The sequence below is a fragment of the Sminthopsis crassicaudata genome, chromosome 3 (assembly GCF_048593235.1).
Source record: "Sminthopsis crassicaudata isolate SCR6 chromosome 3, ASM4859323v1, whole genome shotgun sequence".
Taxonomy (NCBI): Eukaryota; Metazoa; Chordata; class Mammalia; order Dasyuromorphia; family Dasyuridae; genus Sminthopsis; species Sminthopsis crassicaudata.
This window is the reverse complement of record NC_133619.1, coordinates 206528628-206672806: the sequence shown is the minus strand read 5'-3', so window position 1 is coordinate 206672806 and position 144179 is coordinate 206528628. Positions and strand designations below refer to the sequence as shown.

The following is a 144179-nucleotide window of genomic DNA, read 5'->3' as shown; positions in this document are numbered from 1 at the left end:
GCAGATGTCTCACTTAGAAGAATGTCTGGCAAATAGTAGATATTATATATATATATATATATATATATATATATATATATATATATTTGAACTGAAAGGGCTCCTAGAACAAATTCTAAGAGTTAGTACATGGGAAATGAGTTCCAGGATCAGGATGGAGTAAGGGAGCACTGTCTATGCAGCCAACTGGAGAGTAATGTGCTAGACCCCTACTGAACCCAGTAGAGAAATACCATGGTTTCAAGTTCTGCAGAGGTAAAGTCCCTTGTCAACGTAAATATCTGATTGGTGTGCATTTTTGAAATGTTTATATGGGAGGGAAAAGAAAGAAGCCAAAGGACATGTGGTCTGGGTGTGGAAGCAATTAGTAGGAAATATTTCTCAAACATGGGAAATAAAAGAGGCAGTGAAAATTAGTTAAGCTTTTTCAATGGATTCTCACAAAGACTGCTAAACCAAACTTCAAGTAAAAATTTGCTATATGCTACCATTTGTATGATGTGATTTAAGGGATTGTGAGGTGTTTTGCTCTTGTTTAAATTGCCCTCTCTAAAAATAAAACTTCTCCCACTTGTGAATGATTCTGAAATTTTCTAAGACTTCCATTTATTCAGTAGGAATACTGGATCTCTGTTAAAAAGGAATTTCATTTTTTGAAAAGGTAAATCTTAGGGTCATTTACACACTTCTAAGTATAGTACTAAGTATAATCTTCTAAAGTAGCTGATTTTTGAATTTATTCTTAATTTTTATCATTTAATTTCTTAAATAGAAAACAATGACAGTATGTAATGGGTTGCATACTGTGTTTTCTCCTTGTAGGTTATGTGTCTTCCTGGATCTCTCTAAATGTGACTTCATGGAAAGCAAGAATCTCTAGACTTTTCTTCCCCTAACCTTGTTCAGTTAAGACTTTGATTCCTGCCAAGAGTGGAATGGGAGTTGGAGTCAGAGGTTAGCCTCTCCCCTTGTAGGAGAAATGATATTGGGCTAGAATTATATGTTTGCCAATCTATCAAATAATGTTAGTGAAGAGAATATAATTTCTTTTTTTTTATTCATTTTTCCAAATTATCCCCTCCCTCCCTTCACTCCCTCCCCCCGATGACAGGTAATCTCATACATTTTACATGTGTTACAATATAACCTAGATACAATATATGTGTGTAAATACCATTTTCTTGTTGCACATTGATTATTAGCTTCCGAAGGTATAAGTAACCTGGGTAGATAGACAGTAGTGCTAACAATTTACATTCACTTCCCAGTGTTCCTTCTCTGGGTGTAGTTATTTCTGTCCATCATTGATCAACTGGAAGTGAGTTGGATCTTCTTTATGTTGAAGATTTCCACTTCCATCAGAATACATCCTCATACAGTATTGTTGTTGAAGTGTATAGTGATCTTCTGGTTCTGCTCATTTCACTCAGCAACAGTTGATTTAAGTCTCTCCAAGCCTCTCTGTATTCCTCCTGCTGGTCGTTTCTTACAGAGCAATAATATTCCATAACCTTCATATATCATAATTTACCCAACCATTCTCCAACTGATGGACATCCATTCATCTTCCAGTTTCTAGCTACAACAAAAAGAGCTGCCACAAACATTTTGGCACATACAGGTCCCTTTCCGCTCTTTAGTATTTCTTTGGGATATAATCCCAATAACAGCAATGCTGGGTCAAAGGGTATGCACACTTTGATAACTTTTTGGGCATAGTTCCGAATTGCTCTCCAGAATGGCTGGATTCTTTCACAACTCCACCAACAATGTATCAGTGTCCCAGTTTTCCCACATCCCCTCCAACATTCATCATTATTTGTTCCTGTCATCTTAGCCAATCTGACAGGTGTGTAGTGGTATCTCAGAGTTGTCTTAATTTGCATTTCTCTGATCAGTAGTGATTTGGAACACTCTTTCATATGAGTGGAAATAGTTTCAATTTCATCATCTGAGAATTGTCTGTTCATATCCCTTGACCATTTATCCATTGGAGAATGGTTTGGTTTCCTATAAATCAGGGTCAGTTCTCTATGTATTTTGGAAATGAGACCTTTGTCAGAACCTTTACTTTTAAAAATATTTTCCCAATTTGTTACTTCCCTTCTAATCTTATTTGCATTAGTATTGTTTGTACAGAAACTTTTTAGTTTGATGTAATCAAAATCTTCTATTTTGTGATCAATAATGATCTCTAGTTCTCCTCTGGTCATAAATTCCTTCCTCCTTGCAATAAGAGAATAAAATTTCTGACTTCAAGCTGAATTTCAATCACTATTCCTTAGAAGGAATGGGATACCCCGAGCTATATATCCAAGGTTTGATTCTCTTCTCACCAAATGCCAATTCTACAATAAATGACATAGCAAATAAACCCATATTCCCATAGAAAACAAAAATCAGAGAACAAAATGAAAATATACATATATATTTATATATCAGACAATAAAAAAGTAAACTGTTTTCTTTCACTGACAGTGAGATAGTTCAACTGAGCTAAAGAGAATAATAAATATAACTCAAAAAACAGTTTTCTGAAATTTGTAGTATAGTAAGCAGGAGATAGGGGCACGATCAAAGTGCTATCTCTTTTATGTATTGGCTTCTTCTCAGAGTTTCTTTCCTTTCAGGATTTTGAAGAGTCTAGAATCTAGCGTATCATCTACTTCAAAGCTGGAAGCCAGAAAACTAGCAATCTTTTCATTCTTGCTGTCACAGCTCTACTTTCATCGATGTGTTGTACTGAAATTAGTACAAATATAAGTACAATAAGTCTTATGTAAGAGCCATGAGTTACCAGTAATTATAAAGAGCATTAGTCTTAAAAACAGAACAATTCCCTCCTTGCTGAACTCCCCCAAACACTCAAGTTTGTTGTTTAAAACTTTGTAACCAATGGGAAATTACCTTCGACTCTCTGAGGTTCAGTTTCCTCAGTTTTAAAATAGAGTAATGGTATCTTTCATATACACCTAACAATCCATAGCTCCCATCTGTTATGAACAAATGTGACTATATACACAAGATGTGTGCTGTAGCCATCTCTACCCAAGTAGAGAGAGCCAGTTGTTAAATTTTCAATATGAACATTTATTTCTCAAAAATCAGCAAATGCGATAAACTAGGATTTATCTTTTTTTTAATGGCCTATACCTAATAAAGTGTCAATAATGCTTTTGTAAAATCTTTAAAATGTTCTCTAAGCCCACACTGTTTAATGTTTACCAGCACACTTCCATATATAATCTAAGGAGTATCCCTCTAATGAGGAGAAATGTAAGGGTCCATTGGAGAGGTCAGGCAAGTGCAATTGGAATGTAGTAGGCCAATGGTCTCAAGGTCCCCAGATGTGATTGGAGTTGAATACATAGAGACTTCCTTCATGTGTGGGACCTCCTTCCACTGTGGGAATCCTAATCACTCTGAAATCATGTCAGTAATGGGATGTAAAATCTCCATCATCAATTGACTTGTGCCTGTGACCTCATAGACCCTATATAAGCTCAGAGGAGAGAGGGCTCGACCCTCTTTTCCATGCTATTTTTCCACCTGGAGCTCGACCCTGGGGAGCAATACCAAGATAGTGCAAGATAGAGTGAGGTGTAAACCACATGAATAAAGTCTAAGCTTGTCTGTCAAAACTCTGTGGAGGACTTCTGAGGACCTCAAAACAGACGTAAGATTGATATTATATTTACCAGAATTTCTCTGATTAGACCTAGGAACTAAGATTGATTAGTGGTAGTTGATTGCAAGAATGGCACTTGACAGAGAAAGTGCATGATATAATGAACCTCTCATAGGAGAGGGAATCAGAAAAGGAGAGAAAGAGAAAGAGATAGAGAAGAAATGCAGCAGGTGAAATGAATTTGGGGAAATCAAAAGAAATCAAGAGATTAGGGAAAAGAACACTGGTCGTTCAGAGGGTTGGGCATGGCAGCTGCCTCCAATTCTTGTGGGCATGTGGAAAAATTAAAAGTATGCAGAAAAAAGGTGTATAAGTTAATATGGGTAACTTTTGAGAGAATAGGTAAAAGCAAAAAACTAGAGGACTTCAAGTCATTTGTGATGAAAAGATCAGATGTGGGTAAGAATTTTGAAAGGTAAATACAAAAAATAAGGTAAATACAGAAAGGTAAATAAATGTATTTGAGCACTTGAAAGGGACTATGATATGATAACATAGACCAACATTTTAACAGAGGAAAAGAACTATGTCCCTGCAGAATCTTTATATCTTCAAAAAATGCTGGGAGAGTTTAACAAAAACAGGTTATTTCAGGGTTTGTAATTGCTATTCAGTTTTGTCCTACTCTTCTCGATCTCATATGGAGTTTGTTTTTTGTTTTGTTTTGTTTTGTTTTGTTTTGTTTTAGCAAAGATAGTGAAATGATTTTATAATTTTCTTACTGCTAATTTTATAATTGAAAAAACTGAGGCAAAGATGGTTAACTTGACTTGCCCAAGGTTAAATAAATAGTAAAGATATTGAGAGAGTTTTAAGAAAAACAATTACCTCAGGATAGATTAATTTTATTCACAAGGTTTAAAGAAAGGGGAAAGAAGGAAGAGTAAAAATGAATTCATTTAAGGGACTTATTAATTCTCAAATTTGAAGTTCAAGAGAAGAAAAATATGCATACATGGAAGAAGGAAGAAACAGGCATCAGGTAAATTTCACTTTTTTTTCTGAACCAAGCAAATAAGGGTTGTGCACATATACACACAGTTTGGTGGAAATGCCCCAAACTGAAGAGAGAAGTAAGGAGGTATTAGAGAAAAAAATAGTTCAGAAATTTGAAAACTCTCAAACAAAACAAATTTCTTAACCCTGAAGTGAAAACTAAAAGAAAAAATTTTAAAGACCAAGGATTTAAGATATCCATAAATCAGGGAATGGCCAATCAAATTAAGTAAATAAAAATGTAACATAACATGATTTCACCATAAGAAAAGACAAAAATAGTCAGTTTCAAGGAATCTTGTATAGTATGAATTAATGTAGAGTGAATTGAGCAAAGCAAGGAGAATAATTCATATGAAAGAATTAAGTATTATGATGAAAACAGTGACTAGCTAGCCATGTCACCAGAGGATCTATGATGAACCATGTTATCTCCTCCTGGAAGAAAGGTAAAAGACAACATGCAGCAGAGCACACATTTTGGATATTGTAACAGTGTGGGTTTATATGCATGACAACTTTTTTGAAATATAATTCTTTTTTCTTTTTTTGTTTTTAAGGAAGAAAGGAAGGTTAGTAATGCTGATGCAAAAAAAAAAAATCAGATCTTTTAAATGCACAAAAAGGAACAGAACAAAGTATAATAATAGAACAGTTTTGGAAAAAGTAGGATTTTTACATAGATATAAATAGATTTATAACAATATTCATGGTTTTACATATAATCCTTTTACATATGGAAATGCATTTTTTTGGTACCTTAGTTTAAATTTTTTTAAGTTATATATATAATTTTAAGTTATATATATAAATTTAAGTTATATATATAATTGAACAAATGAATGAATGAAAATAAGGTACTACCTCATAATCAAAAGCAAAACAGCCTAAATGATAATACTAGAAAGCATTTAAAGAAAACAGAAAGCACTGACACTACCTACATTATAAGACAGAATTTAGTTTCTCCTCAAAAGGTTATTGTTGGAACTTTTTTTGCGATTTTCTTTGCCTCATCTCGGAAGTCCTTGAAGATGTATATTATGATTTTTAATATCATATAATATAACTTTAATTTGTTTTCCTTTTCCACCTAATAGTTAATATTCCTAAATTTTAACTTTAATATAAAACTCTCCAACTTCAGGAATATCTAGAATTTTTTAGAACTTTTGGTGAAGATTTCCATAGTGCTTTATAAGGTCAGATTTGTTGTGTCTAACTGGGACTCTCCAGGATCAGAAAACTATCCTTCAAATAATGGATTCAATATTTTTCCAAATCTGGTTTTCTAGTTAAAACATATTTATTTCCAACGCACCTGAGCACTAGACACAATATGTCAATACAAGATAAAATAATGTGCTATGTAAATACAAGTTATTAAATTTTGAAGGACAATAAAAAATAAATTCTTGTCATTCTTTTCTCTAAATTGTTTCAGCTGATTCCTGATAAAGGGTGAGTTTCTGACTCTTCAAAAAAAATGATATAGAAGACCATTTAATGTCCAGCAAAATGTTTTTGAAAATCCAATTGCCTCCATGTTGAACCCATTACACTCTTAGCTTATGTGAGTCAAGCTGGCTGTGCTGCTTCAATCTTGTCAAAACAAGCATACTTATTTCCAACAAAAATTATTTGTAAAGTATCATTTAAGACAGCTAACTTTTTAAATGGAAAGACAGGTAAAAGTATTTTCTAATAATTTTACTAAATTCATCTAGAAAATTATATTTAAGTTTATAATTAATGGCTATATTTATTAATAATGAACTGTAGATATTAAAATTTGAGGGGCTAACAGTATATTATGTCAAACATGACTGAGAATCACAAAAAAACTCATCTTCACATTAAAAAATATAAATTCAGATTATTAGTGCATCATTTAGTTATTTGTCTAATAAAATGAGACAAGAGCTCAGTTTAAGAATTTCACTTAGGAAGCATTATTTATTGTAATACATTTCTCAGAGCTTCTTTAACTTCTTTGTTTCTGAGACTGTAGATAAAACGATTAAGCACAAGAATTACAATCATAGAGAACAATGAATCCATCACATCTTGATCACCTGTTTGAATTGATTGAGAACACAAATACACAAAGAAAGAGCCAAAGAATAAGGAAACAGAGAACAGGTGAGTCCCACTGGTGGAAAAGGCTTTGCTTCTTCCCTTTTGAGATTTCTTTTTCAGAATGGCAAAGAAGATGTAAGTATAAGAGCTTAGGATAGTCAAAATGGTAAAGATTTGAATTGATGAAAACCATCAGAATATTAACAGAAGGATCAGTGGAAGAAAGTTAAGCTAAATAATAAAACCACATGAAACACGGAATGCAGTAAACCAAGTATATATGAAAAAACTATATAACTTATAAGTCATTACCATTGGCTAAAGCAAGGGCTTACAGATGACAGTATATCTGTCATATGCCATTACAACCAGAAGAAAACATTCTATATTTGCACTGAATGAAAAAAAAGAGGATTTGTACCATGCATTCAGATAAAGATAACATTTTATTTTCAGTTATAAAGCTCAGCAACATCTTAGGGCTCACTGTGGTTGAAAGACAAGCATCAGCCAAAGCTAAAGCACTAAGTGTGAAGATGAGAATTCATCCAGATAAGTAGAATTAGTACAATGTTTCCTACCGTAGTGATGATGTAGATACCCAAGAACGCCATGAAAAGGAGAACTTGAAGCTCTGGAAGATTTGTAAATCCCATGAGAACAAATTCTTTTATCATCGTCTCATTTTCTTCCATCATGTCCACACAGGATCTGGATTAAAAGAAAGTAAAGGTAGACAGTTACAAAGAGATGTGAAAGAGACTTTTTGTAATGGAAACAAAATGTTTTTCTGTGAATGTTATTTAAATAACATATTTAAAGATCTTTTATCTCTTTATATATTAGAAATAATGAGCATTCTCAAATATGCCTATTTGTGAAAATTGAAAAAAAATAAATGCAGTTATTTTGCATATTAAACATAGAAAAAACTTTGTCCTTCAATGTACAGAAGAGAAGTAATGTAATTAACCTGGATAAATTGTGTGCTAGTTTTGTATATCTTTTATCCCAATTCAACAAATATTTATTTATTGCATTTTTATGATAGCTACTATGTTATGCACTAGGAATGCAAATGTAGTTTATGACAGTGGTTCTAAGATTTTGTTCTTGATATCTCATACTATTAGGAATTATTGATGGCCTGTTATGTGGGTTATATTTATTGATATTTATCACATTAGAAATAAAGTTTAATTTTGCATTTGTAGAGTCTCTGAAATGGTTTAGGCATGTTTTTGACCTCAACTGCAGGATTCAGCTGGTTTATATGCACACACACTGATGAGGGAATTTCCTCAAAGAGGTCTAGTACTGTAAGTCACTCTTAGGGATATAGATAATCTATACATGTCCTACTCAAAACTGTAGCTCTTAAGCCCCACTGGTGTGTTTTTCATTTAACCAAATCAGCCAAGATGACATAATTAACTCATAAACATCAAACATTACTAATAATTTTTTAAAATAACATAATAAAACAATAATAATCATAATATAACATAACCCATCACACTCTCCCACCAATGTATACAACTTCCTTGGTAAAGAATGGAACAAAACAGAAACCTAGAAGTGAGGCACATGAGTAGAAAAAGCCATATGCTAGAGATAACTCACATCTCTGGACTGTAGACCTTCATGTCTTGTTCTCTTTAGGAAATAGTTTGGCTATTCTAATTTCCTGCTGGTTGAAACTGCTTTTTGCTACACATGTGCATATGAAAGTAATAAAATATTATTTTCCATAAAAAAATGATGAGCAGGTTCATTTTAGAATGGCCTGGAGTGATGCTAAATGAAAAAAGCAAAACCTGGAAAACTTGGTATTTCAAGGTCTTAAGAATCTTTCCTTTGGAAATAATGAAGGTATACAGTAATAGTAAGATTGTGCAATGATCAACTATGATAGATTTGGTTCTTCTCAACAGTTCAGTGAAAGCAATTCCAATAAATTTATATGGAAAACACTATCCACATCCAGAGATGGATATGGAGACTGAATGTAAATCAAACATGCTATGTTCATAGTTTTTCCTTCTAGTTTTTTTTCTCTTTTGTTCTGATTTTTCTCTCCCAACATGACTCATAAAATTATATTTAAAAAAAATGAATGTACACATACAACCCAAAAAATACATTGTTTTTTTTATATGTAACTGGGAAAGCATTTTAATGAAAAAATGAAAAAATTGAATTCTACTTAAATAATTTAGAAAACAAATTATTATTTCCCCAGATATCTTTATGTAGAGAACCACCAATAGTGGCTATACCTCGATGAGGTATAAAACCCTTATGCCCAGAGGTAATTGCTGACAATGTCTGGTTCAGCTCTCATCTCCCCTTGGGAGTATCTCAGACTTCCTGAGAAGTCAGGGTGGATGTGACAACCTATGTTTTACTTCAAGCAGAGATATTTTTAGTAAAGATGCATTTACATAATAATAGTAGGGTACTTATATTTAGCATATGCTCAGTGTGCTGTGGTGATGCAATTGTACGAAGGTATTTAAGGCTGAGAGAACTTGAAATAAATGGACTCCATATTTGACCATCCATGTAGATCCCTGCCTCATCACTCCTCCTCAAAGACCAAGGACTCAGGCTAGTCCCGAGATCCTCCAAAGAGCTAGTCTGGATAGTACATTTTGGTACTCCAACATGGGGTTCTACATCTTTAAAACCTTGATCATTCTATAATCATTGATTTAGAGAAAAAAAAAATATTGCAATGTAAAGGATAAGAAAAACTAGAATTCCTGAAGTTGCATTATGATGCATCTATAATTTTATAGAATTTTTTATTTAGAATTTTCTAAATTTTCTGAAGAAAATAAAATGTTCTACATTGACATCAGAAAAGCAAATGGCATCCTAGTATAGTACAAAATGACGTAGGGATCACAGTGAATTATAAACTGGCAATGAAGCAATATTGTGATTCATTCCTGGCATATATTGGTTGGAATACCAAAAGACAGCAACCACAAAAACAATAAAAGTAATAATAAAATAATTATTTCCTAATTTCAGGGACATGGTACTGCACAATTTTTTTTATATACACAGTGCTGCATTAGAGGATTTTAACTGGGCCTAAAATTGAGTTCATTAAAAATGTGTTTAAATAGGAAATTATAAATTATTTCACTATCTTTTCCAAGAAGATTCCCAAATGAGATCAGGAAGAATTAGACATGACTAAAAATGACTACAAACCCTTAAGATATTTGGACACCATCATTCCATTTAGCCTAAGCCTTTTATTAACAGGGTTAAATATCACCAGTTCTTGTAAAGTATGTGACATGGATACAGGGTGCAATGTCACCATGGTTACTCTTCTCTGTATATTTTCCAACTTATCCTTGTCCTGCCTAAATTGTTTTCCTCTTCTCCCCCCAAAAAAGAAATATTAATAAAGAAGGGAGTAGTTTATAGCACAAAAAAGAAAGGTGATTTACTGAAAATTCACTATTGCAATAGCTTTGTAAATATGCAAAATATATCTGAAAAATTTCAAAGTAGACTTAGTAAAAGAGCTAATGTAGATGTCTAGCATAATTCCATTTCTGCTATGACATCTTACCTGAGAATAATCAAACTTTGGAATGTGTTGTTAAGATTCTGAGGTCTCCTTTCCTGAAGATTTCCAAGGTAGAAAGCTTGATTTGGAATTTCTTAGAGAAGTTTAGTATTGATGCAGAAAAATGAAGTAGATGTAATTGAGAGACCCTACATTCTCATGATTCTGGATATTAGAGAAATTTAACATATCCATGAGCTTAAAAATTCATGGCAAAATCTGATAACAAATTTAAAAGCACACTTTTCCTCAGTACTTGTCAAGAAAAAATGTATAAATCATGAAATAATCTCTGAAGTGATGAAATCATTCTTTCTGTGATGATTTTCACATTTCCTTTTATTTCTTCTATTAAACCAAAATATAACTCCCCCAAGCCCCAGATTCTGTTATAGTTCTGCCTGGGCACTACATCTTTGCAGATGAATATTTTTTAGGTAAATAACAGGGAATTTAAAAACATTGTATCATTACCAAGGTCCTTTAGGTATTTCAAGGTCTTAGAATCTTTCCTTTGGAAATGAAGAAGATGCAGGGATTAATTCTGCAAGAAGAAGGAATACCTTCTCCATGCTAATAACAAATCTGAGGTATTTATTTCTATACATTTCTAAATCTGTTTAAAGTCTCTCTGCACAACTAACAAATTCCCTAATGAATAAAGACAAAATTTTCCAGGACTTATGGACAATCACAAAATCATCCAAAGTATACCCACTAGGAATAATTAAAATTGGGCTTTATGTCATCAGGGTGCATTCCAAATTTCAAGGCAAATTTTCCATGTTGACTTTTGGGTATCATTAGCTTCCTTTCATGAATATTTCACATTCTACTTCAAAAAGAGTCATTAAGTGCAGCAATTTTTTCCTTTACAATATTTACTCCCTTTACAATGTTTACTCCCCTTCTATTCTCACTGTGAGTGACTCTATTCATGTGAATTTGTAACCTTATAACTGTTATTGTAATGCTCTTCTAATTGAGCTTGCTGTCCCATATTTCTCTTTTCTCCAGTTTACTATGTAGACTTTTATCAGAATTCTTAATTAGATCTATGAATACCCAGTGGGAGTATTCCTTCCACCAAGGCCAATTGTAACTCATTTATTTAATCTGTACAATTCTTTTCACTTTTACCATATAAACTTGTGAAAATAAAAATCAATATTACCTCAGATTTTTACCGTTTTGATTTTACAAGGTAATTATTTTATGTTGTATTTATTTTTATAATTGTTAGTATCTGCCTGTACCTATTTTGCTCAGTTTTAGTTTTTCCTGCAAGTTTGCTTAAAATGTGATATTAAGAAAATGTTGTTATCACTCAGATAGTTAACCTGTGGGACATCTGCTTGTTTGTTAGCCCTAAGCAACTGAACCTCCTACTATCTCCCCCAAGTACAAGGCATCTGACCTTACCTGTCCTTGTGCAATTAATGGAGGTTAATACTCTCCAAAAGGACAATAACTTGCTCTGGTGTTATAACCAAGATTACAAGAAACAGATGAAGCCCATAAAAGAAGTAATATTCCTTAATTGTCAGAAAGGGACATGTTAGCCACAGCTGAATACCAATCAATTTTCCCCAGTGTAGTCAATTGTAATGTTCCCCAAGTACTCAGATTATCTTCTCTCCTGCATGGCAATAAAGAGCAACTGCCATGTTCTTTCAGTGGTGGGCAAAGTCAGTGATGGAACCACCCAATGTTTCTTGAGTCTTCTCCTTTGTTTCAAGGGTCTACTCCATCTCTCTCTGATGGACAAGGCTAATATAGTTTGTTGGCAGCCATCTGATTCCTTCTCCATCTGTGGAGATACAAGCAAACCCTCTCCCCCAAGCAGTTAACCTTCCATTCACCACTTTCTGGGTCTCTCCACATCACCTGGCGATTATTTAAAGATAGTGGAGCTGCTTGCATTGGACACTGTTCTTTCAGTGGGTTATAAAACCTGTCTACCAGAGCCAGTGCATCTTTGTCAGAAATCAAGAAGTTAATACTATAAAGAGCTAGATTTAGAAGTTCTCTAGGGTTACCTGTGGTTCCCCCTTTCTTTTGTTTTTGGAGGAGTGTCTTAATGTATCTGTTTCTCCTCTCTACTATTGCCGGTCCTTGAGGATTAAAGGATATGCCAGTAGTGTGTAAAATATTATACTGTGCACAAAGTGTGCAAAATGTTTACAAGTATATGCATATCCATTATCTGTTTTTATTTCCTGTGGCATATCCATAATTGCAAATGCTTGTTTAAGGAATTTAGTGACCACTTGGGCTATCTCTTTTGCTGCTGCTATTGCAAAAATGAATCCTGAAAAGATGTCTACCACAACATAGATAAAAGACAGGCGACCAAAAGATTTATAATGGGTCACATCCATTTGCCAAATTTCATTAAGTCTCAAATCACAGATTTTGTCCCTGGAGAGAGTGTAAGAGCGTGAAAGGAATGCAAACTGGATAGGCTTTCACTATGCTCCTAGCTTCATCTCTTGTTGTTCCAAATTGTAAATGTAAAGCTCTAGCAGACTAATAATATTTAAAATGAGATTCTTGGGCTTCCTGAAAAAAAAAAAAAGGAGTATTGGCCAACATGGTTAGAAGGCTATCTGTCTTTGAATTACGATTAAAAAAAAGGACCTGGAAGTCCACTATGAGAGTGGACATGCAAGATATCAATCTTACCTACATGCTTTCTCACTTGCTCTTGATGTTCCTTAAAGAGCTGATATATATTAGAGGCTAAAATTTTATTTGGGCTGTAGCAATTCTTTGTACTACACCTATTGAATTGGCTGAATCAGATATTATATTTATCTCTCCTGGATAATAAGTAAGAGCTAGAATGATTGCATACAATTCATTCTGCTGAGTGGACTGAAAAGGAGTTCTGACTACTCTCTTTATAGTTAAGTCACAAGAGTATACAGCACAAATATTATGTTTTGATATATCTGTAAAGATAGGTGATCCTTTAAGAGGAACTTTAGAAACTTTTTCTTCAAGAATCCATCACCAATCATGTAATAGTCTGGTTATCTTTCATGGAGACTCATATGTAAAATTTGGAGGTGTGGCCAATAAAATTGTTGCTCTGGGATGGTTTCACAGCATATATTAATTTGTGCATTAGTATAAAAGGTGTATTTCTTGGCAAGTCTTATCCCAGATAATTGTACAGCTCGTTTAATGGTTTTTAATAAAATTCTAGCCACAAGCACTGGGTAAAGAGTAAAGCTTTGTTCTGGTTGTGCTGGGAGATTCACCCACTCTATCACACTGTCTCCTTGATGACTGTTATGGGTGTCTCTTGTGTAGTAAAAACTGGTATTTCCAAGGGTTTTTAAGTGACTCTTTCAACCACATTGGATAAAACCAGTTCAACTTCTCTCGAAGCCTCTTGAGCTTCTTTTGTAAGCTGACGTGTTGAGTTTAAAGCACTGTCTCCCCTTAAAATGTCATATAATAGTTTCAATTGATAGGTAGTGAAGCCTAACACTGGACACATACATTGGATATCTCCTATCAAATTCTGAAAGTTATTTAAGGTGTTTAACTTCTCTATTCTTAAGGAAAGTTTTTGTACTGTAAGTACCTTAGGGTATACTACATATCCTAAATATTGAAAAGGAGCATGTCTTTGAATTTTTCTGGAGCTATGTGCAATTTGTAGTTCCTTAGTGTTTCTATGGTATTTTGTAGACATGCTTCTAACATTTGTTCCTCAGGTGCACATCCCAATATATCCTCCATGTAATGTAATAACATTACTTTTGGAAATGCTGTTCTTACTGAACAAAGAGCAGTGGCAACATGCATTTGACATATAGTAGGACTGTTTTTCATTCCCTATGGCAAAACTGTCCATTCATATCTTTTATAAGGCTCAGCTAAGTTAATGCTGGGCACTGAAAAGGCAAATTTTTTAAATCCTCCTTATCTAGAGAGATAGAATAGAAACAATCCTTAATGTCTATACCCCAAAGAGGCCATTCTCCAGGCAATTGAGTAGGAAATGGAAGTCCAGTCTGAAGAGTTCCCAAAGTTTTCATCTGTTCATGTACCTTTCTTAAATCAGTCAACATCTTCCATTTTCCAGATTTCTTTCTTACAACAAATACTAGGGAATTCCAAGGACTTAGAGAAGGTTGTGAGTGTCCTTGGTCAAGTTGCTCCTGTACTATGTCTAATAAGGCCTGAATTTTATCGCTACCTAAGGGCCACTATTCTATCCACACTGGTGTATCAGTTTTCCATTGGATAGGAACAGGTGAAATTGTTGGCAGGCCTTCAACAGCAGCCCTGCCTAAAAAACCGAAGTACTCATTTTTAACCCTAATTGTTGTAAAATGTCTCTTCCCCATAGATTGATGGGAATTTTTTCAACTATAAAAGGAGTAAAAACTCCTGTTTCACCTTCAAATATCCATCTTAAAGGGGTAGTACTAACTTCAGCTCCTATTGATCCTCCTACCCCAGATATGTAAGTGTCTGCCTTAGTCTTTGGCCAGTGACTGGGCCAGTTGGTACCTTTAATGACTCTACGATCTGCACCTCTGTCTACCAATCCTTCTAATGGTATGCCATTTATATAGATAGTGAGCATAGGTTGGTCAGCTATCACAGCTGCTATCCAGTATATTCCTGGATTTTGTTGCTTGGAGCCAGAATCTGGGCAATTATCACCAGATTGCTTATTAGGAATCTGTATCAGTAAACCTGATGTTACTACTTCTCCTGGTTGATAAGTCACACATTGTCTATCTGTATTAGTGACTGAGATATCTACACATTCCCCAGTTTCCCACATCAATGTATGAATGAACACTGTTTTATAAGTACTTTCAGGAGGTGAAATGGTCAAACCTACTGTGCCTGGAGGCAAGGGATCCATAGGCTGGAGAGAAACAGATTTCACCTCTCCAAGGGGTATCTCAGTAGTCCCAGATGCATATAACTCTATTCTCCCCAATTGTAATCCTTTTCTCCCATCAGATTGCTTTCTGGCTGATTGGTCATGTCTGTGTATTGAACTTCTAGGCACTCTCTGAGTGTCTGTTACTGCATTTTCACCATTAGTTCATATGACAGCTGTCTGCAAACATCCCACAAAATCAGCAAAGGGTTCATTTGACCCTTCTGCTATTTTTGTCATGTTTACTGGGGAGAAAACCCCATGCTTTGATAGCAGTGGCAATTTGCTCATATGCTACTATGGGATAATTGTACTGAAATGTCTGCATAAAAACCTACACCTGTTAATTGGTCATAGGTGATTGGTGTATTAACTCAGCTATGACTATTTTGTTGGACTTGTATCCTATAGAGCTCACTATATTCAGAAAGCCACAAGTTTTTTTCCAGGTTCTAAGTATGTCCTTACTATAGATTTCTAGTCCCTAAGGGTTAAGACTTCATAAGACAAATTCTGTAATAACATATTAACATAAGATGATATAGCCCCATAAAAAATGCAAGCTTTTTTCAGTTCTTTGAGGATTTCTATATCTAAAGGAGTGTATCTTCTACTTTCTTGACCTGAAGAGTTAAACTGTTGAATCACAGGATACATTTCTATTCTCAAATCAGTTATAGCTTGCCCTTTTTCTGTGGCTTTAAGTGGTGCCTTTTGCATAGTCATAGGAGTGGGTGATTGCTGGGGGGAAGGTGCTGGTGATATCACTACCCTTCCCACTACTCCTCCTTTCTCCATCCTGGAAGGTGAAGTTGATGGGGGAGTGTTAATGACCTGCTTCATAGGCAGAGTTGAAGCTGCCTTGTGTGATTGAGAATCACCACACCTTTCCAAGTTACTTAAGTTCTCTTGCCCTCTGAAGATATTGCCATTAATCTGTCCTTTGTCTTCCTCTTTTTACTCACACTTCCTCATCTGGCTGTTCTTAAAACTTTTTTTTTCTATAACTTGCAGGATTCTCTAAGGCCAATTGTACTATGTTTTATATATATATATATATATATATATATATATATATATACATATATATATATATATATATATATATATATATATATATATATAGAGAGAGAGAGAGAGAGAGAGAGAGAGAGAGAGAGAGAGAGAGAGAGAGAGAGAGAGAGAGAGAGAGAATGTTTCCTTGGAAATTGAATAAGGATCGTAATATTCACATAGTTGATCTCCTACTAGTTTCCAATTATCTGTGCCTATATCTTCTTCCTTTAAGAACCAAGGGGATGTGTGTTCTAATGTACTCCAGAGTCCAGCAATCTGCTCCCAAATTATAAGTAAGCCTTGTCCCTTGATTAACTTAAGTATGCTTTCTATAGAGCCCCCTCAGGGCAGGGGTGGATGTAGGGTTAGGGATGGGGGAGAATCTTTTCCTAATATCTGCCCCATTTCAGCTTAGAAAAGGTTACTAGTTTAGCCCTTAACAAAGTAAGTTCCCTGTTTGTCTATTAAAATACTCACCCTATTTCCTGTTCAATGGGGACTTCTTCAGTGAAATTAGGGTCCTTGGTCCACATGTTAGGTACGAAATGTGAAGACCAAGTTAGTACCCTGGATGCCTTAGAATCAGCCAGAGTCAGGATAAGCAAAAGTCCTTGGTCTTTAGGGGTAGAAATGAAGAGGATGGACACAGGCTTTCTATGACCTCCTTTCTCCTTGTCTACTACCAAAGTGACCCTGGCTTGTCTTACTCCACCCCCTAATCCCTCCTACTGTATACACCACTGTATACTGTATACACTATCTGTATACACCAAAAGATACACCTTCCCACAGGATAGTGGGAAGGGCCATTTTCCAAGCATATACTAATAGAGTATTGTCCAATCAGCAATTAGCCTTAAGTGCTTAGTTGTCTGACCTCAGTGCATCTACTCAGAGATTCAGCCCTTTACCATCTATAAAATAAGCTAGAAAAGGAAATGGCAAAACTTCTCTATATCCTTGCCCAAAATCAAACCTAACAAAAACAAACCCAATATGGGGTAGAGAAGAGTAAGACAGGAATGAACAAGAATAATCCTGAGGCAATCTATTTTTCTTAAACTTTCTTGAAACCTTTTGAAGACATAAAGATTCTGCAGGAGCACATTTCTTTTCTCCTGCTACAATGTTAGACACTTACAATTGTTCAAACTTTTCCATAATTACCTTTCTTGTGTTTATTTATCTCTTGTATTTAAATTTCTTATATTTGCATTTCAAAGTTTTTAATCAGATCTGATCTTTTCATCAGAAAATAACTTTTACCTGTTCTTTCAAAAGTTATGCCTGGCAATAGATACCTTTTTGTCAGTGCCACTGATTCTTTTTATACATTCAACAGAGGCACCTACCATACTCAACACTCTGATAGCTACCTGAATAACCAGTCTCTTGTTCCCCAGTCTCCTGTAAATCTCTCAATTCCCTCAAACTCATTTTACTTGCTGGAGCTCTTCTCTTCCTCTTTCTCTCCCTTTCCCTCTTTTACTTCTGTGAAGATTTCATTCTATCATGCAATCTCTCCACATTAGAGGGACCCACCTTGTGTGTTATATGCAGGTGTGTGCTGCTAAATGTTTAAACAACTTGAGAGGAAAGAGGTAGGGAGAATATACTCGAACAATATTTTAAAGCTTTCAAAAAAGCATTTTTAACACCTCACTAAATCTAGGCCACTAAGAAAACAATAGATCAAGCCCTAGTTTTTAGCATTTGCTGATTTCTGAGGTATAAATGTCCATAATGACAGTCTGAAAAGAATCCAATATGTAGAAGAGTTAGCATCTTGATCATGTCCTTATCTCCAGCTTATTGTACTAGAAATTTCAGGGAATTGTTCTCTGAGTAAGCTGAGATGTCTTACGCTCAATGGAAGAAAGCTTATTTATTGTCTAATACATATTCTAATTTGTATATCTTCTCTGATTTTTGTTTGCTGGGGATAAATGGGGTTATTGCTAGATTGTTTATTGGCATTGGTGATAAGGGAATCAAGCTCCATTTTTAAAGGGTAGTAATTAGGAATTCAGACTGAAGCCAGCAATTATTTCTGGATGACTAATATTCATTTAGGAGGTGGATCTAGTCTAATATTCTTTCTTGGAGAAGAGGAGAAAGTAAACTGTGACTCTTATCTCCTATTTTATCCCTGACATATATCAAAGTCTCCATTGAACAAGAGTAGATGAAGAAAACTCTAAAATGTCAAGCTTTCCTTGTAATCACATTTAGCCAGATCCATGTAGACATACAACTAACATGGAGAAAACACAATTACATTACATATTGGTATTCTTTTCTCCTTAAGAAAGAAGTCCATTTAAGAAGAAGTGCTTAAGTGACAGAACAAAGAATCAGTTCAAGAATCTGCTACTTTATTTTTCCTTAATATACATATAAAGATAGTTTTAATATTAATTTTTGTAAGATTTTTGGGTTTCAAATTCTTTTTACCTCTCTCTCTTACTTACTCTAAGACAGCAAGCAATCTGATATAGGTTATAAATGTACAATACTTTTAAACATATTTCTTTGTCATGTTATGCAAGAAAAATCATGCCTAATAGGAGAGAAATGGCTTTTCTGGATTTCTTATAAAGCAATAATGTTCCATTACATTCATATACCATAACTTATTCAATCATTCCCCAACTGATGGACATGTACTCAATTTCCAGTTTTTTGTCACTAAAAAAAGAGCTGCTACAAATTTTTTGCACATGTGGATCCTTTAAACTCTCTTATTATCTCCTTAGGATACAGATGCAGTGGAGACACTTCTAGATGAAAGAGTATGCACAGTTTGATAGCACTTTGGGCATAGTTTCAAATTGCTTTCCAGAATGATTGGATTGGATTGTTTTCTCTGCCAATGCATTAGTGTCTCAATTTTCCCATATTCCCTCAAACATTTACAATTATCTTTTCTTTAAGCAGGTAAATATGAAGCAGCACCACAAAGTTGTCTTACTTTACATTTTTCAATAGATAGTGATTTAACATTTTTTGTATAATTAGAAATCACTTTAATTCTTCATCTGAAAATTGTCTGTTCCCATCTTTTGACTATTTACAAATTGGGAAATGACTTGTATCCTTACAAATTGGACTTGGATCTCCCTATATTTTACAAATGGAGCCTTTATTAGAAATACTGCCTGCAATATCAAAGTAAAATTATAAACGTTGGAGGAGATGTGGGAACAATGAGACATTGATGCATTGGTGAGGTTGCGAACTGATTCAACTATTCTATAGAGCAATTTGAAATTATGCCCAAAGAGGTATAAAACCAAATTTATTCTTTGATCTAGTAGTTATCACTAATTCTGTATTACAAAAGAAATAAAAAACAAAAAGCAAAAAGACCTGTGGGCACAAAAATATTTATACCAGCTCTTTTCTGGTGGCCAAGAATTGGAAATGAAGGGATTTCCATCAATTGAAGATTGATCAATCTGAACAAATTGTTGTATGTGATTATGATAGAATACTACTGTGCTATAAGAAATGATTTAATTAAATTTAAAATGGTATCCATCCCCAGAGAAAGAACTGATGATGATTGAGTACAAATTAAAGCATATTTTTTACTCTATTTTTCTTGAGTTTTTAAAATCTATTTTTTTACCATATGACTAATATGCATATGCATCTAATACTAGATATTTTGCAAAAAACACATATTTATAATCTATATCAATACTTGGCTTGTCAATGGGGGGAAAGGATTGGAGGGAATTTGAAACTCAAAGTTTTAAAAAGAAAGAAAGAATTTCTGAAGGAGAAATTATACATACACACAGAACTATTTACTCCAGGGTACTACAATGATTGAAAAGATTATTTTAAATTTTTCTTAAAAACAGCAATATCATGAATAGCTCAAGGTTATTCACAGTTTCAATGGTTAGATTGAGCTACATTTCTTTTTATGATGTTCTGTGTATCTGAGATCTTTATGTTTACTTGGACTTTCCTCTAAGTTAATAGCTTCTTTGTCTTTTTTGTGGTATCATATCATAACTCCCAAACTGAATTTTCAGTGGTTCCTGTATGAAAAAGAAATCCCTCATGAAAACCAGCATGCAATAGGAAATGAAGCTAATGATAGCAAATCTGACTACAAGGTTTAAGAGATTGTGTAGGATTGTGAGAAGATAATCAAGAAGGTCAGAAAATTCCTATTTCTTCAGATTTTCCCCAAAACAAAATAAAATTTTGCCTCAAAGAGCACATAGATCAGTGAAAAACAAGTAAAACTTGTAGAAGAACAGAGGTCCTTCTGGAACACTTGGAGTAGACTCCAAGAAAGACTCTGGATGCAGGTTTGCCAGGTGGGAAGTATAAATACCTCCAAGCTAGCCCTAAGGAAACATCAAATAGGCTGCCCTAGGACTACCCAGATTCTGAGGTAGCTTTAGCCTGAACCACAGGAAATTTTACCACCTGACAACATGGGGAGTCTGAGGTCTAAGTCCAGGGAAGACCAAGGTAATCTCTGCTGATAAGGAACATTAGGCCCAGCCATGCTGCAGAGATGCAGCTCTGGGTGAGAAAGAACCAATACATTCCCCAGTAATTGAAGAAGCAGTGGGGCAGTATAGCTGCTGACTGCAGGCATTTATAGAAATCCACTCCACATTCTGGATTTGAGAATCCATTTCAGAAGAGAGACCTGAAGGAAGATCTGAAGCCAGAGGGACCCTTCCACCCCAGGACTAGAGGTGATTAAGTTCTTATTTTTAAAAAGTGAGCAGGCAAAAGAGAAAGAACCCAATCATAGAAACTTACAATGGGAATAGGAAAGTCTGGGATTTATTCTCAGAGGTTGATATTGAAATTAAACAACAGTGTCCCTAGCCCAAAGAGTATTGTTAAATGGCTACCTGCCCCCCCCAAAATGTGCAGAAGAACTCAAAAAAGACTTCAAAAATCAAATGAGAGAGATTGAGAAAAAAACTTAAAGAAAGAACAATCCAAGGAAAACAAGAAGATTATGAAAAGAAAGTCAACCAACTAGAAAAAGGAGATCCAGAGTTATTTAAAAAGAAAACGACTCTGAAAATTAGAACTGCACAAAAGGAACAAGAAATAATTTTTTAAGTGTAAAGAATGAAAAAATAGAAGATAATATGTAGCATAAAACAAAACGACAGATATGGAAAACAGATCAAAAAGAGAAAGCATAAGAATAATTGGACTACCTGAAAGCAATGACAAATAAAAGACCTTGATATTACTTGATACAGTAATATAAGAAATAATTTTTTAAAAATTTCCTGGAGTGATAGAAAGTATAAATAGGAGAGGAGAAAGTATAAATAGAAAAAAAAAATCCACCAATCACCACCTCAAATAAATCCTACAGGAAAACGTAGAAATATTTTTGCTAAATTTCAAAATTCCCAGATCAAAGAAAAAATTTTACAAGTAAAAACAATAAGAATAACAACAACAACAATTCAAATATGTTGGAACTACAATAAAGAATTACACTTTATCTGTAACTATGATAAAAGAGCTCAGGTCCTAGAATACTCATATATCAATAATCAAAATAATCGGTGTTATGGCCTAATGTAATATATCCAGCAAAATTAAGTATAATGCTGAAGGAAAAAGGGGATATTCAGTGAATGGTAAGATTTTTAGAATGCTGTCTCAAAAAAACCTGAACAAAATAGAAAATTTAGCCTATGAAAGCCAATATCAAAGACTAATTTCAAGGAACTCAATAAGGAAAATTGTTTATGTTTTAGAAGTGGAAATGTAAATGATTTGTCTAAGACTGATATCAGCAATTGGGTAGTAGAGAAGACAGACTGGGGTAGAGCTAAGTACAATGTGACTATAAAAAGCAAAACTGTCTAGGAAAAGGCAAAAATAACAATTTTGCTGTACAAATAAGGTGTGATACCAAGAACCAACATAGAAAAATTAGATAGGGAAGTATTGGTAGTTCTGAAAACCTATTTGCATTGAAAATGAGTTAAAGAAGGAACAAGATACTTTTGTGTTTATATATGTATGTATACATATATGTATATACATATATAAACATATATATCAAAACTGGTATAGCATTCTTCAAAATCTATAAAAAAATAAGGATGGGGGAAAGAGAATAGAATGGGGTAGGGGCATAGAAGAGTGTGTAAGTCAATGGGAGTGGAATAGAGTATGTAGATTAATGGGAAAGAGATAAAGAGGGAGGGAAAGGGAGACATAGGATAAACTGGGTAGAGAAGATTGTTTAGAGTAATGAATTGGTATGAGTTGTGTGAATTAATAGGAATGGGATAAAGAGGGAAGGGAAAGGTAGGGGGGAAAGATAAGGAAGGGATCTATGGTGAGGGGTGGGGAAGTCAAGTAAATAATAAGGCAAATTAACAGGTAGAAGAGTTAGCAGGGATAGGAAATAAGAGATATAGACGAACATAATAACAATATGTGCATTATATCTATATATGAATATGTATATATATATATATGTGTGTGTGTGTGTGTGTGTAGGTATAGTATGTATGTGTGTATACATCTATCAGTGGGGGGCAGGTATGTGTATATGTATATATGTGCATCCTGCTCAGGGGAAATTTTCTCAATCTCTCTCATTTGATTTTTGAAGGGGACAAATTTTTGTCAGGGGACAAAAGGGGGGTAAAGAATAAAGTAAAAAGTGGGTGGCTAGGTGGCGAAGTGGATAAGCACCAGCTCTGAAGTCAGGAGAACCTGAGTTCAAATCTGACCTCAAACACTTAACCCTTCCTAGCTGTGTGACCTTGGGCAAGTCACTTAACCCCAATTGCCTCAGCAAAAAAACAAAAAAAAACAAAACAACAAGAATAAAGTAAAAAGTGTATAGCAGAGAACAAAATAAAGTAAAAAATGTACAGCAGAGAACAAAAGAAAACCTATAAAGAAGCAAAGAAAAAATGGACAATTACGAACACAATGTCTTCTATTATTATCTAGGCTTTCTTGAAATAGAAATTTATTGTTACATATTTTGAATATTCCTTGATGTTCTGCTGGGCACATGACAATAGTTTTTGTTTTTGTTTTCTTTCTTTTTCTAATTTTTTTTCTTATTTTGCATTTAAGTTTTAAATAAATATATACATTAAAAAATAAAAAGTTGTGCAGTGCCCTACAGATGTACAAAAAATATTATTCTTTCAATTTATATATATTTTCAAATGGCTACTAAGTTGTTAGGACATGAATACTTATAAAGTTGTTTAGACTTAATTACTTAGTAAATGAAGCTGTTTGTTATGTCTTTCAGCCTAGTGTGTTATACAAAAGGATGTGATAAACTAAGAAATTTTGGGAACCTCTAGCCGGGGGTGTTTTTGAAGGGAGCTGGAAAGCATAAAATATAGAGAGGCATTGCACCAGACAAAGGAAAGTGGTTATACAAAAAATAGTGATGTGAGATGGAATGTTGTATGTGGAACAGCAAAAGCTAGTTTGGCTGAACTACAAACAGATGAAAAAAAAGAACATAAATTGCATCTTTAAAGGTAGTTTGTGAAGAATTTTAAATTTTTTTTTGTGTGTGTAGAACCAAATTTTTTGTTGCACAGGAAGAATTGGATTCAGAAGGTAAAAATAACAGTTTACACTCATTTCCCAATTTTTAAATGTTTTTAATTGTGGCAACTTGCTGTGCCTGATGGGACTTGTTGATCATGTCTCCAAGTCCACAATGCCCAGTAGGACAACTTTATTTCATTCTAATGTGAATTTAAAGAAATTATTGAGGGATTTCAATATTTTTTCTATATGTCTGCTGATTATAAGATTTGAAGCAAATCAAAATAAACACTTAAACTTAAGATCTGGAGCTATCAAAGAGAATCAGTGTGAAGAAGTGATCATTGTTGTTTTATCCTTGCATTTTCAAAGGTAAGCTTCACTTCTCTAAATCTCTTAATTGAATCTGCAGTGATTTTCATAATTTTAATTTTTCTTTTTTGTAGAAAACATATTAAAGCCTCATTCCTATTTGTGAAGGTTTTAAATCATGTCCTATTGTTATCAAATATGAAGATTAAATAATTAAAATGTTAGACAACCACTAAGACTTTTTAAGAGAAAATTTACATGCTTTTCTCAGAACTTGAGTCTTTTTTCATTCATCTCTCATTTAGTTTCTGTCTTTCTCATTTTCTCTGCCAATTTATCTTTGTTTGCCTATCTTTTTCTGTGTTTCCCATATTTCAATACCATTATTTCTACCTAATTTCTCTCTTTATCTTTCTTTCCTCTCTTCCTTTCCATAAATTTTAAATGAAATATATGTGTTTTATACATTATTCAACAATCATTTATTAGTTGTACACTATGTGTTAGCCTGATCTGGTAAATATTGGAGATTAAAGACAAAAGTCTTACAAATAGATAGGTAGAGAGAAAGAGAGAAAGAGAGATTAATATTCAAAAACAAAAAAAAATATTGTTTTGCCTTCGTCTGAAAAGTTTCCTACTCCTTAATCTAGAGGATTGCTAATAATTCTCAACTTTTCTTTATGCAGGATATTTCTACCTTCTCTATTAGGATTGATATCTAATTAAGTCTCTTGAGAAACATTTTAAGGCTTTGTTCTATTTTCTCTGAATCTACAAAAGTACTTATTTTGTACCTAACATCCATTCATTCTCAGGAGATGTCCCATCAGGTTTATTTACTTTAGGCCAAATAGCATCTATCTACTATATCATTTTTAAAAGTCATAAATTAATTTCTTTTTATTATTAACATCCTCTGGATCCTTTCCATTCCCCTTCCATGCGTTTATATTTGTGAGTCTCAAATTAGATCTAATAACAATATGGTAGTAAACCTTATTGAGTAGCAGTGTAGCAACTATTTCAGAACTCTGTTCCTGTAATCAAGAGATTTAGATTTAACTTTGATTCTGTCATTCACTTGCTATGTCTTCCAAGCCATTCAGCCTTACTGAACATTAGTTTCCTTCAATTTCTTCATGTATAATGAGTGGGCTGGATGTTCATGGATGTTCAAAATGTCATCCAGGGACCTTTAGAGTGTCCTGAAATCTTTTCAGGGGGAATTTGAAGTTAAAACTACTTTTTGTAATAATAAAAAGATGTTTGAATTTTGAATAGTAAATATCAGTAAATCTAACCCATGTAAACAAAAACTCTTGGATATATCCCCAATAATTTTAAGTGTATAAAGGAAGCCTAAGATCACAAGGTTTGAGAATTACTTGCCTAGATAAGTTCCAGAACTTCCAGTTATATAATCTGTGATTCTATAACAATAATTAAATGACCAACCTCAAAAAATTTTTTGTGAGAAAAGTACTTTGTAAGTATGATCTATTGTTTTTATTCTAAACAGCATCAATGGCAATTAGAAAACAGTAAAAATTTGCCTGGTGAAGTATATATTAAATTGAAGTTTTGTATCAGAGTGACTACATGTGATTACATAGGATTTAACATTCATCCTCAAGGCATTTCATTATTATCTAATTGGATCATTAAAATACATTATTTGAAATATAGAACACACAATTTATATTGTAATTCACTTGAAATAATATGAATAAAATGAGTTCATGTGAATTTAAAACTAAACAATATATTGCAGTTTTCCAGAGTCATTATTTTGAAATAATAAGCTCAATAAAGATTGAGAAATGATCTTTTTGATAACAGCTGGATCTTGTGTTTAACAGCATTTTTTTTCAAAGAGAATGCAGATCATTCATTTAGAACTGGGCTAGGAATGGAAAATTTGGTGGTAGACTCAAAATGACATATGAAATTGGACAAGTCCTTAAAAGTTTCTATGTCTCAACTCCCTCATCTACAAGGGAGAGAGAGAGATTGGAATACATGAGCTATAAAAGCCTTTCTTATTGTATCTAAAATTCTACAAAGTAAATTTTTTATTACACATTTTACTGATCCTTTAAAGGATTTAAATACTCCATAATTTAGTTCCAGTTTATCTTTGCTCATTTACTCTACTGTCCTTATTGATTATTTGTTCTAGCCAAATTATATTATTAGCCTTTTTCCAGTTCAGTATGCTTCCTCTTACCTTCCTCTATTTTATAGAGGACCATATGGTGTACATGTGGACTCCTTCCATATTTCTGTACTTATTAAAAATCACAATTCCACTTCCCAGTTGAGGAATTGAACCCCAGACTCTGTGGAACAGGCAAAACTCATTGCTATGCTAATGAGAACAGCACCTTTGTTCAAATATTAAGTGTGTGCTTACCAAAAAGACTATTTTGTTGACTCATACAAGTCAGGCATTCACTTCGTGGTCAGAAAAAGTTTCAAGATCTCTCTTCAGAACTTTCAAATTGATTGCAGGACATGGGAGACACTGACACAGGGGTGCCCAGAATGACAAGCTCTTTTCAGGCAAGAAAAGTAGAATTGAAATAGCTCAAAAGAAACTTGAGATGTTCACATTTAAGAATCCATACCAAATGTTCATTTGGACTGTTTGTGACCAATCTGTAGTGGAGCATTCTGAGCCTATATTGGTCACCAGACACATTGTAACCTGAATAACATTGGGATGTCATTTTGATTCTCTGAGAACAAAGGACAATAATCAACCAATCTGTTAAAATTCTTCCTTTCTTTCATAATATATAGGTCCTTTCATAATAATAGCTTTACCTCCTCCATGGAGTGTTCTCTGATTCTACAATTTTCTTAAATTTATGAAGCTGATCAGATTTCTTCTCTGTAAGTATTATACCATAACTTGAACTAGTTAAAAAATGAATGTATCTTATCCCCTTAATATAAGACCTTTGAAACAAAGACTGTAATTTCTTATCTTTGTAATTCTACTATCTACCACAGTATTGTGATTATAGAAGACACAAGTTTTAGAATTAAACTGAATGTCATTACTCAATGGTATACAACTTCTGCAGTTTAAACTGCTTTCCTACTAGATGATGGGAGTAGAGAATTCTCTAAATCCTGTGTCTCAAATAAGTGCATTCTTTAAATTTTTCTTTAGCATACCATTGTTTTAAATTCCATGTACTGAATTTTCTTTAATATTCTGATGTTTTTTTGTTAGGATTACTAGGTGAGAACTCAGGTTCCCTCCCCCGGCTCGACTGCTCCCCCTTTCTTTTGTTTTGACTTATTCCAGATAAGGAGCAGTCAAGCTGGGGGAGGGAACCTGAGTTCTCACCTAGTAATCCTAACATCCTCTGTTCTACCCACACTGGTGAATCAGTCTTCCACTGAATAGGAACCGGTGAAAGTGCAGGTAGGCCTTCAACAGCAGCCCTGCCTAAAAAGCCGAAGTGCTTATTTGTAATCCTATCTGCTGTAAAATGTCTCTTCCCCACAGATTGATGGGGATTTTTTCAACCACAAAAGGAGTAAAAGTTTTTGATATCCTCTAAATTGATGAGTCAATCAACAAACATTTATTATGTTCCAGTAACTGTGATAGGTACTGAGGACATAAAAGCTGAAATGGAACAGTCATTATTCTTAAGAAACTTGCAGTCTATTGAGGGAAATGACATATATACATATACATCATATATACATATATAATCATATACAAAACATATGCAAGGTATATTTTTAGGAAAGAAGATATGTGGTGGTGAAAGGAAGAATTAGGAATGACTTCGTAGAGAAAGTGCCACTTGAAATAAGCTTAATGGAAGCTAGAGTTTCTAAGAGGTGGAGAAAAGGAGAGGATGAGTTCTGGGCTTGGTTTTAACCAGTACAAAGACATCAAATATTCAAAAGTATTCTTAAGAGGATAGAAGCAAATCCTTTAAAAATAAAAAAATCTGTCAGTCTCACCTGTTCTCTATCTTATACTTTGGTTCTTTTTTCTTCATATATATGGCCTATATTTTTTCTCCATAAATAAACTACCGAAAAAACATACACAAAAAGATACTTGGTGTTTTGAGTAGACCTTTAAAAATAAAGTTTGTGGGGCAGCTAGGTAGTGAAGTAAACAGAGCACTAGCCCTGAAGTCAGGAGGACCTGAGTTCAAATTCGGCCTCAGATACTTAACACTTCCTAGCTATGTGACCCAGGGCAAGTCATTTAACTCCAATTGCCTCAGGGGAAAAATAAAGTTTGTTAGCCTTGGGTATGATTCCTCAAGCAAGGCACAAATAGAATAATATAATCTAATTGAACTTTTTTTTTTTTTTAGTACTTCAGCTTCTATCAGCTATGATCTCCAAAAACACAATATGAAGGAATTGGTTTGGGCCAGAAATTCTTCAGGATATGAAAGTATCCTTCATATCATTTTATGGCACAGAAATGGATTTTGTAACAAAAACAACACCGGGCACATGCCCAGTATACTGCATATGTAGGACCACATAAACAACTTGCTATTGTATGTAAATTTCCCCCTGATATCACTCTACCACCTGGTATCACTCTGCTTCAATCACAACACAGATTATCACAACCCCCTGACTTCTCAGGAGTCTAACCAGACATTGTTAGCAGGTTACCTTTGGGCTGAAAGATTTTATACCTCACCCAGAATTTCCCCACTGTCTGTGACCCTCTACAGGATTTATCAAACAATTCTAAGAAATTAATAGGAAATAACAATTCATCTTTTTATTATGCTTTAAAGTTAACAAAGTGTTTCCTCCCCATCAATCTAGTGAGTAAATACATTAGGTATTATTAATGTTCTCATTTTAGAAAGGAAGAAATTAAGGCTCAAAAATATGAAATATTTTGCCTATCCTCATACATATTTCTATCATTAGTGTATGTATAAGAAAAGGAGATCACTCTGTCAAAGAGAATAAGGAAAGAGAAATTAACCCTCTAGTTACAAGTAGTATCCTCATGACTACAAGAATTTTTAAAAAGAGGGGAAAAAATGTAAAAATAGGAAAATATGGGATGGGGGTGAGTTGAATAACTTAGCAATTGTCCAAGTGTAAAGACTTGTGTAAAGACAGAACCCAGCTCACATAACTTAATGTTTTTTACATTGAATAAAGAGGAAAAAAAATGACCCCTTAACGATGGGATTGACATTTCAACAGACCAATTAAAGATCTTCTAGAATGGCAGCCAGGGAGGTTTAAAAAACTATTATGGGGTGAGGGAAGGACTGAAAGAATGACAAATAGAAGTGACTTAATATCTTCTTAACTGTGTTCTATGGAAAGGGCAACTCTATAGGGAAGATCACACCTCTGTGTGAGCTTGGCTCAGGAGACAGCAGCAACATCTATTATAATTAGCAATAGTGAAAGTGATTTTCTTTCCATTGTAATCTGTATGGTCTGAGCAATGTGAATACCTCAAATAATTGAGTAAGTTACTGGGATAGTTAGAGCTGTTATGTATAGGTGAATGGAAAAAGAGAAGAAATCTTATTAATATAGACTATTCCTATTTTATTATGTATAAATGTATAATTATATCAATTTCCCATCTTCTAAAGTTAAAAATTTGACCAATAAGTAAACCAATAATCAAAGCAGGAAAAACAATTATTATAAGTAGCAGCAACAACTATTAAGAATATGTCAGAATTTCTAGCATGTAGCTGAGTGAGATATGGTATGACCCAGAAATTATTATCCTCTGCTTCCATATAATCTTTAATAGTAGTTTACCTGAAAGCACATTAATCTCCATAATAATGCAAACTCTATAATTCTCTCTTGCTTCCTTCTGTTCCTCCTCTCTCAATGTGGTGTTAGAAAATCAATTGATCAAGAGCCAAACTCCCACTCGGTATTTGTTGTGTCCTTGATAGGGAAAACTAGTAGGCAGGTCTCAGATACCACTCAACTAATATGTCCTATGAATTATCACTTCATCTGATCTATAAAATAAAGCTAAACTTGTTATCCCTTGAGGTTTCTTTTAGTGATAAATCTATGCTCTTCAGACTTTTATCTTATGACCAGTGACTTTGCTCAATTAAATTGGATCCAATTATTAAAACCAAAACCAACAATCTCTCTTTTTAAGGACCTTCCATTGTATGTGGGGTACAAAATAGCCAAATAGAAAAGCACACAGAATATTTGCACAAAACAATACAAAAATAATTTTAAGAAGGAGAATCTATTAAGAGACAGAGAGATCACTAAAGACTTTATATAGGGGGTGTTACTTGAGTTGTCTTGAAGGAAGTTCATTTTTCCAGAAGAAAGAATTGAGTAGAGATAGAATGAGCGTCACTTATGAAAAGGTCTAGAGTTTGAGGAAGAGATGTCAGAAAAGAGAAAGAGCTGGTACGATAGTTTGGAACAGATATTTATGTAAAGGAGATTGCAACTCATCCATGTCTGTTCACTTTATATGACAGACACATTTTCCATATATCTGCTTTGGATACTGAGATAATATTCAAATTATCCACTGTTGATCACTTCATCTCACCATGTGACTACCTGGCCAAATTTCTTTCTGCAGTCATACATTTCTCAGATGACATCCTTCACACAACTTATTCATATAATTGATCTTTTGGATCATGTTGTGGTCAGCTTATATCTACCGTGATCCTCTTCAGTGCCTTTTGGGTAATCTTCCACTATAATCCTTCAGAGATTTTGTATTCCATGACTCACATCCATAAGACAAACCAGAATAATATTAGTGTATTTATTTGAGACAAGTTTGGGGTAATTAAAAGATCTATGTAAGCCATATCGCTCATCTTCCTGTTCATTTTTGGACCCAGTTGGTTGTGCATTTCCAATATCTACCTAAAATTTGTACCAATAAACAAGCTCTAAGCATTGTCTACCCACTTATATTTGACAATGAATTAGATAACCTTTGCTAGTAACTGAATTTTTTGTGAACACCTTGAGAAGCTTTTATTTGCATTAGGGAATGGCAAGATATACTATAATTGTTGATCAAAGAAATTGAATAAAACAGCACATACATATATGTATATGTATATAATACATATCACACAGGATGAGCAGACTTATATGTTACATATTGTCTTTTCTAGTCAAACTGCCCTACTAGCTGTGCTCTTTAGATGATATCTCTTCTTTAAGCTACAGACTTTGACAAAATTGGCTATGTGTATATATATATATATATATATATATATATATATATATATATATATATATATATATATATATATATATACACACATACACACACACACACATATATATATATGTATGTACTTGAACTTTTATACAAATGTGTATATATGTATATGTATAGACACATATATAAAAATTTAAGTTCACTCAAGAGAACTCAGAGAATTAACTCTGGTCACTTGCCATTAACAGACTATGAGAGTTAATAGAAAGAGCTAGTAATAATAACAATGGAAGGCTGAAGATCTGACTTTGAGTAAGAATAGAAGAGAGTGGAAGCGCGGAGCCAAGATGGCGGAGAAGAAACACACGACTCAGTGAACGTCCTCACTCCCTCACAACCAATTAGATAAATTAAGTCTCAAAATAAGCCCAGGACTGATAGATACCACAAGAACTGGAAGCACGACTTACCAGCTGAAGAGAATCTGGAGTTTCAACAGAAAAGGTCAGTCCCCAGGGGAGGAAGAAGAGAGGCCAGCACAGACGGCTGGGTGCTAGCATACTCTGCCCATCGCGCTGGGAAGAGCTCTGGGATCAGAGAAGCCACTGAGATAAAGGAATCTGGCACAGGCTGTTAGCTCTTCTCTGCTAATTATTTAGCAGTTCAGAAGAGAAAGCCAAAATACTTTAAAAACTCAGATTAGATTTTCTCCGGACCCTGGAGGTGACTCAGCAGATCTCGGCACCAGGGGGTGTGGCCTCAGCTACCACCTGAGAATACTTAAGAGATTGACAAGTGGGTGGATACGGCCCAAGGCAACACACACTGCCTAGCTTAGCTGGAGGGAGTGGAACTCAGCTCCAGGAAGTCCCAGAGAAGCCGAACCTTTGAACTAGGGACCTCGGTTTCTGGCAGACACTTCCAGTTTGAGCACAGGGGCTTTTCACATCACCTGCTGCAGACATCCACGCCCCACCCGGACACATATGCTGGGCTTTGTGCTGTCTTTACTGTTCAGCGCCCTCAGGCACAGCAGTGCTAATCAACTCTGAGGCACTTCCAGGGAGGGGGTGGGGAACTCTCTCCCAGAGCTCTATCTTAGCTCAGGCGCAGGGGCCGCTGCATCCATCCGCTCTGGGAGGAAGCTGGTAAAGAAGTAAATAAATAATTTCCTACCCCAGGGACAGACCCCAAAAGATTTTTTAAATATGAGCAAAAAAGCCAGAAAAACCATAGATTCCTTCTATACAGAGAAAGAGCGGGTATCCAACCCCGAGGAAGTTAACAGCAGAGAGACAGCAGATAACAACCTAAAGGGGAACGATTCCTGCCCCCCATCACATAACTCTCTCCTAGAAGAAACTCTTAAAAAATTAAGGGAGTTTGAAGAAAAATGGGGAAAGGAAAGGGAAGCTATGATAGAGAATAACAACGTCCTGAAATTGGAGTTGGAAAAAATAAAGAATTCACAGGAGATGCAGGGAAACAAAATTTATGAATTAGAAAAGGTTAAAAAAAAAACACAGGAAAGTAGGATTTCTGAATTGGAAAAGATAAAAAAGTCTCAAGAAAATAGAATTTCTGAATTGGAAAAAGAAAATAATTCTCAAAAAAAAATTAGGGAAATGGAAAAAAATTCAATAGAGCAAAATAATTCATTTAAAAACGAAATTGGGCATTTACAAAAAGAACTAAAAACTGTGAAAGAAGAAAATAACTCCTTAAAAGTCAGGATGGAACAAATAGAAATGAATGATTCACAGAGAACCCAAGAATCAGTCAAACAAAACAAAAAAAAATGAGAAGCTGGAGAACAACGTCAAATACTTACTGGGAAAATCTATAGACCTGGAAAATAGATCTAGGAGAGATAATCTGCGGATTATTGGACTTCCAGAAAACTATGACCAAAAAAAGAGCCTAGATTCTATTTTACAGGAAATTATCAAAGAGAACTGTCCAGAGATAATAGAAACAGAAGGGAAAGTAGATGTGGAAAGAATTCATCGAACCCCTTCTGAAATAGACCCTAAAAAAAGAACACCATGGAATATAGTGGCTAAGCTGCAGAATTACCACACAAAGGAGAAAATCCTGCAAGCAGCTAGAAAAAAACAATTTAAATACCAAGGTGCCACAATAAGGGTCACCCAAGATCTGGCTGCCTCCACATTAAAAGATAGAAGGGCCTGGAACCTGATATTCCATAAGGCAAAAGATCAAGGACTGCAACCAAGAATGAACTACCCAGCTAAGTTTAGCATCTTTTTCCATGGAAGAAGATGGTCATTCAATGAAACAGAGGAATTCTATATGTTTCTAAGAAAAAAACCAGACTTAAACAAAAAATTTGATCTACATCCACAAGACTGAAGAGAAACAGAAAAAGGTACACAGAACCCCTGAGAACTGTAACTCTGTTGTGGGTATATAAAAAGTACTCAAGGATAATTTGATTTTACTGATATAAAAGAAAAAAAGGGGGGTGTAGTAAAGGGAAGGAGGTCGGTTCAGAAAAAGGGGAAGGAATGATAAAAAGAGGGAAACTACATCCCAGGAAGAGGCATAGAAAATACACCATATCTGAGGGAACTTAGTGAGGGGGAGAATCATTGTGTAAATCTTACTCTCATCAGGAGAGGCTCAAAGCGTAAATAATTAACATATTTGTTTTTCAGAGAATTTTCTCTCACCTCATTAAAAGGGGGGAGAGGAAAAGGGAAAAGGAAAAGGAGAATAAGTGAAGGGACTTGGAGGGAGGAGGGAGGGATCCTAAAAAAAAAAAAAAAAAGAGGGAGGGTTGCACGTCACAAGGGGGGTCTGTAAATTAAATATCGGGGAGGGGGATCAGGGGGGTCAAGGGAAAAAAGCATAATCTGGGGATAATACGATGGCAGGAAATACAGAATTAGTAATTTTAACTGTAAATGTAAATGGGATGAACGATCCCATCAAACGGAGACGGATAGCAGATTGGATCAAAAAGCAGAACCCTACAATATGTTGTCTACAGGAAACACACTTAAAGCAGGGAGATACATACAGAGTAAAGGTAAAAGGTTGGAACAGAGCCTATTATGCTTCAGGTAAAGCCAAAAAAGCAGGGGTAGCTATCCTTATCTCAGATCAAGCAAAAGCAGAAGTAGATCTCGTTAAAAAAGATAAGGAAGGAAACCATATCCTGCTGAAAGGTAGCATAAATAATGAAGCCATATCAATACTAAACATATATGCACCAAGTGGTATAGCATCTAACTTTCTAAAGGAAAAGTTAAGAGAATTGCAAGAAGAAATAGACAGTAAAACTATAATAGTGGGAGATCTCAACCTTGCACTCTCAGATTTAGACAAATCAAACCACAAAACAAACAAGAAAGAAATTAAAAAAGTAAATAGAACATTAGAAAAACTAGGTATGATAGACCTTTGGAGAAAACTGAATGGCAATAGAAAGGAATATACTTTCTTCTCAGCAGTTCATGGATCCTATACAAAAATAGACCATATATTGGGACATAAAGATCTCAAAATTAAATGTAGGAAGGCAGAAATAATAAATGCCTTCTTCTCAGATCACAATGCAATAAAAGCTACATTCAGTAAAAAGTTAGGGGTAAATAGACCAAAAAGTAATTGGAAACTGAATAATCATATCTTAAAGAATGACTGGGTGAAAGAGCAAATTATAGAAACAATTAACAATTTCACCCAAGATAATGACAATGATGAGACATCATATCAAAATCTTTGGGATGCAGCTAAAGCAGTAATAAGGGGAAATTTTATATCTTTAGAGGCTTATTTGAAGAAAATAGAGAAAGAGAAGATTAACGAATTGGGCTTACAACTTAAAAGGCTAGAAAAAGACCAAATTATAAACCCCCAACCAAAAATTAAACTTGAAATACAAAAATTAAAAGGAGAAATCAATAATATTGAAAGTAAAAAAACTATTGAATTAATAAATAAAACCAAGAGTTGGTTTTATGAAAAAGCCAATAAAATAGATAAACCTTTGGTAAATTTGATCAAAAAAAAGAAAGAGGAAAATCAAATTGATAGTCTTACAAATGAAAAGGGGGATCTTCCACCAATGAAGAGGAAATTAGAGAAATAATAAGGAGTAACTTTGCTCAACTTTATGCCAATAAATTTGAAAACTTAAGTGAAATGGATAACTGCCTCCAAAAATATAGGCTTCCTAGATTAACAGAGGAGATAAATTGCTTAAATAGTCCTATTTCAGAAAAAGAAATAGAACAAGCTATTAATCAACTCCCCAGGAAAAAATCCCCAGGACCAGATGGATTTACATGTGAATTCTACCAAACATTTAAAGAACAATTAGCCTCAATGTTATATAAATTATTTGAAAAAATAGGGGATGAAGGAGTCCTACCAAACTCCTTTTATGACACAGACATGATACTGATACTTAAACCAGGTAGATCGAAAACTGAGAAAGAAAATTATAGACCAATCTCCTTAATAAAAATTGATGCTAAAATCTTAAATAAGATATTAGCAAAAAGACTTCAGAAAATCATCCCCAGGATAATACACTATGATAAAGTAGGATTGATACCAAGAATACAGGGCTGGTTTAATATTAGGAAAACTATTAGTATAATTGACCATATTAATAATCAAATTAATAAAAACCATATGATCATCTCAATAGATGCAAAAAAAAGCATTTGATAAAATACAACATCCATTCCTACTAAAAACACTTGAGAGTATAGGAATAAATGGACTATTCCTTAAGATAGTCAGGAGCATATATTAAAAACCATCAGTAAGCATCATATCTAATGGGGATAAACTGGTACCTTTCCCAGTAAGATCAGGAGTGAAACAAGATTGCCCACTATCACCATTATTATCCAGTATTGTATTAGAAATGCTAGCCTCGGCAATAAGAGTCAAGAAAGAGATTAAAGTAATAAGAGTAGGTAATGAGGAAATCAAACTGTCACTCTTTGCAGATGATATGATGGTATACTTAGAGAACCCCAGAGATTCTCATGAAAAGTTATTAGAAATAATTCACAACTTTAGCAAAGTTGCTGTATACAAAATAAAACCACATAAATCCTCAGCATTTTTATACATCACCAACAAAATGCAACAGCAAGAGATACAAAGAGAAATTCCATTCAAAACAACTGTCTAGAGTATAAAATATTTGGGAATCCATCTGCCAAAAAAAGTCAGGAATTATATGAGCAAAATTACAAAACACTTGCCACAAAGTAAAGTCAGATTTAAATAACTGGAAAGACATTAAGTTCTCTTCGAAAAGCTGAGCGAATATAATAAAAATGACAATACTCCCTAAACTATTCTATTTATTTAGTGCTATACCAGACTCCCAAGAAACTATTTTAATGACCTAGAAAAAATAACAACAAAATTCATATGGAAGAATAAAAAGTGGAGAATTGCAAGGGAACTAATGGAAAAAAAAAGTCAGATCAAGGTGGTTTAGGTGTACCTGATCTAAAGCTATATTATATAGCAGTCATCAAAACCATTTGGTATTGGCTAAGAAATAGACCAGTAGATCAGTGGAACAGATTAGATACAAAGGACAAAAAAGGGTACATCTATAGCAATCTAGTCTTTGACAAACACAAACTTTAGGGATAAAAATTCATTATTTGAAGAAAACTGTTGGGAAAACCGGAAATTAGTATGGCAGAAATTAGATATGGATCCACACTTAACACCATATACCAAGATAAGATCAAAATGGGTCCATGATTTAGGCATAAAGAATGAGATAGTTGCTGGATAGTTAAGATGATGCAGGGGTAGGGGGTAGAGGATAGAGGCGTGGTGGTGTTCCAGTGTGGTCTGGGTCTGCTGGTCAGAGATTTGGATGGGATGGTCAGCTTAAACGAGTCATTCCCTGGGAGGGAGTACAACCCAGCATCGAGGCACAGTCGGAGCAGAGGGGCCACTGGGGACCTAAAGCAGAAGCAGGGAGCCAGGGTGGGATCTATTGTCATAGAGGGTTCTAAACCTGAGTAGTAGGTGGCAGAAAAGGAGGGACCTCCCTCAAGGTCCCTAAAGGTCATTGTCCATGTGGGCTTTGGGGCATGTGAGTTTCCTGAAGCTTTGGAAAGCAAAGGGAGAAGGAGGAGGAGGACTAAGCAAATCTCATAAAGGAACCACACTCCTGGAGAAACAGCAAAGGAAGGAGAGGCCCTTAGGGGAGGATATACAGACAAATAGGGCAATCACAAACAGTAGTAACAAAGTAAATACAAGGATGAATCTTCCCACAATTTTCCCACCTAATGTCTTTAGGGCAGGGGTTCTCAAACTACTGCCTGTGCCCCGTGCCTCCACTGAAGACATTTATGCTGCCCGCTGGGGTATGGCAAATGGATTGAGGGGTGGAGACAGTGTGAGCTTTTGTTTTTACTATAGTCTGACCCTCCAACAGTCTGAGGGACAGTGAACTGGCTCCCTATTTACAAAGTTTGGGGACCACTGCTTTAGGGGAAATCAAGGACCAGAGCAATGGATCAGTCTCAGTTTCAGGGGTTTTTCACTGATTTCTGCTTTCCATTCAGTGGAGACAACTTTCACTGTGCTGTAGAGAATCCAGGCTGGATCCACTCAATCTTTACAACAGTGGGTGTGGTGAGGATCACAGTATGCAGTCCAAAGGGACCAGATGTAGAAAATTTCCTTATCAGAACTGCATCACCAGGCTGGAATGGATGAGAGCAGGCTCAGTGACAGGGACAGGAAGGGCCTTTCAGAGGAGATGTGAGATACCTTTCTGAGTTTTCTGCAGGGCCTGTAGGAACTTGATAAAAGAAGAGTTAGAAACTCCAGCAATTATGTCTTCCCTGACCAAGAGTAGGCTTGGTGGTAATCTCCCAAACAGAATTTCAAAGGGAGTTAAACCCAGTCTGTTGGGGGTGCATCTACTTCTAAGTAATGCTAATAGCTGCAGTGAGACCCAGGAGCTTTGGGTCTCTAGGACAAGCTTTGTAAGGAATTCCTTAAGTGTTCTATTCATTCTTTTTTTTCTTGCCCAGAGTTCTGCAATCTGTATGCAAGTTTTCAATCAATTTCCAATGCTTTGCTAATGCCTTGTGATATTTTGGCAAGAAAGGCAGGGCCATTATCAGACCCCATGGCTACTGGAAGACCAAAGTGAGGCATTAATTCATTTAATCATTTTGATCACTGCGAGAGCCATTTCATTTTATATGGGGAAGGATTCTGTCCACCCTGAGAAGGTATCTACAAAAACTAACAGGTATTTGTACCCAGCTGTTGATGGCTGTATCTCAGTATAAACTACCTCCCATTTCTCCCCTGCTATATGTCCTTTAAGCCTGATTCCCACACATGGGCCTCTTTAATTCTTTTTATATTTACTCTAGCAAAAGTGTTATATCTCTGAATATAATTTCTGATCAATTGGCTAACATCCTTTATGTTAGCTAACATCTATCTACTCAATAACTGATGCATTTTCTTTTCACCCAGATGAGTGAAATCATTCAAGTCCTTCACCAGCATTCTGCTTAATGCTTGTGGAATTGAAAATTTTGTCCTCTATATACCACCAAGGTCCCTTGTAAGGTCATCTGTCTGACTTTCTCCTCCAGGGCCATCTGGATCAAATAGCTAGATATAGATCAAGATGATTGGAGATGGCCCTGAATGCCAGTAGATCTTGGCTTTTTAAAAGAAGGTCTTTAACAATTCTTAACTTGACTGAGCCATCCCCATTCAATGATTAAGGTTAGGTAGCAACTGAGACAAAGACTTCTGTCGCCTAGTCCAAAAAAAAAAAAAAAAAAAAAAAAAAAAAAAAAAAAAAAGAATAAATCTGGGAAGGGAAGGTCTCTCTTGGTTTCTGACCAAAACAGAAGTGATAGCTTTTTACCTTCACTTTGAGTCAATAGGACCCAAACAATGATCAATTGGAGCTTTCATTGGTGACCAAGAGAATCAAAGCGATTTAGGTTTGAGGCATAATTCTTAAGAAATCTAGCCAGTAAACCCTAAGATATTTTGGTAGTGTTTAAGTATCAAAAAAAAAAATTTTAAAGGAAGGAAGTGATGATGATTGAATGAATGAGATCCTTTCTTCTTGGAGACACAGGTTCAGAAGCAAAAGAATTCACTAACCCAGAGGCTGTGACTAAAATACGTTTTATTTTACACTAAGAGGCTCTCCTTTAGCAAGCCAATTTTCTCAATGAAGAAAATCTGTAAAGAATGGTTGTCGAAAGACCTATTTTATGGGTAAGTCTGGGGGAGTTTTGATAATCAGACCAGGATTTTGCAATTGAATGTGAAATCTTTTCTTAGGATGTGACTTCCTAAAAGACCAATAGGAGTTTGATTTGCCCTTGAATGGTACTGCCTATATTAGTCAGAGAGGATGTGAGACTATTTGGAGCCTGAGTTTTTGCAAATTTTACAGAGTTCACTTACCAGAAGAAAGGAAGTGCTAGACTCCTTTAACCAAATTAACTAATCAGAGACATCTTTAGATACAAAAAAAAAAAAAAAAGCATTTATTTAGTCCCTGCAGGGAGAGGCCCAAGCACACCCAAGAGGCATCTCAGCTCCCAGTATGTGCTTGATCTGGCAAGCCAAAAATAGTAAAGCTGATTTAATAGCAAAAGACCCAAGTCTTTTCATTGGATGGATTAAAAAGGAAGTAACCATTATTGACCAATAATCACCAATATAGTCTGCTTCCTGTGGGTCATGTCACTTCTTGTCACTTCTTGAAACTGGAACGTAGAGTCTGATATTTCTTGCCTTAGGTCTTGAAATCATATGACTTTCTGCAACCTGAGCCTAAGGCCTGATCGTCCAGCTCTGCAGACTCCTGGGAATAGGGATCATGTGACTTAGCCTTAGTCTGACCTACTCTAGGGAGAGGCCCAAGCACACCAGCTGAGCAGACTCAAAGCCTCTTGGCTCCCATCTATCAACATTGTACCTGGCCTGGCTAGCCCAAAATTTATTGGTTAAATAACAAAAGACTTGGGTTTATTGGATGGACTAAAAAGGAAGTAACCATTGACCAATGGTCATCAATGCTATCTACTTCCTGTGGGTCACATAATTTCCTGAAACTTAAGCCTAGGGTCTGACCCACTCCATCTTTTTTGAGAAATCCTCACTTGGTCCCATTCAGAACAAAACGGCAACCTCTGTGAGTAGAGTTGTCCCAGGGGGACCTAATTGAAACTGTTGGTTGGAATACAAATCCAAAAGCAGAAACAAACTCTGTCCTCAAGGAGCTTAAATTTTAATGAGGGAAAAAGAGGAGTGGTGGTCTTAGAGAGGCACTTTGATCTACAGAGTTCCTAGGGTGAGTGGGGTGAGAAAAGTAAATTAACACATTCCATCCTGAAGAATTTATTTGATCATTATCAAATGATCAAAGTTCATGGATCCAGAACTGGAGATAGGATAAGGTAGTTGTGCCACAATGAGGTGGCTTGGTAAGTTGTAAAAGAAGTAGCTGATAAGAAAATAGCTGAGACTTTCCTGAAATACAGTCACAGGTCAAAGAAATTGGGTCCTAGGACAAGAGTTTCTTCAGGGCAGGGTCTTTAGTAAAGGCTGCAAGGTAGTTGATGAATAGGAGGAGGTACAAGAAATATTAAGGAAATGGCCATTCTTAAGTTGTTCCAAGAATATAACCTTTCTTGATTCTTCATTTTCATTCATGCAACAAATTTAATTAGTTGCTAAGTCTTGCCATTTCTATCACTGCAGAATTTCTTATAGCTGATCATCATGGCCAGAGAGAGAGATGGGGAGCCAGGAAGTGAAAGACCATCCCTTCATGAGCAATTCCCTTTCATAGCCCAGATTTTTCCGTTGATCAAGAGCTTTGCTAACTCTACCTTTATTTTTCAAACAGCAATCTTGTAAGGATCACCTGAAGATGTGGACAATTATTATTCATCCAATGAAATTGTGTAAAGGGCTGAAACTATGAAAAAGTGTACTTGAATCAAACAACAGAGCACTTAAGGCTAATTACCTATTTGATATGAGACAATGACTATTAGCATATGTTTGGATAAATGACTCTTCTCACAGTTGATGCTGGCTCAATGGTGTGAAGAGGCAAGGATTAGAAGGTGGGGTGAGACAGGCCAGCGTCACTAGGCAGCAGGAAGAGGAGGACAAAGGTGGAGATTCTGGACTCCAGAATCAAGAAGAGATCTTTGGCAAAACTCCTGGCAGTTTGCCTACTTTTTTCACTTCTCCTCTTAAAAGATCCCTTTAGGTCTTTAGTAAAGTACTAAAGTACTAAAGTTAAGTAGTAAAGTAGTAAAGGACTCTTACTTATCCTGACTCTGACTGATCCTAAGGCCTCTAGGGAGCTAGTTTAGACTTAACAAAATTGTCCCATTCTTAGTCACTAAAGGAACTTAATTGCACTTCCCCCCAAATTTTTTTTTTACATTTTTATATTTTTACAATTAGTTTAACATCTCCTTATCCAACCCTTTCCTGTGATTTGGTGCTGGGATTTTAAGGATCAATTCCTTCATAAATTTAAATAAATAGAAAATTTCTGAAAAGGACTATGCCTAAGTGCACTATAAGGGGCAAATCAATTCTATATGAGCCTCCACAGCTGTGAACATCTGAAGGAGTTGCAAAGCAGCCTTTTCTGATATAGGTGTTGCTTGTGGCCTGGGAAAATAAATTGGAGGCCGAGGGAAGAGGAGACAGGTCAGACAATGCAACGGCCTCTCAGTCTCCTTGAATCACCATCATCCTCTCACAAGAAGAGAAGAAAAGATTTTCCAGAGGTAAAGAAAAGTTACATATTGTGCTCCCAATAAAAGAGGTCTAAATATTCAAAGCACAATGTAAAATTATTCCCTTATTCAAGGAATTTAGCAACAGATAGATACACAATAGGGAAACTAGGACAGTTGATAGGAGATAGCAAATAGCAGCAATGGACAACATATCTGAGGATTCTATCTGTCTCTTACACCTTACGGTAACCTTCAGAGAAAGAACAACCTCAGGGTTAATGTTTATTATGTAGGCTCATTCTACTGCTTTTTAAGAGCTTTTTTTTTTTTTTTCCAAATAGGCTAGGAAAAAGGATTTTGTGAGATAAGGTCTTTTCTTTTATTTTTTTTATTAATTTTATAATTTTTTTGACAGTACATATGCATGGGTAATTTTTTTTACATTATCACTTGTACTCACTTCTTTTCCGAATTTTCCCCTTCCTCCCTCTACCCCCTCCCCTAGATGACAGGCAATCCCATACATAATAAATGTGTTACAGTATATCCTAGGTACAATATATATGTGCAGAACCGAATTTTATTGTTGTTGTTGTTGCAAAGGAAGAATTGGATTCGGAAGGTAAAAATAATCTGGGGAGAAAAACAAAAAATGCTAACAGTTTACACTCATCTCAGATCCTAGTTCATGTAAGTCTCTCCAAGCCTCTCTGTATTCCTCCTACTGGTAATTTCTTAGTAATAATATTCATATACCATAATTTACCCAACCATTCTCCAATTGATGGGCATCCATTCATTTTCTAGTTTCTAGCCACTACAAAAAGGGCTGCCACAAACATTTTGGCACATACAGGTCCCTTTCCCTTCTTTAGTATTTCTTTAGTATTTCTAAGCCCAATAGTAAGTAGCACTGCTGGATCAAAGGGTATGCACAGTTTGATACCTTTTTGGGCATAGTTCCAAATTGCTCTCCAGAATGGTTGGATTCTTTCACAATTCCACCAACAATGCATCTTGTGTCCCTGTTTTCCCACATCCCCTCCAACATTCCGCATTATCCTTCCCTGTCATTCTAGCCAATCTGACAGGTGTGTAGTGGTATCTCAGAGTTGTCTTAATTTGAATTTCTCTGATCAATAGTGATTTGGAACATATGAGTGGAAATAGTTTCAATTTCATCATCTGAAAATTGTCTGTTCATATTCTTTGACCATTTATCAACTGCAGAATGGCTTGATTTCTTATAAATTAGAATCCATTCTCTATATATTTTGGAAATGAGGCCTTTATCAGAACCTTTAACTATAAAAATTTTTGAGAGAAAGTCTTTTCATTAAAGAGGAATAAAAATTTGAATTTCTTGAACTGCTTTCCCTATGTACTTTTGTGTCCTCATATGTTTTGTATACCCCACCAATGAAAACTTTTGTGCTAAATCACACTTTGAATTTCTTGAAATCTTAGGCAAAAGAACATTCATTTGAATCTCTGTATTATTCTAAATACATCATTCACCTTTTACTATTTATGAGTCATCATCAGTCCTTCATATTAGTGGAAGTTCAGAGGAACAAGATTTTCAAAGTAATCAGATATCCAATAAGATATCCAAGACTTCTAATTGAAATGAAATTTTTAAAAAAAAGATCAATTAGTTCTTCAGAACTCTGATCCCACTTATGTTTTTTTAAGACTAGATCTGTCTTGCTCAGGATAGAAGTAAAATGGCCACTCACAGGCCTGACTCTACTTCTAATCTTCCAGAAAGCTTTTAGCTGCACTATTTCTAATCTGGACTGGTTCACCTCTCCTTATGCAGATTGGTGGCCTCCTGTTGCCAAAGGCTCATTGTATTAGTGCTAGACTTAAGTCTTTAATTTACCCCTACTGCTGCTCAGAACTCTAAACTTAAGCTATTCATCAAAATTAGGCTTCCTGGTAATGAGATATTATAGGCATATGTCACCATGCATAGTTCTATGATCCATTTTTATAAGAATAATATTAAACTATTGGAAAGGCTGTTCAAATATTGAAATGAATATTTTCTTCAAGAAACCATGTAATATGTTCAGATCTTCTTAGCTCCAAAGTCTAGCTACCTGGTACCTATGCTACCATATTCCCTATGTTATGAAGGCTGTCACTTAGAGACAGAGAAAGAGAGAAAGACAGAGACAGAGAATCGAGAGGTACATGCTGTTTTTAGAAGAAAAGGCATATCAATTACAGACCAAAAAGATAATAATAAAGTAAGAAGACAATGGTTATGTGGACATTTATTTCTTGCACTTCACATTTCATGATTAAAATGGGAAAGATAAAAAGTATAAAGTTAGATAAAATTTACTACATATCTTTAAACAGGATTTGGTCATGGATATTTGTCTTAATTCCACGATCTCAAAAGTTATATTTAATTAATCTTTACTTGCTTTATATATAATGTTTTGAAGACCAAATTTCCCAAGCATATGCATATATGTAAACACATACATTACATGTGTAAATATATGTATGCATGAAAATATATTATGTAAGTCTATTTATGCAAATAAATGCATAAGTGTAAATATATACATTAATAAAATACATACAAGTACTTATATTCTTTATAGAAATACTCTAATGTAAATACCAAGGAAATTTTCCTTAATAATAACTTTTTTTCCTGATGCTATAATCATTGTTACTGACCTCCTATTAGACATAAAAAGGGTCTCCTAATATTTTCATATTTTAAATCACTTTAATACCAGAGGACACAGGCAAAAAACTCACTTCTTCAAACCCCTTCAAAGTTAATGAAATGTAGGTGAAATAAGAAATTTCTTATTTTTATGTTAAGCAACAGCATTTGACTACATCTATTCCTCCAAGTTTCCTTAGCTTAGTCCTTTAGTTAGTTTTCTGGATTTTTAAAAATTCTAACATGAGAAGCTTTGCTATATGTATTTTTCTTGTGTAATTGAACCAATCAATGTGAATGGACTATTAATTTATTGAGAAATGTCCTAGTAAGGGAACAAAATGCCTTGTCCAAGCACTGAGCAATGAATAAAAACACTCCCTATTTTAAAACACTGATATTTTATGCCATTAATCTAATAGTTTCATATATTTTGTTTATTTTTTGAGGCTGGGGTTAAGTGACTTGCCCAGGGTCACACAGCTAGGAAGTGTCAAGTGTCTGAGATCATATTTGAACTCCCGTCCTCCCGAATTCAAGGCTGGTGCTCTATCCACTGCGCCACCTAGCTGCCCCCTAATAATTTCATAAATTATTGAAATTTCTGATCTCCCTTGTCTCTCTCTACTCCAGTCCATCTTCCAGTCACTTATGAAATTAAACTTCCCAAATCGCAGATCTGACTCACCCTTGTCTCTCTGTTTCTTTCTCTGTCGCTGTCTGTCTTTTTCTCATTTGTCTTTTTGAATATACACATATGTATATAATTACAAATGCATATACATATTTTTATTTGTACAACTACATATAAAAAACATATAAAGCATATACATATATACAAGTATTTATAAAAACACCTCTTTCTGTGTGTATATATAAAACCCATACTTAAAAAACAACAACAACAAAAAAACACTTATTGAGTGCTTACTATATGCCAGAAACTTGTGCTAAACACATGTATTATGCTTTGGAACTTTCTCTTGAAACAATAGATCCCTTAACCTATTTCAGAAACATTGTTTCTGAGTCTAGATGGTTCTGAATTCATCAAATATTTCATCTTTTTATTCATTATGATTCTGAATCATTAGAAATATAGTACTTATATATCACTTGCTTGATGACTCATCATGGTCTTTGAAATTAGTGTAAGCAGTAGACCAAAACTTAAAAGAAATCTTAAGATTATTTCAGATGAAAAAATTTTTCCATGTGCTAGTTTTAGACTTCCATTGTTGTTCATTATAAGAAACATGTTTAAATGCCGGGGGCTAAAATCAGGATTAAAAACCTTTTAAGACACTATAAATTGAGGTTTTATTAAGCCAGCTACAAGTGAAGCTATATGATGTAAGCAATAGGATGTAGCAAACCTAGGTCTGAATTCCACCTCAGGAATTTATCATTGGAGAATTTCTGAGAAAGATAATTACAGCTTCAGAATCTCAAATTTCTCATCCATTAAATGGGTATAATAAGTTTACTATTTATATCACACAGTTGTGAGAAAAAGCTTTATAAACCTTCAAAGGCTATACACACAATTTATCTATGATGATGATCATCAAAAGGAAAATTCAAGATCCTCTGTTAAGGAATCAAAACATATAAACAGAAAATAGAATGAAAATAGAATGCACATTTTATCCCCATTGCAATTTCCAATAAGATTAAAGAAGATTAAAAAGTTAGTGAACTAATATTTATTATGTACTAGTCACAATGCTAGGGATGCCAAGAAAAAGAAAAAGGCAAAAAAAAAAAAAATTCCAAGACTAAACTGAAATAAACAACATAGCCTTTTAGTAATGGCCATTTACACTAATCCCAGTACCTCAAAGGCGATATTTAATTAATCCCCACTTGGTTCATCTGTAATGTTTTAGAGATTGGCTCTCTCAATTTACCATACCCTATAGAAATACCCTAATGTCAACTCCAAGGAAATCCCTTTTGAATTGTTAAGAAAATTATAATTTGCTTCTGATAATAACAGAATTAATGTCACTGACATATTGGCAGATGTACTCAGAGTCTCCTGAATTCTTATCCTTTATATCCTCAAAGTTTCAGAGCCCATAGTTTATTTCTATATACTCTGGGTGCCAAGAACTAACAATCAAGCAAACTGCTAACTACTACAAAATCTTCTTCAAGAAAATTTAGGTGAGAGAAAGCTTTATTTATTTTTGCTAAAATGCCAATATGCCATTTGTTTCTTTTAAATCTTTAAGTTTTTCACAGTTTAAAAAAATTGGGGATTTTCCCAAAATCAAAATTTTTCCATTTGGATTATAGCACTACATACAGAATTCTTATGCAGCTTGACCAGTTCTGATAATCAGTGGCATATTCACTTGACAAAGCATACTGATAAGGCCGCAACATTATTTCCTATGGGAGTGACCACAAAACACATATATTAATCATTTTTTATTTGTCTGAATGTTGAGGGCTCTGATAGGTTTTATGGCTGCTTTTATGCTAAAAAAAAAACAATTTAATATTGACTTTCAACCCAATTAAAAATTAATAATGCCTTACAGCTGCATATCTTATATCTTTAGCAGGCATCCTCTAATATGAAGTAGTAGTGATATTTCCAGTTTTTTTTTCAAAATTGTGATAGTATTTTGAGGATAGTTCTTTGTTTTTATATTTAGATATAAGAGAACTAAAACCATGACTCTAAAGCAGTTTCTATTTAATTCCAGGAATGAATTGCAAGAAAATAACACATTGCTACCTAAGTGAGCAAAGAGGGAAGATAAGTTTTAGAAAGGATATATGTAGGTAGTGCATGTAATGAAAACTTATCCTATTCATACTTGATTCTATAGAAGCTTACTTAAAGATAAACACAGGCTAGTACATACTGAATCCAAAAATTCTAAAAGAACATAATAAGAAAAGCAAAAAGTTATCTTAGGCAATTAATATCACTGATCTCAAAGAAAGACCTAATACAACCAAGTAAAGATTTTGAGAACAATTATCATGATCAAAGAAATAGAAAAACTTCCACATGACAATATACTGAAGGATTAGACTGTAAAAAAATGACATCTGAAATAACTTTTGGGGGACTGAAAATGCTGTATAGACCTCTCAATAATAAAGTTCCCTTTATCAATGCAGATTGATTTCTGTTACACAACTTACAGTCTTAGAGAGTTTGAGATTTGAGAGATCAAATGATTTTCTCAGTGACATACAATTAATAGGGGTCTACTTGAAGACTCCAATAATAGGTTCATTAGAATATATAATGTATCTGGTAGATAAAAAAAATTATATTAAACTTGAATATCATGAATAGTATATGAACATGGTTTTTTTCCCTCCACTGGAAAATGAGATGTTTTGAAACAAACTATGGTTTCATAAATTGATGAAGAAGAGTATTTTGCATATATAATATTAAATGAATTAATAATGATTATTGCATGACAAGTACTGTGCTAAACTCTAGGAATTCAACAAAGATGGTCTCTGACTGACCTTAAAGAACACACATTTTAATAGCATATTAGCTATTGCATATAGCTAATGGGGATATAGCATATGAAAGAGAAAGATTGCCAAAGAGGGGCACTTAAATCTGGAAAGCTACTGAGATGTTTAGTTGGGCTCTAAGGGAATAGTTTGACACCCCATTTAGAAATAATGTCAGAGTTGATTTTTGTCTTGGTTCTTGCTTATTAAACTGTAATGGTTATAAAAAGAAGTTATCTGGAAAGACCTAGAAAATGTGGGCAGAAAGAAAGAAGTGAAATGAAGCCTGAAGTTTTACTGAAATAGTATTCTTGGAGAAACAGTTGCCAATCAGAAAAGTGGAAACCCAGGACAAAAGTTCTTCAATGGTAAGTCTTTAGTGTCAGTGGTCAGATGATTTTTCTCCTAAATGGCTTATTATTAGATGAACTGACATTTCAGGGAGAATAATCCTCCCTTAGAACTCACCTGCTTAGATTTTAAGTTGTTACTTGTCCTTCATTCTTGAAAAGGACCATGACATCAGGAAGATGATGCCATGACTTGCAAGTGAATTGGATTTAAATGAGAGTCAGCTGTGCAAAGTCATAAGCCTCACTGTCACCTCCAAATTTTAGGAGACAATACACAAGGGGAAAGGAGGTGCCTTTTGGCCAAAGAAGTAAGGAAGGGCACTGTGAGGTTACATTCTTATGTATCCACAATTCTTGTTTTCAACAGAAAAGCTGAAGATGGATGAGGAAAATAACACCTTAACAACCGACTTTATCCTTATTGGATTTACAAATTATCCAGAGATGAAGGTCATGTTATTTGTGATATTCCTTATAATATATTTGATAACCATTGTTGGGAACCTTGGACTGGTGATATTAATTTCAAGTGAACGTCAGCTTCATACACCTATGTATTTCTTTCTTGGTAACTTGGCTCTTTTGGATGCTTGCTGTGGCTGTGCTGTAACTCCTAATATGTTGGTGAACCTCTTTTCTAAGAATAGGAAGATTTCCATCTATGAATGCATGACACAATTTTATTTTCTTTGTGTGGTTGAAACTTCAGACTGTTTTCTCCTAGCAGCCATGGCATATGACCGCTATGTGGCCATCTGTAACCCACTGCATTATCCTATCATAATGTCAAAGAAGTTTTGCATTCAGATGCTCATTGTGTCATACTTAGGTGGTAATCTGACTTCTGCAGTTCATGTAGGTTTTGTATTCAGGTTAATTTTCTGTAGGTCTCATCAAATAAATCATTTTTTTTGTGATGTAATTCCATTGTTCAGACTGTCCTGTGTTGATCCTTACATTAATGAACTGATGATGTATATATTTTCAGGTTCAATTCTAGTATTTACAATAGTCATTATCTTAGTTTCTTATCTTTACATCCTTTTTACTATCTTGGGAATGAAATCCAAGCATGGGTGGGGCAAAGCTTTTTCTACTTGTGCATCCCATTTTGTGTCTGTTTCGATATTTTATGGTTCTCTTCTTTTCATGTACATTAGACCAGGTTCTGTTAATGAAGGAGATAAGAACATGCCAGTTGCTATTTTTTATACAATAGTCATTCCCTTTTTAAACCCTTTTATTTATAGCCTGAGGAACAAGGAAGTACTCAGTGTCCTGAAAAAGACTCTGAAGAAAAAAATATCTCAGGATATTGGAAACAAAATTTTTTCTCTGTGACTTATTGATTCAAGTATAATAAAACTATTCCAAAGAAATGACACAGAGAAAAAAAAATCTACATTTTTATATGGTAGTATTAAATAACATAAGCCTAAGAAGAATTGAGTCAACTATGTGTAAAAGAAGAAATAAGTTCAATAATATTTATTTTATTCTAAAACTAAATTCTATCCAGCAGGGAAGCCTTTAGTAGTTCTAATATGCCAGTCTCATGTAAGCATTTGGAATGGAGAGACAAAAGTTAAACAACTGTATATTAGAATGCAAATTCTAATAGGTTGGAGATAATTTGTAGATTATAGAGACATCTACAAAGTATTCACAAGGTAACCTTGAAAAAATGACCAATTGGAGAAGATGAAAAAAGGCCCCTTGTAGAAGATGGCCCTTGTCCTAATTGTGAATGAAAATAGGGATTTGTTTAAAATAAATCAAAGCTTCATTCAGATATCCATCATGGACTACTCAAGGAAATGGACCATATCTGTGAGTTGGTGACTTCCAAATTCAAGAACCTAAGACCAGATCTGAACAACAACTATATAACAAAGAGGTATGTGCAAAAAAGACTCAATAAAGATATGGAACCATACATCTAAAGTATTCGGATTAAATACAAACTGATAAATTTAGTCATATTCAGTTGCCTCAGGGCTAAGGTTATCTGCTTAGAAAGAGAATCTCTGCAATTAAATTTGTTTCTGAACTCTCTTGAGAGTTTCTTAAGTAATTGTTTTTGAAATTTTATTTTTATTTTTTTTCAGGTAGTAAGCTTTTAAAAAATTTTTTTATTATATCTTTTTATTTACAAAACATATGCATGGGTAATTTTTAATATTGACCCTTACAAAACCTTTTGTTCCAAATTTCCCCTCTTTCCTCCACTCCCTCTCCTAGATGGCAAGTAGTAAAATACAAGTTAAATATATTAAATTATATATTAAATCCAATATGTATATATATATATGCATATGCACATATATATATATATACATATTTATACAGTTATCTTGCTGCACAAGAAAAATCAGATCTAGAAAGAAAAAAAAAAACTGAGAAGGAAAACAAAAATGCTAGCAAACAATAACAAAGAGAAAATGCTATGTTGGAGTCCACACTCAGTTCCCATAGTCCTCTCTCTAGGTGTAGATGGCTTTCTTCATTATTGGACAACTGGAACTGGTTTGAATCAACTCATTGTTGAAGAGAGCCACATCCATCAGAATTGATTATCTTATAATCTTCTTGTTGCCATGTATAATGATCTCCTGATTCGGCTCATTTCACTTAGCAGCAGTCTCTCCAGGCCTCTCTGAAATCATCCTGTTGGTCATTTCTTATAGAACAATAATATTCTATAACATTCATGTGCCATATTTATTTGACCATTCTCCAAATGATGGGCATCCATTCAGTTTCCACTACGAAAAGGGTTGCCACAAATATTTTTGCACGTGTAAGACCCTTTCCCTCCTTTAAGATCTCTTTGGGATATAAGCCCAGTAGTAACACTGCACAGTTTGATAACTTTTTGAATAAAGTTCCAAATTGCTCTCCAGAATGGTTGGATTCATTCACAGTTCCACCAACAATGTATCAGTGTCCTAGTTTTCCCACATCCTCTCAAACATTCGTTCTTATCTTTTCTTGTCATCTTAGCCAATCTGAGAGGTATGTAATGGTATCTCAGAGTTGTCTTAATTTGCATTTCCTAATCAATAGTGATTTGGAGCACCTTTTCCATATGACTACAAATAATTTTGATTTCTTCACCTGAAAATTGTCTGTTCATAACCTTTAATCATTTTTCAATTGGGGAATGGCTTGATTTTTTTTTTTTTTTTTTGAGGCTGGGGTTAAGTGACTTACCCAGGGTCACACAGCTAAAAGTGTTAAGTGTCTGAGACTAGATTTGAACTCGGGTCTTCCTGAATTCAAGGCTGGTACTCTATCCACTGTGCCACCTAGCTGCCCCCTTGATTTTTTACAAATTTGAGTCAATTCTTTATATATTTTGGAGATGAGGCCTTTATCAGAACCTTTGAATGTAAAAATGTTTTCCCAGTTTATTGCTTCCCTTCTAATCTTATCTGCGTTGGCTTTGTACAAAAATTTTTAGCTTATTATAATCAAAATTATCTGTTTTGTGATCAATAATGCTGTCTATTTCTTCTTTGGTCACAAATTCCTTCCTCCTCCATAGGTCTGAAAGGTAAACTATCCTATGTTCTTCTCATTTCTTTATAATATCATTCTTTATGCCTAGATCATGAACCCAAGTTGACTTTATCTTGGTATATGGTATTAAGTGTGGGTTAATGTCTAGTTTCTGCCATACTAGTTTCCAATTTTTCCCAGCAGTTTTTGTCAAATAGTGAATTCTTATCCAAAAAGTTGGAGTCTTTGGGTTTGGCAAACATTAGGTTGCTATAGTTATTAACTATTTTGTCCTGTGAACCTAACCTATTTCACTGATCAACTAGTCTATTTCTTAGCCAGTACCAAATGGTTTTGATGACAGCTGCTTTATAATACAGTTTTAGATCTGGTACAGCTAGGGTACCTTCATTTGTTTTTTTGTTTTTTTTTTTTTTCCATTGTTCCCTTGAAATTCTTGACTGTTTGTTCTTCCAGATGAATTTTGTTATTTTTTCTAGGTCAATAAAAGTTTCTTTGGAGTTTGATTGATATGACACCAAATAAATAGATTAGTTTAGGTAGTATTGTCATCTTTATTATATTTGCTCGACCTATCAAAGAGCATTGGATATTTTTCCAATTGTTTAGATCTGACTTTATTTGTGTGGAAAGTATTTTGTAGTTTTGCTCATATAGTGCCTAGCTTTTCCTTAGCAGATAGATTCCCAAATATTTTATATTATCAATTGTTATTTCAAATGGTATTTTTCTTTGTGTCTCTTGGTGTTGGATTTTGTTTGTGATGTATGAAAATGCTAATGATTTATGTGGATTTATTTTGTATCCTACAACTTTGTTAATGTTGTTTCTAATAGCTTTTTAGTTGATTCTTTGGGGTTTTCTAAATATACCATCATATCATCTGCAAAGAGTGATCATTTGATTTCTTCATTACCTACTCTAATTTTTTAAATCTATTTTTCATCTCTTATTGCCAAAGTTAGCATTTCTAATACAATATTGAATAGAAATGGTGATAGTGGGCAACCTTGTTTCATCCCTGATCTTACTGGGAATGGTTCTAGTTTATCCCATTACATATGAGGCTTACTGATAGTTTTAAATAGATGCTGCTGACCATTTTAAGGAAAAGTTCATTTATTCCTATACTCTCTAGTGTTTATGCCTATACTCTCTAGTGTTTTTATTAGGAATTTTATCAAATGCTTTTTCTGCATCTATTGAGAAAATCATATGTTTTTTGTTAATTTGGTTATTGATATAGTCAATTATGCTAACAGTTTTCCTAAAAAGCCCTGCATTCCTGGTATTAATCCTACTTGGTCATGGTGTATTATCCTGAGAATGATTTTCTGTAATCTCTTTGCTAATATTTTATTTAAGATTTTTGCATTAATATTCATTAGGGAAATTGGTCTATAATTTTCTTTCTCTGTTTTCATCCTACCTGGTTTACATATTAGTACCATGTCTGTGTCATAAAAGGAATTTTGTAGGAGTACTTCATTCCTTATGTTTTCAAATAGTTTATATAGTACTGGAGTCAATTGTGAATTCTACCAAACATTTAAAGAACAGGTAAATCCATCTGGTCCTGGAGATTTTTTTTAAGGAGTTGTTTAATAGCTTGTACTATTTCTTTTTTATGAAATAGGACTATTTAAGCAATTTACTTCCTCCTCTGTTAATTTGGGCAATCTATATTTTTCTAAGTATTCCTCCATTTCACTTATGTTACTGGATTTATTGGCATAAAGTTGGGCAAAGTAACTCCTAATTATTGCTCTAGTTCTCTTTTGAGATCCTTTTTAATTTCTTCTAGGTGAGCCTTGTGTAATGGGGACCAGATTATATCACATTTTGAGGCTTCATCTGGAGACAATCTCCTTTTAGTCTCCTTAGGGTTTGAAATCTGTTCTTTTCTTTCACATAGAGACTATCTATAGTTAGAGTTCTCTTTGCCTTTTTGCTCATTTTTAAAAAACAGTTGGGATCTGCTTTTAGGGTAAGGGAGGTTTTCCAAGCTTTCTCTACAAGCCATGAAGCAGCAGCAGAGTGGCAGCAGCTCTGCTGGGATCATGCTGACTTACTCTGGGTGCTAGGTGGATGTGGCCAGGTCCCGTGAGACTGGCACTTTGGGATTCAGCATTTATCTTTTGTGTTTGTGTTGGATGTTTTATAACTTCTCTGCTGATCTACTGGCTTGTAACCAGGGCAGAGTAGCCAACATTGTGGTAGAGTCCTCCCTGTAGATTCTCCACCATACAGAATCTGCACTACCCTAGCAGACCACACCCTGCCCTGGATCTGCACAGTGTGCGCTGGCATCCTGTGCCGGGCCTCCTTCCATGTCCAACCGAAACAGACCTAATCTTTGAAATTATTTTCTGCTGGTAATTTGCTGCCATAGCTGAAGGAATTTGAGACAATTTACTCCAACACATTCATTTTACAGATGAGGAAGCTGAGATCAAGAGGAGATTAAGTTCCTTATTCAAGATTACATGCGTAATCATCAGAGGAAAGCTTTGAACTCCAGATTTTCAACAGTAGAGCCAATGATCTTCCCACTGTCCCATGTTGCCCATTTTTTTGGTAGCACTTGCTATTATTCATACTATTTCAAGGTCATTATTAGCAAGCTAACCTCAAAATGACTTGTCATCAAACAATTTTTTTCTAGTTATATTGTTTACCTGTAAACAGCCAAGATCACCAAAAACATTTGATCAGAACATTTATTTTTTTTTAATAAAGCATATAAGAGAGAGAAATAGGATTCATCTCCTAGCCTCAGTTAGCAAGGAAGAATACATTGTAACAATTCTTCCCAGAAATTTAGTCCTCATCTCCATATAGCTTGCTTCCCAATCAATTGCACACAGGTGCGTACACACACACACATACACACACACACACACACACACACACACACACACACTTTCTCTTATTAGTCAGTCCCAGGATAATACTGAAGTCATTATGTTAGATTAAACATTTATGCATATATTTAAAACAAGCTGCATGAATAGAGATTCAGTGTCATATACAACTCTTTTTCTGTTCTATGTATAAAGAAATGTTCATAATCAGAGGTTTTTTGTCAAATTCATAATGATTTTTTTATGTTAAACATTATGCAGGAGTATGTTCTATTTAGGTAAAAAATCACAAACTTCCTTCTTTAACCACACACATATTATTTCCTTAGGCATTTTATGTCTTTAAAACAAAGATTCTAGATTATTTAATTGCTATGCAAGAGAGAACTATAAAATTCTAGATTATTTAATTGCTATGCAAGAGAGAACTATAAAATCTGTTAAATTTCTCCTCTTTTAAAAGTCTTGAGTTCTTTATATTTGTGCTGGTTTTAATTTTGTATAATCGTAAAATATTTGAAACTTGAGATAGAACAGAGTTACATTGTATTCCCCAAAGATACATATTACAAAAATGTATTTTTGAGCCTAATATAGGTTTTCACTATATCAGATTCACCAAATAATTCCGGTGGTATGACAATTTATCGGAAATTTTTACCATACCATAAGGGCATAAAATTTTTAGAAAATCTTATTTTTTTTTAAAAGCAAAACAAAATATGAAGTCAATGTAATATGAAAATAGCCAGGTATTACTGTACATTATCTTATCTCTGAAGTATCAATGCATTCTTGTAGAAATAAACTAAGAAACAATTAAAATCACATCCTTTTCTATGTCTTGAAAGGTTTAAAAAGGCTGCATTTCTATTTTGGTAATCTTATATAACTTGCCCATTCCTCTCCACCCTTTACTACTTAAATTTAATTAGCTGATAAATGTAAATATTAGACTACAAATATTAATATTAGTTTAAAAATATTATTTATAATTGGTGCTATGACATATGTCATGCATTTCATATAACACGTCATATGTGTGACATAAGAATTCAACTAGGGATAAAGGTGTCTCCGTTTATACTTTTCAATGTTAAAACCAGAAATACAGTTTCTTTGTTTATAAGATTTCATAAGTATAGGACAAGAACGTATAAGCATAATTTATTAAATAGGAAAGGTAAAAAAGACATAAAATATTTAAATATCATGGAGCTACAATAAAGATTATACAAGATCTAGCAGTTACTATACTGAAGGACCATAGATCTTGAAATACAATATTTCATAAAGCAAAAGAGTTGGGGTTATAACCAAGGATAATTTATCTAGCAAAGTATAATCCTGAATGGAAAAAAAAAAAAAAAAGGATATTTAACTAACTGAAAGACTTTGAGGTTTTTGTGACAAAAAATTTCAGGACTTAAAAGAGAAATTTGACATATAAAATCCTAGGGGAATATAAAGTAAACATTAAAGACCAATTATAAGAGATTCAATAAAGCCAAATTGTTTACTTTGTACATGTGAAAATATTAGCAATGCTCTTATGATTATCATCAATCTTTAGGTAGTTTGAAAGAAAGGAGGATGAGCTCAGTATGATAAGATGATTTATAAATAAAATTGTATAGAGAGAGACAAAAAGAAATAATTATACAAATGAGGCATGAAAGAAAAAATTTATATAGAAGAAGAAGCTAGTTCAGGGAGGTCAGATAGTGGGGGGGGCACTTTATTCTCATCAAGAATGGATTAAAGAAGGAAGTACATATTATTTATATATGTATAATATGGAAGCAGAGAGAGAAAAAGATATAAAAGTCTTCTAAATTCAGGAAAAATAAGAGGGTAAGGGGATACAGTGGGAGGAAAGAATGTAAGGGACTTTTAAAAGAGTGGGTAGTTTAAGGAATAAGAGGGCAAGGTATTGGGTAGAAATAAAGCAGAAGAGTGAGGAAAGATAGGATAAATAAAGTGAAAATAATAGTGAGGAAAAAGAGTAAGGAGAAAAATACACAATTGCAACTTACAATGTGAATGAGATGAATTTACTCATAAAATGGAAATGGTAACAGATCAAAATTTTGAATTCAGGGGGCAGGTAGATGGCACAGTAGATAGACCACCAGTCCTGAAGTCAGGAGGACCCGAGTCCAAATCTTAACATTTCCTAGCTGTGTGACTCTTGGCAAGTTACTTAACCCTAATTGCCTCAAAAGAAAAAAAAAAAATAATAATAATAATAATTCAACTACATGTTGCTTTCAGGAAACATTATAAAAATGAGAGATATAAACAAAAATAAAAAACAGGAGCAGTATTTATTATGTTAAAAAAAAAGCAAGTATAGTAAGTATAATAATCAAAAAGATTTCAAGCTAAGTTAAACTAGATTTAATAGAAATTCAAAAATAAACTATTCTATGAGTCTGCAATATTTAATCTTGTTTTTTAACACTTCAAATACCTAGATAGTATAAAATACCTGAGTGTATACCAGCCAAAATAGACATAGGAACTACATAAATATAAACAAAAAAATTTTTATACAAATAAGCTCAACTCTAAATAACTAAAGTTATATCTATTGTTAAGTATAATTTTCACCTTTATTTTTCAGTATAATTTCAGCCAGTATAATTTTTAAAATGACAATTACCTAATTGATTTATTTATTCAACATTATTTCAATTAAGTTACTAAAAATTATTTTACCGAGTTAGGAAAAATAATAATAAAGTTCATTTGAAAGAGCAAAAGGTCAGGAACTTAAAACAGGAAAAAAAAAGATGTCAAGCAAGTAGATTCAACAGTATCAGACCTAAATTGTAAGGGAGATCATTGTTGAAGTATAAAAAGGATAATTTTGGTTATTTTAAATTAGAGACTTCTTGTATAAATAAAATCTATCCAAGAATATAGGAATGCAGAAAATTAGGGAAAAAATTTCATAAATAACTCCTCTAACAAGATGTGATTGGGTTGGAATACTGCTGTGGTTTTAAGAAATAATAAGCTGGTCAATTTAGAAAACTTTAAAAAGACTTAGATCTATTAAGGAAGACGCTATCGATCTTCAGAGAAACAGATGACAAGTGGAAATAACAATACACTCATATATGTGTATAATTATATATACATATGTATACATATATGTGTGTGTTTCTATGTGTATGTATATATATATGTGTGTGTAAATATATATATATATACGCTTAATTGTAGCCTTCTTTAGGGTGGGGGAAAGGGAGGTAGAGAGGAGAAAAAATAAAGCAAAAAGCTCACTGCAGAGAACAAAAGAAAACCTATAAAGAAGCAAGGAAAAGATAAATATCTCTGAAGACAATGTGTATTATTTGTTATATAGGCTTTCTTGAAATGGAAATTTATTGTTTTATATTGAGTCTTCTTTTATGGTTTGCTGTATACATGACAATATTCACTTCAAAGGTATAATCTCAAATATACAAATTTAGTACTTGGAGCTTAATTCCCGTATCCCTGTCTCTGAGAAGGGAAAGAAAATTAATTTCTTAATTAATTAAATTCATTAATTAATTAAATTCATTCCTGTAGAGCACAGTCCCATTTACAAGTCCAAATCCAAGTCGGGCTCTAATCCCAGGTACCATGACTTCTGAGGACTTCCTTGCTAGAATGGTTAGCTAAAATATTTCATTTGGAATCCTGACTCCAAGAGCACCATGACATTCAGGTCCAATATGGATCATTGCCAGTACCTAAAACTGAGAAGGACTTTTATTATTCAGTCATTTTAGTTGTGTCCAACTTTTCAAGATCCCCATTTGGGATTTTCTTGGCTGAGATAGTGAAGGAATTTGCCATTTTATCCTCCAGTTCATCTTATAGATGAGGAAACTGAGGCAAACACAGTTAAGTGACTTTTCCAGGGGCACAGAGCTATGTCTGAGGGCAGATTTGAATTCAGACCTTATTAACTCCAGATCAGGTGCTCTATCCAATGTAGCACCTAACTGCCAACAAATGAGGTCAAAGAACACCAAAGAGAAAAAACAGCCCCAGTCTTATTTCTCAGAGTCAAGTAAAAGAAATGGGGAGTGGAAGAGTTTGGAGGGGAGTATTCCCCCTCTTCTTTCTGCTTCAATTTATGATGTATACATTTAGTGAGTGAACCTTTACCCTTTGGACTAGCAGGAAAAAAAAACAAACAGGAAAGAGAAAAATGGTCTCAGTCTCAAAGAAAAAATTTTAAAAAGCATCAAAAGAAGGCTTCTCTCACTCATGTAGTATGAGGATGCAGAAGGGCTCCATGTAGCATTCTGGGTATGCTCCAAAGTCCCATTATATACATTTTTGTTGTTATCTCAATCAATCAACATTTATTAAGCTCTCACTGGGTGCCATATTCAGTGACCCACCTAATACTAAGCAATGGGGATGCAAAAAAGAGGCAAAACATAGTCCTTGCCTTCTGAGCTCTTTATCTAACAGAAGAGAGCAGACAAACAAATATATACAAATAAGCTATGAATAATAATTAATTATTAAAAGAAGAAAGTCTTTAGAATTAGAAGGTTTAGGAAAGACATTCTATAGAAGATGGGATTTTGACTGGAACCTGAGGGAAACTAGAAGGGAGAGATGAGGAAGGAAAGCCATAAAGATAGAAAATGCCTAGAATTGTCTTATTCATAAAAGTACAAGGAGGCCACTTTAATTTAATCCAAATGTACATGGCCCAGAGTAAGAAGACTGGAAAAGTAGGAGACAGGTTATGAAGTGAATGTCAAAAAGATTTTGTGTGTTTCTATGTGTGTGTATATATGTGTATATATATATATATATATATATATATATGTGTGTGTGTGTGTGTGTGTGTGTGTTAAAATATATATGCATGCTTAATTGTAGCCTTCTTTAGGGTGGGGAAAGGGAGGTAGAGAGGAGAAAAAATAAAGTAAAAAGATCACTGCAAAGACAGAAGAAAACCTACAAAGAAGCAAGGAAAAAATAAATAACTCTGAAGATAATGTGCTCCTGCAATGGGAGAAGCAGGAGGGTGAGGATGTGGATGGGGGGGGGGGGGGCGGTGAATGGGTATGAGGTGTATGGATGGTGGGATGTGATATGGTCAGATCTGCACTTAGGAAAATAACTTCAGTGGATGAATGGAGCATGGATAGGAGTTTGCAGAGACTTGAAGCAGGCAGACCCACCTGTCAGCAATTTCAAGTCTAGACACAGGATGATAAGTTCCTGCTGTAGAAGTGGGTGTATTTGAGAGATATTGCAAAGGGGTTCTCATTGTAGCAGGTTTTTTTTTTAACTTATTTACTTTTAAGATTTTTTTTTTACTTATTCCTAAATGATTTCTTATCCTATTCTCCAAGGAAGCTATTCTAATTTTTTTTATTTTTATTTTTGTCTCCCTCACCCTTTCCCTCCTACACACTTTCATCCTGAGGACCTCACTATTTTACTGAAAAAATTGAGGCCTTTCATTGTGTGCTGCTCCCTTTCTTTCTCAAAAAATGGAATCTCAAAACCTCATGTCATTATCTTCTACTCTTCCTTTTTCCTTCAGTCTTCTGATAATGAGGCAATTCCTCTCCTTTTCAAGGTCAACTTCTACATCTGCTCTTGATTCTGTTTTCTATTATTCAACCTTTTCCTATCTACTAAATCATTTCCTACTAAAATTACTAAACCCAACCATCTCCTCAAACTATCATTTTTTCTCAGTCAAAATATCTTCATTCATTGCTAACACTTCCTCAACCATTCAATCTACATCTCTAAAATGTCTCCAAAATTCATATTCAACTGAAACTGTTCTCTTCAGAGTAAACAATAATCTCTTAAATTACCATGGCATCATTAAGATTTGGTCCCTGTGGGGGCAAGATAGTGGAATAAAAATAGCAATCTAGTGTTTGACAAACCCAAAGATCCCAAATTTTGGGATAAAAATTCATTATTTGACAAAAACTGCTGTGAAAACTGGAAATTAGTATGGCAGAAACTAGGCATGAACCCACATTTAACACCACATACTAAGATAAGATCAAAATGGGCCCAAGATTTAGGCATAAAGAACAAAATCATAAATAAATTAGAGGAACATGGGATGGTTTAACTCTCAGACTTGTGGAGGAGGAAGGAGTTTGTGTCCAAGGGAGAACTAGAGACCATTATTGATCACAAAATAGAACATTTTGATTACACCAAATTAAAAAGTTTCTGCACAAACAAAACTAATGCAAACAAGATTAGAAGGGAAGTAACAAATTGGGAAAACATTTTTACAGTTAAAGGTTCTGATAAAGGTCTCATCTCCAAAATATACAGAGAATTGACTTTAATTTATAAGAAATCAAGCCATTCTCCAATTGATAAATGGTCAAAGGATATGGACAATTTTCAGATGATGAAATTGAAACTATTTCCACTCATATGAAAGAGTGTTCCAAATCACTATTGATCAGAGAAATGCAAATTAAGACAACTCTGAGGTATCATTACACACCTGTCAGATTGGCTAAGATGACAGGAACAAATAACTATGAATGTTGAAGGGGCTGTGGGAAAACTGGGACACTGATGCATTGTTGGTGGAGTTGTGAAAGAATCCAACTATTCTGGAAAGCAATCTGGAATTATGCCCAAAAAGTTATCAAAATGTGCATACCCTTTGACCCAGCCGTACTACTACTGGGCTTATATCCCAAGGAAATACTAAAAAAGGGAAAGGGACCTGTATGTGCCAGAATGTTTGTGGCAGCCCTTTTCATAGTAGCTAGAAACTGGAAAATGAATGGATGTCCATCAATTGAAGAATGGTTGGGTAAATTATGGTATATGAATGTTATGGAATATTATTGTTCTGTAAGAAATGACCAACAGGAGGAATACAGAGAGGCTTGGAGAGACTTACATCAACTGATGCTGAGTGAAACGAGCAGAACTAGGGGATCATTATACACTTCAACAATGATACTGTATGAGGATGTATTCTGATGGAAGTAGATATCTTCAACATAGCTAATCCAATTCCAATTGATTAATGATGGACAGAATCAGCTACATCCAGAAAAGGAACACTGGGAAATGAGTGTAAACTGTGAGCATTGTTTTTTTTGTTGTTGTTGTTTTGTTTTATTTCTCTTCCCAAATTATTTTTACCTTCCAGATTGTCTACAAGCAGAAAAGATGAGGGACTGATTGATGCTGGTTACTTCCAGCTGTTCCTATAAATGGAGAATATAGAAAATTAGTGTGCAATGCTGGTATACCAGCCATATCCAAATAATTTTTAAACTTTGCTCCAAGAACAAGCTGGATTTACTTCTAGAAGGTAAAAGAATTCAAGACTTTTCCACTCCCCAGGTTATCAGAAAGAATTGTTCCTTTAAAAGGTAGAAGAAAGACTTTAGTGTAAAAAAAAAAAAAAAAAAATCAAAGTTATCTTACAAAGGATAGAGGAAAGGGACACTAATCCCAGATAAGTAATAGATAAAATGTCATTCTCAACAAAAAGGGAATTAACTAATTGTCCTCCAAAGAATGATGTAAATTATTGAAGTAATTTACCTGTTGAGGTAGGTCACTGTTGAGGGAATTATATGTCAATCTGAGATCTATTTTTTTTTTTTTTCTGGAGTATATATGCAGGATGAAGAGAAAAAAAGTCCCAACTTGTCACTATTTTTCAATTCTGCTGATTCAGATGCACAGATTTTAGGGGCACATTTAGCATATTTGTTCCTGCTGTCAGTCTAAAGCAAGGGCTTCAGATACAGAAGTTAGATGGTATCTAAAAAAAAAAAAAAAAAAAAGGATTAGGGTTCTTGGACCAAAACTCAAGTACATAGTAATAACAGGCTTCTAATCAGGGATGGAGTATGCCTTTTTCCTTTAATTTTAGAAACCCAAATAAATGGTTCAAATTGTAAAAAGGAAGAGAGAACACGGCTGATGAATAATTATCAAGTCAGATACCATAAAAAAAGAGGTAAAATAGCAATAAAGATGTTCAGAAATTCATGGTCAACGAGACCCAAGAAAAGAATCACTAATAAATCTGTGTTTTCAAATGACAGAGAAATGCACAAAGATTGGCTAACAAGCAACAGGCATCAGATAACACTTGAAGATGAATCTGATTATCATAGATTTTACTGAGTGTTGGGATGAATCCTCTGCCTGGAATGCATGATTGGAAAGATATATTTTATTCAAGAGAAATAGAATATATAAAAGGAAGGGGTTGGGAAAAGTTGAGACAAAGTAGAAAAATATATTAAAAAGATATACTCGTGGGGAGTTTGAGAAAGGAGAGAAAGATACCAATTAAAAGATCAATAATGGTGGAAAATTAGGGATTTGGGGAAACAGATCACAAGCCTAATCCTGAGCCTTTAGATCAGTAGTGATAGGGACTTTTGCTATAGAAACATCTTCAGGCATTCTCTCTGAAGAAAGCAAAACAACTAACAATTTTTTTACTTGCCTCAAAATTTTATTTTGCAAATGCTACAGCAAATGCTAAAGAGAACTTTTATACCTCATTCTTACTATGGAGGAACCTGTTTTGGGGGTAGAAATGATAGAAAATCTTGAGTGAAAATTGTTGATACTTTCTTTAAATTTGTAATAGAAAAGAAGGAAGTCATAGTTTTCCGTGTACTTTATGTCTGAGAGCAAATTTCAAACACTTTAGAGAGAAATACTAATATATACATATATGTTTATGTGTGTGTATAGACATATATATGAAATATAAATATACAAATGAAAATCTATGTATATACACACATACATATGTGCATGCATGTGTGTATAAATGTATATACACACACATATGAAATAACTCTAGAAGCATAGAAAACTCTCAAGAAAGAAATTTTTAAGGATACAAATATAAATTCCCTGACCCCTGTGTTAAACTTTTTTTTTTTTTTTATCAATGACTTTGAGAAAGGCATAGCTGATATACTTACCAAATTTTCAGATGATAAAACTAAAGGGGATAGCAATATAATGCATGACAATGAAGATTCTCAAAGATCTTGATAGGCTAGAACATTGGGCCAAATCTAAGATGGGATTTAATTAGAATAAAGGTTTTGCACTGGGGATCAGTGTCAACTTCACAAGTATTAAAGGAGAGGCATGGTTCTATAGCACTTCAGTTCTTCCGAAATTTTTGGCAATTTAAATGGACCACAAACTTAACATTATTAAGTGTGATATGGAAGCCAAAACAAGTAAAGCAATTTTAGATTACATTCAATTAGTGTATCTCCTGCACCACATATGTATTTGTTGGGCCCTAATTTGAGTTAGATCACTCATAGCTCTTTCATTACATTGTCAATGGATGAAACAAATTGACTTCTTTTGCTTAGCTCTCAGAACAGGACTAAAAGGTGTAAATTATAAAAATCTACTTCAGGTTTGATGGAAGGAAAGCTTCCTAACTAGTTATCCACAGATTCATTGGAGGTCTTCTAGGCTTGATGACTAGTTACCTAGTATGTTATTGGGGTTTTTTGTTCAGATTAAGCTAATCTTCCCACCACTGAGATTATGTCTACCAAATGTGTCACAACAGTTGCTTTATACAAGCAAGTTGTAGGTAATCTAGGGAGGAACAAAGTTAAATTTGTTTTATTCATTGACAATATAATTTGGGAGACCTGGTGGTTTCATGAACTTTCATGTATAGAAGAGAAGAGCTAATTCAAAATAAGCATTATTCTTTGTGGTCTCCTTTCAAGTAGGGCAATCATGAATCAGGGTGGAGGACAGAATGCAGGGATTGTGCCAAATATTGTAGTTACTGATTGAGACTACCTCATTAAAGTTTCACCCAAGAACCTTTAGCAGCCACAAAATTAAGGGAATGATTAGAGCAAGAAAAAGCCAGTTTAAACTGAAGAAGTAAATTTAAATATTGGCAAGAGAAACCCTGACATGAAAATCAAAACATGCCCTCAATCTTAAAACACAAACATGTGTTTAATCCTTATTTTAACATGACTTTTAAGATTACTGTGAAACTTGATAGATCAGTTTATGTGTGAAGGACTAATATACTGATTTTAAATTTCCCTAAAATGTTGGAGAAGTTACACACTTCAAGTGTATAACATAAAATGTGACTAGTTAACCTGACCTATTTAAACTACCTCACATGTGTTTATATGTGTGTCTAAGTCCATTAAAAATTTTCTTGATATATTAACATAGAGAACTTGAGATAAAAGAAGAATGAAGGGGACTAATTAATATCAGAATGACTCAGGAGAGATCATAGTAGGCAAAGAGAGAAATCCCTGGTAGTACTTGGTATCTTCTTTTGTTGATTATTTATATACATATAATTTCATTTTATTTTGTTGTGGTGTTTGGAGATTGTGACACATTTTGCTTGCCATATGGATCTTCTCATTTCCCAATAAGAGGGTTCTTCCTTTTCTGGAGAGTGCTAAACTTTTTGAAAAAGGAAGGTCCCAACCTTTCTTTTAAGGCCCTGGATTTTCTTCCTGGAAAGTATTTTGCTGTTAAAATGCTTTCTGGGACTTATGATTTACTACAATTTCACTTGTTACAACACATATACACACATAATATATAAAAATTTCCTCCCAATAACTTGTATACAGGTTTAGAAACAATTATAGTGTCTATTCTTCACTAAGGTTTTCTTCTTCTTTTTTCTTTTATTTCCTCACAACTTATATTTGGGAATTCTTATGATTTAAAGGAAGTTATTAATATTTACAAATACTTTGCTAAAAAGATGTAGAAGTTTTATGTTTGTCATTCCTCCAATATTTATGAAATCTTAAAGAGTCTGATTGGAAATATACATTAAAGCATTTTAAAGATTCTTGAAAGGCATAGGCCTTCCTTTTCCTGTGGATTTCTAAGATGAGCGGAAATGTCAGAAACAGATTTCACCCTTGCACTGTCTTTAGGCCAAGCCACTATTACATGACAGTATGGAACAGGTGAAAATGTTATGTTCACAAAACATAACACAATCAGCAGGACAACAGCAAAAAATCAATAAGACAATAACCTATCACGAATGTAGCCGACAAAACAAAACACAGCCACAGAATGTGAGAAAAGATATCCCTTCTTCATACAGACATCTTTTTCAGCCAAGTTGCATTCCCTTCTCTATAGTTACTACTGTTGCTTTTTAAACAAACCACTACTCAAAGCTAACTAGAATTTATGTACCTTTTACTGTTCATACTCCAATGAAGACAGCAGAATTAGAACATATCCAAGTCAAGAAGAAGGAAAGGAGATATTCAGATAGCTTGATAATTAATAGTTTCAGGCTACTATTCTTTTTGAAAGGTAGTAAGCAAGTATAGTAGGGAACTCATACTGTAAGAATGATAAAGATCACAGAACTGGTCTGAGAATATGCTTGGAACCCTATTAAAAATAAATAGTATTTTTCCCCACATTCTAAGGTGGTATGTAACTATTATAAGTTAAAGAGTAAAATAATGTAGCAAAAATGAAGGAAACTTAATTAAAAAAAAAAACAACAAAACTTTATGGCAATAGCCCAAATTTGCTTACAAAATTGTCAATTTAGAAGATGGAGATGACATTTTATATATAATCCTCTTATCCCATTAGCCATAAGGAAATGAAGCCAGTAATCCTTTTTATTTTATGAATGCTGCACAGAACAGATATATGCCTTTAAGATTGGGCTTGTTTATGTAGGCTCACCGATCAACGCAAAATAATTGTCACTTGAATTTTACTGTTTTGAATTTAAATATAGGGATTATTTCACGTTTTTATCCCCCGTACCAAGTACAGTACTTGGCATATGATAGTTGCTAAATACATGTTTGTTGACTGACTTATTCATTCTAGGTGTAAGAAAAAAATTTTTTTTAAATAAAAGAAACTGGAAAATAAGTAAATTACTGAAGTAGAATCTACACTTATCTGGATAATAAGACAGAAATAAATTCAACCCAAAATCAAGAGCCTAAGCTTATGCCCTGGATACATACCAACAGGCAATACATAATCACTTTAGTTTCTTCATTTCTCTTCATTATTCTAAGGTAGGGCATTCAAAAAACATGTCTGAGAACCTCTTTTCGGATCTGATTTTATTTTTTAAACAACAGATTTGGGACATGGTAAGAAATTACTATGTTACATTTTCTTTAAAAAACCTGCCATGTTCTACAGAAATGGAATAAAATAAATAGGATTTTAAAAGTTTAAAAGTTTATACACATATTTATAAAAATAACTAAATTAGAAGAAATTAAACAATGCTGAGATGTCCATGAAGAGAGAGATCTGGGTGAGAAAAGGCACCTCATTCCATCACAGAAAATAAAGACCACAGTTATTAATAGGCAGCCAAAGCCTTAGATCTTGAGGATTAACCTTCTTCTGGATAAATGTTTTGAGGGAGTACCTAACTGACTATGTTGGCAAGTTGGGGCATTCAATTCCTTGACCCATACACATTATTAGAAAGCATAGTTATCTTTCAGTAAGACTATGCAATGAGGGAAGTGATCTATGACACTCAAATTTTAAAGGAAGTAAAAAGTTTTATAATACCCTGTTGTTTGAGCTAACTTCCAGTACTAGTAGAGAGCGATACAAAGCTTCAACTGAAATATCTATTTTTCACATCCCTGCTCAAAGATTTTGTGCACAGTGCAGTTTAAAAGGGCTGTTGTATTTCACCTCAGATAAAGCTATACTTCAAAAGTCAGAGAAATGTGACAACTTTTCTCCATCACATAGTTTAAATAACATTTGAAAATAGCACTCATATCCATGAATGATCGGTTCTACACAACAGCAAAACTAAAGTTAGGTTAATGATAAGAGACTTTTTAAATTGAGTGCCACAAATTCAACATACATAGTGTAACTTCACCTTTATATCTTAGTCTCTTAGAAGTTACTTGTTGTTAACTTTGCTTACATAAGCCTCATCCAGGTGATAGATACTCTTGACATAAATTTATTCTCTTTATCTAATTTCTCTTTTTTAGATTCTGGGTGTAGCTTTATTGGACGTAGCATGAAGAGTGTGATTTCTCAAAGACCATCCAAATTTAAAGTTGAAGGTGAGAAAATGATGCTTTAAATAAACATCCAGAATGAAATTGTGTCCACAGTGAGGGGGAAAGGTAGGGAGGGAAGAAAAAGGTATGAGAAAAGATAGACATTAAAAAATACTGTAGTGTAGCAAACTCTAACTGAAGTTGCAGTCCACCTACGCCACACGATAGGCCTTCATTAGTGTGTATTCTTTTCGGTTGGTACGTGCTGCCCAGATGAAGAGTGCGGCAGCCATGAACTGCAAGGGGGCCGAGACACAGGCCAGGCAGAAGGACCAGCCAAATTCACCCTTCACATTTTCAGGCAGCTGCAGCTTCTGATGAAGTAGCTCAATACCAGCAACATAGCAGCTTACTGAGCCCAGTGTACACAGACCTAATTGGGAGCAACAGAAAAGGAAAAACAAGAGCACATTAGATAGCGCGGTAAGTGATGTCTCAACATGACACCAGGATGTGGCAGCTCAGGAACCACAAGTAAAAAAGGCCCTCACGTTAAGGTGAGGAATCCAAGCACAATAAAACTCGGCACCCACCTGCAAGGAAATGAAGGACTCCTGTGGCAATGGTTGGATACAGACTCCTGCAGGCACAAGCACAAAGTCCAATCAAAGCCCCGAAGCACATCAAACCTAGGCTAACAAACGGCAAAAGGAATTGGCAGCGCCAAAGATCTGAAAGAGATAAAAAGGATATAGGGAAGAAGAGAGGGAAGAGGGTAAGCGGGCCAAGGGAGAGAGGGAGTGGAAAGGAAGGGACACATGAAGGAAGGAAGGAGAGGGGGAGAAAAGGGGAAATAGGGGAAGATAGAAAGGGGGAGGAGAAAGAGAGGGAGAAGAGAGAGAGGGGGAGAGACAGGGAGGGGAAACAGGGAGAGAGGGAGAGAGAGGTAAGGGGGAGGTTATTATCTTGCATTTTCTCTAGTAGAAATTTCTTCCATATTACTAGTATCTAAGAAACAATTTTATTTAAAAGAAAGGAGTAGTTCAAATGTTAGGGCTTCTCTAATGAACTATCATCAAAAGAATCCAAACTTTGATCAGAATACATTGCCTCCTAAAACAACATACAAGTTCCTAATGAACCTTCAAGAAAGTCACAACATTTATGTGAAAAGTTGCAAATGTATAAACAAAAAGCAAAGGATACTAGATTTTAAGTTAGAAAGGACAAGTTGAACTCCCCTAATTTTATAGATGAGAGAACTTGGAAGTTAAATTAGTTGTTCTGAGTCACACATAATTTATGTGGCAAGATTTAAACTCAGGTCTTCTGACTCCAAATCCAATATAATTACTATAATTTTGTTATATAACCGTGAATGGACCTTCATTACTGTACTGTAATCTTTTATTCTTTGATGCACAATCTATCACATTCCCTCGGGTGTTCCAAACCTTTCTCCTTATCCCCTTAACTTCTCTCAGCACAGGGATTCACACTGTATTTCACTGAAACACCTATCATTCATGGAGACCTTTTCTCTTGCCTCCCCAATTCCATCCTTCAAATCATTTTATCACCCCAGTTTCCTCCTCCTATACATCTGAGTAAGAGATTGTTGTTCTTTTCATAATTGTAATGAATTCCCTCCAGTTTCCTAAGGAGAATTTATTTGCACAACAAATCTGCTCTATTTCCTTAACTTTCTACTTCATCTACTGGCTGGCTCCTTGTGAGCTGCCAATAAACATACTCATGCTTTGCCCAATCCTTAAAATAATCTCCCCTGATGTCATTATTGTCTCAGGCTATCATCCTTACTTTCTGCTTCCTTTCACAGCCAGGATTTCAGTAAAAGCTGCAGACATTGTTTATAGCCACTCTACCTTCAATTTAGTTTCCAACAAGTTCTAATCTGGCTTGTAAGCCCATCACTTAAACGAAACTGGTCATTTCAAGATAAAACAATAATTTCTTTATTGCTAAATTTTTTTCTTAGTTCTCATCTTTCTTCACCTTTTTGCCACATTTGCTACTATAGCTTCCGAATATCCTCCCTTGGTCTCTGTGATGCTGTTGTTGTGACTCCTTTCTGCCTGATCAATCCTTTTTAGTCTCCTTTATAGGATCATGCCATGTCCCACTCCCCACCCTAAGTATGAGGATCTTCAGGGCTTTGTGAGGGGCTCTTTTCTACATATTTTCTCTTGATGATTCTCATTTACTCCTATAGATCCCATAGTAATTCTATGCAGGATACATGCAAAGTAACATATCTATCCCTCATCTTTCTCTTAAACTACAATTATCACATTTCCATCTGCTTATTAGGCATTTCCAACCACGTCTCCATAAGCATCTCAAACTTAACAAGAAGATATTTTTCCCCTAAATCTACCACTCCTTGTAATATTTCTTTAAAGAATACTATCATGGGGATGCTAGGTGGCATGGTGGATAGAGCACCAGCCCTGAAGTCAGGAGAACCTGAGTTCAAATCTGGCCTCAGATACTTAACATTTCCTGGCTGTGTGATCCTAAGCACCAATTGCCTCAGCAAAAAAAAAAAAAAAAAAAAAATAGTATCATCTCTCCATCAGTCAAGTTTGCATCCTAGGAGTCAGTCTCATCTCTCTGCTCTTATTCAAACCTCATTTCATATCCAATCAGATACCAAGTCCTATAATGCTATTACCAATATATAAATATAATACATCTCCCAAATTCATCCCCTTTACCCTACTTATTCCACAACCATCCTAGTTCAGGGCCTCTGTACCTCTCACAACCACTCCAAGACTCTCCCAACCAATCTCCCAACACTTAACCCTTCACCTTTCCAATCTTTCATTCACAAAGTTGCCTGATTTGACAGTTACTCCTGTGCAATTTCAGTAGTTTCCTATTGCCTCTAGGATCAAATACAAATGATCTGCTTGGAATTTAAAGCCCTTCACATCTGGTTCCATCTTGCCTTTTTAGGCTTATTATATTTTATTCCCTTCAAATACTCGATATTTTGAAACAAACTGGTCTACTTGCCATTCACTATACAGGAGATTCCATCTTTACTCTCTGCCTTTGCAGTGGTCCCCATGCTTATGTTTTCCTCCACTTCTTGGTACTTCTGTCTCCCTCCAAGGTTCAACACAAGTGCTATTAGATATAAAAGCTCTTTCTTATTTCTTCCAGAAATAAATTTACCTCGCATTGTTTTATGTATTAATCCCCTAGTAAAAAGAATGGGGCAGAAATTTTCTTTCTTAGTGGGTTTTAGCACAGTGCCTGACACAAAGGAGTTACCTGAAAAAATGCTTGAATTGAATTGCCTTTTCACTGTACCACTATGGCTCTATTTTTACATAATAGATCCTCAAAATCTGTTGAGGGAGAGTACAATAATAATATTGTACCCCATTTTATAGAAAAAGTTTATTTTCAGGGAGCTAAGTGTCTTGTCCACGTTGCTAAGCAATAGAAACTGGACTTTTCCTTCTACAAAGAAAACTTTTCTTTCATTTACTTAATGTATGTAACAAAGGATGGAGAAAACTTTTTTCTTTTCTTTCCAAACTTTCTGCTATTATCTAAATACTCACAGGTTCGGAGTAGATCAATCCCAGTATTGTGGTTTCCAGGCTCTACATACTTTTCCATGAACTGCTCTGACAATGTAAAACTGAAACATTCTGTGATCAAGTCAGATGACTCTGGAACAAGAACAACAATGATTACTTGTTCTTTTCATAACAAACATTCAACAATCAACCCTTTATGGAAATGCAGAATGACTACAAAATTTAGTGCAGCACTGGTGCAGGCCTATATTTCTCATTGCCACTAACAAGTTTATAACACTGTTAGGAAAGGGTTTTTTTGGTTTTGGTTTTTAAATACAAGGAAGAAAAATAAATACAGATACAGAACAACTGTGGACATTGTTGCTATCAGCAAATTTTTTTTAAGATATTGTACAATTAACGTTCAGCATGTGTTCCATTCTTTACCAAACTTCTTCCCCTTGGCTTTCTGTACCTCTAACACTTAGCACTTCATTGATTCTTACTCAAGCCTGTTGTTCTGCAACAACCACAAGGAATATAGTGCTTACATTCAGAAATGCCAAAAGAAGTAGCCATGGCTAATAAAAATACTCAAACTATTTAAAATACTTAATTTTAATAGAACGAACACTTAAGTTTAAAAATGTTAAGTATCATTTCTTGCCGAATCAACTTGAAAGATAAATCTTTAGATGTTAAATATTACTTTTTGCTTTCACAATCCTTTTGTTACCCATTTTTAGCCAAAGTTAAGGCCCAAAATAAAACTACTGATTTAATAATAATAATAGTAATATGGATTTGAATGTAGAGCTGATTAAATCATGTCTTCCAAAATAAAAACAGAACTCACATGGCATTTGCCTCAAAGAGAGCAGAGATAAATACTTGTAGGCTTGATTTTGGATATTAGTCTATTTCATTCATACTGGCATAGGGTATTTTATATTTTCAAGTAGGTACTCTATGACATTTTAAAATTATTTCTTCACAATTTCTATGAGGCTCATGAAAAGCAGTTTAAGAAGTGGGAGATAAAATACAGAGAGAACATTAATGTTTATTCTCAATGTTAAGTTTACTGACCTTACGGTCCTATTGAATTATTTTCTTTTGACGATTTTCTGCTCTTTGGCAATATCATTTATGATGAGTTTTAGCTATCAACTTTATAAAGACGACAATCAAATCTATAGATCTATCTCTGAACTCTGTCTAGATTCAGAGACATGCATCTACATTAGATATCTCAAACTCAACTTCAAATTCAAAAACATACTTTCCTCAAAAACTAAGTCTTCTATGTTAAAAATTTTGATTTATCTTTGATCCTTCTTTCTCTCTCACCTCTAAGTCCTAAGGATTCTCCAATTATCACGTAACTGGCACCTTTCTTTTATTCTATTCCTACTGCTATCATTCTAAAACAGGCTCCTATAACCACCCCTCTGGAATAATTCAATGGCCTAACTGGTCTTCCTACCTTCACTTCCTCCTGTCTCCATCCATTCACTCTTTACACTGTTGGCAGATTAATTTGCTATTGTTCCTTCTCTCCTCAAAATCATCATATGATTTCTCATTTCCAAAAAAAAAAAAATTCAAATTGTTAACCACACATATGATAAGGCATCATCCAATTTTTCCAGCTGGTTGTCTTACCACTCTCCTACACTAGGCTCCTGCCAAAGTAGAAAAGTATTTCTCATATAGCTTACATGCTTTCTTGCCTCTATCTTTCCTCATGCTATTCCAAAGGTCTAGAATCTAATTTGCCACACCTCTACAACTTTGTCTGCTAAAATCCCTGCCCATTGGTCAAAGCCAAGTTAAAATTCTTATGTTCTCATTAAATCTTTTTGGGTCTGCCCTAACAAGTTTTTTTTCTCTCAGCTCTTCCATAGAATTCTGGCCCTTTCATATATTTATTATCATGTTATATCCCCTAAACTAAAAGCACTAAAAGAACAAGGATTGTGTCTTATTTAACCTGGTGCCTCTCCCACATTGGGTGATACTGAATATAAATGACCCTTTAATAAATTTGTATTGAATTCAATATGGTCAAGATGCTGAGTGAAGCACTATGAGAGATCCAAAGATGTAAACAAGGTACAAAATATCCAAACATATTTATCTATCTTTAGATATTATCTAGCAACTACAAAGTCAAGAGTTAATTATCTTAAGGAAATTATGAAAAAAAAAAAAAAAAAAAAAAAAAAAGAGCACATACCTGTCTTTTCTGGAGAGTTATACCAAGGTGTACTTTTGTTGGGCACAGTGATACACCTTCTCCACAATCCCACTGTGCCATTATATCGGAAAAGTAAATCATTATAAGTCTTTTCGTCAGGATCACTGTCAACAAAATCATCCCTGATTTTGTTTAAGTCACTGAAATTTTCTGGTGCTGGACTGCGATATTCATACCAGAAATCTGTGCCAATGGATGCTGCCATATAGATGGTAGAAATGAGACTGAGCACACAAGCAATCACTAATGCTGTAGCAAAACGGTTATCCATTCTGGCATTCAACTTTTTTTGCTTTAAAAAGGAAAAAAAAAAAAAAAAGTTTCAGGAAACCAAGTCAACTTTCCCCCATAATATTAAATGACCAAAAAAATACTCATTACCATATAATTCCTTTCTCATTCTCTAGATCAATATTCTTAGTCTAGTATCTGCGAATAAATTTCAGGAGGTTAATGAACTTGGATAAGAAAAAAAAATAAATTGCATCCTTATTTTCATTAACCTCTTATTTGCCACTTTTTCAATCATTTAAACAAAGTCCACAGCCTTTATCAGTCAGTCAAAAGAGTCCATGACGTGGAAAATGTTCAGATTGTCTCCTCTAGCCTATCTGTGACCTTAACTAAAAATAATGTCTAAATTTCATCTTTAAATTCTCTAGCATAATACATTATGATTAAGGATAAAGAATTTGGTAAATACTAATTTCTTAACTGATCAAGACAGTTAGATAGCACAATGGATACAGTTCTGGGCCTGGAGTCAGGAAGATCTGAGTTCAACTGTGATCTCAGACCCTTTCACTTCCAAATAAGTCATTTAACCTCTTTATTCTTTAATCCACTGTAGAAAAAAATGACAAACTACTACATTATCTTTGCCAAAAAACTTTATGGACAGTACAATCATAAACATTCTGATAGAACATTTCAAAAATTTTTATGGACAGTACAATCATAAACATTCTGATAGAACATTTCAAACGAAAATTATTAAGAAAATAAAGTGCTTATTAAATTCCAGTATACGCATGGCACTATGGATACAGGATCCTGGTCCTTTAATTATATAACTAAAATGGACAGCACTGAAATTTACATACATCATATATGATCACAAAATTCCAGAGAAGACTCTTTTCATTTTACAGATGAAGAAACTTTCCAGTGAAGTAAATGACTTGCTGAAAGTCATGTTGATGATTACTAGTAGTATCATGGTCCTGATGGCTCCTAGTTCCATGTTTCCACTAGACACTGTACATTTGGCAAATGAATATGTAAATACAGATAAAAACAAAGTTAACAGTAGAGCTAGTGAAATTTTTTTTAAATCTGCATTTAAATTTACATCTAAGTTAAGTAAGCTTTGGCTTTCTGCCTGAATGCTAAATTTCAGAACTCTTCAAGTTAAGGAAGCAATGGAAGTCAGACTCAAACTCCAAATAACTATGAAAGTTTCCTAAAAAAGGCTTAAAAAAAAATGCTTGGTAAATTCTAGAGGGAAGGTTATTCTGAATTCAGAGTAGCAAACAGGACAATAAACATACAATTATTTTAGACAGCAATCTTTCCATTAATTCATTCCTAGATAACCACTCATCAATTTCTTCACATTCATCCCTGCCTCCTGAGCCCCTATAGTTTTGAGAACTAAATACATCTCAGTATCTCTTTCTCCCCACCCAGATCTTCAGGGCAGGAAACAAGTTATCTATAATTAGATAAATATATAATATTACCCAGTGACCTTCAGCCAGACTCAGAGTTCAATAACAGTGCAGTAAAATGACTAAGATGGACCAATCTGAGTCAAATGACTACACACAGCCACACAGCGCAAGGAGCAAGAAAAAACTTACAGAGCAACACAACAGCCTCACACAACTGGAAGAGCTGATTTGAGAAGTAACTCAGATTGGAATGGAGGTGGGGTGGGGTGGGGTGGGGTTGGAAAAGAAAGGAACCCCAGAAATTACAAGAATTAAGACTCACCTCGATTCCACGCTTTTTACCTCCAGTCTCTCTCATCTTGAAATTCTTAAATAAGCTTAAAAGGCCACCGTGCCCAGAAGAGTGCCCTGTGCCTAATGGGCTCTCATTTCAGGGTGAGGATGGAGGAGGAGAGATCGGGAGGGGCGGCCCCCGAAAGTACCCGGGTCTACAATACAAATCCAGCCATGCAAAAGGGGGCGGAGCGGGAGGGGACAGGGAAAGAGGCTATCTCCGAGCCATCCAGCTGAGGACTCCATATACTCCCTCTCCTTTCTTACCTCGGCCCCTCCTGTCGGGGAACCTCTGGAAGACCACAGATTCCGCCCACCTTCCTCCCGCACAGGACCCAGTGACTCCAAGACCTACCCGACGACTCCAAGAGCAAGAGGACAGGGAGCTGCAGCAAGAAGAGCCCCCACAGAGCCCTAGGCCTGCTCCACTGACCGGAGTCTCTCGTTTCTCCCTCTACCGACCCGACTCATCCCATCCCGTCCCATTTAAAACGGAATCAGACTCACCGCCTATCCTCCTGGGCCGCCACCATCCCGCACTTCCTGCCGCTTGTCGCCCAGCGGCCCCGCCTCCCGCACTCCTCCTCTGACGTACTTCCTAGCCGCGCCCTGTTACTCCTCCTCTCCATCCCTCCAACCCATCGATCCTTGGGCTAGATTAGATTATTTTGTGTAAACACAGCCTGCGAGGAATTATGGGAATTGTAGGCAATAGAGAGAGGAGTGGCTTGGCTGGTGAAACAGCATGTACGCATGAGGTTTTGACTTCTGCAATGTACCGTGGTACACTTTGACGCCCAGCTGATGGGCAGATCTTTGAAGAAAGAAAATACATAGGGAATTAAGGCTAGGCTCGGCCATCAGCCTCAAAAATACCATATTTGAAAGTGCATATTTTGATACGCTTTCAAACATATATATAGAGAGACACAAAGTAAAATAAGTCAATAAACATTTCCAAAAGCTATTAAGCATTGGAAAATGCTTTATTTGAATGAGTTCTCTGGCTTCTAGTTTTATACAGAATTTCCCAAAAGTCAACTCAAATTTAAGCTATTAAAATTTATATATGCAATACCCAGACTTAACTCCCTCAAAAATAATTTTTTTTAGGACAAGAGGAAGATAATGCAGTTTGTGAAGACAGTGGGAACCTTTCCTCAATGCAAAGTCGAACAATTAACTAGTGACAATTTTCTAGTGGGTGAACTTAACTGGAAATCCCCTAACTTCCCATACTGACTTATCTAATAACTAATCAAAATGTTTTTTGGTTTCACTATTTCCTTTTGAGGCTTAACCTGAAGGAAGAGAAAAAGAGATGCAGGGAATAAAAGGGACAAAGAATCAGTCAAAGCTGGAAAGAGGATTTTTTTGGGAGGAGGAATGAAGAGGAAGAATAGGTGTTCCAGATGTGCTGATTTCATGAGTCAAAAGCTCTTACTACTCAACTTACCTCATTTTACAAATGAGGAAACTTAGGACCCTGGAAGTGATGGTTCCACTTAGAATCTGTTTGACCTTAAGCAATTTACTTAAATCTCCTGGTCACTGTGAATCAATCATCTAGGATATATTTAGTACCTACTTTGTGTTAGACTGAATACAAAGACAGAAGTCAAACACAGCCCTTCCCTTAAGGAGCTTATATTCAATTGCAATAGACAATATGCTTCTATGAAAAGTAGTTTCAAGATGATGGGGATCAAAGAGAGGATATTAGTAGTTGAAGGTTAATCTAGAAAGCCACATTCAGAATTAGAATCAAAAGCATTTAGGGTTTATGAGCTGAATCTGGAGACCACATTAAGTGAACCTTTAAGGTTCATTTTATTTTTGAATCTATGATTTAAAAATTGGAAATCACTTTGAATCTGTTCAGTAGTCTTTGCATTAGGCTCCACTACCTTTAGTGGATATTAGGATGGGTATTAAATTTTGATTTAAAAAGGACTCCAAACAATACCCAAAGGGCTATCAAACTGTGCATACCTCTTGATCCAGCACTGTATCTCAAAGAAAACATAAAATAGAGAAAGGACCCACATGTGCAAAAATGTTTGTAGCAGGCCTTCCCTGTCAGGGAACTGGAAATTGAGTGGATGCCCATTAACTGGGAAATGTCAAAATAAGTTATAGTATATAAATATAATGGAATATTATTGTTCTGTAAAAAAATTATGAGCAGGTTGATTTCAGAAAGGCCTGGAAAGACTTACATGAATTGATAATAAGTAAAGTGAACAGGATCAAAAGAACATTGTACACAGTAACACGTTATCAACTATGACTTGGCTGTTTCCAATGATGAGATGATTCAAAGCAATTCTGAATGAGGGCAGCTAGAATTGTTGAAGACCTTAGTTTAAAAAGGCCAAGGTATCCATTGCATTAAGGGTAATCTCCTGTCATCTTAATCTGAATCTTATCACTGAACCCAGATGTCTCTAGAAGAGAAAGTGAGGCAGATGACCTTGCTCAGCTCATCCTTGCTCAAATCCAATTCACTTGCATGTCATGTTGTCACCTCCCTGATATTTCCTCCTCTTGGAGAATGAAGGACAAACATGTTACAACCACAGCAACAATTGACTTGTGACATAAAGTGTTATGCACATCGAAAGAGAAAACTACAGGACTGAATGTAGATAAAAGAATGGGGTTTTAAGTGTGATATAGCTCCTAGGGAGAGTATAGCAATAACCACTTAGGATTATTATTCTCATCCTTGGGAATGTCATAAACAATGCTGGCTGTCAGACAATCTGTTAGTCAATAATAACAAAGTATGGGATGCAACTATACCTCTAAGACCATTCTTCAATTAAGCCATAAAATTCAATAATGGGTACAACTCCACCTCTACCACTCTTCAATTTTACTTCTAAATCATAAAATTACCATGTCAGTGACTTAAAGAATCTGATTCTTCAAGGAGGAGGGGGGGCTAAGTCAAGATATTGAAGAACTGACACAACTCACTTTCTGTGACCTACTTTGACCTTCTCACAAACTAACAGTAGATTGAGCCTCTAAACTGATTTTTGAAATGACATATAACCCACAAATATTTAGAGTACAACACATTTCCAGAAGAAGATAACTTGGAAGAAATTTAGAACAGGAGTCCGGACCTCAACACAAGGAGCCTTGAGTGGGGAGCCAGAACTTTGTGCATCTTGCACCAGCAAATCTTCTGCAAGCATCTTAGGCTATTGTATCCTGATTGCAGATGGTTTGGCATATTTGCTATAAGCTACAGAACTCCAGACATAGCCACTATTACCCAGAACTGAAAGTCAATCAGCAGAATGGCACAAGGGCAAACTAAAGGAGCTGTCACTCCCTTGCTTTAAGAGCAGACCTCAACCCTTAAAAAAAAAAAAAAAAAAAAAAAAAAAAAGAACTCTCACCATAGGGGCATCTTTTATGGAGAGAAAAACAGAACTCAAATCCTGAGGTTCCTAAAGGCAAGTCAATTCCAGATGAAGCACCAATGAGTTGGTCCCCATTTCACAAGGCATTCTTGGAAGATTTCAAAAAGAATCTTAAAAGAGAGTTAAAAGAAAAATGGGGAAAGGAAATAAGATCTTTGCAAAAGGGTATGGAAAAGGAAAAACAGAAATGTTCTGAAGAAAACTCTTTAAAAATAGATTTGATGAAATGGGAAAAGTATAAAACTCCTTACAAAATAGATATGAAAAAAAACAGCAACTTTGTTGAAAAACAGAATTTGTGAAATAGAAAAAAAAAATGCAATGAAGAAACCAACTCATTTAAAAATTCAATTGGCAAAATACAAAAGGAGCTAAAAAAGTTATGTGAAGAAAATAATACACTAAAAACAAAAACGAAACAAATGGAAGTGAATGGCTCAGTAAGACAATCAGTCAAACAAAAATTTTTTAAAAATGAAAAAATGGAAGAAAATATTAAATACCTCCTAAGAAAAACTGACCTGGAAAATGGATCAAGGTGAGACAATCTAAGGATTATTGGACTTCCTGAAAGCCATGATGAACAAAAAGAACCTAGAAATTATCTTACAAGAAATTTGAAAGGAAAACTACCCTAATGTCCTAGAATCAGAAGGTAAAATAGCCATTGAAAGAATTCATTGATCTCCTCCTAAAAGAAATTCCAAAATGAAAATGCCAAGGAATATCATGGCTAAATTTCAGAACTATCAGAACAAGTCAAAAATATTGCAAGCAGCCAGAAAGAAACAATTTAAATACTAAAAAGCCACTATCAGGATTACCCAGGACCTAAGCTTCCACCTTAAAGGATCAAAGAACCTGGAATCTGACATTCCAAAATGCAAAGGAACTTGGATTACAACCAACAATAAGATAGCCAGCTAAAATGAGCATTATATTTTAGGTAAGAAGATGGACATTCAATGATACAGGTGAATTTCATCTTTTTTTGATGAAAAGACCAGACCTGGACAAAAAAAAAAAAAAATGATCTCCAAACACAGAACTCAAAGAAGCATAAAAAGGTAAAAAAGGAAAGAAATCTTGAGAACTCTATTTCTGGTATGGGCACACTTAGAGAGTTCAGGTATAATTTTATCTTATTATGGCAATATGAAAAAAAAAACTAGAAGTGGAAAGGGAATTATATTAGAAAAAAAGAGGAAAAAGGAGGTAAAATAAGGGAAAGTACATCTCAGGAAGAGGCAAAGATAATTTATTATAATTGAGGAAGAAAAGGGAGGGGAATGAGCATTTCATGAATCTTACACTCATCTGATTTGGCCCAAAGAGAGGATATCAGACATATTTGGTTTCACATAGAAACTGGTCTCCCCTTATAGGAAAATGGGGGGGAAAAGGGGAAAAGAAAAGGGAAGAGTAATAGAAGGGAAAACAGAAGTAGTTGTGCAAAAGTATAAGAAAGTGGGAGGGGCTCTAAAGGGGGAGGGCTGTTTGAGGGAAGTAGTGGTCAGAAGCAAAATACTGGGAAGGAAAGAAAGAGGGAAAAGAAAACGAGAAGCATAATTTGGGATAAATAAGATGGCAGGAATACAGAATTAGTTATTTTAACTGTGAATGTGAATTGGATGGATTCTCCCATAAAACAGAAGCTGATAGCCATACTGGATTAAAAGCCAGAATCCTACGATATATGGTTTACAAGACACACATTTAAAGCACAGTGATTCATACAGAGTAAAGGTAAAGGTCTGAAGAAGAATCTATTATGCTTCAGGTGAAGTAAAAAAAAAAAAGCAGGGGTAGCAATCCTGATCTAAGATCAAGTAAGAATAAAGATCTAATTAAAAGAGATAATGAAGGAAACTACATCTTACTAAAGGGTACAAAAGATAATGAAGCAATATCAGTACTAAACATATATGCACCAAGTAGTATAGTATCCAGATTCCTAAAGCAGAAGTTAAGAGAGATGCAAGAAGAAATAGATATCAAAATTATACTAGTGGGGGACCTCAAACTTGCTCTCTCAGAACTAGATTCATAGAACCACAAAATAATTAAGAAAGAAGTTAAGGAGGTAGACAGAATGTTAGAAAAATTAGGTATGATACATCTTTGGAGAAAATTGAATGGAGACAGAAAGGAGTTTACATTTTTCTCGGTGGTCTGTGGAACCTATAAAAAAATTAACCATGTTTTAAGACATAAAAACTCAAAATCAAATATAGAAAGGCAGAAATGGTAAATATATTTTTTTCAGATCATGATGCAATAAAATGCCAGAGGGAAAATGGAAACTAAATAATCTAATCCTAAAGAATGAATGGGTAAAAGAACAAATCATAAACACAATCAATAATTTTATCCAAGAAAATGATAATAATGAGAATGACAATTATGAGACAACATACAAAATTTATGGGATGCAGCCAAAGCTATTATTAGGGGAAATTTTATTTCTCTAGATGCTTTCATAAAATAGAGAAAGAGAAGATCAATGAACTGGGCTTACAACTAAAAAATCTAGGGGGAAAAAATTTAAAACAATTAAATACCAAATTTGAAATTCTGAAAATAAAAGTTGAGATTAATAAAATTGAAAGTAAGAAAACTATTGAATTAATAAATAAAAATAAGAAATATCTAGGTGGCACAGAGGATAGAGTACCAGCCATGAAGTCAGGAGGACCTAAGTTCAAATCTGACCTCAGAAACTTAAGAAAAAAGAGATTAAAGGAATTAGAGTAGGTAATGAGAAAACCAAAGTATCACTCTTTGTAGATGATACTATGGTATACTTAAAGAACCCTAGACAATCACTGAAAAACTACTAGAAAGAATTCCAACTTTAGCAAAGTTGCAGGATACAAAATAAATCCACATCAATCATCAGGATTTTTATATATTACTAACAAAGTCCAGCAGCAAGAGATACAAAGAGAAATTCTATTCAAAGTATTTGTCAGTAGTATAAAATATTTAGGAATCTATCTTCCAAGGGAAAGTGAGAATCTATATGATTACAACTACAAAACATTTTCCGCGCAAATAAAGTCAGATCTAAACTGGAAAAATATCAAGTGCTCATGTGAGCAAATATAATAAAAATGACAAAATACTACCTAAATTAATCTATTTATTTAGTGTCATATCAATCAAACTCCTAAGAAATTATTTTACAGATCTAGAAAAAAATAATAACAAAGTTCATCTGGAAGAACTAAAGATCAAGAATTTTAAGGGAATTAATGAAAAAAAAAAAATGCCAATTAAAGTGGCCTAGCTGTGTCACACCTAAAACTATATTATAAAGCAGCAGTCATCAAAACCATTTGGTACTGACTAAGAAATAAGAGTAGTCTATCATTGAAATAGTTTAGGTTCACAGGACAAAATAGTCAATAACTATATAATCTAGTGTTTGACAAACCCAAAGACCCAAGCTTTTGGGATAAGAACTCAGTATTTGACAAAAACTTCTGGGAAAATTGGAAACTAGTATGGCAGAAACTGGGCACTGACCCATACCTAACACCATATACCAAGAAAAGGTTGAAATGGGTTCATGATTTAGATATAAAGAGTGATATTATAAACAAGTTAGAAGAACATAAGATAGTTTACTTTTCATATCAATGGAGAAAGAAGGAATTTGTGACAAAAGAAGAACTGAAACGCATAATTGAACACCAAGTAGATAATTTTGATTGTATTAAGATAAAAAGTTTTTGTACAAACAAAACTAATGCAGACAGACTTCTGGCCATCCAAGATGGTGGAAAGTACACATACATCTACTTAATCTCCGTCTTTGCTCTCAGAATACTTTATTTCATGACAAGGCCTCAGAATTAGTACTTGACTGAAAAACCCCCACAAATAATTACCAACAAAAGATATCCTTGAAATTCGCCAGAAAAGGTCTGTTTTTGCTCACCAGTGAGGAAGGTTAGATTGGGCAAAGACTGAAGGCAGGCAGCAGCAGCACAGCAGACAAGTGAGAATATGAAAGCCAGCCCACACAATGAGCTGACCTGAGAGGGGTAGGATGTGAACTGAGCTGTTTTGGAGATTTTACCACAGTGTGACTACTTTGCCCTGGCAGCAATCCAGTAGATCAGCAGAGAAGATGTAAACACAGAGGGTAAAGACTATAACCCTGAAAAGCTAGGGTCTCTCCAGACCTGGCCACACCCACCTGGAGTGTCTCAGCATTCTCCCAGAGTCTCAGAGCACAGAAGCAGTTCAGCCATTGCTATCTTGCTAATGCCTCAATGCTGCCCCCTGCAGTCTGTAGAGGAATCTCAGTAATACCATCCAGCACCCCCCAACAAAAAAAAGCAGACTGCATTTGTTTTTTTGTTAGTTTGTTTTCTTTGATTCTTCTTTGACAAATTGAGCAAAAAATTAAAATGGATTCTAACAATTGATGGCTTCTATATGCATAGAGAACAGACTTTTAAACCCTGAGGAGAATAAAAATGGACTGTCTCCAGATGAATCCCCAAAGGGAGATATGATCTGGACCTCAATATACAAGACTCTCATAGAAGAAATTAAAAAGGCTCTCACAAGAGAGCTAGAAGAAAAATGGGGAAAGGAAAGGGAAGCTTGGCAAGAGGGTCTGGATAAGTCATCCCACTCATTTAAAGATAGTGTCAATAAAGAAATCAAATCCTTGAAAAATAGAATTAGTGAATTGGAAAAAGAAAATAGCTCTCTAAAAAATAAAATTGGCGAAATGGAAGAAAATTCCATAGAACAAAACAACTCACTTAAAAACTCAATTGGAAGATTAGAAAAAGATATTTAAAAAGTGAGTAAAGAAAATAATTAATTTAAAATCAGAATTGAACAAATGGAAATGAATGACTTGAGGAGACACCAAGAATCAGTCAAGCAAAACCAAAAAAATGAAACAATGGAAAAAAAGTCTAACACCTACTTGGGAAAACAACAGACCTGGAAAATAGATTTAGGAGAGAGAATCTGAGAATTATTGGACTTCCTGAAAAAAATGATGAAAAAAAGATCCTAGACACTATTTTCCAGGAAATTATCAAAGAGAACTGCCCAGATGTTATAGAACAGAGGGTAAAATAGACATTGAAAGAATTCATTGGTCAACTACTGAAAGGAACCTTAAATCAAAACTCCAAGAAATATAGTGGTTAAATTGCAGAACTATCAGACCAAGGAAAAAATATTACAATCTGCTAGAAAAAAATCAATTCATGCAGAAAAAGCATTTGATAAAATCCAACATCCATTCTTACTAAAAACGCTTGAGAGTATAGGAATAAATGGACTATTCCTTAAAATAATAAGGATCATATATTTAAAACCTTCAGTAAACATCATATGTAATGGTGATAAACTAGAACCTTTCCCTGTAAGATCAGGAGTGAAACAAGGTTGCCCACTATCACCATTACTATTCAATATAGTACTAGAAACTCTAGCCTCGGCAATAAGAGCCGAGAAAGAGATTCAAGGAATTAGAGTAGGAAATAAAGAAATCAAATTGTCACTTTTCGCAGATGACATGATGGTATACTTAGAAAACCCCAAAAACTCTGCTAAAAAGCTATTAGAAAGAATTCAGAATTTTAGCAAAGTTGCAAGATACAAAATAAATCCACATAAATCCTCAGCATTTTTATACATTACCAACACAATCCAACAGCAAGAGATACAAAGAGAAATTACATTAAAAATAATGGTCGATAGTATAAAATATTTGGGAACATATCTACCAAAGGAGAGTCAGGAATTATATGAGCAAAATTACAAAACACTTGCCACAAAAATAAAGTCAGATTTAAATAATTGGAAAGACATTCAGTGTTCTTGGATAGGCCGAGCGAATATAATAAAGATGACAATACTCCCCAAACTAATCTATTTATTTAGTGCTATACCAATCAGACTTCCAAGAAACTATTTTAATGACCTAGAAAAAATAACAACAAAATTCATATGGAAGAATAAAAGGTCGAGAATTGCAAGGGAACTAATGAAAAAAAAGTCAGAGGAAGGTGGTCTAAGTGTACCTGATTTAAAGCTATATTATAAAGCAACAGTCACCAAAACCATTTGGTATTGGCTAAGAAATAGACTAGTTGATCAGTGGCATAGGCTAGGTTCACAGGGCAAGATAGTGAATAAAAATAGCAATCTAATCTTTGACAAACCCAAAGATCCCAAATTTTGGGATAAGAATTCATTATTTGACAAAAACTGCTGGGAAAACTGGAAATTAGTATGGCAGAAACTAGGCATGGACCCACATTTAACACCACATACTAAGATTAGATCAAAATGGGTCCAAGATTTAGGCATAAAGAACGAAATCGTTTGTGTCCAAGGGAGAACTAGAGACCATTATTGATCACAAAATAGAACATTTTGATTACACCAAATTAAAAAGTTTCTGCACAAACAAAACTAATGCAAACAAGATTAGAAGGGAAGTAACAAATTGGGAAAACATTTTTACAGTTAAAGGTTCTGATAAAGGCCTCATCTCCAAAATATACAGAGAATTGACTTTAATTTATAAGAAATCAAGCCATTCTCCAATTGATAAATGGTCAAAGGATATGAACAGACAATTTTCAGATGATGAAATTGAAACTATTTCCACTCATATGAAAGAGTGTTCCAAATCACTATTGATCAGAGAAATGCAAATTAAGACAACTCTGAGGTATCATTACACACCTGTCAGATTGGCTAAGATGACAGGAACAAATAACGATGAATGTTGGAGGGGCTGTGGGAAAACTGGGACACTGATGCATTGTTGGTGGAGTTGTGAAAGAATCCAACCATTCTGGAGAGCAATCTGGAATTATGCCCCAAAAGTTATCAAAATGTGCATACCCTTTGACCCAGCAGTGCTACTACTGGGCTTATATCCCAAGGAACTACTAAAGAAGGGAAAGGGACCTGTATGTGCCAAAATGTTTGTGGCAGCCCTTTTCATAGTGGCTAGAAGCTGGAAGATGAATGGATGTCCATCAATTGGAGAATGGTTGGGTAAACTATGGTATATGAATGTTATGGAATATTATTGTTCTATAATAAATGACCAACAGGAGGAATACAGAGAGGCTTGGAGAGACTTACATCAACTGATGCTGAGTGAAACGAGCAGAACCAGAAGATCATTATACACTTCAACAATGATACTGTATGAGGATGTATGCTGATGGAAGTGGATTTCTTCAACATAGAGAAGAGCTAATCCAATTCCAATTGATTAATGATGGACAGAACCAGCTACATCCAGAAAAGGAACACTGGGAAATAAATGTAAACTGTTATTTTTACCTTCTGAATCCAATTCTTCCTGTGCAACAAAAAATTCGGTTCTACACACATATATTGTATCTAGAATATACTGTAATATATTTAACATGTATAAGACTGCTTGCCATCTGGGGGAGGGGGTTGGGGGAGGAAGGGAAAAAATCTGAATAGAAGTAAGTGCAAGGGATAATGTTGTAAAAAATTACCCATGCATATGTACTGTCAAAAAATGTTATAATTATAAAATAAAATAAAAATTAAAAAAAAAAGAAAAAAAGAAAAAAAATCAATTCAAATATAGAGGAGCCATAATAAGGATTACCCAGGATCTAGCAGCATCCACATTAAAGGATCGAAGGGCCTGGAATCTGATATTCTGAAAGGCTAATGAACTTGGTATGCAGCCAAAAATAACTTACACAGTCAAAATGAGCATTTTTTTTTTCCAGGGAAGAAGATGGACATTCAACGAAATAAGTGAATATCATCTATTTCTGATGAAAAAACCAGAACTAAACAAAAAGTTTGATCTCCAAACATAGAACTCAAAAGAAATCTAAAAAGGTAAAAAGAAATTTTGGGAACTATATTCTTGCTATAAAGATATACATAGAACACATGTATGATTTGTTCTAGAAACTAGAGATGAAAAGGCAACTGTACCAGAAAAAAGGCAAAGTGGGGGTACTACATCTCACAAAGAGGCAAAGGAAATCTATTATATCTGACAGAAAGAATGGAGGGAGATGAACATAATGTGTATTTTACTTGCATCAGAATTGGCTTAAAGAGAAAAAATATTAAACTTATTCGATTTATGGTGAAACCTCTTCCTCCTCATGGAAAAGTGGGAGGGGAAAAGTGAAAAGAGAAGGAGTAAGCTAAGAGGAAAGGAATACAGAAATTGTGAGGAAAAGGGGTAAGAAAGGGGGAAGAACTCTAAAGTAAGGGGAAGGATACTAAAAAGGGAGGGCTGTGAGAAGCAAGTGGTGCTCACAAGTTTAATACTGGGGAGGGAGGTAAGGGGGAAGGAAAGGAGAAAAGCATAATCAGGGGTTAACAAGATGGCAAGTAATAGAGAATTGGAAATTTTAACCATAAATGTAAATGGAGGTAAACTCCCCCATAAAGAAGAAGTGGCTAGCAGATTGGATTAAAAGCCAGAATCCTACAATATGTTGATTACAGGAAAGACACCTGAAGCAGGGTGATACAGACAGAGTAAAGGTAAAAGGTTGGAGCAGAATCTACTATACCACAGGTGAAGTAAAAAAAAAAAAAAAAAACCAACAAAACAAAAAAAAGCAAAACAGGGGTAGACATCCTCAGCTCAGATCAAACAAAAGCAATAATTGGTCTAATTAAAAGAGATAAGGAAGGGCACTATATCTTGCTAAAGAGTACCATATCAATATCAATGTTGAACATTGGCAATATCAATGTTAAACATAAATGCATCAGGTGGTGTATCATTTAAATTCTTAATAGAGAAATTAAGAGAGTTGCAAGAAGAAATAGACAGAAAAACAATAATAGTGGGAGATCTCAACCTTGCACTCTCAGAATTAAATAAATCAAACCACACAATAAATAAGAAAGAAGTCAAAGAGGTACATAGAATACCAGAAAAGTTAGATATGATAGATCTTTGGAGAAAACTAAATGGAGACAGAAAGGAGTACACTTCTCAGCAGTTCATGGAACTTATACAAAAATTGGCCATATATTAGGACATAAAAAATTCAAATTCGAATGCAGTAAAACAGAAATAGTAAATGCATCCTTCTCAGACCACAATGCAATGAAAATTACATTCAATGAAAAGCCAGAGGAAAATAGACCAAAAAATAATTGGAAACTAAATAATCTCATACTGAAGAATGATTAGGGGAAACAGCAAATCATCGACATAATTAATAACTTCACCCAAGAAAATGACAATAATGAGACATCATACCAAAATGTATGGGATGCAGCCAAAGCGGTAATAAGGGGAAATTTTATATGTCTAGAGGCCTACTTGCATAAAATAGAGAAAGAGAACGTGAGTACATGAATGAATTGGGTTGCGACTAAAAATTCTAGAAATGGAACAAATTAAAAATCCCCAGTCAAACACTAAACTTGAAATTCTAAAAATAAAAGGAAAGATTAATAAAATTGAAAGGAAAAAAACTATTGAATTAATTGATAAAACTAAGAGTTGGTTCTATGAAAAAAACCAACAAAATAGATAAGCCATTAGTAAATCTGATTAAAAAAGGAAAGAAGAAAATCAAATTATTAGTCTTAAAAATGAAAAGGGAGAACTCGTCACTAATGAAAAGGAAATTAGAACTATAATTAGGAGTTACTTTGCACAACTTTATGCCAATAAATTCAATAACTTAAATGTAATGGAAGAGTACCTTCAAAAATATACATTGCCCAGATTAACAGAGGAGCAAGTGGTTAAACAGTCCCATCTTAGAAAAAGAAATAGAAGAAGCTATTAATCAACTTTCTAAGAAAAAATTCCCAGGACCAGATGGATTTACATGTGAATTCTACCAAACATTTAAAGTACAATTAACTCCAATACTATATAAACTATTTGAAAAAATAGGGATTGAAGGAGTCCTACCAAATACCTTTTATGACACAGACATGGTACTGATACCTAAACCAGGTAGGTTGAAAACAGAGAAAGAAAATTATAGACCAATCTCCCTAATAAATATTGATACAAAAATCTTAAATAAAATATTAGCAAAAAGATTACAGAAAATCATTCCCAGGATAATACACTATGACCAAGTAGGATTTATACCAGGAATGGAGGGCTGGTTCAATATTAGGAAAGCTATTAGCATAACTGGCTATATAAGTAACCAAATTAACAAAAACCATATGATCATCTCAATAGATGCAGAAAAAGCATTTGATAAAACCCAACATTCACTCCTAATAAAAAACACTTGAGTGTATAGGAATAAATGGACTTTTCCTTAAAATAGAAAGGAGCATATATTTAAAACCATCAGTAAGCATCATATCTAATGGAGATAAATTAGAACCTTTCCCAGTAAGGTCAGGAGAGAAAAAAGGTTGCCCACTATCATCATTGTTATTCAATAGAAATGCTAGTCTCACCAATAAGTGTCAAGAAAGAGATTAAAGGAATTAGAGTAGGTAATGAAGAAACCAAATTATCATTCTTTGTAAATGATATGATGGCATACTTAGAGAACCTCAGAGATTCTACTAAAAAGCTATTAGAAATAATTCAGAACTTTAGCAAAGTTGCAAGATACAAAATAAATCCACTTAAATCCTCAGCATTTTTGTACATCACCAACAAAATCCAATAGCAAGAGATACAAAGAGAAATTCCATTCAAAATAACTGCGGATAGCATAAAATATTTGGGAATCTGTCTCCCAAAGGAAAATCAGGAATTATATGAGCAAAATTACAAAGCACTTTCCACACAAATAAAGTCAGATTTAAATAATTGGAAAACTATTAAGTTCTCTTGGATAGACCGAGCAAATATATAAAAATCACAATACTCTGTAAACTAATCTATTTATTTAGTGCTATACCAATCAGATTCCCAAGAAACTATTTTAATGACCTAGAAAAAATAACAACAAAATTCATATGGAAGAATTTCAAGGAAAATAAGGGGAAAAAATCAAATGAAGGTGGCCTAGGTGTACCTGATCTAAAACTATATTATAAAGCAGCAGTCATCTAAACCATTTGGTATGGGCTAAGAAATAGATTAATTGATCAGTGGAATGGGTTAGGTTCACAGGACAAAATAGTCAATAACTATAGCAATCTAGTGTTTAAAAATCCCAAGATCCCAACTTTTGGCATCAGAATTCATTATTTGACAAAAAGTGCTGGGAAAACTAGAAATTAGTATGGTAGAAATTAGGCTTGGACGCACACTTAACACCGTACACCATGGGTCAATGGTTTAGGCATAAAGATGGGTCCATGATTTAGGCATAAAGAACGAGATTATAAATAAATTAGAGGAACATAGGATAGTTTACCTCTCAGACTTGGAGAGGAGGAAGGAATTTGTGATCAAAGAAGAAGTAGAGATCATTATTGATCACAATATAGAAAATTTTTATAATATCAAATTAAAAAGCTTTTGTACAAACAAAACTAATGCAAACAAGATTAGAAGGGAAACAACAAACTGGGAAACCGTTTTTATAGTTAAAGGTTCTGATAAAGGCCTCATTTCCAAAATACATAGACAATTGACTCTAATTTACAAGAAATCAAGCCATTCTCCAATTGATAAATGGTCAAAGGATATGAACAGACAATTTTCAGACAATGAAATTGAAACTATTTCCACTCATATGAAAGAGTGTTCCAAATCATGATTGATCAGAGAAATACAATTTTTTCCCCCCCTGAGGCTGGGGTTAAGTGACTTGCCCAGGGTCACACAGCTAGGAAGTATTAAGTGTCTGAGACCAGATTAGGAGAAATACAAATTAAGACAACTCTGAGATATCACTATACACCTGTCAAATTGGCCAAGCTGACAGGAAAAAATAATGATGAATGTTGGAGGGGACACTGATGCATTATTGGTGGAATTGTGAATGAATCCAACCATTCTGGAGAGTAATCTAGAATTATGCCCCAAAAGTTATTAAACTGTGCATACCCTTTGATCCAGCAGTATTACTACTGGGCTTATATCCCAAAGAGATACTAAAAAAGGGAAAGGGACCTGTATGTGCCAAAAATGTTTTTGGCATCCCTTTTTGTAGTGGCTAGAAACTGGAACATGAATGGATGCCCATCAGTTGGAGAATGGTTGGGTAAATTGTGGTATATGAATGTTATGGAATATTATTGTTCTGTAAGAAATAACCAGCAGGAAGAATACAGAGAAAGACTTAGATGAACTGATGCTAAGTGAAATGAGCAGAAGATCATTATATACTTCAACAACAATACTGTATGAGGATGTATTCTGATGGAAATGGATATCTTTGACAAAGAGAAGATCTAATTCAGTTCCAATTGATCAATGATGGACAGAATCAGCTACCCCCAGAGAAGGAACACTGGGAAAAGAATGTAAACTGTTTGCATTTTTTTTCTTCCCAGGTTATTTTTACCTTCTGAAACCAATTCTTCCTGTACAAAAAGAGAACTGTTTGGCTCTGCACACATATATTGTGTCTAGGATATACTATGACATATTTAACATGTATAAGACTGCTTGCCATCTAGGGAAGGGGGTGGAGGGAGGGAAGGGAAAAGTCAGAACAGAAGTGAGTGCAAGGGATAATGTTGTAAAAAATTATCCATGCATATGTACTGCTTATAAAAAGTCATAATATTAAAAAAAACTAATGCAGACAAGATTAGAAGGGAAGTAATAAATTGGGGGAAATTTTACATTTAAGTTTTCTGATAAAAGCCTCGTTTCTAAAATATATAGAGAATTGACTCAAATTTATAAGAATTCAAGCCATTCTCCATTTTATAAATGGTCAAAGTATATGAACAGACAATTTTCAGATAAAATAATCAAAGCCATTTCTGGTCATAAAGGTGCTCTAAAATTACTATTGATCAGAGAAATGAAAATTAAGATAACTGAGATACCACTACACACCTCTCAGATTGGCTAAGATGACAGGAAAAGATAATGAATATTGGAAGGCATGTGGGAAAATGGGGAGACTAATACATTGTTAGTGGAATTGTATGTAACAGATCCAGCCATTCTGGAGAGCAATTTGGAACTATGCTCAAAAAATTATCAAACTGTGCAGACCCTTTGATCCAGCAGTGTTTCTACTGGGCTTATATCCCAAAGAGATCTTAAAGGAGAGAAAGAGACCTACATGTGCCAAAATATTTGTGGCAGCCCTTTTGTAGTGCCAAGAAATTGGAAACTGAGTGGATGTTCATCAGTTGGAGAATGGCTGAATAAGTTATGGTATATGAATGTTATGGAATATTTTTGTTTTATAAGTAATGATCAGCAGGATGATTTTAGAGAAGCTGGAGAGACTTACATGAACTGAGGCTAAGTGAAATGAGCATAACCAGGAGATGATTGTATAAGGCAACAACACTATATTATGATCAATTCTGATTGAGGTGACTCTTTCCAACTATGAGATGATTGAGGCCAGTTTTATTGATCTTGTGATGAAGAGTCATCTACACTCAGAGAGAAGGCTGCAGAGACTGAGTGTGGATCATAACATAACATGCTCACTCTTTTTGTTATTGTTCATTTTGTTTTCTTATTTTCTTTCCTTTTTGATCTGATCTTTCTTGTGCAGCAAGATAATTATACAAATATGTGTGTGTAGGATGGGTGCAAGACCTCCTTTCCCAATTAACTAATCAGAGACATTATCAGGTACAAAGAGAACGCATTTATTTAATCCCTGCAGGGAGAAGCCCAGACATATCTGGGAGCCATCTCAACTCCTGTCATGTACTACTGGAACCTAGCCAGCTTCCAGCTTGTCTAGGACTTAAAAGCAAAAGACACACATCTTCTCATTAGATAAACTAAAAGGACATAATCATCTTTGACCAATAGTTAACCAATGTTGGCTGCTTCCCACAAGTCATGTCACTTCCTGTAACTTCCTGTATCCCAGGGTTCAAAGTTCATCCCTCCAGAGAGCATGTGACTCAATACTGAGAAATACTTTATCCAGTCCCATTCAGTTCCCCCCCTCTTTTTCATCCATTTGTATATATCTGACCCCAATAAATACATCTTCCAATAGAGCATCTTTGCAATCTAGGCCTGGTCCCTTTTCAGTACTAACTATAACCCACTCTCTATCATTTAGAACCTACACCTGCACATCAGTGGAAGCTATCAGGAACCACTTTAGCTACTCCTGAACTTGGCTAAATCTTGAACTACTCTAATGATTAAATGCATAAGCAAGTGAGTGACAGTATATTCCTGCTTAAAACAATGAACAGGAATCAGACCATGCCTCCACAGTCATCACAGAACTGATTGGCATCTGGTAGCCATAGAACTACAGCACTGTGGAGACCCAGGGGCCTCAGGTCCATTGTTACATCATTCCCACTTCAATCAGTCCATACCCAGATTCATTTGGGACAAATGGACAAAGGTCTCATTTTCTGGAATTGCTTTACACTGACAAGGGGCATATAGCTGGCCCTACCTAGTGGGGTCCAGACGGGGGAGACAAATGAGTTGTAGGCAACAACAGTATCTAGTGATGAATATCAAAATCAGGACTCAGGTGATTTCAAGTTGACCAACTGGTTGGAATTTCATGGCTCAGAGTCTGGAAGAAGCACCTCTCACAAGTATATTAAAATGCAAGGACTAAATATGAGTAAAAGATAAAGAATAAAAGGTAGAGTCAATATAGAGGTTACTAGGGACAGTAACCAGGAAAACCACCCAGAAGAAAGCTAGGGAAGGATGAGGCTATCATAAATGCTTCTCATCCAAACAACTTTTCTAGTGATGAGGTTAGGGAACCAAATGATATGGTTAGTGGCAGTCAGAGAGTTGTGGGAACCCCTCTTTGGCAGGCACAGGTCCAATATGAAAGAATTTACAAACCTGAAAAATTTGACTGGCAAAAGGAAGTTTATTGGCACTGAGAAGTCAGGTTTTGCTAGGAGACTGACTTCCTCAGTGGCAAGATCCTGACAGAGAACCAAAGGTCACCAATGTTGGCTGCCTCCCACAGGTTATGTCACTTCCTGCAACTTCTTGTATCCCAGGGTTCAAAGTTCATCCTTCCAGAGATCATGTAATTCAATACTGAGAAATACTTCATCCAATAGGTCCCATTCAAATATGTTTACATATATTGGATTTAACATATATTTTAACATGTATAACATATATTGATTACTTGCCATTTAAGGGAGGGAGGTGGGAGGAAGGGAAAAATTTGGAACACAGGCTATGCAAGGTTCAATGTTGAAATATTTTCCTTGCATATGTTTCCAAAATAAAAAGCTTTTTTTTAGTTATTTAAATATTTTATTTCCTCTTTTGTTAATCTGAGTAATTTTCTTTTTTTATTATTGCTTTTTATTGACAAAACATATGCATGTATAATTTTTCAACACTGAAACTTCTGTTCCAAATTTTCCCCTCATCCCCACCCCGTCCCCTAGATGACAGGTAGTCCCAGATATATTAAATATGTTAAAGTATACATTAAATACAATATATGTATACATATTTATAGTTATCTTGCTGCAAACACACAAAAAAATCGGATTTAGAAAAAAGGTAAAAATAACCTGAGAAAAAAAACCAAAATGCAAAGAAACAATAACAGAAAAAGTGGAAATGCTATATTGTGGTCCACACTCGTTTCCCAGTGTTCTTTCACTGGGTGTAGCTGGTTCTGTTCATTACTGATCAACTGGACCCGATTTGGGTCCTCTCATTGTTGAACACAGCCAATTCCATCAGAATTTATCCTCATACAGTATTGTTGTTGAAGTGTATAATGATCTCTTGATTCTGCTCATTTCACTTAGCATCAGTTCGTGTAAGCCTCTCTATATTGATCCTGCTAGTCATTTGTTACAAAACAATAATAGTCCATAACATTCATATACCACAATTTACCCAACCATTCTCCAATTGATGGACATCCAAACATTTTGGCACATACAGGTCCCTTTCCCTTCTTTAGTATCTCTTTGGGATATAAGCCCAGTAGTAACACTGCTGGATCAAAGGGTATGCACAGTTTGATAACTTTTGGGGCATAATACCCGATTATTTTCCAGAGTGATTGATTGCTATAGTTATTTTGTCCTGTGAACCTAATCTATTCCACTGATCAACTAGTCTATTTCTTAGCCAAAACCAAATGGTTTTGGTGACCACTGCTTTATAATATAGTTTTATATCAGTTACAGCTAGGCCTCTTTCATTTGATTTTTATTTTCATTAGTTCCCTTGAAATTCTTGTCCTTTATTGTTATTTTTTCTAGGTCATTAAAATAATTTCTTGGGGGGGGCAGCTAGGTGGCGCAGTGGATAGAGCACAGCCCTGAATTCAGGAGGACCGGAGTTCAAATCTGGTCTCAGACACTTAACACTTCCTAGCTGTGTGACCCTGGACAAGTCACTTAACCCCAGCCTCGGGGGGAAAAATGTCTAAAAAAAAAATTTCTTGGGAGTTTGTTTGGTATAGCACTAAATAAATTGATTAGTGTAGGTAGTATTGTCATCTTTTATTATATTTTCTCAACCTATCCAAGAGCACTTAATATTTTTCCAATTGTTTAGGTCTGACTTTATTTATGTGGAAAGTGTTTTGTAGTTTTGCTCATATAGTTCTTGACTTTCCCTTGGCAGATAGATTCCCAAATATTTTATACTATCAACATTTACTTTAAATGGAATTATATATATATATATCTTGCTATTAGATTTTGTTAGTGATGTATAAAAATGCTGATGATTTATGTAGATTTATTTTGTATCCTGCAACTTTGCTAAAGTTGTGGATTATTTCTAATAGCTTTTTAGTAGAATTTCTGGGATTCTCTAAGTATACCATTATATCATCTGCAAAGAGTGATAATTTGATTTCCTCATTACCTACTCTAATTCCTTTAATCTCCTTTTCATCTCTTATTGCTGAAGCTAGCATTTCAAATACAATATTGAATAGTAATGGTGATAGTGGGCGACCATGTTTCACTCCTGATTTTATTGGGAATGGTTCCAGTTTATCACCATTACATATGACAGAAAACTTTTTTTTTTTTTAAAGAACAACATCAAAAAAAAAAAAAAAGAATTCTGATTTCTTTTTTCTTTTTTCCTACAAATTTATCTTCTTGCTCCTGGTTCTTTGCTAAATTGTTTTTGGAATTTAGCCCACTGTTAGCAGCATTTTGCTCCTTAACTTGGAAACAAAGTGAGTTTGTAAATAACCATACCCACTATACTGACTCTTCCGACTCTTAACTTTGTTGGGGTATTATCTCCTGCCTCAACATTTTCATCTTTTGTTGTTGTTGTTTATTTGCTTTTTCTTTTTCTTTTTTCCTTCATCTTTTCCTTTGGTGTTTTTTTTTCCCCTTTAATATGATATTTTTGCACAGCATGACAAAATGGAAATATGTTTAGAAGGAGTGCACTGTTTAATCAATATTAGATTGCTTGCTTTTTATCCTGGAAAGGGGGAATGGAAGAAGAGAGGGAGAGAAATTTGGAACACAAGGTTTTGCAAAGGTAAATGTTGAAAATGATCTTTGCATGTATTTGGAAAAATAAATACTGTTTTTAAAACAGAAAAATAATATAATAAAAAGGACTCCAAAAACTTAGATGAACTTTAAGGATCAAACAATATTTAAATTTTCACAAGCTAAAAATTAAATCTTGGGTTGATGATTTGTGTTCCTTGTTTCCTCCAAGATATTTAGGTTGCACAGAGTGCTGGGCTTGAAATCAAGAATTGAGTTCAAATTTGGCTCAAGGCACTCATTAGCTGTGTGTCCAAGCAAGTCACTTTAAAAGCAATTTTTATCCTAGGGACAAAGTAGCAATTTTTGAGAAATCCTAAGGCTACCTGGCCTTGAGAGTGCTACAGACAATGCAGGCTGTTAGGGAACAATCTGTTGGTCAGTAACCCAATTCAATACTCTTCAGGAAGTCATAGAATTCAATAATGGGTGCAACTCAATCCCTACCACTCCTCAATTATATCTCTAAGCCATAAAATTAGCATATCAATCACTTGAGCATGATATTTGTTTCTCTTTCTCATAAAATTTTCTTCTTGCTTCTAGCTCTTTGCTAAATTCTCTTCAAACTTAGCCCCCTGTAAGCTGCAATGAATCTTTGCCCCTTAACTTGGAGACAATCCGGGTTTGTGAATTCATTTGCCATATGACCTGGGGTCCTTAATATTGTTGGGATATCTTCTGCCTCAACAACTTCATCTCTGCTTCAGTTTTCTCAACAGTAAAATGGGATTAATAATAACATTTTTCTCCCTGGGTTCTTGTGGGGATCAAGTAGGACAATATTTGTAAAGTGCTTAATATATGCTGCTATCCTTTCTTTTTTAAAGTACTCAATCATTGAAAAAATGAAATTGCAGTATTTCTGGCATTCCTGACTTCTAAATACAACAGTAATCCTAAACTCCCCTGAATGCTATTGTTTTAACAATCTGTCAGTCAATGATTTTAAAGCCTTCTGGTCTTAAGATAGTCCTACAAACATTGCTGACTATGAGATTGAATGAGATGAGGTGAGATCTTTCAAGACAGTTGTGAAAATCAAGTAAGGCTTCATCTATTTCGGTGTTTAAGTAGGCCTGAAGGACTCTGAAGATCAACTCGAGGGCATAATTGCGTTCCCCTCCCATGATATCATTTTCTCCCTATTTCAGCCAAATATGGGCAACTGTATACTTATTGGTCAAGTTAGATTTCATGGGTAGATCTCGAGTTTAGAATGTAAGACTCTCAGCCAATGAGTATGAGAGTCAGTGGTGGGAGGGGGTGTTGTGCATTAGGCATTAAAGGTGCTGTCCTGCCCACAGGAGGCGCTTCCTCTCTTCCATTGTCTGCTCGAAGAGTTGGATGCCTGATTCTCGAGAGAATATACAATAAACTTTGCTTTTCTCTAGAGCTCTCTCTAGCTTTTTTTTTTTTTTTTTTTTTTTATTAAATGGTGACCCCTCACCATTTCTGTACCACACAAGATGAATAAAATTCTGATCAGTGATAGCCAAGCTCCTGAGACAATAGTGAATAGACCTCATACCTATCTGTAAGCCATAAAATTAGCTAATAAGTACCATGATGCTCTGATCTTTCTAACTTATCTTTCTTTGGAAAGTTAGCCAGCTTCAATTGGTGTTAAAATTATAATAAACTTTGCCCCTTGACTTAAAGATGGGTTCAAGCCTGCATTTTTTTTCCTATTAATTTTTTTAATAAAACTTTTTATTTTCAAAACATATGCAAGGATAATTTTTCACCACTGACCCTTGCAAAACCTTTTGTTCCAATTCCCCCCTTCTTCCCATTCCCTCCCCTAAATAGCAAATAACCCAATATATGTTAAGCATGGGGAAAATATATGTAAATCCAAATAAGCATACCTCTTTATATAATTATCTTGCTGCACAAGAAAAAAATCAGATCAAAAATGGAAAAAAATGAGAAAGAAAACAAAATTCAGGCAAACAACAATAAAAAAAGTGAAAATTCTATGTTGTGATCCACACTCAGTTCCCACAGACCTCTCTCTGGGTGTAGATGACGCTCATCATCATAAGATCTTCATGTGTGGAGTAAGATATGGTGAAGAATTTACAGATTAAGCACATATTGATCAGAGACTGCTAGCTAACATAAAATCAGACCTATAGGCCCCAGTCAGGTGAAGGCCTAGGCAGCATTCCTTTGCCCAAATAGGGATTAACCTATATGTGGCCAAAGAGGTTATAAATCACATTGCCAGCTGCATTCCACTGACCAAATATGATCAATCACAACCTATGGAAGGTGGGATTTTGGAGGTTCTTTGTCTGAAATGTATAAAAGTCGTGGGCATCTTCAAGGGAGTGGCTCTCTCCTGCTGTGAATCTGGCTCACAGACCAGGATGGGATCCGCTTCTCAAGATTCTAATAAATAATTCTGCTTTTCTATGAGTGATCTCTGAGTAGTCATTTTTGGATAGGATTTTCTATCCCTTACAGTTTGGGGGCTCGGTCCGGGATGAGTCTTTGATGGCTGCACATCCTGAATGGGAATAGGTGCGCCTACGGATAGGTTTTTTCCGTGTTCTCTGGCTTTGAGTATGTAGCCTCCCTCCCTCTCTGACAAAAGATCCGAGGTAGAGATATTCAGTGAAAAGCGGAATTGAAGACGAAAAGGAGAAATAGAGTCCTGACAAGCCGGCAGTGGTCTGAAGTAAACACATGTTTCTCAAGGTAAGCTTGGAAATCTGGGGGCCTATTGGCTGGGTCAAGGGAGACTCAAGGGATTAGCCCTCCTAAAATTGTTGTGTGGGACTGCTTGCTATTGATCTCAACCAAAGGACGCTCTAAGAGATTCTCTCTCGTTTGGCTATGCCGTGGGGGTGGAACAAATGGCCTCTGCTGACAATTTGATTTGAGATCAAGTTGTAAAAATGGGAAAAAACCAGTCCAAATAATTTGTCAGGACAGTAGCTAGGTATAAAAAGAAATGTAAAAGGTGAAAATAAGAGTTCTACTTGTGTCTATGTATGTATATTTGTCTGCTTTGTATTGTTTTTGTCCTGTGTTAAAAGTTAGCGAGTTCATAAGAGATAAGAGTTCAACCTCTGTGTTGCAGGCTTAGAAAAATAGCAAGCTGAATTGCTGGGAGTTGGGATTCAGTCAGAGTAGTAATTCTTTCAGAGTGGCTCAGAATGCATTGGTCTTAAATCATGGAATATCTAGGCATTCTCTGGGAAGGCAGAGAGATGCACTAAATGGGATTGGAAGTTTAGAGAAACTCCATTTGGATTCTGGGAGGGAAGAATGTTCAAGGTGAAATATTCTCTCCAGGGACAGGGGTTCTGGGAAAAACCCCTAGTCTGTTTTGCTGATTTAAAAGCCCTATTAAGTTGTAAGAACAATGATTAAGAAATTTGGGAATTGGTTATTTGAAAATTTGCTTGTAATTTTAAATCTTTTTAACCTGATGTACTAATTTGTAAGTAAATGGAACTTGGCTATTTTAAACTGATGGGAGAGTTTTTCCCTTAAAGCAGTTTTCAGAGCCTGCTAGAGGAAAGGGCAATAAAGCCTTAGCTGATCGAAACGCTGGCAGAAGAGGTCATAAAAGCTGCCTGAGAAAGAGTGCTAATACTATCAGAAGAACACCCAGACAAAAGAAAAGGAAAGAAAACTTTTAAAAGCAGCTGTATTAGTTTGATTCAGTATGTTACCTTCTGAAACATGTTGGGTAATTTGTTAACATTGTTAATTTATGCTTTATGAAATTATCTTGGTATTGTGAATCTTAAAAATTCTGAAGGGAACTGGAGAGGAGAATATAGGAGATTTATGAAGGATTGATATATAGGAGTAAATTGGAAACTTGAATGATATCAAGAAGGAATCAGTTGGAAAAAGAAAGGAAATTAATTGATTGCCTAAATCTTGAGAAGAATTCCTTTGTAGGAAATTGAGGGGGAAGGGCAGCAGTGGGAAGGGGTCTTTGTCTCTGTTCCCACCAAACTACTGAAGTTGAGTGGGGGGGAGGGACAGGCTGTTCTCACAAGATGTTAATTGACTGAATATTTGTTTCTTTGAAACATAATGGTTTTTTTTGTTTTGTTTAAAGAATATGATCAGAAATGTGATGTTTTTAAGAACTTTTCAGGTTCTTTTATGTGAAAATAGGAAGTTAATTGTACAGATGCCAATTATTTAAAGGGACTCCAAGTATAATAGTTTTTGCCTTTGTCCTTTTGAAAATGTTTTTGTTATGGCAATATGTAGTTTGGGATTTTTTCTGTGTATTGGGTATTTTAAAAGCAAAATAATTGGTATAATGTTCAACTTATGAAACATCTATTTGGGTATGTAAGAATTGTGTGAACATTCTGGGATAGATTTCTTACTGTTAAGTGGCAGGGAGGAAAAGAGTGACCTTGCCGAAGTTACTATCAGTCTGTTAAATTATCTAGGGGTACAGGGATTAAAAGTTTCCTAAGACAAATGGCAATTTATGAAATGTGAGGAAAAATATTTAGGCCATTTTATAAGCTTAGGGAAAAAAGAAACTAGACCCTATATGGGTGGAGGGGATTCTTCAAATTACTAAGCCTAGGATGAAAAAGAGTCTCCAGAGATTTCTAGGATTGGTGGGGTATTATAGAACCTGGAATATGCATTATTAACTAAACCTTTATTAACTCATTTGTTGGAAGAGAAGCCTGATATAGTTCAATGGAATTCAAAAGGGGAACAAAGTTTTTAAATGCCAGTCCCTGTTTTACTTTAGCCATCATTGGAAAAAGCTTTTCATTTATACATAAATATTGTAAACAATGTGGCTTTTAGGAGTATTAGCATAATTAAGGGGAGGGTAGCCACAGCACTTTTGGTAGAAGAAAAGTCAGAAATTGATCTTTGGAGGTAGTTTAATAGTGAGTGTCCTGCATCAAGTTCAATCAATTCTGAATCAAAGGGGCTAGGAGGTGGCTAACTGATTCAAGGATTTTAAAATATGAAGCAATATTATTGGAAAGAGATGATTTGGTACTCTCACCAGACCATAACTTTAATCCAGCCATATTCTTATCTGCTTCCCCTGGGGAACATGCGTCCCTTGAACATGATTGTCCAAATGTGATTGATTACCAAACTAAGATTAGGGAAGATTTGTAGGAGATCCCTTTGCTGAAAGTTCATAGATGGTTCCTCACGAATACTTAAAAGGAAAGGAAAGGAAAAGGAAAAATGGATATGCTATTGTTAATGGGGAAGATTTGACTCTGGTTCAAGCTGGATTCTTGCCAAAAGAGTGGTCAACTCAAAATTTGTGAATTATATGCAGTAAATCAAGCCCTAAAATTGCTTGAAGGACTGATTCAAAATATGCTTGGGGAATTGTTCCTATATTTGGGAAAATATGGGAAGAAATGGGAATGGTAAATAGCAAAGGAAAGGGATTGGCATACAGGGCATTGGTCACTGAAATTTTAACTAATCTTATGTTGCCTAAGAATATTGCAGTGATTCATGTGCAAGGGCACCAAAGAGGAGATTCATTTGCGATAAGGAGAAACTGATTTGCAGATGAGGAGGTGAAAAGGCCTGGAGAAGAGGAATCTGTAAGTACAGAGGAGATGGTGGTGCTAATTCTGGCATTTCTGCCTCCAATGCCTCTACCTTCCCTTACCCCAGAAGAGAAGCAAGAAACCCAAAGCCTTGGTGCTCAGGAGGATAAAGAGGCCATTGGCTCCTCCCTGATGGCAGAGAGGTACTGATCACAGCAGGTATGAGACATGTACTCCAACATTTACATCAGGGCAGTCATTGGGGTGTCCAAGGCCTGTGTGATGTGGTGCTAAATTTGTGGCACTGGCTTGTACACAATAGCAGGCAACTGGTCAGCGTGTGTCCTGTTTGTCAGAGGATGAATAGTGCGGCCCAATGGCAAGTTCAAAAAGGAGGAAGGCCCCCTGGTATCAGGCTGTTCCAAAGCATACAGGTGGACTTTACCGAGCTGCCATCAGTGGGGTGTCTCAAATATCTGCTGGTCGTAGTGGACCATCTGACCTTATGGGTGGAGGCCTTTCCCCTTGACTGGTCAACTGTCTCAGCAGTTGTAAAAGTACTCTGGGGTATGGGATGGTGGAGCAGGTAGATTCAGACCAAGGCACCCGTTTCATGGCTAAGATCCTCCAATCTGTGGCCCAAGCTCTAGAAATATCATAGGACTTATATATCCCATGGCATCTGCCCTCATCAGGTTAAGTGGAAAGGATAGATAAGGAAATTAAACAGCAACTGACTAAATTGGAGTTAGAGACACAATTGCCCTGGACCAAGTGCCTTCCCCTTGCTTTATTAAGAATTAGAAAAAAACCCTGAAGGGATGTGGGATTATCATCTTATGAATTATTGTATGGTCACCCTTATCTAAAAGGGATTCAAAATTCCTCCTTGGATCCAATGTTTGAGACCAAGGATTTGTTTTTAGGACAATATGTCATGTCTTTATTGCAATATCTAAAAACTTTACACATAAAAGGGCTTATTGCTCAGATTCCTCCCTAAGGATTCACATTGCATAAGTTCTAGCTTGGAGACAGGGTCCTGGTTCGGACATGGAAAGAGGACAAGCTGACCCTGAGCTGGAAAGGACCGTTCCAGATCATGTTGACTTCAGATATGGCAATACGCACCAAAAAGAAAGGTTAGACATATCACACTCCAATCTAAGGTCCCATGGATACTCCAAAGAAGTGGGCAGTTGAGACTGATCCAGGAACATTGAAAATGTGGCTGAATATACTATAAGATATTTAATATGTATGGGAATGCCTGTCATCTAGGGGAGGGGGTGGAGGGAAGGAGGGGAAACAGAAGGGATAATGTTGTAAAAAAAAAAAATTACCTATGCATATATACTGTCAAAAAATGTTATAATTATAAAATTAATAAAAAAAAAAGAAAGAAAGAAAGTATAGCTGAGCAAAGATTGATGAATTGTGCATGTATAATCTTTTTGACTTGTCTAATTTGGGGAACTGTTTTGGAACTTTTCTTGTTTGTACTAAATATTACAATTGGTTGAACTGTATTGTTAGGAATTAGGGGTATTATATACTAGTAAGGAGAATGGGGTGTGAACCAAACCCAAAGGGTGGAGACTGTGCCTTGTATATGCATGTATGATTTCATGTGGGTACACCCTTTGTACTGCTACCTCGAGAGCAGTGGGGTATGAAAATACCTTTCAAACCCTGATTGACTTTTGGATATGTGGGGGATCTGATCAACTTACACAGTGGCCCTAGGTTCCTGTTCCCCTGTCTCTGGCCTGGAGCTTGAGCAACAGGTCAGTAATACACAATGGAGCAGGTCTCTAGTCAGCAGAAGAAAAGCATCACTGGACCCTGATCAGTACAGTTTTAGGGAGATATTACCTACATCAGACTGGTATAGGGCCATGGATGGGAGAAAGTGAATATACATGGACATTTACTTGCAGGTCAGAGAAGAGAGCTATTATAGACTACATAGTAGGTATGTGAATAGATGAAATCAAACCAGTATAATTTGTTATGATGGATAGTAATTCGCTGTATCCAACGTTCTAATAGGAGTGAGGGGTGTGAGAGGAAAATGCCACCTGCCTGTTTAATTCCTGATCGAGAGGGACCCCAGATATGGACATGTATAACCTTGAATAGCATAGCACCAGGTTCAACTTACTCTTCAATGGAATGGAAGTGGGAGAATAGAGAAGGCACTGTTAGGACAATGTTTAATAGTTTCTGGAGCCGTCAGGATCTAACTGGGGAAAATGGTTGCATCTTCCAGTGGGTAGTTGAAAGTCATCTTTGGAGATGTAATTCTAATACGGGGGGGGGGGACCCTTAGGTGCTTGGGATGTGAGGTATTTTCCACCTTCGAGTGGACCCTTCATATTTTAGTATGAAAATAATCCTACCCTGAAGGGACATTATTGGATCTGTGGTCAGCCAGCTTATACCCATTTACCCAAAAATGGGACTGGAGTTTGGTATATAGGTATAATTAGACCTAAATTTTTCTTTCATCAAGCATTGGCAGGTAATTGGGGATACAGTTATACAAAGATTTGGAAAGGGAAACACGAAGTGTGCACCACTCCCTAACCTACAATGATTCTTCTTTGACCCAAACAAATGATGCCAATGGGTGGGGACGTGTCTGGCCTCCAGAGAGAATTATAAAAGAATACAGACTGGCAACATGGGCCCAGGATGGTAGTTGGGGGGGGGTAATCGAACACTGATATGTGTGTTAAATCGGTTGATTAGGCTACGGCAGTCTTTGAGGTAATAATTAACCAAACTGCTCAGGCCCTTGATCTATTAGTTGATCAGGCCACCTAAACAAGGGAAGCTGTTTTATAACATAGATTAATTTTAGATTATTTTCTAGCAGAGGAAGGAGGGGTCTGTGGGAAACTAAACTTGTCCACTTGTTGCATACAAATCAATGACAATGGACAAATGGTAAAAGAAATTACAAAAGGCATTCTCAGAAATAGTTCATGTGCCTATACAGATGTGGAAATCCCCTTTTTCTAATAGCTGGTGGTCCTAATTTGATGGTAGCTGGTGGAAACAACTTTTATGGTATGGACTAATTGCTATCAGTGGTATTATATTGTTATCATTATGTTTACCCTGTATGATTACACTAATAACCAAAATAGTCCAACGATCCCTTTCAAAATTATTGCATCCAGAGGATGCTGTTAAAATGATGATTCTCCAGAAAAGAGGCTGGAGAGTGTTGGAAGGGGATAATTCTGATAGTGAACTTGATAAACAATGTGTAAGCTTGTTAACTTTTGAGTAAAGTGTAAGTTCTTCATAGAGCATGTGATAAAAATCACTTACATATTAGGAATGGGGAGCTGTGTGGAGTAAGATATGGTGAAGAACTTAAAGATTAAGCACATATTGATCAGAGACTGCTAGCTAACATAATATCAGGCCTATAGGCCCCAGTCATGTGAAGGCCTAGGCTGCATTCCTTTGCCCAAATAGGGATTAACCTAGATGTGGCCAAAGAGGTTATAAATCACAGAGTCAGCTGCATTCCACTGACCAAATATGACCAATCACAACCTATGGAGGGTGGTATTTTGAAGGTTCTTTGTCTGAAATGTATAAAAGTCGTGAGCATCTTCAAGGGAGTGGCTCTCTCCTGCTATGAATCTGGCTCACAGACCAGGATGGGATCTGCTTCTCAAAATTCTAATAAATAATTCTGCTTTTCTATGAGTGATCTCTGAGTAGTCATTTTTGGATAGGATTTTCTATCCCTCACATTTAGAACTGGCGTGAATTGTCTAATTGCTGATAAGAGTCAGGTCCATCAGAATTGATCATTGTATAATCTTGTTATTGCTGTATATAATTATCTCCTGTTTCTGATAATTTCACTTAGCATTAGTTCATGTAAGTCTCTCCAGTCCTCTCTAAAATCATCTTGCTAATTCTTTTGATGGGGGGAATCCTGAAACTGTCTGACTTTGGGGTAAATGCTTGAGAACTCCTTGAAGGGGAGAAACTCTCCTTGAACTCTCCTGGGAGAGACCTGTCCCAGGGAATCAAGATAAAATGGTTTCATTCTGTTATCTTGGTGAGACTAGTTGAGTCCAGGACTACTCCCTACTTATCTCAAATTTAAGTAATCTCATTTAGCTGGACATCTAGATTTCTATTGACCCTATTGAGCTGAAGGACTATTCCCAGTAAATGTCCCATTCTACTGGAAATCTAGGCCTGGGGGCAGTAACCTCATTCAACTGAAACTTCAGTCTTAAATCTCTTTTAAATGAGCGACTTTGGGGCTCATTTCTTTGCAGAGGTCCAAAGCAGGAACATGCCATGCCAAGGAACTTCTTTCTCTCTCCTAGCTGCCTGTCAGAAGCCCCTGGCTGCTGAGAAAACATTTTCTTCTCAGAATTAACCCCATCTTTATCTCTCTCACCTACTTCTCTGTCAGGACCTGGCAGAAGGTCCAAAGCAGCTTGCTCAGTTTCCAGGACTCTCCCTGCTGAGAAGGCATTTTCCTCTCAGTGTCAGCCTTCATTTCCCCAATAGGACTTTGCAGTAGCCCAAAGCAGGAACATGTCAGGCCAAGGGACCTCTCCTTGGCAAAGCTACCTGCAAGGATGCCTTGCCTGCTGAGAAAACATTCTTTTTATCAACGTTAACCCCTCTTTATCTCTCTGCCAGAATTTCTCTGTTAGACCTTTACTTTTCTGTCAGGACCTTGCCAATGAGGAAGTAAGCCTTCTGGCAAAATCTGACTTCTCAATGCCAATAAACTTCTTTTTGCCAATCTAACTTTTCAGGTTTTTAAATTCTTTTATGAAGGACCTGCACTGTCCAGAAGGGGTTCCCACAACTCTGCCCTGAGCCAAACCTCATTAGTTTCTTATAGAAAAATAATATTCCATAACAATCATACCATAACTTATTCATCTATTCTCCAACTGATAAGCATCCACTCAGTTTCCAGTTTCTTGCCACTACAAAAAGAGCCTGAATATTATTTTGAGATATCTCATGACACTGATCTGCAACCCCAACCTCTTGGGGTCTCCTTTAAAACCTCAACAAGTTCACCTCTTATAAGAGTCTTCATGAGCCATGAGTTAGATATTTCTGGGAGTAACCAACAAATAAGAACAACAAGTAACCAACAATTTAACTAAATGCCTTTGATGGGGGTTGAGGTTCCTTCAAGATTCCTTTCTGATTTCCAACCCCCCCATGGCTGAAGAAGCTAGGATCTTTCGATTCACAAATCCTGGTCAAAAAGCACCCTTTTGAATTCCAATGATATCCGGGCTTTCCCAGCCCCCACCAGATCTCTCTTGGATTTTCCTAGCCCCCCACTATCTGCTCAGGTTTCCCCAGCCCCCACAAACAGCTTTTTCCTTATCTAAAAACTCAGTGATTCTATTCAATGCTAACCCTGGGCCAAAGCAGCCAGGAGCCTGGGACTCCATCCACCTTCAAGAATATAAAAAGGGAAACCCTTCGAGGCCATTCTTTGCAGGAGTCCCCCCAAACATGGTATCCTTCCGGCCATGTAAGGTTTCCTGTCCGCCCAGCGACCACCTCTGGCCCTGGTATCTTTCTACCTTTGCCCTTACAATATACCTTTACCCCTACAATAAGCCTTTTTTTTTATCAATCTAGGTTTTCGGGCTTGTAAATTCCTTTACAGGGGGACTCTGTGCCATCACTAGGTTATCCTTGTACCGAACCAGAAGGGGTTCTCCCTTTCCTAACTCTCGTCACCTTGACATTTGTATAAGGGAAGGGAGTAAAATAAATTATAGCTAATGAGTGGCATTAGTTCTGATCATAATTAGTTGCTAGATGACAATAATATTTGAGGGCTATCTTTAAAGTAAGATTAAATGCTCAAATAGACTTTTGTATGACTTTATAAGTACAGCTATAGCTAAAAAAAGTTGCAGGTGTAGGTCCCCTCCTGTTTCCCACAATCTCTTTTTTTTTTTTTTTTTTTTTTTTAATGAGGCTGGGGTTAAGTGACTTGCCCAGGGTCACACAGCTAGGAAGTGTTAAGTGTCTGAGACCAGATTTGAACTCTGGTCCTCCTGAATTCAAGGCAGGTGTTCTATCCACTGAGCCTCCTAGCTGCCCCCCCCCCCAATCTCTTAATTAACATTTAAGTACTTCTTTTAAAGGTAATTTATTCTTTTATTTCTGGGTTAGATTTCCAAGATTAGAATATAAACCCAGATTCCCTCAAACAATGGGAGAAAAGGTCTGGCTGAGGGTGGGGGTGGGAGTGGAGGCTTCTGTGGTTAAGCTATTTAATCTTACATTTTGCAGTTTTTACTTTGCACTCCTTTTACTGACAAACATATAGTAATAAACTCCTTTTTGCTCTTTGATTGTTTTTGTACTCTATACTGCCCCACATAAGGGAAAACACCCCAGAATGGAATAAGTAATAACAGTAATGGCTAATTAAACCTGTGCTACCTGTCTTCCATAGACATAGAAACTTACCCTAGATGGAGAAATTGGAAAATTCATTATGGATCTAGAAGGAATTTTGGAGGCAGTCATGTTCTTGTACTCTTTCCTTTCATTTCAAGATCCAATCAACTTTGCTATATTTTTCAATAAACATTACTTAGCCATGTGAATTTTTCAGTGGCCTATACTTTCATTTTACTGATGTAACTATAGTCTTATCACACAGCAATATGAATATCAAGAAACAAGTATGAGACACTGGTCATCTTTCTGACCCCGAGTTACTAGTTCCAACCCAGAACAATTTTGCATTATGACACAGGTGCATCAGAAAGCCTTCTGTATTGTTCTAGCTTCTAAATGAACTTACTCTATTTGCTTATGAAACCTAACACTTCCTTTCTTTTTCTTACCCTCTTAGTCTACATATATAAAGGAGGAAAAAAACCTTTCAAACTTTATCAAGTTAGTTCAAACTTGCCCGTCTCTGATGTTTCTTAGTCCTTATTCATATTATTTTTTATTAGTAGTATCTTTTTTTGTGGATTAGTGAAAGGAGCAAATATCATTTTGTCATTTTCACTAGACAGATTTTACTAAGCAATAATTTATATCCATTGAAAAGATTATTTAAAACATGAGTCAAATATTGTTATATTTGATAAAAAGTTAAGATACTATTAATTTCATGCCTAAATTTAAAAATATTATTTTAATTTAATTGGGAAGACACTAGAGATACTTTTTAAACAAATTTAATTTGTAAAAATCAGAATTTACATGAGGCACAAATTATGATAAATTACAAAATGATTTGTAATCCCTAGTCCAACAGTGTTAGAGTATTCCCATGAAGATTTTGAATGTCAAAAGAATTTATGAAAATGGAGCAGACTTTTATTCAGAGTTTACAAGAACTCAGGATATTTGTTGTTTGTCCATGAGACCATGACTTTGGGAAGGAGGTGACATGTCATGCAAATGAATTGGAATTAAGTGAGTGAAAGGCTGTACAGAACTACCAGCTTCACTTTCTCCTCCAGAACCATCTAGGTCTAATTGAAAAATATAGATCAGGATGACTGGAGATGGCTCCAAATGCAGTGGGTAACCTTGGCCTATTTCAGCTAATTGTTGGTATTGGAAGACAACTCTGGGAAGAAAGATGGGGATGGTCTGTCTTGTCTGAAACATACCAAAAGTTTCTGATGGGCAAAGGGGTGAGATTGAAGTCAGAGTGGAGAGTCCATATTGTGGGCACTCTGCTAACCCTTCTGGAATCTGTATAGATTGCTTATCATAGACAACAGAGGGTGGGAGCTAAGGGAATAAGACAAAGGCTGACAGGAGATTAATAAGAAAATTGCATGAAAGTTGAACTTAATTGCCTGGAATCTTTGCTTGCTAAAAGGAGCTAGTACAGAGCCCTGTCTCCAGTTATACTATGGGATGATTAATTTCTTTGGAGACAAGTGATTTGTCAGTACTGGGATGTTAACTACATTTTTAATTGTTACCTCTTGAATTCTTAGGCCTTTTCAGCAGCCTTATATAAAAAAGGGTGACCACCAAAATCTGTTTGGGCTAATGTATTTTAATTTCTGATTTAGGGAATATTAATTGATAGAGTGAAGAGGTATTACCCATAGATGGAAAATAGGCGTTCATTTATTAACAGCAGAAGTAGAGTGGATAAAGTATCTTGAATGTACATAGATGAGAGAAAATCATGATAACTCAGACCTGTCCTATAAGAAAAAAATCAATGAAGAAAAAATAAGCTCAAGTGATATGAAGACTAGAAAATTTGCCATATTAGCTAATGAGAACTTCTATTGCTAAAGCTGGGTGATATTCTCCCCTTTGCCCCAATCTTAGAAATGTTTCTAGAATCAAAACTGTTCCATTTCAGACTTTTCAAGGAAGGCCACATGCATGTGTGTGTGTGTGTGTGTGTGTGTGTGTGTGTGTGTGTGTGTATTTATATATACACATACATTTTTATGTACATATACACATTTACTTGGGACTCTCATTACTGTTTATTCTTTGAATTCACAAATTTCCTTTACGCATTGAGCTTTCATTTTTTTTTTTCCATGAGGGAGCTCATTTACACACACACACACACACACACACACACACACACACACACACACATACACACATATATTTCAACTAAATTTTATTGCTACTTGTTCGGGTTTTACTTTAATGTTACAGCTCATGTTTTTGTTACAGATTTTTTAAGAAAATCTTTTATAGCATAATATCTTTCCAACACTTAAAATATAATTGTACTGCCCTCCCACACCCTAATTATAGAGAGTTGTTTTTTGTTTTTTGTTTTTTTCAGGGACATGTATTAAGCAAGATGTTGTTCCACAAATACACTTATTATTTCCTACTTTCTTCCTGCTTCTTTTTCCCCTACTTGCTACTCCTTAATATATTCACTATAAACTTGTAGTAGGAGGAACTAAGAGAAAAACTATTAGATTGTTGTCTAAAGTCACCCTTAGGATACCCATCATTTGGGAAATGGCTGAACAAGTTGTGGTATATGAATATAATGGAATACTATTGTTATCTAAGAAATAATGAGCAGATGTATTTCAGAAAAAAACTGCCATTGAGTGAAGTGGAAAGACCAGGAGAACATTGTATACAGCAACAGAAACAGTGTGTTATCACCTATGGTAAACTTAGATCTTAGCAATACAGTGATCCAAGATGATTCCAAAAGACTTGAGATGGAAAATGCCATTCATATCCAGAGAAAGAACTATGGAGTATGAATATAGATTGAAGCATTTTATTTTCCCTGTTTTTTTAGTAAAGATTTTTATTTTCAAAACATATGCATGGATAAGTTTTCAACACTGACCTCTGCATAGCCTTATGTTTCAGATTTTCCCCTCCTTCCCTTCCCCTCCTCCCCAAGGTGGCATATTTTCATTTTTTTTTTTTTTTTTTTGGCTGAGGCAATTGGGGTTAAGTGACTTGCCCAGGGCCACACAGTTAGGAAGTGTTAAGTGTCTGAGGCCAAATTTGAACGCAGGTCCTCTTGACTTTAGGGCTGGTGCTCTATCCACTATGCCACCTAGCTGCACCTCACTTTTTTTTTTTTTTTTAAATTTTTTTTTCTTTTTTTTTCCTGGTGGTTTTCTGATTTTTTTTTTTCACAACATGATTAATATGGAACTATATTTAACATGATTGTACAAGTATAACCTATTTCAGATTGTTATCTTGGGGAAGAAGGAGAGAAGAGACAGAGGAAGAACATTTTGGAACTCAAAATCTCACAAAAATTAATGTTGAAAACTATCTTTGTATGTAATTGTTAAAAAATTATTAATTGTTTCTGTATGTAATAATGAAGTTACCTTCAACAAGTTTCATACATCTATGAGATTCCTACTTTCCATTTGCTAAAGAACAATAATAAATGTAGAGAGGGAAAGAGTTATTTTAAATTTGGATGTAAAATGTCTCCCCATATTTTTTAAAATAAGCCTTATAATTGTCCTTCTTCCACCCCTATCCCTTCATGCTAACATAACCTATTCTGCTCTATGACTATGTTCCTAAAATCACAAAATTTTAGTATTGGAAGGGATCTCAAGGGTCATTTGATCAACCTTTGCAAAATTTCCACTACTGCATTCCTTTCAGGTAGTCATCTAGACCCTAAAGATCTCTTTTAAGGATGGAATCTATTGTCTCCTAAGGTAGTCCATTCAACCTGAATATAGTTTTGTTAGAAAATATTTTTCTTGGATTAAGTCTAAATTTTCCCCCTTGCAATTTTTATTCTTTGCTCCTAATTTTTAAAATTAAACAGAACAAATCTAATCCCTCTTCTGTGTGATAGTTCAACTACTTAACGGCAGCTATCATGTCTTGTTTTCTCGATGTTAAACAACCCCAGTTGCTTAAGTATAAGTAGATCCTTATATAGCATGGGCTTGGGAGGGAGGATACTTTTCATCAATCCTAGCATAACAAGAATTCCCCCCCCCTTTGGCAATTGGGGTTAAGTGACTTGCCTACGGTCATACAGCTAGTACCTGATAAATGTTTGAGGCCAGATTTCAACTCAGGTTCACCTGACTTCAGGCTGGTGCTCTAAAACTGCCACCTAGCTGCCCCATAACAAGAATTTAAGCAGATGCCTAGACTATCTAAAATAGAGGAACCTACATAGGGAGTCAACACAAATTGTCTTTATGTGAGCCAAATCTCCTATCTCAGAATCATATTCCAGTTATCTCCTATGTATAACAATGATTGATTCTCTGTTCCAACTGCCTGAAAATCTAGTTTGTTAGATTTCACTGTTCCTTCCATGGTACTTTGGTACCTTTAGAGGGGTGAGGTGAAGACAGTCTCACCTGTACTATTGGTTTATTAAACTCCTAACAATTTGGCTTATCCATTTTTAGGGATCCTGACATCTCAATTATATTTAACCATTTAATCATTAGATTAGCTTGAAATGGACAAAAGATTGGCCTCCCCTTCCCTCCCTCAGTTTAGGTCAAAGGACCTGGGGCTGGCAGAGAAAAGTTCGCTCAAGATAGATTAAAGGAGGTATTTTGCACTTCAAAGTGCTCAATCAACGATGAGGAATATCTATTCCTTAAGGAAAGTTACCTAACAAAGTTCAATAACCCTGATCTCTCTCAAAATAATTTATGTCAAACATCTGCCATTGTAAGCATGGCAGATAGGGATCTTTCTGTAAGTGGATCCCCTGTAAGTGGAAAGTCCAGTCACAGTTTAACGTTAAATGTAACCAAAAGACTGAACCAGAATGCTTATAAACCTGTCCCTACTTCTGTTAGGAACAGCACTCTACTGAGTCCCTCCCGGCCTCAGATGGTAAATAAAACCTTTCTAAATTACAAACACCTTGGCTGTCTAGAATTTTATTGCCTGGGCTATCTCAAGCTTTTTACAAAAAAAAAAATATAATAATAATAATAAAATAAAATAAATGTGTACTTCAAAGGTATAGCAAGAACAATCACTTAGTCATTAGAGTAAGTGCTTACATTGTGCCAGTAACTGTGCTAAGCACTGAATGGGCATACAAACATTTCAGCCTAACACCTGGAGGCTCCCCATAAATCATTTCCAGGGGTTCTGGGAAAGGGAAAGGGAGGGAAATTCATAAACTTAACTCAATTACTACCTAAGCATCCATCCCATCAAAGGACAAAGCCAGCCCCACCCTCTTTACTCCACCCAGGGCTTTTAACTTTTTTATCTGCTGGGCTGATTGCTACCTCCTCTGGAATCCTGGACTACAAAGTCTTCATAGCTCAAACTCCTAGATTGGTACTTTGTCTCCAGGATCTAAAACTGGAGAGAACAGACAAAATAAGACCAAAACTCTTAAGGGGATTTCTTAGTACTTCAGGGCTTAAAGTAGCCATGTCCAATTTAGTACTGCTGTAAGTCCTTCTCCCATTGGACACTACTATAGAAAAAAGGGAGTGAGTGTGCCTCACTAAGGTAGATTTTAAAATATAGACAGCTATAATTATACAGCCAATGGAAAGAAGCTGTTCCTATCCACATAAGAGGCTAACTCAGAACATCCATGCATGCATCAGGTATCTTGTCTCAGAAACAGGTCTTTGACATGTTCTAAGTGGATACTTATTTCCATATTTGGTTATTTGGGTATGGTCAAACTCCAGTATACTGGTTACAATTCTATGTTTTCTCTTTATTTTTTCTAAAATATTGTAGTCTGTAGCTGACCCTAATCCTGTATACTGTGCCTTTCAACACAGTATAATATTGAATTAGCTTTTTGAGGTGAGGAGGGTGAAGTGGGTGCTGCTTATTACCGTACTGACTTACAATGAACTTGTAGTTTCAAGCCATTTTTAGACATATCTTACCTTTCCCATCTTAAACTTCTGAAGATTTTTTTGAGCCTAAGTATATGATTATACATTTATCCTTGTTAAATTTTATTTTGTTGAATTTGGTCCAGTGTTCTAGTCTGTCAAGTTTTGATTCATGATTCTGTTATGCAACATGTTTGTTATTCTTCCCACTTTTGCTTCATTAGGCAAGTTTGAGAAACAACCTGTCTATTCCTTTATCTGAGTCATCTATTAAAAATGTTGACTAATGTTTTACATAATTGCACATGTATAATCTAGATCTGATTGCTCACCATCTCAGGGAAGGGGGAGGAAAGGGAAGGAGGATTAGAATTTGGAATTCAAAACTTCAAGTAAAAATTTTTTTAAAATTGAAAAACAAAATGTTGATTGGCAAACAGCTAAGCCAATTCCTAAAGTCCTTCAGTAAAGAAGTTCTTAATAGTTGTTATCAACTCACTAATGACTAATAATTAGGCAGGAGTATAATCCAGGACATATCTTTCTATCTTTTCCATAAATACAACATGAGATGTTGCCAAAGCTTTATTAAAATCTAAGTAAAGTATATCAATAGCCTCTCCTCATCAAATATATCTAATAACTTTTGAAAAAATGTTCTTAGTCCGGAATGAACTATTTAAAAAAAAATTAATGCCTTTGAATGATACGTTCTTTTATGAATGTTACCCCTATTCTCACTCACCATGTAACTTGTGGTCCTTGCCTCACAGTTTTTTGAGACATTTGAAGCTTTTCAATGAGAATTCCTTCTGCTTCCCATTTACTCACTTCAAGACCCTTTTGCATCATGTCCTACTATTACCTTTAATCTCTTATGAAATGACTTTTCTGCTATGCCACCCTAATTTCTGCCCTAATATTAGGGGACTTCAAAATGGAAGATCTCTCAAATACCCTTCTCTCTTTTATTTTCAATCTCTTCTCAACTTAAATTTGTTCCTCTCCATCTTAGCTACTCATAGCAATTGTCACACCTTTGATATTGTCACTAGTGGTATACTTCCAAGATCAAGAACTCCGAAGTTCCTTTATCTGATCATAATATTCTATTGGTACGTATCTCTGTGTGCCTAAAACTGTTCTTCATCCTTACTAAAGTCATGAAATCTTTCTTCTTCCTAGTACTTTCTTAGGCCACAGTCCTTTTTCTGGCTATTTTTCCTTTCTCAATTCAGTTCTACACTTTTCTTTACTCTCAATTCACACATTTCCAAATCCAAACCCTGAATTAATTTCCCCATTTGCTTTCCTCAATTCATATTTGTGTGTTACTAGAAACAGAAAAACTCATGCAAGTATGCCAATTGCATTTATCATGTATATATAAGTAATCTAAGGCAGACCTTTTACTTCTCCCTAATATATGTTCTATAATGGTCATTCTAAACCTTCTCTTCTCTCTTTAAATCACCCATAGCCTCTCTCTACTTAGTTCTTAGATCCTTTACTTTATACTTTACTGAAAAAATTAAGGCCATTTACCAAGGGCTCCTTATTCTTCTCTCCACCTCATTTTATCATCCCTTGACATCATTTCACTCTCTGTCCCTCTTTATTCCAGTTTTCTGTAAACAAGTAGCTCTTTCTATCAACTGTGTATAACCTTTGATCCACTGCTGAGTGTCTTTACTGGGTTTATACCCAAAGATGTCCCGTCCAGTGGGACAAAAACGTGGACCTAGATGAGAAGAATAGGGAATGGGGGGACAGGAGACTGAGAAGAATGGAGACAAGACAGGCTTTCTGATCAAGTCTTGTTTATTGTTGGGCTAAGCAGAAACTTATATAGGGTAAAATGGAGCAAGACACAAAAGCTATAAATCCACAGAAAGTTCTTGTGAAAGGAGTTATTCCAGAATGTAACTTGTGTGGAGACAGAATTCTTTACCCTGGCATGGTAAAAATATAACCTTTGCCCCAGGTGTAAACTGTGTGGAGACAGGCTTCTTTACCCTAGGTGGGTATTTACCTAGGAATATGACCTTTGCCCTCAGTTCAGTGCTGGCTCCCCACACAAAGAGATCATAAAAGAAGGAAAATGACCCACAGGTGCAAAAATGTTTGTAATAGCCTTTTTTGGAGTGGCAGGGAACTGGACCCCAAACAGTTGGGAGATTGGCATATGAATATTATGGAATATTATTGTTCTCTAAGAAATGATCAGCAGGATGATTTTAGAAAATTCTGGAAAAACCTACATTAAGTGATGCTGAATAAAGTGAGCAGAATCAGGAGAATGTTATACACAATGATTTCTAGCCTAGTATTTCCATTTTTGTTGCTGTAGTAGTTGTTTGTTTCCTTATTTTTTTTTCTCTTTTTTTCCCCTTTCGATGTGATTTTTCTTGCATGGCATCATAAATGTGGAAATATGTTTAGATGAGTTAAACATGTTTAACTTTGAATTACTTGCTGTGTAGGGAAGGGAGAAGGTGGGGAGGGAAGGAAAAAAGTTTAGAACATGGGGGTTTTGCAGGAGTGAATGTTGAAAACTGTCTTTTCATGTGTTTTGCCAATGTGTCAATATGTACTCTCAATTCTATCTCCTCCTATTTTCAGCAAATTGAGTCTACTATTATACTTTCTTTTCCCTCCCTACCCCCAGCCAGTCTTGCTTTCTCTCTCCATTTAACATCTTTAGTCTCTCCTCCTAAAGTACTGATTCTTTCTCTGATACCTACAAACATACCTAAACCTTCCCTATTCTTAAGAAACAAACAAAACACATTCATTACATACTACAGTCTTTGCGAGGTTTTATCCAATCTTCATTTTTTCAGTCAAATTCTTTGAAAAGTCAATATCCACTAAATGCTTCCATTTACTCATTCTCACTCATTCATTAACACTTCTGGAATTTGACTTCTAACTTGATTACTCAGTTAAAACTATTTTCAAAGCAACCAAGACCTTTTAATTGCCAAATTTAATCTTCCCTTCTAAATATTTACCTTTCCAGATCTCTCTCCATTATTGATGACCCTCTTTTCCTATATATTCTTACCTTTCTGTTTTTTTGGGGTGTGGCTGTCTCTAGTTTCTTCTTTTTTCTATTACTAGAAAAGAGAACTACTAGTTCAGTCTCCTATTTGTTTTAGTTGTTAGCTTCCATTAAAAGTGCTAGTGTGAATGTTTTGGTTTATAATAGGTCTTTTTCTTTTTTTAAACCTCTTTGTAGTACATTCCTGGCAATAGAATCTCTGAGTTAAAGGATATGAACATTTTAGGTATTTCTATTATTTATTTATTTTTTGCTGAGGGAATTGTATTACCCAGGGTCACACAGGTAGGAAGTGTTAAGTGTCTGAGACCAGATTTGAATTCAGGTCCTGATGCTCTATCTACTGTGCTACCTAGCTGCCCCCATTTAGGTATTTTTTTAAAAAGTAAATCAACAAATTATTAGCTTAGTATAAAAATCATTAGATATTAAAGAAATAATCACACCCTGGAATTTTGCATAGATCTATCCCAATTTTAAATGTTCTACAGGCAGTTGATATGATCAGGAGAGGGAGAGAGATGTGAGCCTGCTACCTATAACATATGAAAAAGATGAAGAATGAGAGAATAAGAGAGAGATGAGATAGAGATAGAGACGAATAGACAGAGAGACGCAGACAGAAAGATAGAGATACAGAGAGAGAGAGAGAGAGAGACAAAGATAGAGACGGAGGCAGAGAAACAGAGACAGAGAAAGACAGAGAGTGAGAGCAAGGGATAGACAGAGACAGGGAGACAGAGACAGAGGGACAGAGAGTCTAAGAAGGAGGAGGAAGACGAGGAGAAGAGGAAGAAAAAGGGAGAAGAGGAGGAGGAGAAGAATGTAACACAGAACAGAGACTGAGAGTATATCCATTAGTGGAAATAATATGGAGAATAAACCTTTTTATTTTTCTTTTCACCAGGAGGAAAAAGTGATGAGTAGTGTCAAATATTATAGAGAGATCAAAAAGAATGAAGACTTAGAAAACATCAAATTAGGCAATTAAGATTATTGGAACTTGGAAAAGGAGTTTGAATTGTTGATCATCTAGAAATCCAGATTATAAAAGATTAAGGAATGAATGTGAAGAGAGGAAGTAGAGGCCATAAGAAGAGACAGTTTTTTTTTTTAATAAGTTTTAGAAAGAAAAAAGAGATATAGATGATAGTTTGAGGAGATGGTAGGGTCTACTAAAGGTTTTTAAGAATTGTAGGAGAGGATGTGGCCATATTTGAAGGCAGTAGGCAAAGAATCAGTTTAAGTCATTTTGATTATTATAAATATCCAAATTAACTATAAAGGACATATGAATGAAGATATTATTTGCATCCAGAGAAAAGATTAATATCATTTTTAGGGCAAGGATGGAGAAGAAGGAAGAAAAAGAAAGTTACACAAAACTGAATTGTATTTTTAAAGGAATAGCAAGTTGTACACAATAGATTTGCAGCTTCATGTACAATCATCTTTTCCTTCTTTTCTACTATATCATAGGAATGCTGGTATTCTTAAGTTTAGAATAAAATAAATATAAGTTGTGAAAAAGAAATAATCAATTGGTTAGAAGAGATAACAGATTAGAGAGGTAGAGATAATAATAGTAGGAGCAATCTGCTGGAGAAAATGGGTAAAAAAATGGGAGTAAGGGAAACTATAGAGGGATTGGCCTTGAACATTATCAAAGACTAGAATAAAGATAGAGAAAATCAGGAATGATTTCAAAGAGTTTTGAGTTGAAGAGAAGAAAAGAAGGAACTCATGGTGAATAGCCTACATTTTCAGTAAGGTAAAAGGAATGTTCCTTATTGAGCAAGAAGTAGCAAGCTATAGGGGAGAATTGAGAAGAAAAGAACAGGTTTGGAAAAATTCTGCAGGGTTTTGGAATAAGGATTCAATTAATATAAGCAAAAGGCCTAGAGAAAAAAGTAATGAACCTGGAGTAATTTATTTAGTCAGTCGTTCAAGGCTCTACATTATTGCCTTTTTTCATTCCCAGTTATTGCTGCCTCATTTTTTTCGACAATTGTGTGAACATGATTTGTTTGTTTGTTGTTTTTTTTTAAAACTAGCATTACTATTACTATCAACTTTGTAACTGAAAAACAAAAAAACAAAAAACCACCCTTCAAATCCCTCAAAACAGATTTCTAGGTCTCAAAAAGAAAAATACCCATTATTTTTAAATGTTCCAAAAAAGATGAACTTATTTGTTTTCAACTGTGGTCAAACAGTCTTTAAAAAAGCAAGTTTAAAGTTTTAAAAAAGAAAGAACAACAACAATAAGAAAAAAAAAATCTCTTTTGCTTCATGGTCAAATGCAAATAAAGATAACCACAACCACAACCAATCAGAACTAGATTTTACTGATATTTTTTTTTTTTGATTGAATTTACAAATGTGTGTTTGCTCTGCTCAGCAGCACTTAAGTAGTAAAAAAAAGAAGCAGCTACTGCATGAAACAACCTCAGAAAATCCTCAGAAAACATCTCACAGGTGGGAGAAGGCTTGGTACATTTCAGTGTCCGAATTTTCGAGATGGAAGAAACAACTTACCTGACCTATCTGGATAACTATGTTTCCAGCCAAGCCCCTGACTTTGAGGATGACCACTTGCATATCTTGTATACTTCTATCTTTCTTCCCATCTTCTACACTGTTGTGTTCATTGTTGGTGTTGTTGGGAACCTGATCCTGATTGGAGCTTTACATTTCAAACGGGGAAGCCAAAGACTGATTGACATATTTATCATCAACCTGGCTATCTCTGATTTCATTTTCCTTATTACACTGCCACTGTGGGTGGATAAAGAGGCATCCTTAGGGATGTGGAGGACTGGCTCATTTCTGTGCAAAGGAAGCTCTTACATCATTTCAGTCAACATGCACAGTAATATCTTCTTCTTGACTTGTATGAGTGCTGAGCGTTACTTGGCCATTATGTGCCCCTCTGCATCCAGAAAATTCAGGAGGAAAGACTGCACTTACGGTATCTGTGTCAGTGTCTGGTTTATCTCCTGCCTTCTGGGGTTGCCTACTCTTTTGTCCAGGGATCTCACAATAATTGGGGACAAACCCTATTGTGCAGAGGAGCCAGCCAGTCTCTCTAAACATGCTTGGGCCCTAGTGTCCTTAATTTTCACTTTTTTTGTTCCTTTGCTGAGCATCTTGACTTGCTACTGTTCTATTGCAAGGAAATTGTGTGCATATTATCAACAATCGGGAAAACACAACAAAAAGCTGCAAAAGTCCATCAAAATTATCTTCATCGTAGCAGCAGCCTTTGTTAGCTTCTGGCTACCTTTCAATATTTTCAAGGTTTTATCTATCATCTCTGGACTACAAGAAGAACCTTTCATTTCCTCAGCCACCCTCCAAGTGGGCATGGAGGTCAGTGGTCCTTTGGCATTTTCCAACAGTTGCATTAATCCTTTTATTTATTATTACTTCGATGGGTATATACGGCGAGCTATTATCTGCTGTTTCTGTCCTTGTCTGAAGAATTCCACTTTTGGGAGCAGCACTGAAACCTCAGACAATCACCTCAGTAAAATCTTTGGAAACTTCATTCATAGAGAGGATTTTTCTAGAAGGAGAAGGCGTTCTGTGTCTCTGTAAAAGTAATGGAGTGAAATATTTTAGGAAGATTTTTTTTAATGGGGGAGGGTAAGGAAAGGGTGATAAAAATGGTTTATCAGGAAAAAAGAAGAAAGGAGAAAATTCTGATAGCATTTTACAAGTTTAAGGATGAAGAAACAAAGGTTTGGATGCAGGGAAACCATTGCATAAGGAGAAAAAGATATGGATGTGATTGGATCAATTATTATTTATTCAAGTGGCCTATCTTCTTGTTGACCTTTGTTGATCAAGTGCATAACTTAGGAAGACTTTGTTGTTCTTGGACTCTTGAACAATGGGTCCCCCTTGATACGATCCCTTAAATACCTTCAGCCTCTTTTTTTCTACAAAGAATTATCTCACTCACCTCTTTGGATATTGTACTTCTACTGGAAATACACTTTGAGAAAATGAACATGTTCCAGCCACTAACAAATATAGTTACAATGTCTGTAATTAATTTTATATAGTACCTGTTCTCAATTTTTTCTGAGATCCAAATCAAAGTTCTTACTCTAATAATATTGGCTTCTTTTTGTCCTTAATTCTTTCTTTGAGGTCATAAAGTGGGAGGGAATCCAGGGAGGGTGAAATCAGGTTGAACTGAAAAGGGAGGGGTATGGTAAAAAAGAATAACAAAGAAAAATCTTTTTTTAAACTTTATAACTACTGTCAGTCCTACCCTCTCCTATAAGTATTTGGTTCAAGAAAGCAAACACAAGTCATGTTAGAAAGAGATCTGGCTTCTGAGCAGAGAAATTGACAGAAGGGTATTTTCATGATGAAATTTTAAATAAATGTTTTTAATGGTGTTTTGTGATGTGTGTCATGCTCTCTCATTAATAATAGTTCCATAAATGAATGTTTTAATATTCTGTAATTATATGGTTTAATAACATAGGTGAGCAATCTAAATCATGACTAATAGTATGTATGTATAATAGTATGGTGGAGCTTGGATTTCTACATTCAATCTAATGTCATGAATGCCTTATATTTAAACTAAAATCTCAGCATCACGCTTTTCTATGGTTTCATTCATAATGTATAAATACTATTTGAAGATATTTGTAAAAGTTCTTCTATGCTGTGCTACAGAGGGAAAAGAATGGCTTTTTAAATGTTACTGATGTTTAATATATAAGGTAAGATCTTTGTCTTGTAAGATAATTGTTTTCCTTATCAGAAATATTAACAGATACACACACATACACACACACACACACACACACACACACACACACACACACACACATATATATATATATATTAAAATGATATTTCCAGTCACTGATTTTTTCATTGAATTTTAAAATGCATATTGTGTGCTATCATTTGTAATAGTTTCAGAAAGGCATTTTATAACTTCCCTTTAATAAAGAGTCTTTAATTCCAAAGAAATCTTTTTTAAAAGTCACTTTTTCTATAGCATAAGATTGCTTCAAAAAATCTAGTAAATTAATCAATATATAATGACAATTATAGAAGAAACTTTAATACATATATTTTTGATGTTCAATTTTATTTATGCCTTATTTGGTTTTTTCTTAAAAAAGATATTTCAGTAGCTTGCCATTTCCTTCTACAATTAATTTTACAGATGAGGGAAAGGAAGCAAACAAGATTAAGTGACTTGTCCAGGGTCATACAACTAGTGTCTGACTTGAACTCAAGCCTTCCTGACTTTAAGCTTTGAGCTCTATTCATTTATCACTCTAGTAACCAGCACTTATATGAGGAAAGAATTTACCTAATTATCTACAACATCAAATATCCTGGGAAAACTGACAATTAGTTTAAAAATAACCAGTTCTACTAACATCAAATACAGAACCTAAAACAAGAAAAGGTAATAAAAGTCAAGTAAATATAAAAGAAAATAACTTTATTTTAATGAGTAGGTCAGTTTAATATCTCATTTATTTTACTGACATTTCAGTGACATGGGGAAGGACAGAAATCCATTTTATAGACGGAGAACTCCTTATTGATAGTAGTTTTTGTTATTGCTCTTTGTATCAGTTAATTTACTTTTATTGTCGTTTTATACTAGGAGGTGAACATTTCATTTGGTAGCTTACTATGCATAACGTACTCACAAAATTCTTAAATCTTCAAGTTTTTTGTTATATCATTCAATTTTAGATTCCATACATAAAAATTCCATATATAAAGATTCCATCCAAGTTTGAAAAAAATACAGATGAAAAATTATCATTTGGAAAAGGAGGTAGTTTTTCCATTTACCAACATATTCAAATAACTTGCCTTCTACATTTAGTCACAGTATTAGTTATTTCCTCATATAACTAATTATTTCTCTTTTAAAAGGTATTTGCCTGGACAGTTTTCAAAATCCCTTACCAATAGCTTGATTTGGTTCCATATATTTAAAAAATTAACTTTGAGGATGTGAATTAAAAGATGCATGAATGAAGGTATTTATTTTTCCTATGAAAACTCCTAATTGACATCACCATTGGATACACATCCTAATGTTAACTATCAACATAGAGTTGTAACATATCCCTACACTAATTGTGCATGCAAGAGTCCCAACAGAATATAGTATAATAACCATTAGTTCAGTAAAAAATAAACCAAAGAAATCAATCGAACCAGTTGATTGTCTGAATTGCTCAGTTATTTGATTGGACTGACCTGTCAAAATAGTCAAGGCATTGATGATTATGGATATGGGCTTCAAAAGCTGAACTTCATCTCCTTTGTAACTTCAAACAGTCCATTAGTCACAAGTACCACACGTGGATTAATTTTATTTCTGCAAACTATTTTCTAATGCAACCAATAGTGTTAGCAATATAGTTTTATTATAAAATAATTTCTGTGATGAAATGTAAACTATGTTATAGAATACAACATTTTGGAATTTGGTAACTTTTTAAATTGAATTAAAAACAATTTTGGTCAGCAATTTTTTTCTTAAAATATCGTTTTTCAATTTTGTAGTTAAACTATTCCCAGGAGGTTCGCCCTCATTAGGGGAATTCCCCTCATTGTCTTCAAGGCAGAGCTCAATAACCATTTGCTGAAATAAAGAGATTAATCTTAATCTTTATCAAGGTGAAATTTTGGCCAGCTGTCTTCTTGGTTCCCAAACAACTTTGAGATCTTGTGGTCTCTGATCCCTCAACTATTATCTTCATGGTGGTATAATAAGAAACCTGCTACTGTCAAAATGTTACATGATGTTAAGAATACTTGAGTAAGAATAGCTAATAAAAATATCTAACATTTATTTAGAATCTGCTATATGCCAAGAACTGTACTGGTACTTTATAATTATTTCATTTGATCCTCACAACTCTGGAAGATAGGCGATTATTCTCATTTTTATGGATTAAGAATCTGAGACAAACAGTTGTTAAAACACTTGCCCAGCATCACATATTATCTATTTTAATATGAGCACCCCAAATTGTTGTTTGCCAATAGCCTCCCTAAATATGCAAGCATCTGGGTTTCTAGAACTGTCAAAAAATATAACAAAATAATACAAAATCATGCTTTAGGAACTTGGTTAAGTTACTTAATCTTTTTAACTTCAGAATTTTTTGTAGTTTCCACTTCTACAAACTGAGAGCATTTTAAAATGCACCAATCTAATGTGACCACAGAACATTGAAGCTTTTATTCTATTGACAAAACCCATAAATACTGATAGGGAAATGCAGAAAAAAGTCTGAGTACATGAAATACTCTTGGAGCAAAGAATAATGGAAGCATTTAGAAACAAAATAGAGAGAATTAAGATTATTTTCATACTGAAAAATAGTCATACTCTTGAAATATTTGTATTTATTCATTATTTTATTTTTAATATTTTAGATGAAGGAAAATGACAAGATTTTCATTGTTTCCCCCCTAATTTACATCATTTTGGAAATTCACATTTATTAGGAAACTGAGGAATGTTAGACCCAAGTCAAATGTTCTTTCAACATTTTTTGTGTGTCATTGACCCTCTTGAGAATTGGGTCAACTCGGGGCAGCTAGATGATGTAGTGGAAAGAGTACCAGCCATGAAGTCAGGAGGGTCTGAGTTCAAATCTGAACTGCTTAGCTGTGTAAGCCTGGGCAAGTCACTTAACCCCAATTGCCTCAGGGGAAAAGAGAGAAAGAGAATTGGATCAATTCAACAAACTCAGAAAAATGTTTTTAATTGCATAAAATAATATACATAAGATTACAAAGGAAACAAATTATATTAAAATACAGTTTTCCTAACACTAAAAAAAAGGGGAACTACTAGGTGATAGCCAAAATTTTTTCTCACATTGACATAGAATTCCTGTAAATCCCTATCAATTATTTAAAAATTTCCACACATTGATTATACTTTTAAATCTCTAGTTCCATAAAAAAGATTATCAGCTAAACGACTTTCATGAACAAAGAAATGGGACTTTCCCGTGTATTCCCGAGTTCTTTTTACTTCAATCACCCACCATTTGGCAATGGATGAGAGGTAACTTAGCCATACATACTTTTACATTTTAAAAATTTATAAACATTTATAGCAAGCAAATACTCTCTCTTACACACACATACAACCTCACACCCACACACAATTATCATCACCACCCTTACCTCATACTATTAGAGCCATTTTCATGAAAATAACCTGGTTTATTTTTCCCCCAAATTTTCTCCATTGTTTTAATTGCAAAGAGCCAAATTTTGGTCAGATGAAGAGAGGCAGCTCTCCCTACTAGACAGGAAACTAGGTTCGTGACAATATAAAACATGCCTAGAGGGTCACAAGTTAGTTTCTAAATTGATACAGAAATTTCAATATGAAAGTGAGTTGAATGAAATAAACCTTCCTCTGTGATTCATTTTGACTACCCAAAACATCCTCCCTTGTAACAGCAATAAGCTAGCAATGACTTGCATAATGTACATGCCACAGAGAAAAAATAAATTCCCAGTAATTTTCAGTCACAAAAGCCACAAAGTGACAAACACTGCCCTCTCTCCTTCACCATGAATCAAATCTTGCTGATATGATTAGACTTTTACAGTTGCTGTTCATTGACAAAGGGACAGACTTGTCTAAGGAGAATGAACAGGAAGGAACCAGAAAAAAATATATCTTAATGCCAGAATCTTTAATACTATTGTCAAATGGGTATACCCTTTTACTCTTTTCCAATCAAGGGCCTTTAGGTTGGATTCTCCCTATATACACCTTTAAGTACCTTCATGAATGAAAATATTACATGTTTATATCAGGTCTATACTGAGAAATACTTCATCCAATCAGTATACTAAATAATAACAGCATAGATTATCTTTCCAATGTGAGAGCAAATGCATGCAAAGAAATTATGGTTCTAATGAATGTTCAATAAACAGATGGTTCTCTTGTTTTGTATGATAGATGCTAGACTAGATCTCAGAAAATATACTTGTCATTCCTAAAATCCAGAATTATAACAGACGTGGGGTGATTCTTTGACCCTTTGACCCAAGATATCAAAATTTTTAGGGAGCTGTCAGTACTTATATATCTCTAACAGCTTGAAAGCTTTGAAACAGTTGAGCTAAGTACCTTGTTAGCAAGAATTACTATATATATATATATATATATATATATATATATATATATATATATATAAATATATATATATAGTACCTTGTTAGCAAGAATTACTATATATATATATATATATATATATAATATTTATTGTTTTAAGGAAAACTATATATATATATTATAAATTAATGTTTATACCTTTAACAAAGTTGTCTTAAAAAGTTGATTTCAGGATGCTTTTTGTAAAAGTGCTAAAATTATTAGAGGAAACTTTAAAAAAATAGCATAAACCTATTAATTTGTTTTAAAAACTAAATTTAATTTCATATTGTTGACAAAATTAAGATTCTTAAAATATCAATTCATTTAGCAACTTCTACCTAAATATCTGTCTAGAAATCTGATTTTTATTTTCTGTTTTGTTTTAAATTTTTGTTTTTTATTGGGCCTCTGGATTTTAGTGAGTAAGTAATTCATTCACTATAATCAGTAATTTTAAAATGTTGACAATCCTATAATTCTGATTCTTTTATTTGGTAACACCCATACTTCTTGCCAAATTCTTTATATTATCTGAGCCAAGAAGTACAATAATATTTCAAATAACAATTATTCTTATACACTGACTAAAACTGCAAAATTGGCTATCTATAGCTAATATTAAAAAGTGTTCAAGTAGGATAACTGGTTACTATGACAGATTTCACTCTAATTCTATTATATCAGAATAAACATGTTCCACAAAATAAATGTGTCAGGGATGTCATGTGAATTCTTAATATTTTGAAGTGTTTTTGTCTCTTGTTAAATTACAAGTTTCGGTGACTAGCTCTTCCTCCTCCTCCCATTTCCATGTCACTGTTCAAGTCATTCAGTCAACGAGTATTTATTAAGCATATACTGTGAGTCAGACACTGAGTGTTAAGGTGTAAAGAAAGACAAAAATAATCCTTATGCTCAAGGATTTTATAGTTATTATAGGCCAGCATAAGAAATTAAATGGAAATATTTGGGGAGTTTTGCAGAAATTGCAGACAACATGCCTTTGCATGCCAGCAGATAACATAGAAAAAGTTTAGAAATTCATAAATGAATAAAATATGTGTATGGTATTATAAATAGCAACATTTTATTAATTAATTATTTATTTATTATTTATTTTATTAATTTTATTAATACCATAATTCTCTAGTACAACAGGAGGGCCAGAAAATCATTTCTAGCATGAGGGAAAGTTAATGAAAAGTTATGGAAATAGGATATGGAGAGTTGTGTGTGAGAAACATGAAGAAAAAAACACAGCGTCAAGGAAAGATCTCAGAATGTGAAGACATGACATACACTTAGCACTGGAAGGGTCTCTAGGGACCATTAAATCCAAGGTTTTAATTTAAACACATAGAAATTAAATTATTTGTCCATGATTACACAGCCAGTAAATGTTAGAAGCAGGCTAAGGATCCAGGTCTTTCTGATTCCAAGTCTTGAATATATTGCCTCCCTAAGCCTAGGGATTTAAGTTCATAATTTTGAAATGACATGTAAAATGTTTTTTGATGAACAAAATCATTTCTAGAAGTAGTCAGTAATTCTTGGTCACGCAAGCTAGATCTTTTCCCACATTGAAAGTATTTTAATTTGTTCTGGAGTTCAGTTTAAACCAAATTTACATTGGCTTAACCAATGTAAATTAAATAAAATTTAAATCAAGAATGCATATTTTGAAGTGGATTTTCATCTATTGACAAAGCTGATGTATGGAAAGAGCTTTGTAAATTGTGGATAGAGCACTATGCTTTGAGTCAGGAAGAGTTCAAATCTGGCCCCAGTCACTTAATAGCTGTGTGATTCTGGGGAAGTCAGTTAATTTTTCTGCCTCAGTTTCCTCATCTGTAACATGTAGATAATAATCGAACCTATCTTCTAGGATTGTTGTGAATATTAAATGAGATAGTATTTGTAAAGCTCTTAATAAGCCTAAAACATTATATAAATAGCTATTATTATTAAGGCATCTCATATGTTATTACTACTTCCACCAACAATGATAATAATAATTCTGTCCCCTAAAATAAAACATAGTCAGTTTTCAATATGTTGAATAACTACACTCAGGGAGTGATTTAGTGGATGCTGCCCTCTATATTACTCTTATTTGATGGCAAAGCCAAAACTATTCAGAAAGGGAGCAGATAAAGGGGAGGATGAAACTTAGCTTGTGGTTTTAAGTTTATCACAAAAATATAGATTATATTTTATCTCTGAGGGATTATTGCTAAAATAAACTATTTCTAGTGAAAATGATGCCCCATGTTGTAATTGCTTTGGGATATTAACACAAATAGTTCAACATTTGAAAAAAAAATCTTTTGAACTGAAACCTGAGCTTTGGCATCTTCTATAAGGGCTGGGACTTTAAATTACAAACTCACAGACCTTTGGAAAATATGCCTCATCTTTAAGGTGCTTTTTTTAGACAATGAATTTTGAATCTCATTGTTGGATTTTTAGATCCTCAAACTTTGCCTTATAGTATTTAATTTATTCTTTTTGGTTGAATTATTTTCTACTCACACATTGGCCCTGATGCTTTTCATAAATAATAATCCTATAATTTTTAGGAGTACTTCTTAGTCAGCTCTATAAGGACATAATTTGAGAGTCCTTGAATCATATATAATGATCATTTTAATTCTAATATTATAATTATTTGAAATTATTAGGACAATTTTATAATATTATAATTAATTCTAATGACACTAATGTACAATTGATTGGTATGCATCCTTTGTGTATTTTTCTGAATGCAAATTTGTACTAAATATCAACTCTACTCTAAACTTTAAATCATACCAACAGAGGTTATTTTTTCTAGAGACTGTGTATGTGTGCAGAGTAACTATAAGGAAAAAAAGCAGGAATTTGGGGGTTTTATTTTATCAAAAATATGTGGCAATCAATCCATCAACAATTTATTAAGCACCTACTGTTATGCACTGGGAAAACAAGTACAGAGTGAAATTATCCTCATTCTCGATGAGCATTCCTCTGTTAATATTTAGTTGCTTTATTTTGGTAGGAATTAGAAGTTGATCTTCTTTCATAGCAATTTATAATGATTTGTATAGTCAGTAAGGCTCTTTATCTTGTGTGCCAAAATATACTTAATAGGTGGAGGGTGCTCTTATTGCAACTTCTCTACAACAAGAATTTACAAATAAGTCAAACTTCCCCCATATCTTGTCCATGCTTACTCAAAGGAAATTACCCACATTAAAGAAATGGTGAAGGTATGACATAGTTCTAACCAGAAAATGATCTCTGTATTAGTGTTGATATAGGTGGAGTAAGAACTGTAGTTACAACGTGTGTGTGTGTGTGTGTGTGTGTGTGTGGTGTGTGTGTATGTGTGTTTGTGTATGTAAGTCCCAAGAATGTGCTCCAATCACGGATTTCCTATTTCATAGAATCATAGATTTACATTTGAAAAACAACTTAGAAGCCATGAAATTCAACCCTTTTATTTAACAAATGAGGCATAATTTGAATGTCTTCTTGACTCCAAATCTAGTGCTCTATACACTGCATCACCTTGCTGCCAAAGATCTCCATGGCCCCAGAAATTAAACCTAACCTCAACTATTAGAAACCTAAATCCTAGGACATGATTTCAAGTAAAGGTAGGTTTTACTTTAAATCTTCAGTTTTTATGTAAAGTGATGTCCCCCTTATCTCAAATATATTGACCCTATATTTTTAAACCTTCTTCTAACCCTATACTTTTAAATATTTCCTGAAAGGAGCATAAGCTAACTAGTCTTAGGGGAAATTCATAAAATAATTATGTATTATGTAAAATTATGTAAATATTATAAATTTTCATGAGTTTCCAGATTAAACATTCCTCCCAGTGTAATCCACTGCCTCTCAACCAGTCCTTGGAAAGCTTGATTTTTAGTCCTTCACATAATATTTCAGGAATGGTTTGATAAGGAATTTGACAAAGGGACTCTAGCTTTGCTCTTTTGTACACATATTCATTTTTAAACCATTTTATTTTCACAAAAAGGTAATCTTTATATTTCTATTTTTTGTAAGATTAAAAAAAATCATCTCAGAGGCTCTTTATCTTACCATGAACTATTTCACTTTGAACTTATTTAGAAAAAGATCATGAATTTGGAACTGTGAATCAATTCTATAATTCTGTTCCAATGCTAGTATCTGTATGATCTTGAGCATATTTCTTAACTTCTTTGAGTCCTTTTCCTTTGTAAAATGAGAAGTTGGATTGCATTACCTCTGTGGTATTGTCCCAGGTTTTTCTTGATACCATGATCTTTCTAAACATATAACGTTTTAAACATGTTTTGATAAGAATTTAGTTATCTCCTGAAATATAGAACATCCTAAAAGGATTTTGTTTAAAACCATATATCTATGTGTGTGTATACACCTACATATATACAAATACATAGATATAAACATAACATATATAATTTATGTATGTATATATCTATGCATACATTTTAATATAAAATAGCTAGCTAGCTATTATATAGTGCCTAATGTGTGTAAGGCACTGTACTAAACACTTTACAAATATTGTCTCATTGATACTCATAATAACCCCACAATGAAGGATCAATCATTTCCCTCATTTTTTTAGTTGAGGAAATTGAGGCAAGCAGATTTTAGGTTACTTGCTTGGGGTCATAAAGCTAGTAAGAGTTTTATTCAGAATTATTGAACTAAGGTCTTCTTGACTCCAAGATCAGTGCTCTATCAACTGGGCCTCATATATATAGTTATATTTTAACAAATAACCATCACCATAGGTCACAGTCAGGTTTTGCATAACGATTTTTGGGGGAAAGATATGGCCTTCATTTGCATCAACATGGCAGCTGAAAGTTTTAATATCTCTTTCAGAAACTTAACATGGAAAGAAAAATACTTAAATGAATGGAAAACAAACATCAACAGGAAGAATAACATCAGAGTCTAAGAGTTGTCTGTTTTATAACAAAAATCAGTCAAAGACTCTGTATCACCTATCTAGGGTTAGACTCAGCCATAATAGCTCTTCCTAAAGCTGTGACTCCTCTTACTAAGAGAATCTAGGGATGCAGCATTATCGTGCTTTCACAATAACCATTTCAACTGTTTTCAAAAAGGGTGAAGACAAAAGACCATCAAACTCATCAGTTACTTTGCAGAACAACTGATGTTAACATACTGCTCAGAATTAAGCATTACAAAAATACAGAAATAGCAAAGGATACAAAAAGAGCCTTTTTACTAAACTCTTTAATATCTGTTTAATTCAGAGGTTCTAAACCTTTTTATTTTGTTTTTATCACAACTTCTCAAAATAATGTTTTTAAATGCATAAAATAAAATACACAGTCTTATAAAGTAAACTAATCATACTTAAGTATAAATGTTATATTAAATTTATAATATAATATGGCATAGCATATTATACCATATTATACTAAAAATATATGCATCTATTCATCCATGCATGTATGTATGTGGTATATTTATAAGTATGTATGTATATATGTGTGTTTAAAGATATAGTTCTATCCAGACACATACATATATATACATACATATAAACATCTATAGCTATCTAATTATCTGTCTATAATATTTCTGGACCCCAACTTAAGAACCTCTGATTAAGCCTGTGGAATGCTGCACATTTAAGTAACTATTTGCTCCATATATTCTAAAAAAAGATCAGTAGACAGGAAAAACTTGCTTTGAGCCTTCTTTATGTCACTCCTATTCTGTTTCCTTGGACAACTCTTTTAAAATCTCTAGGCTTCCATTTCCTCATTTACAAAATAAGAATGGTTTGGAATAGAGAATTTTTCAAGTGTCTTCCAGATTTAACATTTTATAAATTCATCCATCTATTAGGAAACTTATAATGACTAGGTATTATAAAATATGAAGATTCTTATCTCTTAACAATATTAAACGATGTATCATCCTTAGGAAGCTTCCTTTGAAGATAAAAAAAACTCCATAAATAATTTACTCTCATAATATGAGAATGGAAAGCAGATGATATTCAAGTGAAAAAGAATAGATATAAATTTTTTCTAAATTCTTATTTCCAGTGATGAGGAAAGAATTCATTTTTAAATTTTATTTTAAGTTTATTTCTGACATATTTAGAAGTTTAAATTAACTCTTTAAAAATGCAAATATTGGGGGCTAGTCATGCTACATCAGATTTAATTATATATAATTATGATAATAAAATTGAGACTTAAAGGTAGATCTTCTAATTCAATCAGTCATTCATTCCCATACAATAGGAAGGAAGCCAAAGAGTTAGAGACAAAAAAGCTGGAACAAGTGCTGAGTCAAAGAAATATATAATTTTCCAAACCAGTTTGACTATTAGGGAAGGAACCAAGAATTGAAAATATCCCTTTGTCTTGATCTTTAAAACAGACATAACTTTAGAAAATGGAATTCTACTTTATTTTTTTAAAAAGGCAAGATTTTGGAGAAGTTCTAGATTAGGTATTCTTAATCTTGGATCGTTGGATCTACTCCAAAGAATCTATGGATAGATTTCAGGGATTCATGAATTATGATGGGAAAAATAATTAAATTTTTCTTTTCATTGATCTTTACTGCAACTCAATATTTTCTTATAGCATCAACAACACAACATTAATCTGAGAAACTTAGTCTTTAGTCTTCACCAGACTGCCAAAGGGATCAGTGACACAAAAATGTCTCCTACTCTGGATAACAACTCTCATTCTTCCTCTTGATAGCCATAGCCAAGGAAAAGTCCTCTTGGTGTGTTTCCTTTTGCTAATTACCTGGATGGGAGAATGAATAGTTGGTTAGATAGATGAAAGGTAGATATATAACATGTATTTAGAGCTTACTATGTGCAAGGTACTATAGACTAAGTGCTGGGGATAAAACATCATTTATTCCACTTTTGGTTATACCAAACTAGACTCTTATCTGACACCAGAAAATGGGGAAATGTTTTCTGTAGCAGAATTTTGGATATCATAAGCATGTACCCTGAAATGATCCCAACATGCTTAGTAAATTTAGTACACTGGAACCACTTTAATAGGAAATGAATTCAATTTCACACAGTGCTTAGTGCTGGGGGAAACACAAATTTAACAAACATTTATTTAAAGCACATTATTTCTCAGATTCTTTGCTAGGGATAAAAAGACAAAATTGAAACATTCCCTCTCCTGAAGGGATTTGGATCCTATTATGGAGAAAGATATAGACAATATAAACCTTTTATTAGAAACAGCTTTCAAGATTTAAGGAACTTACTGTCCATTGGGAGAAGGTATACACAAAGGGAAGTATAATATATGGTATTATGTAAGGTACATCAGAGAGTTACAAATCAATGAACTCTTGCTTCTAAATAAAATCATTAGGGGTAGACTAGGGTTGGAGAGATACACTCAATGGTGGACTCTAAAGTTAGATGGGGGGGCTTGCTAGATGACACAGTGGATAGAAGCAATGTTCCTAGAAGTCAAGAGGGCCTGAGTTCAAATGCAGCCTTAGGCTTTACTAGCAGTGTGATCATGAGCAAGTCACTGATTGCCTCAGGAAAACAAAAAGAAAAAAAAGAATAGGAATTCAACAGAGAAAATGATCCATTCTAGAGATCTAATTAAAGGTAGTATTGGCAAATATTTAAGGGAAAGAACGATCCTTTCAGAACAATCCCAGGTAGTTGGAACATTCCCTATAGCATGGTATTATCTTCTAAATGTCCCAACATTGCTTATAGTTATATCTTTGCAGAGAACACTTTAGCCTGAGAGAAGTGCCCCATAGTAGTGTCAGGTTAAGTGGGCTTGAGTATTCCAAGGAAAATGATTCATAACTACCTAGGATGTGGCCTATATTACGTCAAATGGCTTTCACAGACTTAAAAAAATAATAATAAAAAAAAATAATGTATACCAATCCTTGTTAATTTGTTGATACTGCTGATTATGTTTTCTAGGTAAGCCACAAAAGAGAAGTTTCTTTTTAAACTATTCAATACACTGTTATCAAATATATTCTTTTCCCTTTGCTTTAGAGATAACAAACTGTACTCTGATGGTCTTCCCCTCCCAGACTGCAGATAATACTAATCCTACTCAAGGCCTACCCATTTCTTTTTTTCTAAGTACCATCACATACACTTTTGTGTCTTTTAATTAAATCTTTCTCCAAGCAGCTAGCTACACACAGAAGAAGTTGGCGCCTGGCTCTGTAATTTACTAAGGTCATTCTAAATCCACATTCTTACCTTAAGCCTTTTAGCATCCAAAGAGACCAGAAAGTCCTTATATCTTCTGGAGAAGAGATGTTAAGCATGTAGCTGTCCCACCACATTGCTTATATGTGTAGTTTTCTAAGTCAATATTGTGACCTTCAGGAATTTTTATATATAATTTTGTAGCCTGTGTTCCTGTTTGAGTTTGGCATACATAGAATAGTGATTCTATTTAAGTTCTAGTGTGACAATGAATCTGTGGCCATGTTACCTATGACATGTGTGCTGTAAACACTAAATTATAGTTAGTCAAGCTATGACCTCCCCTTACTCCCAAATCATGTAGTTGAGCACTGTCAAAATGGAAATCAATGGGTTATTATTATTCGTTACTAGTTGGTACTGAAAATCTTTCCCCAACCCCACATTTTCTCCTGCTTCTCTCTCTCTCTCTCTCTCTCTCTCTCTCTCTCTCTCTCTCTCTCTCTCTCTCTCTCTCTCTCTCTCTCTCTCTCTCTCTCTCTCTCTCTCTCTCTCTCTCTCTCTCTCTCTCTCTCTCTTCTCTCTCTCTCTCTCTCTCTCTCTCTCTCTCTCTCTCTCTCTCTCTCTCTCTCTCTCTCTCTGCTTCTGCCTTATACACATCCCTTTTATATTTACTTCTTTTTTTTTTGTGAACATGTGATTTCGTTAGTATGAAGAAATTATCTTTACAAACGCAAATCAGCAATTCATCTACAATAGTTTTAGGCACTTGTCTGAGACCCTGAGAAGTGACTTGCCCTAGTTCACACAACTAATATGTGTCAGAGGCAGAATTTGTAACTAGGTCTTCCTGACTGTCATTCTAGGTTTAACTGTATGATCTTTAGGTTAACCCTGTTTGTTTCAGTTCTTCATTTGTAAAATGAGCTGGAGAAGGAAATATGAACTATTCCAGTAACTTTGCCAAGAAAACCCCAAATAGGATCAATAAAGAGTAGAAATGACTGAATAACAAAAGTTCTTCTCTTCTCCAGGTTAAACATCATCAGGTTCTTTGTCATATCCTCATGAGGCATGATCTTGAAAACTTTCATGATCCTTATCCTCTTCTCTTCTTTTCCCTCTCCCAGCTCTAGACATCTATAATTTGTTTATTTATTTATTTGTCATTTAAGAATGATCTGACCACAAGCTCGATGTCTATCTTAATGAAGTCTAAGATTTCATTAGCTTTGGGGGCTGTCAAAGTAGAGTTTGTAGCTTGCCCAAAAACCCCAGATTTTTTTCAAATAGACTATTTTCTAGTTATTCATACCTTAACAATCCTATTTACAAACGGCTCTATTAATCCAACATGAAACTTTAAATTTATTTCTGTTCTATTTCATCTTATTTGATTTGACCTCTTGTGATAATTTTTGGATCTTGATTATGTCACTCAGTGTTAGCCATTCTTCTCAGCTTTGAGTCATCTAGAAATCTGATAAGCAGATCATCATTTTATCTCTATCTAAGCCATCAGATAGCAGGGGACCAAGCAAAGACTCTTGGAGCATTCATCTAGAGACCTGAGATTCTAGAAAAAAGAATTTTAATCTGGATTTAAAGTCACAGTTATTTAATATATATCATTGAGGGACTACTATGTGCTAGACACTCTGATAAGAATGTTAGAAATATTCTCCTATTTTGTCATCACAAAAATCTTGAGAGGTAGGTGCCATTATTTCCATTTTACATATGGAGAAGTTAAAGCAGATAGAGAGGTTAAGTGACTTGCTAAGGATCATAGAGCTTAGCAAGTAGCTGAGGCAAGATTTGAATTCTAAGTTGTGGACTTAGTACCTAGTTCACTCGATATTTTAAATATTACTCTGGATCCTGGTTCTTTCACATGCCATATGACCTTGGTTAATAACATTTATTCTTTTTGGATCTCAGTTTCCTCAGTTGCAAATTTAGGTAGTCAGATTAGCTAACCTGTAAGGTTCCTTTTAGTCTCCTGATCCATTGATGAGTGATCTATATATCTGGCTATTCCACCAATTCTGAATAACTCTATATTATCTTTTAGTCCATATCATTCCATCCTGTTTATAAGAATTGCATTTAAATAGATATCTTCAGCATTTTGCTGATCTCCCAATCTAGGAAATGTGTCAGAAAGGAAATGAAGGTAATCTAGTATTGACTGGGGTGTGAAACTGTATTCCCTTTAATCTGTAAAATGCTCACTCTGAAATTGTGACCTCTTTTGATCTATAAAAGAAGGGAAACTCTTGGTCTCCAGGCTCAGTGGAGTCTGTGAGAGAGTATATTTCTCAGGATGGACTTTTTTTTTTTTTTTTAGGCAAATCACTCACACACACACACACACACACACACACACACACACACACACACACACACACTGATAGCCAATCCCCATTCAAATTCAGGCTGAAAAAGCCATCAAAATAATTTCATTCAATTGGGAGATCCTGGTCTCATCAGCTCAAACTGTCCCCAGCCCCCCGCCAAGATCTGCTCATAAAATAGGTTTCCGTTCAATCATTCTTTGCAGAATGTCCATAGTAGTATGCTTTGCCTCTTTGGCATAGCTGCCAGGACTCCTGTCCGCTGAGAAGACATTCTCTTCTCAATGCCAGCCACCATTTCCCTAATAGGACTTTGCCACTAGGAAGTCAGTCTCTAGCAAAGCTGACTTCTCATCCAACAATAAACTTCCATTTTTGCTGCTTAATATTTTGGGTTTGTGAATTCTTTCACAAAGGACCTGCGTCTATGATCAAAAGGGGATTTCCACAACTGCCACTAGAATCCCACCAGTATTACTTTGTCTCGATGAAAGCTACACTAGATCTTTGTATTTAATTCTTTTTTTTTTTTTTTAAGCAGCTTATAATGTAGTAATACATATTAGAATTTTGCAAGAAATCAGAGTCAACCTTACTGGACCATTGTTTGTAGACTTCTATTTTCTGAAAATCTTAATAACATTCTTACCTTTCTGCCATCTTAAACCATCTCTCTTTTTTTCCACAATCACTAATAATGCAATGGTTCAAGAATGCTGACAGTTATGTCTTTCAGCAATATTGTTCATCTGAGTCTGTTGACTATCATTCATCAAAAGCCAATGGGAGCCCTCATATTCTTTTCTATGTTGGATGTCAATTATTAGCTCTTTTAATTTCATCCTTTTTAATCCAAAATCATTTTCCTTAGGAGAGGAAATTAAAATAAAATAGTTGAGTGGTTCTGCTTTCTCTCTAGGATTTGTTGTCATGATCCAAGATATTCAGAGAAGTGATCCTAATCCTTCTCTGATCACTTTCTTTTCCCCCAAAGGTGAACTAAGCTCTTCTTACCTATCTCAATTCATTCTGAGCTTTATTCTCCTAACACCATTAGAGGACCATGTCATATTTTGGTGTTCAGACTCAAACATAAATGGCTTTATGACTTCATTGATTTAAGAGTTGTTTCCAATACAATCCATTCCTGCCTACTTACCCTATGAAATTTTCATCCTTGACCATTATCACTGAAAAGTTTAAGAAATTTGATATTTTAAAAAAAGTTTGCTATAATATACTGGAGTCCTTTATTTTGTCTAAAATCATATTTATCTGTCATCCCTTAGAACTTGATTATTATTTGTGTCAATCATGAATCCCACAAAGTGGTGAGATGTATTTGAATTCATGCTCTTTAAAGTTTTAATTATGTAAAATATGGTTACTGGTTCCACTCCAATGGATATATGTAGTATTAATTCCAACAATGTGATCACTCACAGGATTAATTATCTGAATTAATGGATTTAGCTTTGTTCTTGTCATATAATCAACTCATCTTTTCTTCTTTTCATACAGTTCTTTGATGATATTCTTTACCTCATTCTTCAGAGCTATTTAATAGTTATATGTTTCAAATTGCTTCACTATCTTTCTATAGGTTTTTCTGTGGTGCTTCTCTTTAATTCTTCAGAGGCAATGGAATTCAAGATTTCTGAATGGACATCCTATAGAGATTGTTCAACAGAATGTATATTTGGGACAGACAGTAAAAAAATAGTTAATGAATTAGATCCTGCATTGCAAAGGAGGAGGAGAGTGACATGGATTGCTTTTGGGAAATTGCCAGGCACTTTTACAGATCTCCAAATTCCCATAAGAACAAAGATTGATCTTTTCAATCTTCTATGAATATCTTTTAAAAATATAAGTGACTTAATGCATCATAGTATATTCACACTAGTCCCCTAATTTCCTACCTTCTATCTTCAACTTCCCTTTTGATTAAAATTATTTCTCTTCATATCTTGAAAATTTTATTTTTATGAGCTGACTTCCCCTGTAATATTTTTGTCCATTGGATCTTATCTATTCTTTTTCTTTTCCCTTTAAAAACTGTTCTCAAAAAAAAAAAAAAAGAAAGAAAAGAAAAATTCTAGGATGTGTGTTTAGATAGGTATGACTTTCCTTTATTACAAAGCTACAAAGGAATGATTACTTCTACTTAAAGTTCCCATTGTTTTTGCCTCAGAAACCAATTCCAATTTCCTGGTGGGAAAAAAGTCCCAGAATAACAATTCTCTTCATTGCTTTCTCTCATTGATTTTTCCGGGTTTTAAAGGATAAATTATCAGGGACAAACCAAAATTATTAACTTTGCAATTGGGTAAAGATAGATTCTGGAAATTTGAAGTTCATTATTCATGCCACATTGTAATAACATATTCCATTACAAGGAAACCTCATTTCAATTATAAAATGTGCTGTTGGAGCACTAGATTTATGTCAGGAAGAATTAAATTTGAACTTGCCTCAGACAATTTACTAGCCCTGTGACTCTGGGCAAATTACTTGTCCTTTTTCAGTGCCATTCTCTAAACTGGGAATAATGCTTGAATTGACTTCAAAGGATTGTTATGAAATCAAGTTAATTAATATCAGTAGTGTACTTTATAAAGACATATAAATGTTTTTGTTGATTGTTGTTGTTTAGTCATTTCCAGTTCTTCATGATTCCATTTAAGGTTTTCCTTGGCAAAGCTATTAGAGTGGTTTTCTTCTCCAGCTTTTTCCTTCTCCTGCTCATTTTATAGCTGAGGAAACGGAAATAAATAGGATTAAGGGACTTGTCCAGGACCACACAGATAATAAGAATCCGAGGCCAGATTGGAACTCATAAAAATGAGTCTTCCTACTTCCAAGCTCAGCACTCTATCTACTGTGTCACAGCTATTGTAAAATTTAATTTAACAGGAATATATCTTCCTCACCACACCCCTCCCCCTTAATTCCTCCTTCTCTCCATTTTTACTGTTTATGACCTGGATATGAAATTTCCTAGTTGCTAGTGAAAATGGTTAGATTAGGGTTCAAAGATGAAGCCATATAATTCAGATTGTTTTATAAATCCATCCTCATAAATGGTAGAAGTAGGTAATGTCAACTACTCTTGAAACCTGGCAGAAAAAAACATTTCTAAAACAAAAGAAAATATTTCTTTATAGCATGTAATAAATATATGGAATTGATTTCCTAAGAATAATATAGAATAATGGGTGTAGAACTAGGAGGGTGCTCTACAATAAATTTTTTATTTTATAGATGAAGAAATTGAGGTCCACAGAAGTTGAGACATGACCAAAATGGCAGAGGTAGAATTTTGAATTCCAAACCCAATCTACTATGCTATATTAATTTAAATGAATTTAATAGAATTTATATAAATCCATGAGTGATAGATGTATAAAGTCTTATTACAGAAATGCAGGATTATTTAGAAGTACATATCTAATCTTTTGAAATTGCTATCTTGGTGTACAACTACTGTAGAGATTCATAACACATTCCTTGGTGGCTCCAAATGGGCATATTCAAGGTAGTCAGACTATAAGTAGGTCTGGCTTATTTGGTATTTCATGTGACATTAGAGTTGTATGTATACCTTGCTTCTATATAAAATAAATAAGTGTGATTTTCATTATTCCTATATCTGCCAAAGATTTCCAATTCCTTTCTCTTTGTCATCTTCAACATCTAGTTTTATACTGAAGAGGAAATGTGATAAACAGTGTGAAAGATTAGTCTCTCTCCTGACTTAAATCCTTGTCAAAGATGAATGTTTGGCACATGAATGTATGTTGAAATTTCTTTTTTTCCACCACTATTTTTTTCTTGGAATATTCCCTTTCCTCACCTTACCCCACACCTCAAAAGAAAAACTGCCTGGGACATGGATTGTCAGTGCTACACCCTTCAACCTTACAATATAAACAAGGATGCTCACAAAATAGGAAACTCTTGCTGTTAAGCATTCTTGTAAAGAAGTAAAAAATTTGACTATCTTATCATCTCCCAGACACATACACAGCTGGAAATTTTTTTGAAAATTCAATTTAATCAGTCTTTATTAATTGCCTACAACATTCAAGATACACTGCACAGAATATAAATTTGAAAAACAGTCCTATACCCAAAGATTGTGCATGCAACTCAAATGATTAAATAATTTCCCACAAAACATATTTTCCACAATTCCTATATCTAAAACAAATCAAACAATAAATACTGATCAGGTGCTTTTTGTGTGACTTGCATATTGCTAAAACAATATTATTATTAGCTAGAAAGATTTAAACTAATTAGTGAAATACTATTCTACCACCACTCCTACTTTATATCATGTATTTCTATTGACTTGAGACATTTAAGCATTTGATTTTCAATTTATTTTTAAATGTATTCTTCTTGTTGAAAGAAGTGATTTTTGCAGGGGGAAGGAAGAGATCTCTGGAAAGAAAAATGATTGAAAAGCAAAAGATATCAATAAATATTTTTAAAATAAAAGAGTACATGGCAGTATTTCACTTAGGAAATCTCTTTATTCATATAGGTTGTATTCTTTTTCTATTTAGTTATTCTAGCATAGTAATGATTTAAGAATTCCTCTCCTGTTATATATGACATCATAGCTACTTAAGCTGATGTGTAAATGGTGAATGACAAAAGATACAGATTAATTTATTATTATTATCTTAACATTTATATAGTACTTTATTGGGCATGCAGATAATGTAATGGATAAAGAGCCAGGCCAGGAGAATCTGAATTCAAATCTGGCTTCAGATACTTACTAGCCGTGTGACCCTGGACAAGTCATTTTACTCTGTTTCCCTCAATTTCCTCATGTACAAAATGAACTAAAGAAGGAGGTGGTTAACCACTTTAGTATTTTTGCCAAGAAACCCCCAAAAGGAGTCACTAAGAATTGTCACAACTTAAATGAGTGAACAACAAAAATAGTACTTTAAGGTTTGCTATACATTTAAAAGCTCATCTGATCCTCATGACAACTCTTTAAAGTAAGTGCATTATTATGCCCCATGTACAGATGAAAAAAACTGGGCCACAGAAAAGTGAAATGATTTGCTTACGGTCACACAAGTAGAACTTGAATTGAAGTCTTCCTGACTGAATCTAGTACTCTCTCATTGCACCACATAAAAGTGGGGAAAAAAATATCTAAAGCATCTGAAATATCAATCATGAAAACTCTCATTCCAATATAGGTTATTTTTTTAAATGAAAAAAGAAATTCAAAAAATTAAGCAACCTAAATTGCATTGGCTACTTAATTTTTAAAATTTCTTTTCCATTTTGCTGATTTTCAGGTGCTTGAAGAATAGGAAATCCTTGTTTTTAAGCATCCTTATAAAAATATACCAAGATATTTTTATCTTATCCTCCCCCAGACACATGTACAACTGAAAAGAAATATTTAAAAATTAAATTTAGTAAACACTTATTAATTGCCTATTACATTCAAAATGCATTGTTCTAGATAATGAGGATATATTCTAATATTATAATGGTTGCCTCAGAGATATCTGATAGATAAGTCTTTGTTATTTAGATGCCAATACACAAACATATATATTCATATACATCTTACAAAAATATATGTATACATATTTATGTATATGTATGTGTATATATGTTATATATGTGTATGTTTATATGTAGATCTACATATGCGTCTATATCCAAATATCAATATCTATATCTATCTATCTTATCTATTTAAAAAGAGTGCAACTCTTCTTACCTGGGCAGGGAAGATGATTAGTCATTACAGTTCTATTCAAAAGGAAAATAGATTCTTTGGTATTATTTCAGGAGGAGAATGAAAACCCAATCAGGCAGGTTGGGATAGGAAGAGAGGAAAGAAAAGGCTAAAGCTAGTTATTGCTTTTATTAGCAGAAGAAAAGCCTTTGATTTCTTCCTAGAACTTTCTCAATGGTTCCAAGTGAGACTCAAGTAAGCATTGCGTGCCATCCCCTGTAGTCTGACTCATTCAACCTTTCTTCTCAGGAAAGTGAGAGAGATGCAACAGTAATTTGAGAGCACAAGGTGAGATGCTGACTGATCTCTCTACTCAACAGATGAAAGCTGTCACACGCAAAGTCTTAAGACCATCTACAAAAGACATAAAGGCATCATTGAACACAAAGGGTTATTTCTGGTCTTTGAGATAAGGGACTCTCTAGAACATAGATATATTTTAGGGAAAAAGTTGGAGAAAAAGGCACAAAATGAAAAAGTACTAGTGAAACATTAGCAAAACACATAGTTGAAGATAAATATCTGCCTACTAAAACATATTTTAAAAAGACTGATTATTATAATGAACATCAAACAAGGCAAGATAGTATATGATGCTTATTCTCCCAACCGGAGAGGAAACCAGATGTAGTGGAAAAAGTTCTAGGGAT

General features: G+C 34.7%; 3 protein-coding genes across 7 annotated transcripts; 2 read left to right on the top strand and 1 right to left on the bottom strand.

Annotated features, from left to right (window-relative positions):
• The first annotated feature begins 49092 nt into the window (after positions 1-49092).
• Positions 49093-50055, top strand: LOC141560971 (olfactory receptor 5K1-like). The gene has a single exon (XM_074299830.1). The coding sequence runs from the start codon at positions 49093-49095 to the stop codon at positions 50053-50055; it is 963 nt and encodes a 320-aa protein (XP_074155931.1).
• A 17176-nt stretch (positions 50056-67231) lies between these two features.
• CLDND1 (claudin domain containing 1) lies at positions 67232-109298 on the bottom strand. Of its 5 annotated transcripts, none has more exons than XM_074299828.1 (6): positions 76501-76638; positions 75091-75244; positions 73967-74279; positions 71767-71877; positions 68761-68898; positions 67232-68600 (listed from the first exon to the last, which is right to left on the bottom strand). In XM_074299828.1, the coding sequence occupies exons 3-6, from the start codon at positions 74256-74258 to the stop codon at positions 68380-68382; spliced, it is 762 nt and encodes a 253-aa protein (XP_074155929.1). In that variant the 5' UTR covers positions 74259-74279; positions 75091-75244; positions 76501-76638; the 3' UTR covers positions 67232-68379. The 5 variants fall into 5 exon arrangements, with proteins under 5 accessions (XP_074155929.1, XP_074155928.1, XP_074155926.1 ...); XM_074299827.1 differs by having other exon boundaries at positions 76261-76501; XM_074299825.1 differs by lacking the exons at positions 75091-75244; positions 76501-76638 and adding an exon at positions 109058-109298.
• Positions 109299-120416: 11118 nt separating this feature from the next.
• On the top strand, positions 120417-121558 carry GPR15 (G protein-coupled receptor 15). The gene has a single exon (XM_074297309.1). It carries the CDS (start codon positions 120479-120481, stop codon positions 121556-121558), a length of 1080 nt encoding a protein of 359 aa, XP_074153410.1. The 5' UTR covers positions 120417-120478.
• Positions 121559-144179: the final 22621 nt, after the last annotated feature.

Bases quoted from the DNA above. Each gene is read 5' to 3' on its own strand.
- CLDND1 (XM_074299825.1), bottom strand. From the start codon at position 109,117: ATGACTGCCTCCAAAATTCCTTCTAGATCCATAATGAATTTTCCAATT. The intron at 71,878-73,966 runs GTATGTGCTCTT...TTCTTGTTCCAG, and splicing joins TAACTCTCCAGAAAAGACAG to AGTCATCTGACTTGATCACA. The intron at 68,899-71,766 runs GTGAGTATTTAG...TATCTCTTTCAG, and splicing joins GATTGATCTACTCCGAACCT to ATCTTTGGCGCTGCCAATTC.
- GPR15 (XM_074297309.1), top strand. From the start codon at position 120,479: ATGGAAGAAACAACTTACCTGACCTATCTGGATAACTATGTTTCCAGC.
- LOC141560971 (XM_074299830.1), top strand. From the start codon at position 49,093: ATGGATGAGGAAAATAACACCTTAACAACCGACTTTATCCTTATTGGA.